Source organism: Poecilia latipinna, unplaced genomic scaffold (assembly GCF_001443285.1).
Source record: "Poecilia latipinna isolate Pla-1442-1.1 unplaced genomic scaffold, P_latipinna-1.0 Scaffold1421, whole genome shotgun sequence".
NCBI classification, from domain to species: Eukaryota; Metazoa; Chordata; class Actinopteri; order Cyprinodontiformes; family Poeciliidae; genus Poecilia; species Poecilia latipinna.
Genome location: NW_015114037.1, coordinates 49250 through 172763, shown reverse-complemented (window position 1 = coordinate 172763; position 123514 = coordinate 49250). Strand labels below are relative to the sequence as shown.

At 39.1% G+C, this 123514-nt stretch overlaps 8 protein-coding genes and 2 long non-coding RNA genes across 18 annotated transcripts in view; 4 read left to right on the top strand and 6 right to left on the bottom strand.

Annotated features, from left to right (window-relative positions):
• Nucleotides 1–6771: 6771 nt before the first annotated feature.
• Nucleotides 6772–30376, bottom strand: LOC106962500 (fibronectin type III domain-containing protein 4-like). The gene is made up of 7 exons (XM_015056959.1): nt 29690–30376; nt 17192–17307; nt 12430–12531; nt 9803–9905; nt 8635–8724; nt 8391–8557; nt 6772–7546 (listed from the first exon to the last, which is right to left on the bottom strand). The coding sequence occupies exons 1-7, from the start codon at nt 29769–29771 to the stop codon at nt 7505–7507; spliced, it is 702 nt and encodes a 233-aa protein (XP_014912445.1). The 5' UTR covers nt 29772–30376; the 3' UTR covers nt 6772–7504.
• On the top strand, nt 12493–13655 carry LOC106962503 (uncharacterized). Its single transcript, XR_001427984.1, has 2 exons — nt 12493–13379; nt 13460–13655. It is a non-coding gene; the product is annotated as an uncharacterized LOC106962503 (long non-coding RNA).
• A 13214-nt stretch (nt 30377–43590) lies between the features above and the next one.
• On the top strand, nt 43591–60705 carry LOC106962498 (poly(rC)-binding protein 3-like). Of its 8 annotated transcripts, none has more exons than XM_015056950.1 (13): nt 43676–43777; nt 52062–52209; nt 52304–52327; nt 52417–52449; nt 52537–52653; nt 53365–53496; nt 53733–53861; nt 55348–55491; nt 57457–57498; nt 58778–58856; nt 59360–59418; nt 60183–60352; nt 60443–60705. In XM_015056950.1, the coding sequence occupies exons 2-13, from the start codon at nt 52135–52137 to the stop codon at nt 60495–60497; spliced, it is 1059 nt and encodes a 352-aa protein (XP_014912436.1). In that variant the 5' UTR covers nt 43676–43777; nt 52062–52134; the 3' UTR covers nt 60498–60705. The 8 variants fall into 8 exon arrangements, with proteins under 8 accessions (XP_014912443.1, XP_014912436.1, XP_014912439.1 ...); XM_015056953.1 differs by having other exon boundaries at nt 43677–43777; nt 52059–52209; nt 58781–58856; nt 59363–59418; XM_015056951.1 differs by having other exon boundaries at nt 43677–43777; nt 52059–52209; nt 58781–58856.
• A 754-nt stretch (nt 60706–61459) lies between these two features.
• On the bottom strand, nt 61460–72327 carry LOC106962501 (uncharacterized). Its single transcript, XR_001427983.1, has 3 exons — nt 72314–72327; nt 69898–69906; nt 61460–63220 (listed from the first exon to the last, which is right to left on the bottom strand). It is a non-coding gene; the product is annotated as an uncharacterized LOC106962501 (long non-coding RNA).
• Nucleotides 69274–72303, top strand: LOC106962499 (leucine-rich repeat-containing protein 3-like). The gene is made up of 2 exons (XM_015056958.1): nt 69274–69472; nt 71275–72303. The coding sequence occupies exon 2, from the start codon at nt 71457–71459 to the stop codon at nt 72243–72245; it is 789 nt and encodes a 262-aa protein (XP_014912444.1). The 5' UTR covers nt 69274–69472; nt 71275–71456; the 3' UTR covers nt 72246–72303.
• A 7751-nt stretch (nt 72328–80078) lies between the features above and the next one.
• On the bottom strand, nt 80079–93088 carry atp7b (ATPase copper transporting beta). Its single transcript, XM_015056948.1, has 20 exons — nt 92839–93088; nt 87913–88678; nt 86584–86796; nt 86187–86512; nt 86027–86100; nt 85411–85594; nt 85070–85303; nt 84661–84752; nt 84456–84583; nt 84231–84385; nt 84005–84139; nt 83731–83925; nt 83140–83322; nt 82878–83058; nt 81585–81725; nt 81374–81516; nt 81073–81276; nt 80881–80998; nt 80698–80800; nt 80079–80442 (listed from the first exon to the last, which is right to left on the bottom strand). Exons 1-20 carry the CDS (start codon nt 92992–92994, stop codon nt 80226–80228), a joined length of 3948 nt encoding a protein of 1315 aa, XP_014912434.1. The 5' UTR covers nt 92995–93088; the 3' UTR covers nt 80079–80225.
• A 755-nt stretch (nt 93089–93843) lies between these two features.
• eed (embryonic ectoderm development) lies at nt 93844–98937 on the bottom strand. The gene is made up of 12 exons (XM_015056966.1): nt 98763–98937; nt 97813–97965; nt 97636–97728; nt 96828–96893; nt 96497–96622; nt 96315–96396; nt 95730–95821; nt 94911–95044; nt 94725–94830; nt 94484–94642; nt 94311–94384; nt 93844–94185 (listed from the first exon to the last, which is right to left on the bottom strand). The coding sequence occupies exons 1-12, from the start codon at nt 98880–98882 to the stop codon at nt 94059–94061; spliced, it is 1332 nt and encodes a 443-aa protein (XP_014912452.1). The 5' UTR covers nt 98883–98937; the 3' UTR covers nt 93844–94058.
• Nucleotides 98938–99466: 529 nt separating this feature from the next.
• pwp2h (PWP2 small subunit processome component) lies at nt 99467–106971 on the bottom strand. Its single transcript, XM_015056964.1, has 20 exons — nt 106807–106971; nt 106379–106491; nt 105819–105913; nt 104922–105021; nt 104694–104837; nt 104477–104612; nt 104166–104401; nt 103590–103733; nt 103443–103513; nt 103231–103367; nt 102992–103140; nt 102762–102909; nt 102531–102681; nt 101440–101620; nt 101202–101349; nt 101016–101124; nt 100164–100448; nt 99937–100087; nt 99780–99854; nt 99467–99701 (listed from the first exon to the last, which is right to left on the bottom strand). Exons 1-20 carry the CDS (start codon nt 106822–106824, stop codon nt 99548–99550), a joined length of 2745 nt encoding a protein of 914 aa, XP_014912450.1. The 5' UTR covers nt 106825–106971; the 3' UTR covers nt 99467–99547.
• Nucleotides 106972–107314: 343 nt separating this feature from the next.
• On the bottom strand, nt 107315–111217 carry pjvk (pejvakin). Its single transcript, XM_015056965.1, has 6 exons — nt 110789–111217; nt 109616–109811; nt 109182–109323; nt 108971–109088; nt 108299–108442; nt 107315–108223 (listed from the first exon to the last, which is right to left on the bottom strand). Exons 1-6 carry the CDS (start codon nt 110997–110999, stop codon nt 107922–107924), a joined length of 1113 nt encoding a protein of 370 aa, XP_014912451.1. The 5' UTR covers nt 111000–111217; the 3' UTR covers nt 107315–107921.
• A 2693-nt stretch (nt 111218–113910) lies between these two features.
• The window catches only part of LOC106962504 (collagen alpha-2(V) chain-like), a 23371-nt gene continuing 13767 nt past the window's right edge, over nt 113911–123514 (top strand). Inside the window, exons 1-3 of one of the 2 annotated variants that reach the window (XM_015056960.1) lie at nt 113911–114234; nt 121973–122182; nt 122931–123149. In XM_015056960.1, coding sequence (XP_014912446.1) covers nt 114141–114234; nt 121973–122182; nt 122931–123149 — 523 coding nt within the window. In that variant the 5' untranslated portion in view covers nt 113911–114140. The remainder of the gene's footprint in view (nt 114235–121972; nt 122183–122930; nt 123150–123514) is intronic. The other variant, XM_015056961.1, reaches the window with a different exon arrangement.

The window sequence follows — 123514 nt, the reverse complement described above, 5'->3', positions numbered from 1 at the left end:
AATGTGTGTCATCTTAGAATAAACCTTGTACTGAATCCATTTGTGGAGTTTGTCACACTGCAGCTAGTTATAAATAAACATCCACTAATCATGGGCAGGAATGTCAGTTAGCCTTTGTTTTTAATGATACGTCCAACAGATAAAAATTGTAAAACGTATAGAGAAAAAATATATATGAGTAGACTTCAAGAAAACGATATATGTTCAGTCAGATTTGTGTTCTAAGGCGAGAGGAATTAGGAATTTTAGCCATAAAAACATCTAAAATCAATTTCATGTTGAGGTTAGACCCTACAGAGGCTCATCAGTATTTTATATGTTCTTTAAATGTATTATCTTATTCTTAAGGTCTTATTGTTCCGACACTAAAACAGCTTTAAGTACATTTTTAATGTGTGCAGTATCTTCATTTATACAAAAATGATACAGTTCTTCGGCTTGACTTGTTTTCAGATGAACGAAGTTGTTGCAGACATTAAAATGAGCAGTTTGTAGTATTCAGCGATTATTTTACATGCAGAGACATTTGCTTCATATCTAAAGTTTTGCACTCTTTCAGGAGCTTATTTCTGATTGGTCAGTAGAGATTTGAGTCATGACTCGTGACCAATGAGTGATTAATTTGGCTTTTCAAATCGATAAGAAACATAATCAACTCTATTGAGCCCCGTCATTTGCATCTCAAAAGGACCAAAATGTGTCCCGTGTTGATTTAATACAGACTTGATCTTTCAACTTTAAAAAAATCTGAGACGATTAGACGCAAATATGTACAACCACAAGTATTTGGCTGAAATGCAAATGCTGAAATGAAATAAACAAAAATACCTTTCAACGAGCCTCTGCTGTTATTCTGGATCAGATATTTGAGCAAAAAAAAAAAAAAAAAAAAAACACTCCCTAAAGCATGATGCTGCCATCAGTGTGGGAATTATGTTTTATTGTATAAATGACATCTTTAGACAAATATTGCTTAGTAATAATCATCACATTCAGCCACATCAGAAGCACAATGCACCTTTTTTTAAAGGTTCCTCAAGCACTCTTGCTGCCCTAATTTTATTTTCATTTTGTTTTCAGGTGATCACACTGTCTACAAGCTGTAGTCACTGATGTTTACAAGCTTTCAGCTTTTTGATTTGATCTTTTTTTTTTTTAACTGATTATTCTTTTATTCACTACGCTTGTTTGCAGTTCACCTACGGAGGTTTTATTAAGGTATATAAATAAAATATACTTGGTGAAAGTTGTTTCTTAAAGCGAACAATTATTCTTAACATTCGAAATTCTGTGCTACTCTATGGGGTATCAAAGGTGTCGAGATTTAATAAAGTAAAACAGTAAGTGCTTAAAGAAAATACAGAATTTATGAAATTAGTATTTGAAGAAGGGTTAAAGTTCTGTTAAATTATTTAATTTCATTTTTTAAAAATAATAATACTGTTAGTCCCACCCACAAGTGTAATTTCAAAATGTGTTGCAGCACCTCATTTGGAAATGTTATTAATTTATTAAGGAATTTTATTGTTTATTTTTTAAGTAAATGATTTGTAACAACTGTTTATGAATTGACCAAGTAATGTTTAATTATTTATATTTTTAGCGAATTGTGGCATGTTTGGACCTCCATACAAACATCTAAAAATTATAGAATAAACGTGAAGTTTTACTTTATTTTATTTTTTCCATTTTCTTTTCATGCTTCTGTTGGAGAACATTATTTCTACATGCTGGCTGATGCTCTTCAACGTTTTTCAGGTGTAAATGTTTTATGCTGTGATGAATGTATGCCATGTGCCTTCACTATGATTTTATTGTCTCTCAAAGCGCACAAAGTCTATAAATTGTTTGTATTTAAACATTTGTTACATAAATGACATTTATAAAACGTATTGTACTTTGAATTTTCTGTCTCTGATATTTTACCTGCTAATTTTAAGGATATTTTAAGAATTAAAAGGATAATTTTAAAAAGCGTCTCAATTCAAGAATAAAAAAAGTCTTTTATATGTGGAAATAACATAAAATTGCACACATAGGAGTTCATTTTATATCTTCAACACCTTAGAAAACCATGATCCAATAATACCTAATTGAGAAAATTCAATTAAAGATGAGGGTGTTTTTTTTTTTTTTGCTTTAAATTTGCACTTAACTTTATAAATCACGCAATATGTATTCATTTATGTCATCATGGGACATTTTTGCAACAAGTCGGAACATTTTGGTGATAAATATTTTCCACTGCAGATCAAATCCTTTTGACTTTTTAACCACATTTTTAAGTTTTGTCATACGGTTTTTTTATGGAAATTGATTTAAAGTCTTTGTACAAACCTCATTGTGAGTGATAAACGAAGACATTATGCAGAACAAATATTAGTAACCAATGTGTGTTCGGTCAAACTTATAACATAAAAAAAATATATGTAAAAATGCTCTGAAGGCACTTCTTTTTGAAAAAGGGGATCTGGTTTCTATCCACTAAAACAGCGAGGTGAAATAGGTGAAACATAAATAAAACACCTGCCTTAACGGCGTCCGGCTCCTGGTGGTGCTTCGTACCGTTTTTGTGAACATCGGTGAAGGCTGGTGTCATGATATCGACAAAAAGGAATCAGCCTGAGAAGGAAAAAAAACAGATACTGGATAACAACACTTGTTTTAAATGATTTAAAATTTAACTCCAAAGGTAAACATTGCAAAAAAATAATAATTTGAAGTGGACACTACTGTCATTTCATTGACTATTCAATCAATTGACAGCACTAGTTTAAATATAGTATCAGAAAAAGTCTTTAGCATCAGCAATAAATCCCAATCTTTGGTTATTTTATTAGCTCAATATGGCGTCAAGTTGCACCAAGTCAAAACATCTTTTTCTAGACCCGGTCCTCACAGGCAGAGAAGCACACTCACACATTAACCTTCGTTTCATTGGCTGGCTGAAAAACATCCTTTTCTCCAGGAAAAGGTCACACTGAGGTTTGAGTGACAGCTTTACGTCCACTGCTCGTGCTACAATCTGCGGTGGAGACGTCTTCCTGGGAAAAGGCTGGGAGCGCCGGGAAGCAATTAGCGAGCATGAATAACGGGGCAAATCTGCCTGCCATACAACCGCTAACGTGCCTCGGTTTCCCCTGGAGGATTCCCCTCATGGCTATAGCGGGGCTTCTGCTAGCTCACGAATAAAACAATGCAGGGAGGAGGGGAGGCCGGAAAGATTGTTCACTCATATCTTCTTTAGTATGGAAGGAATTCCAGATGCTAATTGTCATCCATTATTTTGTTGGGAAAATATCATGAATGCGCAATCCACAGAGCGAAGGCATGGTGGTGGCAGCATTATGAGGAGGGAATGCATGACATGGTTTTAAAAAATGTTATTTTTTTTAGCAAATAAAAATAATATTTTTTTAGTTAGATAATTTCTCATGCCAGTTGGTTACACTCGATTTTAATTGAGTATCGGAGTAACCCTGGCTAAATGGGGGGGGGGAAATGGTACATTTTCATGCTTAAAGCTATAAGGGAAGTATTTTCTGCTTGCCGTTTTTTCAGTGTTCAGTTTAATCTCACGACTTTTTCAAACCAATGTTTCTCCAAGGACCACGAACTCGAGAGCCTTTCTGTAATAAGAAAGGCAGAAGTGGGAGTTAATAACCATTCTGATGGTTTTCACAAACAAGTTGTCCGTAAATAATGCCAGGCTTTAATTAGAAGTGTGAATACAAGTGCCGAGACCAGACAGACAGACAGACAGACAGATAGGAAGCTCTCCATCCTTCAGCCAATAATTATGGTAAATAAGATGATAATTAACTGACAGCTCTTATCGACCTCGTTACCAAGCAAAGAAGCGTTCAAATATTGATCTGAGAGCAGACCGGTCTCGCGGGTTTTCTCAGTGTTAGTTTCTTGTTCGCCTGATTAAACGTCACTAAATCGGATTGTATTTGAAGTCTTTAAGAATTTGACAGTCACACAGCAGTGTTATTGTCAAAGGTATTTTCTTGGACTAAAACTGAAAAGAAATTTCAGTTCTCTAGGTGGGAATAATGGTTCAGCCCTTTCCGGACCACTCTGGAACCTCGTCGCGGTGGAACAAAATGGCATTCTGCCAGGTGTCCTGACATTTACCTGGGTCATTCATGGCCTTTGTGCCCGTCAGCGGCCACACAGGAAGCTCTTTTAGGTGGAGTTCTGTGGACACCTGTCAATCAACCTCGGAGCGCAACACTCATACTCGAAGAAAAAAAAAGGTGCAGGGGGCGGACAAGGATTATTTATTTAAAAAAAAAAAAAAAGAACCCACCAAATTATTTTTAATTTTCGTTTATCTGAGAAACACGGATAGTGGAGATAGCGACTCCACCATCTGGTTTATCATTCCGCAAAATGTCGCTGGTTTGGCAAGACGTGATACAGAATACGCAGGAAAAATATGTCCGTCTTTGGAAAGTTTAGGTTGATTTAGCCAGAAAAAAGCAGCATATCATAACCAATATACGGCAGGTATATTTTTGGTGCACAAAAGTATTATGACACTACATAATACGTATTATGAAAATTTTACCTTTTTGAGCTTTACATCAATGTTATGTTATTTACTCATCAAAAGCATACCTGGAGTGTTGTCTGGATTCTTTCGTGCATTTTTGAGAAATCCTTTATCACCCGTGGCAACCATTCAGCACTACATGACACCTCCGGGAACTTAGCGCCATCTTGAGACAGCAATTAGCAAACATCTGGTGGAGCTTCCGTCGTCATTTCAGTGCAACGCTCGTAAAAAGTTGTCACAGGATTAAAAGAGGAGCCATGTTGTGATGACTTCCTGAAGGCGGAGTTTCAGAAAGAGCAGGAGTTTCTTATAGAGACAGAGACCCAATTTCAAGACGTCGAATTATAAAGTCAAATTTCTTTAAAGTCATATTTGACAACTGAATGTAAGTTACTTGATTGTGTTATAAAATAATAAAACACATAATACCACCCCTTTAAAGAAATTGATTTTCAAAGCTCTCTGTCCATTTCCGGATATTTAAAGGATGCTTAAAAGTTTTGAGGTCCAAAAATACTGGTGGGTCAATAATTTAAGAGGGCTTCCTTGAAGGTTTAGGGTTTATAGGTTGACTTTGTAAGGAATATGTTGAATTTTACAAAGCTATATTTGCTGACAAATACCAATATACCTAAAATTTTCAGAACATTTGCATGTCGTGGATGTTGGGGTGAGTTGAAAATTAAATTATTTGGGCACCAAAATGGAGAACAGAGAGTGTAACATTATAGGAAAAGTACGGAGGGGTCTGTGTCGTGGTTTGAGGTGTACTCTGCTGCAGCAGCCTGGATCCTGAAATGTAACAACCTAAAACACACCGTAAGTCCACCAAGGTTTGGTGAAAAAAATGGAGAACTTCCTGTAGTCCTGGGACTACAGGAAGCAGCTATTAGACGGTAGGGTGTCCTAACTTCCCGTGATAAACGAGTTCTTAATCAAGAGTAGAATATTTAATAAGCTATCCTAATTGTTTCCTGACTACAAATCAAATTCCAAATTTTAAGACTTTGTAGGAACCAGAATGGTGTGAATTATGGTGCCTGGAACACAGAACCAGTAAAGTCGGAGCTTAATGACGACTTTAAATGTCAACGTGAAGGGTTCTGCAACAGACAGCAGATTAAAACCTCATTAACTCCCAGCCAATCCTCAGTACCTGCAAGAAGAAGCACTCAGACGACAGAAGAGGATTTATCCTCGGTCAAAAGCACTTCCCTTCTTCTTTTTCTTTGTATTTTCTACCAGAACTTGTCCTTAAACCACCTCTGAGCCCAGAGCAGGCCGTGATATTTCCCTCTGATCTTTACCTCACACCTCGCAGAGGATTCCACCACTCCTCCATCTTTTGTTTGGCAGCAAAAAAAATAAAAAATTCCCTCAGAAGGTCGGGGAGCGCTCCAGGTGAAGCTTCTTCCTGTGCACTCTGACCTCTACGATGCAAACAGGGTGAATGGTGACATTTCCTCGCATTTCAATGAACCACAAATAATCCCACAGCTCATCTTCGCTTCAGGACACCCGCAGCGCTTTACCTGAAAGGTGTAAATGTTTTATACTTTTAGCTTATAATGATACAAAATCACAATAATCCAGAATTAGACAAAAAATCGTGATGTTTTTAAAGCTTTCCCCACAGATTCAGTCCAAAAAACATGGTGTAGAACGAACCCGGTATTTGGGGCTCAGTCGCCCTCTGCTGGCTAAGCGCAACACCGACAGTTTTTTTTTTTTATCTGATTTTTCAGTGAATTTACGCGACAACGTATATAAAAAGCAATTTCCACCAAAAGAATTCTGCAATTTTCTATAAAACAAACAAACAAACAAACAAAAAAAAAAACAAGAACATTTCTGGGCTTGAAAAGTCAAACATTTGCTAGAAAAAAAATTTCAGAAAATTTGAGATAAGTCTTAGAACATTTCTAGAAAAAGAAACCGTTGAGTTTCAAAAGTCAAAAAATTTAAACTTTTGAAACTGAAATATCTGAATTTTTTCTAGAAAGTTTCTGAGATTATTCTTAAAATTTCAGCGTTTTTGGTGGAAATTTACTCCTTTCTTCCCACCTTTAGTAACTAATATGTAATTGTAAATTCATAAACAGAATGAGTGGAAAAAGCCATTCATATACAAGTATTTTTTATGCTATAAAGTCATCTTAAAAAATCTGGATCTTGCATGTTCTGTATATCTATTTCACCCAAAGTGATATATTTCAATTGTTTATTTTTGGTCATTTTAACGGTTCTGGCTTACAGCACATGAAATTCAACATGTACTAATTCAGTTTGTTCGTCTTATAGAATAAATCCCGGTACAATTTGGATCTCAAAAAGAGTGATTTGTAATTTTACCTCGTAAAAATGCTACATAGTTAGTATCTATGGTCTCATATGTAGACTTTGTACAGTGAAACTAGACGCTTTTAGTCAAATAAACGCAGAAAAACTCAAGTGGGAAAGAAAAGTTACCTAATGCAAAAAAATCTGAACTTAGTTTAATGATCAATTCCTGAAATATTTACAGTGTAAATTCACCACCACCACTGCAAAGATTACACTTAAAGTTAATCACAGACACCTTTTTTGACGTCTGTACATATTTAAACCATGATGAAAGCTGAATGTTTAATCACTGATGATGAAACAAGAACTCAGTTGATCCATAAAGATTGTCCTTGTTTTAACTGACAAAGCGACGGCAGCACCAGTCCTGGTGAACTGGAGGAATCTGAGGCGGACGAGCTGGAAAACATTCACACTGCTCTCTGACGCCACAGGGAAGAAAGAGTCACAACAATCTGCCACCAGAGGGCAGCACCGGCCCGCTCTCTAACCCGCTCAGTGTTTTACAACGGTTTGGAGCAGCAGGTTCCAGAAATCCCTCACAGCGGCTGCGTTGATCCGACTGAGGCTCCTCCTGAGAAGAAAAGTCTCCCGACATCAGACTCTGATGATGCTGATGGAAGACGAGGCTCGATGCAGCTGAAAAAAAACACAACAAAAAAAACATGACAAGACGATAAACACAAAAAATATGCTGCCAAGCAACAAATTATAGACTGGAGACACACACCACCAGCTGGCTGCTTTGCTTTTTTCAGATGTCTGAACCACCTTAACTCAAGTCAAGATGGCGATGTTTTGTTTTGATATAGCAACCTTGTGAAAGTTATCCACTTTATTATTCCTTTGCAATAAAATAATAGCATAAATCTTCATTTAGCCTGTCACGATAATACATCGGACGATAAATTGTCTTAGAAGTTATAGTGATAAATGATAATATTGCTGTTTTGAGACCATTTTCAAGTCAAATAATGGTAAAATATTGCAAGAACACATTCTCAAAGATCAATAAACTTTAAATTCTAACAAACACTTAACACTGCAACTGGAGGAGATTTTAAATATCCAAAAATAAATAAACAAAACAACAAATAAAATTAATGATGAAGTCTCTAAGCAAAGCTGCTCTAGATGAGACCAAAGCACCAAACTGAAAACTTTCTTTATTAAAGTTTTGGAAGAAAGAAAGACACATGAAAAAAAAAACATGCTAATGGAAATGATCAAACTTGTTTTAATTTACGTGATTTATTGCGACAGGCTTCAAATGCTTAAAATACATCTAATGAGTGAGCAGGTTTTAGCAGATTGTTTCAAATGCATAAAAGTTCAAACTGGTCTTTTTTCATTAACTCTGACATGTCCAGTACGGGGAGCTGCAGTTTAGATAAGAGTTAAGATGTGGAACCCGAGTTTCCTCTGGGATCTCTGCTGTAAAAAAATAAAAACCCAGAAGAAGAGTGAGTGCACAGCGCCTCACCCTGCTGCTGCGGACGGCTCCATTGTGGTAGATGGGCGAGCTTCCTGCCGAGGCGTTGTAGTAGGAGGAGCTGGCCTGCACCAGCGGCCTCTTGGCCTTCTCCTTGGTGCTATTGGAGTCGTTGTCCTTGATGATGTCGTACTGCCGGCAGAAGAGGGCGATGACGGCTGGAAGAGAGTGCAGGTTAAAACGGGCGGAGGATGCGCGCTGACCCGAAGGTCGAGAGAGATCCCTGCAGACTCACCGGCCCACAGCAGCAGCACGGTGGTGATGATGAGCAGCTCTCCGGTCTGCAGGTGAGGGGTCATCCCCAGACCCTCCATGGCTGGTTCGTCTGTGGAGACGGGGAGTCACACTTCACACACTGGAGATGACTGTCCCAACAGAACATCGTTCCCGACTGCCAGGTTTGTGGATGAGCCATAACTCTCCAACTTTACAGAAGCAAAACTGAAGTTTTTATATTTGGACTCAAAGAGGAATGATCTACAGTCAGTTATTACAGCTGGAAACTGGAGATCAGGCCCAAAATCTGGATGTAGTTTTAGACCTGAACCTTCAGAGCCACATAGAGACAGTCACAAAATCAGCCTTCTATCACCTAACCAACATTTCCAGGATTAAACGACTAATGTCGAAGATCTACAGCAGGGCCGTCGAACTCATTTTCATTTTGGGTCAAATCAAAAATCTGAACATTCTTAAAGGACACAATGTATTGATAAAACCCATTAAACTGTTAAAATATCAATAAATAGCTGTTGGTTTCAGCGTTCAGTAGGCGTTTCTTAGAATTAAATAATATTTTATTCGAACATTTTTTCACAATGATCAATCCATCCAGGATTTTGTGATTGTTTTTGTGTTTTGTTTTGGGGTTTTTTGCAATCAAAATCACACTTTTTGTGGTACTTTAGAAATATTTGTAAGGATTTTTTTTTTTACGATATTTGCACTAACATAGGATGTTAAATGTGACTTTTTATTAATTGATGTATTGGTCACAGACTACAACTTGACATCAAGTGAGGTGGAGGCAGCAGTCAGACCCAATATTTTTGGCCAGTTTTGAGAAAAATTTGCAGTAAAATTTTTTGTGAATTTTGCAGATTCATTGAAAAACCGACAAACTTACTGATGTAATTTGGAGTCTGGAGCTACAGCAGGCCAGATTTGGCCCCTGGGCCTCGAGTTTGACTCATCATCTACAGAAACTCATCCATGTTTTTATCTTTAGTAGCATTGATCCTAAAAAGTCTTTGATTAGTAGTAGCTAAAACATTGATCAGCATGTTTGATTGATTTGTTGATGGCAGCATGTGACAAAATGTAATGTTTACTGTTTGTTGCATAACTGATCACTTGAACTGCCCTGCTAATGAGATGAGATACACAAAATAAACTGGACTTACGGTGGTCCAGGACTCCGGCTGGATAGTGGTCGGTTCTCTCCAGGGTCCTGAAGTGGACGGCCCGGCTGGGTTGGCTGTCTCCATGCAGGCCGACGGACTGCACCTAGGCGGGGTCGGAGAAGGGACAACCTTTCAGCAGACAGACAGCCAAACAGGACCAGAGGTGAGCGTTATGCAAGAAGCTGGCTCAGGAGGGGCTTTGGTTGTGATCCAGGACCTCCAATTGCTGGAGGGCGTAGACATGAAGTCAGAGGAAGAGGGAGAGTGCATTGTTGGAGCTAGACTTTACTTTGGGCCAAATAATCCATTAAAGGGGCAGTATTATGTTTCCAGCTGCACAGTGCCAATTTGTAGCACAATCTTGTTACCTTCAGTTGTTAGAAAAATGCTGTATATATCAAATATTATTGTAAAGAAATTTGACTTTGTAATTTAATGTCTTGAATTTGGGCCTCTGTCTCTTTAAGTCATGACTGCTTTTGAAACTCAGGAAGTCATCACAACATGGATCCTCTATGAAACCAACGTTTCACTGGGAAGTAGCTTGTATAATGAGCGCAGTTCTACCAGGCATTTGCTAATTACTGCTGGCTAGTCTGAAGGAGGAGAGAGGGAAGAAGTGGAGCCTTAGAAACTGCATCTCTGAGGGAGGAGCTTCATCTGAGGGAGGCGGAGCTAAGTCCACCCAGATGTTTTGAACAGCTGAATGTTTTCCATGGAAGATTCAAGGATTTCTCAAACATGCATAAAAGAATCAAGGAATCTGACATACCTGCTACAGGTGTGTAATTGATTAGATAAACATGGATTCTACATAATACTGCCAAAAGACGTTTGAGGGTACTTTTGTCATTTCCCAAAACTTTCAGAGGAGTTTTAGGCAGAAATGATTCATTCAGGCACAGAACTTCACACTTAAGAGTCCTCCTACATGCTTCAACGGAGGCATTTTAGGAAAATGCTCATTGGACTGAACCCAAACCTTCCTGCTCCCTCGTCCGATTCCCTTAGGAATTTCACCTTTCTTAACCCTCCAGACGTGTCGAGGTGTCTGCTCTGTGACCCCCCGCAGCACATCTACCTGCTGACAGCATTCAACCTGCTGCTGAAGGTCAGCCCGAGTCACTGCGCCGATCTGCTAAAAACCAGCAATGATGGAGCCGTGATGGAAACGCTCCGAGCTCGAGTTAAACTTTCAGCTCTAAAAACTAATGAAGAGTCGCTACAGACAGTTAATTCAACAATCCCTGTTAATTAGAGTCAGTTAGGAAAATGAAAAGCACTTCATCAGCTAATAAAGACTCATATTCATGGTTTTTAAAGCGTGCTCTTATTAAGATGTTCTGCAGTGAAAACTCCTCAGAGATAATCGTTTCAAGCATTTAGCTTAAAAATGCTTGAAACAAGCTTCTGTTTTCCATCATCATTTAAACGACGGAATACAGCGACTTTAATAAAAAGCATAAAAAGTTGATCGAATACTGAAGAACCTATCACAGCACATAAATCTTGTTTTGGAGGTTGATGGACATTTTTCATATTTGTAATTCAGTCTAATCTGCTCTTAATAGATAGAAATGTGCTTAACCCCTTCCCACATTATTAGCCTTGAAAGAAGTAATTGTTTTGCAGTTCACAATTAATTTAAAATCTTCCAGTTGGATCCAAACATGGTAGAGGCATGCGAAACTCAAGTCGAAGAGTTTTAAGCAAGTCATTTGACCGCAGCATGTAATTTTATATCAATAGTAAAAATATTTGTTTTCTGGAATTCGTGACACATTCCAGTTTTACAGAACAACATGAAGAAGTAAAATCAGTTCTAAAGTTACAAAAACCCTTAATTTAAGATAAAAGAAATGTGATTTATTTCAACATATTAAAAAAAATTATATCCATGGTAACCAGCTGCAATTTATACAACTGTATTGAAATGCGCCATCTGAGCCGATGATTTGGTGCTTGGATACACTGAGGTTATATAACAAGAGGATATTGTTCAGTTTCAACAATATCCTCTCACTCAAAAGTGACTCTCACTATTAAATGACCTTTGGACCTCCATGATTGAATTTGCAAAAACTTAATGGTTGCCATGGGAGATGAAATGATTTGCCAAACATGCATGAAAGAATCAAAGCAACCCTCCAGGTTTGTTTTTGATGAGGGAATAACTAAACATGATTTAAAGCTCCAAAAAGTATATTTTACATAATTCCTCCCCTTTAAATGGTAAATATACATGTATGGATTTGAAATAAAAGCCATGGCGACATATTCAGCGATGAAAATGGAAGCCTTGTGAAGGCATATATTCAAAAAAATCCGCTCATTGGTTTCAGCACACAGTCCACAATTTCTAAAATATATCATGCCGCAAACAGGCCGACATTTCCCAGCAGAAGAGAAGGACAAACCACTCCAAATTGCACATCCTATTCAGGCTGTGATGGTTGCTGAGAGACCAAAAGTAGGTCTGACTCTTTCAGCTTTACTCAGGCTGAAAACGACGTAGTGTTTGAGAGAGCAACACAGATTCAAACAGTGACAGTGGATTTAAATTCAAATCGCTTTTCATTGCTCACATCAGAACAATTCTACTTCTTTAGCCATAAGAGTCGGGATACCTGGACGCTGTAGTGTGTGTCTTCGTCCAGGTCCCAGAGGACACACCAGCGGCTGGACGTGTTCACCTCTCGGATGGAGCGCTGCATCAGGCCATCCTGCCTCTGCAGATAAAAAAAAAAAAACAAAAAGACACAACAAAAACTTACTGTAGTGTTACTTCACCTTCTAACATCTAACAGTCCTGTCGTTCATGATGCTCAGGGTCTCTAACGAGGCGTGGACAGCTCTGCTAACTCTCAGGAAGACAATTTCCTTACCTTTTTTGATTGATTGAGGCATGAAGTTGGCAGTGTTACTCTTTGCCAGTGGTTCAGATGCAGTTCCGTTATGTATTGATACAAAATACAAACTGTTTGGAGTTGAAAACTACGATTATAGGGAACAGATTACAAGAAAGTCTGGCTGTTTAGAAGGAAAAACTGAAGAAACGAGGCAAATGAAACCTATTTCCAGCTCACAAAGCGAGAAGCGGAAGTGTTTGCTCATCAGAGATTTAACCCGACTGCTAGGTAAGCACACCGCTGAACTTCATAAACTCCTTCCTTTCCTCTGGATTAAAGGTTTCTTAATATCAGGCCAGCAGAAAGTTCAGCCTCCTGTATAATAAATGTGTCTGCAGAGAACTAAAAGCTGAGGGAAAGTCAATAAATAAAACGGCTGACGGCGAGCTCAGGGCTCTCCAGAAGTCTGAATCAGGCCGTCCCCTGCTCCTCTGGCAGCGTTGGAGGCGACACATCAGCGAAGGAGGTTTTTATCATCTCCAAGATGAGACACTTCGTGACTTAAAAAGGTTCGCTAATCAGCGATTCTCCAACAGCGGCCGACTCTGGAAACGGAAAAGAATGACTTTTGAAAAGAACTGCAGCGAATCTAATCCCCAAAGTGCAGAGAGCCCATAACAGGCTGGATTTCAGGAAGATATGGGAATATGGTAGGACAGAATGCAGAGGTGAGTCTCCATAAATTAGGATGTTATAAACAAGTTCTGGAGTTTTCAGTCAGCTCACATAGCAAAATCTCATAATTCAGCTTCTCAGACAGTAACTGCATAAAAGCAGATCATAAAGAAGACTCCTGATTGACTCCAAAAGATCACTACTGACGAAGCTGTATTAATGGAAAGTTTAGTGGAAGGATGAACTACTGAGAGAATTCTAGAGTTTGGGGTGATTCACATAAATACGCTGTAGCTTGAGTTGGTTTATTCAAGCTGCCTAAGGTCTAGCGTGACGTTGTCATGGTCAATACAACAATAGCGACTCAGTTATCTACTCAAAATGACAGGAAATAAGATTGGGCTTTCAAACCACAGAACACAAACAGGACCGGCTTCTGTGCAAAATATGACTGTAGCTTCATGGTCCATAAAATGTAATTCACATAAACCGCTCTGACATATACTGGTCAAAAAAATAAAGGGAACATTTCACTTTAATTGTGTGTGTGGCTCCAAATCCAGGCCTCCATTGGTTAATACATTTGATTTCCATTGATGATTTTTGTGTGATTTTGTTGTCAGCACATTCAACTTTGTACAGAACAAAGTATTCAATGAGAATATTTCATTCATTCAGATCTAGGATGTGTTATTTGAGTGTTCCCTTTATTTTTTTGAGCAGTGTATTTTGAGACTTGTGTTGGTTTAGTCCACTCTGGACTAGCCACTAAGCTAGCCTCAGGGAGGACCGAAGTAAGAGGTTGTCACTGGGCAGAGATGAATCCTAAGCTCTGCTGATCCTAACCAAAGCTTAGGGATAAACAATTTCAATGTTTTATTGTGTATTTCACAAAGTTTTTTTTGCATTGATGATGCTTAAAACTGTCCCAGACAGAACAAGCCTTAGAGCATGCTGCAGCTGAAGCTAGCACCAATTCAGACTGTTCAAACTTCGTTCTAATGACTGGCTAAATCACTGACAGTCCAGTAACATGAGCTTGTCTGCCTTATGGGCTTTTTAGTTCCCTTTCTTCACAGTAGGCTTTATAAAATAGTCCTAAAAATGGGCTAAAATGTCCCTTTTTGTGACAAAGCTAAAAGTTAACTAAGCTAACTAAGCTAATACTTCAGCACAGATTTTTCTTGCTTGTGTAGTCTACCATATTGGATCTCTGGCGCTCAAATAATATTGTTATTAACAACGCGATACTTCAAAACAGCAAAACTAGCTGAGTGTCCATTTGAGCCGCCATCTTAGTTTTCAAAATTATTACGCTGCCCACCGCAGTGATGCATCAATAGACTAAGAATCAATCTGTCCAAAAGGTTCATGAATTTGAATTCAGCAAATTAATAAAACATTACTTTCTCAAAAAAAAAAAAAAATCTGTCTTTGTATTGTGAGCTGGTTACTTAGAGACAAGCCAAATTCATTTTTATTAGTTCACAACTAATTTAGCCTAATTTCCAAAACTCTTTAATGCAAACCTTGTTCTTTAAGCAAACATATTCATGCTGGACTCTCACATTACATATGGCCACCTTTCTAAAATAATAGCCCAAAAAATAAGTAAATAAGTAAAAATCACCATATTTTAGGTAAATTAAAAAAAAAGCCTTAGGCCACTACTTTAGGAAGGATATATCAGTTTATGGGTTATTTAATAACCAGATCGTAACAGACTTAATTATTTTGTTATTATTTTTCAAGGTGGTGGCCCAACTTTGTAACTTATCTAAGTTATTAATTTAGGTCTTAAGAAATGAATTAGTTATTTATAGCTAAACCAGGTCTATTATTGCACAAAATTGCAGCGATTTATTCAGAAAGGAGCCCACTCAAAACATTGAGTACTTATTTGTGAAAAATCTAGTCAATGATATTTGGATTAATCTGTACAAAAACAAAATAAAAAAATCTGAAATCTGATGTCATTTGTTTCAAAAAATATAGTCAAGAAAAATCCACATCAAACACTCGATGTCCCACTAATGCTGTGTCCCTAAGGAGCTTTTAGCTTTTGAAGCTTTCAGGAAATGCTTTAACAAGACCTCCATCCTCTGAATACGGCAACCTCCCACCTGCGGCTGATAACTCATCTACCGGAGCCAAAGTGGTAAAAAATAAACCTAAAGCAGACTTATTTATAGTGCGACTGGTAGAGAAGAAGTTGGATGTTCAGTAAATCTGAAGCTTGGCTGAGTCTTTACAATCCTGCAGGCCTGGCTCATTTGACTAGTGTCAGCCTTTTGACGGCTCGCTGGATGTCAAAACGAGATTCGCTGGCGAGTCTCGGAAACGCACTTATGAAACTGGGTTACTTCCTGTCGGAGCGCGGGGCTGTGTGAACCTTGGCAGCCGGGGCGCCGTGGGATTTCCAGCTGCTTCAGATGAGCGAAGCAGCAACTGTTCGCCAGAGATTGTTCCCTCATCCCGCTTCTCCTTCACAGGCAGCGGAGAGGGAAGTAATCTCATGAAGAAGCAGCTAATTAAACCGGGAAACAAATAATTTTTAAAGGGATGGTTTGTTGTTTTTTTCTTCTTTTTTTTTACAGAATAACGAGTGGTTGATGATTGACATTTTTATATAACTGCAGCGTTGCTCCTTTGTGGAGCCCCCTCCTGATCCTGATGACTAATGGCAGAAGAAAAGAGCTGCTGCATCTACCTGCTCCCATCGCCCTCCTCCATTAATATTTGAGTAAGGCTTTTACATAACAGCCTTCTGAGGTTTACATCCTCGTTTAGTGTTTTCTTCCAAACACCATCTGGAAGCTTAAAAACAGAAGAACAAGAAGAAGAACAAGAAGAAGAAAAAAATAATCAACAAGAAGACCTGGCACCGCAGCCGCCGTAGATGTTCCTCCTGTAAGGACGAGTCAGAGCCAAAATCATTAGCGCTAATGGAGACGGCTCGAATTCAGAAGTCAGCTAATGTTCGATTCCCCGTTTGCCAAAAGACCGTAGGTGGTGGAAAGAAGAAGAAAAAAACTGACAAAAATGAGCCGAGCTGAGTTAGCGGGAGAGGCGAGACCACGAGAAAGGGGTGATGTAACAGAAGAATTGATCTGCAGAAAAACTGCACTGCAGCTCGATTCATTTAGACTAATTACAGCTCTGATTGACTGGAGAGAGCAGCAATATGAAACACACTGGAGGGTGAAACACAGCCAACCTGCGTTAAAGCACAGTAGAGGTCCCGTGGTGATGTGGGCCTGCTTTGCTATCTCCAGTTTCCAGTGGAAAAAAATGTTTTAAAATGCAACAGGTAGGATTGTGTTTAATAACTCATCCAAAGTTATTAAAGTGGGATAAAGTTTACAAGTCTGCTTTAAAAAGATTGTTTAAAGAGTATTAAAAGTTGAACTTTTTCTCAGATTTTTTTGGTGCAAATAATTTGTTTTTTTAACCCCTATCTACAGTTACATTTAAGTTTTTCTCCATAACTGGATGCTTGTGCAGGTTTTAATCAAGAAATTTGTATTTTATTATTTCTTACAGTAAGCAGCGTGGCTCCACAGCCAGCACTGACTTCAATAAACCTTTAGACGATTTAAATGTTTATGGGCGAAGCCCCTCAAAGTGTTTCTGAGCAGATTGCTGGTTGCCTGCAGGGCTAATAAAATGACGCAGCGTTTTAAAGGTCCTGCAGACAAAGTGGAGAATTATCCGCCCGTCATGGGACAGAGGCGACCACAAAGAAATCTATAATTCATTTATGGAGAGGCTGCGTTATGGCGCCCCCCTCCCCCCAGTGTGGCAGGACTCCAGGTTTTCTCGTCATGCGAAGTGAACGGATGAGGAGACAGACGGCCGAACGTACCTGCTGAGAGATGGAGTAGCCGATGACCGTGTCACCCTGAGGGATGTTCCAGGTCACCATGGCTGAGTGCGCCCTCAGCTGGGTCACCGAGACGTTCACAGGTGCCGCTGGCACAGCTGTGGACACACACACAGACACACACACGAGCTGTCAGGACGACAAGGAACAGGGACGCCGAGGCAACTTTTTATTGATGGGATTCATTGATGGAACACTCATGGTAAAAAGTCCTAAAGATGATAGATGAGGCAAAAGATTGGCTTTCAAAAGCAAGCAACAATTAAAAAAAAGCACTGAGAAAGACAAAAGCAAAAGTCAAAATGAATCAGTTATTATTTAAGCATGATTATTGATCTAGACTATTTTCAAACCAATGATATGCCTTACTTTATTTTCTAAGCAACAGTTACCCCTTAATTAAAGTGTACAGTTTGCATTTAAATGACTTCAAAAGTGTTGTGAAACAATGTTTGTCTCATGTAACTAAAATAATTGATAATTTAGTTTAACAAATTGAAGCCCCACTTGATTTTCAGGAATCATTAGCTAAACATTTAGTCTCTGTTAGGTACTCTTCTGAAAATGCAGTGATTTTCTCATGCTAACTTATGAAGTAGTGAATTCAAGTTCTTCCACATATTCCACATATGTCTGAACACCAGGTATTTCATAAATACACCAGAATGAGCACTAATAATAAGTATGATAATTCATTAACACACAAGTTTAACCTTAAAAGGTCAAAATATTAAGCCAATAAACTCTGAAGCTAAACTAGCAAAAATGTAACTAGCCAAAACGGGTAATGAATTTTTAGCAAAATACTCAAATCAACTAACAGAAGAAAGGGGAATAATGAAGAATAACTTGGATAAATAACAGTAAAACATTAGAAAATAATAATAAGGCCATATCACAATTCAGCATTGATATGTATGCGATGATAGCAAAGCTATCAAGGAATCAGCATTGCAAAATGGGAGGGGTGTATGCTAAGCTAAAGGCTAAAAGGATGGGAAAGTCAGAGACAGGAAAAAAAAAAATCCAAAAGGACAGAAGACGACACAAAGATTGTTTTGTACTTTTGGAAAATCATCTGTCCAAAGACAGAAAAGAAATAAAAATAAAAGCAAATACAAAACAGGGTGAAGCTATGAAAGAGCTTCCTCCCCATGTTGCCTAAGAGCACGGCCATGAATAAAGAATGAAAACATGCACTCCAACTGCAACTGCTTCTAAAAATCCTTAACGCTGAAATATCTGCAAAGTAACGACACAAATCATGATCTCAGTTCCTATGGCTGATTCCATATTTTCTGAAAACCCTCAATTATTTGACGCACCAACCACTTTGTTGCCAATTTCCAAACTCAGACCCGTCTTTGACCAATTTCTGCCAATTCAGTTTTTCTTAAGCGCTGTATTGTATGAAAACATTAAAACCATATCAAAAGAATATTATCTTTTATTAATTATTTATATAAAGAGCAGAGGCAACATCACACCTGATGAAGGACAAAAGTCACTGTAAAACTGTTTTTGCAAAAATGTTTTTTTTCTACTTTAAAAGAAGGAAATGATAATGGAATTGACATCTGTGACTGTATTTAGGATCTTAACGTACAAATTAGCGCAGTTAGCACAGCAGCTGTAACATCACTTAGTTTTTATTACGGGTCAATAATTACTGAATTGACATCTTTGACTGTTTTTAGCATATTCAGTTACAAATTAGCACAGTTAGCATATCTGTTATAACATCTCATCACAAGACCAGTATTTACTTATTGACAATAAGTATTGAATTGATGTCTTTGATTATTTAGCATCCTAAATCACAAATTAGCACAGTTAGCATAGCAACTACAACATCTTATTTAGTTTTTACTATGGGTCAATAATTATTGAATTGACATTTGTATTTGGCTTCTTAAGTTACAAATTGACACAGTTAGCATAGGAATCAGTGATAACAGCAGTCTTATTCATCTTCTTGAGAGAGGAGATCCTTAGTTTTACTTTCGGATTTCCAGATGTTGCCAATTCCTACCTAAGCACGCTCTAAAACAGAAGTTTAAACCCAGTTAAGCCTTACTGTTATCAGCCTGTGCTGTGTTCTTTTAGCACAATGGTGCAAAGAGAAATAAAATTTAAAAACAGAGCATTATAAATCATTCAGATGATTTCTCCCCATCAGTGCACCCAACACATAAAACGTAACATTTAAGGCGAGATCCGACAGGAACAGAAAACACAAAAAATGAAAGCAAATACAAAAACAAAGGTGGACACAGGAGGAAAGCCTGCCGTTATGACAGGAAGGGCTGACTCTTCTTCAGTGACCTTCTTACTGCTATAAAAACTCATCACAGCATCAATCACTCGGTTTTTACAGAGGGTCAATACATATCGATTGGTCCAGTTTATCCACTTCAGTGTCTTTTTCAGAGAGCGACGGGAACAGAATTGCATATTTTTCATCGGCTTCTCCAGCTGCAGAAGGCAATTAGTGAGTGCCTGATAGAAGTGTGTGTCCCTGTAATGTTTGTGTGTGAAGCAGAAGAAAGAGGCAGTCAAAGGGTCTGCGCTGCAGCCAATTAGGGCATCAACAGCAAAAAAACCCAATTAGTCAGGAAATTTGCATTGAGGTTAATTAGTGGAGAATGCTGCTCTTGGATTTTCTTTCCATCCATTTACCTCAAAATTCATTCAATAATTCATCTGTTTATCCATCCATCACCTAGGGTTCTATGAAATTCCATTTTATTATATTTTTCCCCAAAATTCCAGTTTTCGTTTTTCTGAATTCCATTTTAACTATATTTATTAACCCAAAACGGTAAGTAATTGTGGTGTGAATAAAAAAAAGAAAATCAATAGATAACTGGTCCACATTTCCTGTTATCACAAATGAAACATAGTGCTGTGGTTCAACGGATCATTGGTTTTACTAAAATGTTAGAAGAAAATTTCTCTTTTTAAAATGATTGAGTTAAACACCAAATGCTTATCACATGAAAAACAAAAAATTCAATTCCACGATTCTGTTTTACACATTGTGACATTCATAAGACCCATTTCCTTCCTCAGTCCTTTTACATGACCATCCAGTATGCCCAAATAGGATCATTACGGCTAAGTGCTTAAGGAAATGGAATGGTCGCCCCTTATTGCATCAGAATTATGTGGGTTTTTTTTTTTTTGCTCCGAGAACAGATGAGTATGACTCATGTCCAGCCTGGCTAAGACACAAGTTCCACCACCCACACAAACTCACCAAATAGTCACACAGATCAGTTCAAGCTAATTCCAAAGCTCCAAAACCCAACATGTCAGGCTAAGATCTCTGCCATCCTCTGCTCTCTACATAAACCAGCTCCAGATTCATTAAAATAAAAGTTCAGCAGAAGTAAGCCCTAACCTCCGGGGGCGTCTAGTTCCTTCAGATACTCCCAGAGCGCCGGCTGGCGGCTGACAGGAAAGGATTACCAAGTTCTCACGACCCGGATGTGCAGGTTGACTGAACGAAAGCGGGCCAGGAAGAAAGAAGAAAGCGGGCGGCCATTTTGAGGCCAACATTCTATTTTTCTGATATAGTGGAGGTAGAAATTGTGACATTTTCTCACTGTAAGACAATGCCTCTCTGGCTTATCATCTGGAGGATGAAACTTAACATCTTAGCAGCTTTCTTGTTGAGCCTATCTGTAAATGTTTTGGAGCTGGGAGTGATTACATAACGCGTCGATGCAAAGACGTCAGATGGGAACAAGTGGTGATGCAAAAGGAGGCAAACGCACTTGCTGCGTCTACTGAAGGTTTTTTTTAATTGCACTCAAAAAATGAACCTTTGCTTAATTATTAATGAAGCAAACTTCAAAGCTGATTTATATTTACGACAAAAAGATGTGGCGAGCTGGAAACTTCTTCCTTCACAATCTGTTCTTCAAATTTCTCTGATCTTATACAAAAAATCCCACTTTTTTTTCTTTTTGTTAGCTTCAGAGCATGTTGTAGCCTTATCTCCTCATCACAAACACACCTGGAGTGTAGCTTTGATTCTTTCAGTCATGTTTGAGAAATCCTGTAGTCTCCTGTGGCAACCGTTAAAGTATGTAAAAACGCCTTGGCTCCTTCAGACTAGCTGGAAGCAATTAGCAAACACCATTTGGAGCTGCACATTATAGGAGCTACTTTTCAGTGCAACGTAAGAAGCCATGTTGTGATGACTTCCTGAAGGTGGCGTTTCAGGAAGAGCTGGAGTTTTTTTAAAGCGACAGAGACCCAATTTCGAGGCATTAAATTAGGAGTTATATTTGATATCTAGTCATATTTCTGTAGGAATCTGAACCAGAAGGTAGGATTTTGACCACATAGAAACTCCCAAACTGTTCCAAGTTTTTGTGTGTTTCTCACTCTGCCCACCATCGACCCTAGTAGAGGTCTCTGTTGTCATGTTAGCATGATTTAGCGTGGAGCACTTAAAAGCAGCAGATGACTAAACGTGTCCTTTAAAAGAAAATTAAAAATGGTTATAAATATGTAATTCAGACTAACAGAACAGAGAAGGACACACAGGAACAGAGTGTGCTCTGACGGCCATCTGAGCTGCTAGAAATCATCCCTCACATTCCTCTCCCTTTTTCTTTTCCCCACCAAGGTCCATTTGTCTGTCATCGCACTTTGCTCATCAAAACCAAAAAAGATTGAAAATCACCACCTCATCTACTGTGAATAATAGCTTTCTTTCCCTTTTTTCTGCCCTTCATTTGTTTCCCTTCCCATCATCTTCCGTCCACTTCCCTTTGTTCTCCATCTGTTTTTTCCTCCGTCTTACTGACTCCGTCTCAGCCTCTTCTCTCCTCGTGTGTGTCTGTATGTGTGTAATGTAATTGCAGAAGCCGATTCGGCGCTGCCAGATGAAAGGCGGTGGGCTGCAGCAACCGTAGCGTAGCGAGACTTCAGGGGGATCTCGTCTGTCGTTGGCAGGGAGCATGAAATGCGGCTCTGAGCGTGTAGGAGGAATGCCTTCTCGTCGCGCCTCTTTGCATTATGTGTACACATGTTTGTTTTTGTCAATCTCCGCATGTCCTCCATTTTCCTACAGAAATCTCCCCCTGGAGATGTAAAAATGTTAATGACACAAAGCCACTGTCGAAAGGCAGAGGCAGTCCTCTTTTGACCTTCATTTGTTTTCAGCTTGTACCAGTTTGGAGAAATTCCAGTACATGATGAGTTCAGCTGAAAGTTGCTTGGAGCAGGAGGAATTCAAAACTCCATTAAATCAACTCTGCTGCTCTGCGAATGCTATGCTTGGAGGCTCTAATTGGAAGGTGTTGATGTGCAATTCACAGCATCTTGTCCTTAGGATCTCAACACAGCAGTAATGGTGTGTAAACACCATGCTAATGCTAGCAGCCCATTCAGGATGTCTGACTTGCCGACTATAAGAGTTTTTTTTACGTGACAAGTGCCGAGCTCTTGCTCTACTCAGGATGGAAAAGACGGGAATTTGAAAAATAAGATGACGCCCTGTCCCATTGTCTTAGAGTCATCATCCATCCATTTATGCATCTGTCGAAACTATTGATCCATCTGCCCATCTGAACTTTAATTTAATTTATTAATGAACTATAATAGATTCATTTTTTAAAATGATCTGAAAGGGCAGAAAATATGGAGGACCAAAATAGAAAGAATTAAGTGATTTATTAAACAAGTTAGTAGTATGTATTTTCCAGGCACATAATATAATTTTATAGCACAATCAAGTAATTGCTGCCTTATAAAAATGCTACATATATATCAAATATGACTTAAAAGACATTTGACTTTGCAATTTAGTGCTTTAAAATTGGGCCAATATCTCTTTAAGAAGCTCCTGCTCTTTCTAAAACTCTGCCTAGAGGAAGTCATTTCAACATGGCTCCTCTATTAACCCCATAGCAACATTTTTGCCAGCGTTGCACTAAGAAGTAGCTCCTATAATGAGCACAGCAGATGCGCAGTACAATCAGGTGATTGCTAATTGCTGCTGGCTAGTCTGAAGGAGCTGAGTGGAGGAGTCACAGGGGAAGAGCTGATCTGTGAGGTGGAAGCTTAGAAACTGCAGCTCCAAGGAGGAGCTTCGACCTTGAAGGCGGAGCTAAGTCCTACCGGGCGTTTTGCACAGCTGAATGGTTGCCATGGGAGATTAAGTTTTTTCAAACATGCATGACAGAATCAAAGCAATACTGAGGGAATAACATTATAACATGATGTAAAGCTAAAAAAAGTAAATATTACATAATACTTCCCCTTTAAATTTACCAAAAAAAGTTGTATTGACATGGAAATCAAACTTATAAACCAAACTTATAATAGCAGATGCAGATGATGCACATGATAATGTGTATTTTATTATGTTATGGTTTCTGTTCATTCCATTTCAGACAAATTGTTCAAGTTTGTGCTTACTGTATGTTTTTGTATAACACTGTTCCTTTAAAGTTATATGGTGCCACAAATAAATAAATAAATAAATAAATATATAAAATAAAATAAACAAGCCTGGTGGTGTTCCAAGAGACAAGTCCTTTTGCACTCTCAATATAAAGGACAACCAAAAACATTGCATAGGTGTGTGTGTGTGTGTGTGTGTGTGTGTGTGTGTGTGTGTGTTTTTAATAGTTGGATGGGCTTTAAATTATGTTTGTCAGATCTGGCAACCCTGCCAATTGGCGCCATGTTGTTTGTTACCTGCGAGAGCGAGGCGCATGCCGGATAGAGGGCGAGATACGGGAATATGAAACCAGCGTTCTGTAAAACTTCACACAGGTCAGCTGTACATCTTACCCACAAGCCCTACTCTTTAGCGTCTGTGTTTCCAAGCGAAACCCAGCTTGAGATTTTCTGCTGCCCTCAACAACACTAAGGTGTTTAAACCCAAAATAAGCCTGGTGACAGCGGATGTTTACCTCTCCTCCCAGCGTAGAGTAATCTGTGATGTACAAGTGGAGTCGGACGGTGGACTGTAGATCAGGCTGATGTAACAGTTAGCTAATAAACTTGGACAGCTTAATCTGGATAATGGCTTCCCACCACTTTCTGAAAATGGATGGATGTCTGCGCACATGTTGGAGTCTGAGTGTCCATGCTGTACACCGTCCTGACAAACTATGAATACTGATGAAACACGCTGATCCTGAGTGGATCATGAAAACATTCCAGCTCTCACAAGACACAAACTCCGTCCAAGTGTCTGCCGTCTGTTGAGTCAGTACTTTTTCAGTGACCGTCTGATGATCCCTTTTTTCTCTCGATGTTGTTAATTTCTGTAAATTTTGCATTTTATTAGTTTGTTTTAGCACATGTATCTTTTTATTGCCATTTTATTTTTAAGTTTGTCTTTTTGTGGCAATTTGGTATCGTCTGGTGGTAATTTTGCTTTAACATTTGGTTCCTCATTGTTCTGTTAGTTTTCACATTTGCCTCTTGCAATTGTTTTGCTTTCAAACCTCCATATTGGGGTCGTTTTCACATTTGTATTTTTTGCTCAATTGGCTTTCAAATGTGCCATTTGATGCAGATATATGCCTCTTAGTGGACTTTGTTCACCTAGAGTTGCTTTTTGTATTGCTACCACCTTCAGCTGCATTTCCATTACAAATGACGCAAAACTTTATTAAGAATTAAAATCATATGTGAATAAGTTTGTTCACATGAGAAGTCATTAAAAAAATATGCTGCGCCATCATCCTCTGACTACTTCCTGTTGTCGTCTTCTTCGTGGTTCAACAACTGGCAACGTGTCAGGTTGTTAAAAAAAGGGTTTCCGTTAAAATTTTGCAAAATAAACCAATTTTGATACGTCCCACAAAAAAAGCATCTCATTCCAGCACCAAAACATATCAAAAAATGTTTGTTTTTGTTTTTTTCCCCGAAATTTCCATGTTTCCATTAAGCGTTATGTGATCAATGGAAATTATTTGGTGCTTCTTTATTGCTTTTTCATTCATATTTTTTGTGCTCAATCAATGGCACATTTTCTACTGGATCATTTGTATTTTCTTCGTTATTTTGAAGCCTCCTTCCTCCCTCACATGCAGAACAAATTATGCACGTCAACTAAAATTTGCACTCATTTTATGCTTAATGGGCTTCTTCAGCACGTAACATTAACTCTGAAAATGCATTACTTTAAACGGAAATGAGCTGCAAAATCAACTTGACCTTGCAGTCAGGTGCACGTCCTAGAAGAGGCGAAGCAGTGATGCTGGCACAATTAACAAAAACACACAGGAGGAAAGGAGGATGCTCCAGCTTCTGGGTGTTACAGAGGAATAAAGATGGCGACAGCAACAGTGTGCAGAAGAGAGATTCAGAGCTCCACAGTGAGACAGAGAAACAAAAACCCTCTTCACCCTGCTGCGCATCAATACAACCCTCCTGCTTCCACAGCCGGTGCACATTTCTGATGTCTTCCCTTCTCCTTCCTAATGACATCTGCACAACAGCTTTCTCCTCATTTTAAGATTCTTGTGTGGCCTAGAAAACAGACTATCCAGATTTTTATAAATCCAGATATGTGTAATTGAACCACAACTATAAGGTAATACCTGGGAGTTTATTTAAATATTGGTGTTTTAGTTTACTGGTAACAGTTTGCTGAGTTTTTAGAATTCTGATTGTGACTTTTTTTTTCTTTTCCTCCAGAAGGCCACAGCCTGCGGGGTCGCTCCAAGCCCTTCCACAGCTTTAAATACACGCTTTTCATATTTCTAAAAAAAAACAACTCAATTCAGCTGTGTGCCGCTGCGTTCCAGCAGATGTTTGGGATTTATCGAACAGGGAAATAACACAGGTGGAAGAACACTTTTTTCTCTCTCTCTTTCCATTTGCACCAAAAGTGGTGGCGGGATGATAAGCCGCAGCAAGGTCGAGGCCTTTATCACGGCCCACGTGTGGGGAAAATGAAAAGCGCACTTTACTGCACAAATCGACGTGAAGTCTCATGAGCGTGATTGGCTTCGTCTTGTTCTGCCAAGACGAAGAGCGCTGATTTGGCATCGTCGTCCTAAAGTCTGATTAACAATGACCAACAAGCAGGAAGCCGGCCGCAGGTGATTAAAGCACACTACTGCTGCAGCTCATTAATCAGGGAAGAGGCCAGTCTGGACCACCTGATGGGCTGTTTGCTGTGGCCTTCACACTTTTCCCCAGATCACTTTGTCTGGTTGAAATATAAGGTGCAAACAGAAACTCCACTTGCATTAAAGCTGCAGGATGTGGCTTTTATAAAGAAAAAGATTATATCAAAGACTCCTGTTGTAAATGGTTTATGAATACATCCATCTTTAAAAAAAAATTGAATCCATTATTTTTAATTGAATTCTGCTGGTTTTCTCCTACGGTTGTATTCTTGAACCAGAATACTTAAAATGATCATGACTTCCTTTTTCTTCCTCCTAATCAGGTTTTTCTCGATTTCAAGACTAGAAAACAGAAAATAAAAAAATAAAGAAAAACTTACGCAACACACCGCCTAAGAAGATATTCAATTCTGAAAACATCACAACTACAAGTGAAGATATGAAAATGACCCAAAATTATGATACATTTGGATCATAAAGTTGCGACTGAAAGAAACTGATCACTTTTCTTTTGCACTCACATTTTCCTCAAGGGAAAGTCATTTTGAAGTCATATTTTCCTCATTTTGCATATATACAGTTGCCTCCTGGTTGAGGTTTTGAATTCACATTTGACTTCTAGTGGTCATTTTGTGCTTAGAGGCAAATGTGAACATCTAGGAAGCAGCAATCTGATCGTCAGTGATTTACATTTCTTTCCTTTAGTGTGTGGACTTTGAAAAAAAAAAAAAAAAAAAACCTGGTTGAAAAATGTGTTTGTTAAAGTCTAAGAATATTTATTAACATTGGCACTTTTATTAATCCACCGAGGTGTTTTGTAAAACGTGTGACTAAAATAATAAAATCCTGGGTTTGGGTTAAGAAAAACAATATTTCGTACAAAAAACGAATAAAAATCCGGCCGACGGACTTGCTCCTCACAACCTAATAAATTCAGTCAAAACAGAAGAGAGACCATTCATCCGTGTGGCTCCGTGGTTTGTGCTTTGTGTTGGCTGAGGGTGGGTTGCTGCAGTAGGGGAGAGCTGTTGCCTTGTGGGGGTTGGATTGGTTGTTAAAATCTGCATGTAGGTGGCAAGTGTCGGAATGAAATGCTTGCTAGCGCCAGATGGATGCAGGTTCCCCCGGCGGAGTGTTAATAACTGCACCTGTAAGTGCTTCTGATTTCATTACACACAAGGGTGTCGACTGTTTAAGTCTAGTTAAAGTCTTATATTAAAGTTCATTGCAGAACGTTGATGTTTGGAAAGATCTATGAGAGGAAAGTTTAGCGAGGAGAGCAGATAAAAGTTTGCTTTTGTTCATTTTATGTCTTTAATACCAGTTTCTAACCCTTTGCCAAGTTTATGAAACGCCATTAAGTGAACAGAAGTTCTGTTCTGTAAAATTTCGATGCGGTCGTGACCAGCAGTTTCTGGACTTCTTCTGGTTTGTGATCTTTTTGATTTTAGAATTAATGTTTAGGAAATGTAAAGTTTAGTATTTCATGTAACTAAAAACAAGAAGACAGTAAAGAGAAGTTTTCATTACACCCCAAGAATCAGAAGTGAAGGTGAGGAAACTTTGCTACTTGGCACCAAGAGTCGACAAGTGTGTCTGGTTAATATCCAGAGGAAAACGACAAGTCATCCAATACGGCACGGATCTGCTCTGATTGCTCCGTTAGCGGTAAGGAGTCGCTGAGTCAAAATAAATTATTTGAGCATGTATTGTTATTATGCTTTAATGTCTGAAATATTCCTGTTTTCTCTGTTGATATCAGCGCTGTGCTCTCTTCCTTTTTATTACAGCGGCTATGACAAGCTAAAGGACCGGTCCCACACAAAAGGACAAGTACAAAACTTCACAGCATCAGAACTTCTGGTCCTGCTTATGAAGTCCAGTTTGTCACAGCATGTGCAGTCATGCCACATGAACAAGTGTCACACTCACTCACAAATATCAGTGACTCAGTAGCGCCACTAATTTGAATTTAAAGCTGCACATAAAAGTGAACAGATAGAACATAAAAACATAAATATTGGATAGACGTTTCAGTGGTTGTCTTTTGATGCTTTGTGTGTTAAATTTTCATACATTTTCAGCCATAAAACAAAATATGAAATACTGTACATGCCAATTTGTGACCTTAAAAGTCTGTAACTATCTTTGCACATTTAATGTTGCTTGTCAAGATGTTTGGGGTAAGAAAATAAAAGCTTACATGTGTCAATTTCTGCTCTGTTAAACTGAATAATATTTTCAACAACTACCAGAGCCTCAGCATTATTTTATTTTTTAGCCATTTCAATCTTGTAGGACTGTGGAAGTGCTGAGTTCTGTTTTATTTAACATTGGTAGTACTGAAAGCAAGATCGAGCTATGAGAATAACTTTATGTAGTTCAGTAAAAAACTTTTAAACGCACTCGGTACAATTTGCCATAACATGTAACGCTGTCAATGTCACACAAAGGAAATGTAGCATTTACATGTGCACAAAGTATGCACATCAAATGTAGATGTGCAAATGTACATGTATGCATTTCTCCATCTTAACAAAAAGAAGAAAAAAAATTAGAATTATGTTAAAAACCACTTTTGTACTTCAGCACATGTAATTACTACCGATGTGACCATATTTACAATCACACAATGTTAATAAACAGAACTTGCTTAAATATGAAGTTGCAATTTAACTGGTATTATAATCTTGTTTTTCTTAGTCTTATTGAAATTTTCAGCAAAACGTACTTTAAAAAAATACATATCAAATTGAAATGATGTCAATATTATGTGTGCAACATCATTAGGTACCATAGATCAAAGTGAAGCTTTTATGTGAACTATTTAGTCACTTGGATGGTCTGTTTTGCTTTCATTTAATATGGATCTTAGCAACCAAGATCAGACCAACAGAACAGAGCACCAGGTTCATTGTGATGATGGAAAAGAAAAACTACAGAGAGAACAATGTGGGTTAAGAATCACAGCCATAAATCACATTATGTTTTCCTAATATTGTAAAACCCTACTGTGAGCTGAGAGGAAACTTTTTCTATCACACGTTTCCCACTTCCACTTAACTTTCCATTAATATATCTTGACTTACATCATTTTGCTAAGATGATAGCTATAATCTTCTAAAATTATTTAATTTTTTCTTTGCTTTAGCGATAATGGTATCGATGAAAACAAACACTTGAAACGTATGAGTTTAACATTTTGAATTAAATTAGTAAAAGAAATTAACTTTATGATATTCTGACTGAGCCTTTTTGTCGGTTAAAACAACAAATTCAACTGAATTAGGAATTAAAACCAGCTGCTACAGCGCGAACTATATTTGGAACAATGCATGATTCACAATTTTACGAAGACGAACTGACTTACTTCCACCGACCATCGCCGGTGTTCGCCAGCAGGCCAGCAGCAGCAGCAGCAGCCCGGGGTCCAGGTGATGAGACGCGGCCATCCCTGCTGCCTCCGCTCCGCCGCCTCCCTTTTGACTTCTGGCTCTGTTTCACTGGAGCTCTCCCCGCGGGGTCACCGCTGTGTCCACAACACCTTTCATCTCTTTAAAAACGCAGCCGCCTCAACGCTTTCACTCCCAACTAACACAAAGTAGGTCAGTAGGTATGTAGCACCAGCGGCGCCGTTCAGTGAATATCAGTCGGGGCGACACACGCTCGCGCCACCCCGGGGGAAGCAAACAGGTAGTCCCGCTCACCTCCGCTACGTCTGTGTCCACCGGGGATAAAAATGCGCCTTTTCGCCGCTTCAGGTCAAGCTCACCGCTCGGGGAGCGAAGAAACGTCGGCTTTCGCTGAGAGAAATTACAGCAAATTGAGGCTGGGCTGTCTGTATCTACAGTGGGGATCCCTGAAGAGGAGAAAATGTCTGCAGGAGCTCTATTAACTCCTCCATTCAGCCTAAAAAAAAAAAAAAGAAGCACACAGCAGGTCTGCACTGAAATCCTGTCACCAAACACAGCATGGAGGATGAAGAGGATGAGGAGGAGCGAGAAAGAGGATGGACCAGTCGGTGTCACCTCCAGCCCCCCCACCCTCTCAAACAGCCAACTGTTGATTATATAATCAGGTGAATATGAAGATGCATTCAAACCTTTAGCAGGTCTGATGGCTTCTTCAGTATTTCTGAACATCGATGATTTATGATTCCATGGAACGTGACATCTTTTAGAAGGTGGGATGTAGAAGACGCTTACATAATTCAGATCAAAAAGTAAAAAATAAAATAAGAAACAAACTCATTTCACTATGCATTTATCCAGAGTGTTGTATTCAAGCAGTCCAACAGAAAGTTGATTGGTAGGAAAATCTGGCAGGAGAGCAGACAGGCATAACATGATGTAAACATACATAACACTGCCTATTTAATTTAATTTAATCTGATGAAATTTATCAACAAACAATCTTTGTTATGTTAATGATAAACATTTTTTTTACAATTAAGAAAAAAGTCAAAGGTTCCCTATGTCAAGATGTGATAATCTGTTTTTCACCAAAATGATGTCCTCTCCATGTGGCTGCCACAGAGCAATCCAATCAGTGGCCTCACAACAACCCCGCAGGGCTTCTTCAGCTTTCTCACAGGTTCTCTCTGAACAGGATGTTTATACATCAAGCACAGAAAAATCACCAGATATTTCCACAGATGCATTGAGGTGTCATGCCTGTAGCTTAGCAACAACTGAGCTGATGACATCACTTGCATTGTCAGCAACAGCTGAGAGTGGAACGTAAGCAGCTGCCGAAATAACACAGCCAAACTTTATTCAGAAACTTACTGCTGAGAGTTTACTGCATTCCCTCGGTCTTGCTGTCGAGGCTTGAAGTTTGTCCAACTTGTTAGCTAATGATCTCACATTGTCCGTTGTGATCGATGGAAGAGATGGTTTGAAGTTCCTCCTTTCTTCCTGCTCTGTATCCATCATGTCGCCTTTTCAACTCCTCTGGCATTTGGAGCTTCAGCAGTGGTATTGTTTCAGCTTTTGCAGTGTTCATCACATGTCGTAAACCATTTTGTTGCTATGGTTATGCATAACAAATTTTAATGACAAAGTTTTAAAAAGAAAAAAACATCAAACCAGCTGCACAGCATTCAAAACTAGAAGGAACGTTTCCCCAAAACAGCTACAAAAAAAAGCTGGAAGATTTTTTTGGCCAGAAACAAAGGAATGAAAGTTTCACAAAAGAAACAAATCTGAATGAAAGTAGAGCTGCCTCCCTCCATGAGCGGTGCAATTCTAGACAATGTTATTGATATTAAGTTACATTCTGATCTGGCAGCTGTGTAGCTGTGAAAAAGCGATCATCTTGACCTTGACTTTTATAATCTACTTTGAAAAGAAAGACATCCCCTGCTCCCTCCCGCAAAGCCCTTAACACCATATTACATGGCATTTATCCAACATTTTTGTTTGGTGTCAAAGTAGAACACATGTTTCATAAGCTCCTCTCTCTGGTTGAGGCGTTTGATTTCTTCTGATCTTTTTTCTTAAGCACTAGACATGGGAGACTAACATGACACCTTGAATCAAGATTGAAGAAGAGCGCGGAACTGAAACAGTGTACAATAGATCTTTCAGAACGGAAAGATGTAAAAGATACCGCAAGATTGGTAAGAATTAAGATCTATATTGCCATTGGTACACTGAGAACAGCTATTAGTTTAAATTTAATTTGTTTCTAAATGGTAACATTGATTAAAAACTCATGACAGAACTAAACTGTCATAAACAAGATGCTTTGTTTTCCCCAACACCTCCCCCCCGCCCCCAACAACTAAACATTGCATCAGCAAATAAATGTGCCTCATTATCGAGATATTGGGAACTAAACCATTACTTCTGTAAAACACGTTTTGGTGTGCGGAGGCCTTTAGCATTAAACCGTAACCTCAGCAACACATGGCTCATCTCTTGTGATGAGCGAACTTAACAGTTTCCCCCGGCAAGAAGCGCCTCAATCTCAACACAATGAAGTCACAGAACAAAAATATCTAAAGATGAGGTTTGTTACGATTCCTGCAAGAGTTAACTACATGAGTTAATAAAGTAATATGAGAAAAAGGGCTTGTTTATTTCAAGATAACTTTATATTGATCAGAAATGTCTTAATCTACCTAAAATGTAGGCTGCCTTTTGCTGTTGAGGGATGTTTCTAAGCAAAGTTGATTAATTCAAATAGTTGAATCTGAGGCTTTGCATTGCTACCATCAGCATATTAAAATGGATTTTTTTGTTACTATTAATAATGACCTCAAAAACGAATCATGTTTCTTTGTTTTTTTTTATTTTCATTTTTCACAAACTCTGCAGAGAATCTACTTGGGAGGATTCTTGAATTAAAATACATTTTCATACGAAAAGGTTTTCGTGTGAGGAAAATCTGTCGAGTCCCACGTCACACAGAGGTAATGTTTTATTTTTGTTAAACAGATGCTGGCTGGGATGTGCTCAGACATCTGCTCGCGGCGCCTCCCTGTGGCGGCTCCTCTCAGGGAAGATGAAAGCAGAGCAGATGAAGAACGTCATGCTGGAGGGTTTAAAACGGCCCATCTGCTCTGGGTGCGTCGCGAGAGCCTCAAACGCTGCGTTGTCATCTTGAAAAAGCCAAAACTGTTGAAACTGTTTTTGATTTAGAGAAGGACTTTTCTGATCTACAGAAAGATGGAAAACCCTTCAACTCTGGAAGTTTTCCAGATGCTTCCTAATGGGCAAGTGCGAAAAATCAGAAAGGGACGATAGATGGACAAAGACGAATGAATAAATACATGGATGGATGTTACCTTCATTTATATAAAACAAATACAGCAAAACTCCCTTATTACATTTATTTCCATAGCTAAACCTTAAAAGGGAAGTATTGTTTTCCAGCCATATAGTGTCATTATACAGCACAATCAAGTAACTATGTTACCTACAATTGTTACAAAAATGCTGCACATCAAATATGAATTAAAAAGAAGCTTCGCATCATAATTTACCATCTTAAAATTGGGCTTCTGTCTCTTTACGAACTCCGCCTTCAGGAAGTCATCACATCACTCCTCTACTTACACTTCAACAAAGTTTTTACCAGCATTTCACTGAGACGAAGCTCATATGAGCTTAGCAGTACGATCAGGTGTTTACTAATCGCTGCTGGCTAGTCTGGAGGAGCTGAGTGATTATCTGTCACACAAAAAGAAGACGTTCTGTGCACCACCAATCCGCAACCAGAAACCTGCAAAACAGCTGAAACACTGAGCTCTTCTAAATCAAGACCTAAAACACACCTGCTTAGAGTTGCCTTTTATTAGTAGGAAATGAAACCATAGCAATGTTTCCATTGACCATGCAATTGCCCAAGTTGTAATTCTGAAAATAAATTTGCTTATTGGAAACGTACCAATCCTGAAAAAACTTCAGCTTTTTGTAAAAGGTTCTGCTCCAGGATGAGGCGTTTTATTTATGTATTTTTTTGGCCATATCGAAATTTGTATATTTTGAAAAGCTGCAATAAAAACACATTTCACATCACACGAGTCGCGTGATCAACAACCAGATTTTACTACTGGCGGAACAACAAAGAGGATGACAGGAAGTAGTTGAAGGATAGCGGCATAGCATGTTTATTAACGACTTATCGCATGAACAAACTTATTCACGTGTGATTTTAATTGCGCTTCTTATTTAATGGAAACACCGCAATTGCAAAATTGTCTTTTCAAAGTTATGAACACATTTTTAATGGAAACACAACTGCTGGTCACCATGTTTGATGTGCATTTGCTTGATAATTTTCATAATGACGTTTGACAAAATGTAATGTTTATTGCCGTTTCATAATCGACGACTATATAATATTATGATGTAAAGCACTTTGAACTACCCTTGTCGATGAATTAGAAACGTAGACATGTTCCCCAAATCTTAAGAGGTTCTGGCAAATAAAAACTTTTACCTCATTTTCTGCTTCAGGCTGAGTGAAAGGATTCCCTTCAGCTACCTGCAATATTTATTTAAAACAGATTCTTCTTCTAATCATAACAAACTGAGCCACTGCTACATTCCAGTGAAGTCCAAAATGAAATCCTAAATACTAAACACTTTATGCTGCTTTATGTAACTGGTTGGTATTTTTTTAAACAGATTTCCAGGTTGAATCACTTGGATTTTTCATGGTGTGCTTTGACCAGCAGGGGGAGCCAGCAGACCAGAGAAGAAGGTGAGTCAACCAGGCATTTCCAGCAGAGAAGGCCCTGAAAAGTGAAGCTGAAGTTCCTTATAAACCAGAACAGAACCTGGCCGTGTTTAGTTCTCACTAAATCCCATCGTAACCCACAGAGAACTGAAGTATCCTCTGAGAAACATGATTATTCATTTTTTTATCAAAAACTCAAATGTAGTTCACGTTTCAAAGCTGTCAGACACAAACAGTGTGGTATTATCATAGTGTCTGAAATGCACCCCCAAAACTACGATTATTCAACAAACTTCATTTTCCCTGTAGCGTTGTCATGGAAATTAAGCACGACCTGCAGGGTTCTGAGTCTTCATAGCTCCCTTCAATGAGATGCATATGCAAATTTTTGCTCATAAAAACTCAACATAAATATAAAAACACTTCCCTTCTGGGGGTTGACAATTTATTTTCCATGTTTTAATACAAAAAATAAAAAATAAAAAAAATACAAAAAAAAACAACCCATCTCCCAACTTCTTTTGTCTGAATCAGGTCGCTTCCAAATTCACGATGGACCACGTGGATATCTACTTAAGGGCAAACTCGATTTTTGTTGTTTTTTTTTTAATCCTAATTTGCTTTTATTTTACTCTCTGCTAATGATGGGAGCCAGCCATGCGTGGAGTAAAGTGGGCAGCTCTGCATATGGCACCGCAGCCACGAGGAACGTCAATCTGAGTGACGCGCCCCACGTCCATCCTGCAGGACTCACCCGTCCAAGAAGCGGCAGCAGATGCAAAAGTCTCTAAAAATACTGTCGGAGTCAGACTCTGCTAGGTGGAAAAACAACAGATGCCATCTTATTATTATTTTTACTCATTATAATCAGAGACTCCTGCTGCGCTTGTAGAGGATTTTGTTTGAGTTATACGAGGTCACTGTATTGTGATTTGCCTCAATACCTATTTCTGTTTTGATGCTGATGTCCTGTGTCACTCTAAAATGTTTCTTAGCTACTCATCAATGATCTAAGTGTAAGATGACGAGTCGTAGTTTCACTCTAGACCAGATTGTGCAACATTAGGTGCAGTAAATATTTTTTGTTCCTTTAGCATTCTCAAATTTATTCGCATTACAACTACAAGCTTTAAATTTACTAAAACAAAGTACCTCTTCATGTATTCTCCAGGAAGTGAGCTTGTTTTCTGCTCACTTCCTGGTTTAATCCTCCTCTACTATCAAGAATTTCAACAAATTTTCCACTTCTAAATTTTTCAAAAGCCCGACATCGACCTTTTCTCTACATTTATTATCGACTGTGCCATGTAGTTCAGAAAAAATTAAAATATATCTGCATTTCTATTATAGATGTGCGCAAAACTTTGTCAATATTCTGCTGATGTAGAAAAATTTTTTTTCGCAAGTGCAGTGTTTCAATTAAACACAATTAAAACCATTTTTGAGTATGTTTGTTCATGTCACAATTGAGTACATTTTCAAAATGTTAAATTGCACAATTATATGGTTAATGAAAATACAGCTTATGATTCAAACTCATCAGTTTGATAGAAAATTTATTTAAATGCCTTTCTTTGCAATTTCAAAATTGTATGTGAGGAATCTGGGTTGAATTGCTCCAAGATAAATAGGTTATTTATCCACAAAGTGTCAGCTATGAAACATAAAAGAAGTTAAACTATTTGAACGCTTTCTGTCAGTACCTCCAAAACTGAAATAATAGGAAAGATAATATAATCTGGTTCTAGTTGTGGTGCGGCAGATCCGCTCCAAACACACCTGAAGCGTTTGTCAAAAGTTCCCATCTGACCAAAGCACATAATCCAGTAGAGTTTAGTAATCTCTGTATGTTTACTTTGTCATGGTCTTACAAAAAATAAAAAAGATTTCTGGCATGCCTCCCAAACAACTTGAAGTAAATAACATCCGGTTGTTAGAAAAAGAAAAAAACCCCAAAAAAACAATGTCATTTGGGATCTTTGTGGACCCAAATTTCAGTTTTAAACCAAGTTCAAGAGTTAAATCATGGATTTCCCTTTATCAGTAGGTTCCACCCAATTTGACTGAAATCCTCAAATCATGCTTTGTACTTGTGAGCATCATTAGACACCTGTGTTCTATTTATGGCCCATGTGGGGGGTATTCCCTTTCACCTTCCTTTGACATAAACATAAAACAAGCATGCAGACACTCACACACATGCAAACACTGACACTTGGAGTATATTGAGGGCATCAAGGCTTCGTTTTCACCAACACCCAGGGGAACTTGTGTCCTTTGTCAAAGCAACTGGTTTTGTCATACTGGCAGCTTCAGCTAGGAGGCAGCCAGAGCAGCTTCAGTGGATCAGTGGCGGTGTTTAGATAGAGGAAAATACAAAAGAACTCGACGTGGATGTGAACATTTAGCCCTGTAATATCTCTCAGCAGTTTCAACAGATACACCTTCAGTTTGGATGATGCCAAATGAAGATAGGGAGCAGCACTTATGGTGTCTAGTTGGTGGGAAATTTCTCCCTGCAGGATTTGCAGCAGAAAATTTCGTTCACGTTGGGATGGATGTCCTTGATGGGCAAACAGACGTTTAGACATGTTGCTTGTTATGGTTTACATACGGAAATTTTGTGTATACACACAACGCTGGAAGGCAAAGAGAGAGTTCTTTTAGTGCATTAACGTAGTAGAATGATTCAGTTAAAATGAAACCTGGAGATGTAGGTGTCATTATTTTACTGTAGTGACCCACAGAAAAGGAAAATAATGCAGAAAAAAAAAAGAACGGCTCAAAACCACTCAGATTCTCTCTACATCGGCCGCGTTGCACACAGAACCATTGGCATCGCAACTGACTCAACAGTTTCACTAACATATAGGGACTCAACACCAAAAAACACAAAAATGTTCAATTACAGTATTGTGTTTTCAGGCTTGATGTTTATTTTGTTATTGTGTGAGTTGCCTCACACCAACCTGTAGATATGCTGCGAATTTCGCAGCATATCTACAGGTTTAGATTGCCAAAGTCAAACTAGCATAGCTGGCCTGCTTCTCTCTCCCTCGCTATTTTTTTAAATAAAACCTTTTTCTGACCTTGTTATCTAGTTGTCACGGTGTTGACATTTAGTAGCAAAGCACTGTGTCCCTTTCTCTTTTATATATCATGAAAACATTTAAGTTTTAGCACAATATGTTGACAATGTAGGAGCTAAAACCAATGGTAGTCATCGAAGGCTAGCAGGGATCTTGCGCACATGATGTAATGCTGCAACACAAGAATCAGAGGGATTATAGGTAACACCATCTATCTACTTTCATACATCCAGGTTACGGTAAATAGCCTTTAGCTACTTAGCATTTTATCTAGGGCTATATCCCACAAACTGGACAATTAAATCTTTACAAGGGAACCTGGTTTTGAAACAACCCAAGCAATCTCGGCCCTATTAGAATGTTTGTGTGCTCCATTGAAAAGTTCAGTCTGTGCCAGAAAACCCACCAAATTAAGATGTATTAATTCTACCAATTCTTGAAAAATTTGTTAGAATGTATTAAAGAACATCATGATAAATTAAAACTTTTGAACACAGTTTTGGGAGTTGTCACTCAATTCTCAAAAGTACAAAATTAAAAGAATCTGCATGCCCATGATGAGTGGACGGACTATTTTGAATACTATTATTTGTAGTTATTCTAAATGGAACATAAGATATTTCTCAATATTTAAGACTCATAAACCACTTTGTGGATTTATTTATTAATTAATGGATTTAATGTCTACAAGATGAAATTACAGCCTTCTGATGTTTCATAAATTCACTTTGTTGAAGTCGACTAAAGTCCTCAAGCTTCATCTTGTGTGTTTGGGGCCCTCTAACTTTGCTGGCATCAAAAAATGTCCCGAGGATCAGTGTTGTTCCTCCAAATCTGCATGTGTGTATGTGTGTGTGTGTGTGTGTGTGTCTCATCTCAAAGCCTCTGGGATGGTCAGGTCCAATTCTTATCACTGCTGTCGTTGAACAGGCTAAGAAAATGGTTCACTCCTCCTCTGGAATCCTCTTTTAACCGTTAAACCACTCATCCATAACCCTCATTCACTCATAAATTCAATCAATTAATATCCATAGTCATTCCCCTGCAATGTAAATCGACAATCCAGATGTGTATTTTAGGACAGTCTTCCCTGCAGTTACCATGCCCATTGTTGTTCAGCAGACGGTTCATCATCTTCATCTGATTTCACAGTTGTATGTGCCCCACATCTTAACATGTCACGTTTCATCGGACGGTCCAGGCTCTAAATCTTTTGTGCGATTGTGTTGATGAGATGCGGTGATTAAAATAGACTCCCGTCACACAGTATTTGTTGGGACTCAATACGAGTGTTCTTCCCTGCATCACCAGGAGGTAATCCTTCGTTAGAGGAATTCAGAAAGTCGCAGCCATTGTTGATGTCTTTTTAGGGGAAGCTACACTCTATAATAAATAAATATGATCTTATTAAAGCAGAACAAGATGAGACAAGGGAATGTAGGTCAGATTTATCAGTTCAAGAGAAGATTCTTTTCAATCAGCCCTCAGGAAATGATTTGTAACAAACACTGATGACAGTACGAAACAGCAGGTCGGCTGTGTCGAGTTAACTCATCCGGATTTAGCTTCTACTTTCTGACGACTTTCATTCAATTCTTAACACGCTGCTGTCGAATTTAAAGTTTCTCTCCTTTGAGAAACCCCAATGAACTTCTTTATAGTGTAGTGGTTACACTATTTTTAAAATGATTACCTGTCACCCACAAGACAGTGGGAGAGAGTGAAGGGTTATGTGTCAGACAAGGTGGCAAGTGACTTTGGAGCACCGCAAGGGACTGTATTCTCACCACTTATTTTCACTACCTTGACCCTAGGATGAGGTGGTTTTTTTGGGGTGGAACTGGTTTATTTCATAAAACTGCAATGGAAACACTTTTTTCACATCACACGAATCACTTGATCAACAACCAGAAGTTGATGTTGGTGTATTTGCTGCTGTAGGTCGTTTGAGCACCAGACAGAGGGCACCACTTAAGGATCATTCTTCTTTTTGTGGCAGTTGGTAAGCAACGTTTTGATATGTGTTGCTGCCATCTATTGGAATGGAGTGTGGCTCTGGATAGATATGTTCTCTACATTAATTTTGTCTTCACAGGTTGGGATCTACTGTCAACTCAAACTGTCTTATTTCAAGTGTTTGGTAAAATTACCATCTCTTCTCACTGTGCAATAAGTTGTCCTTGCAGTAAAAGTAGTAAAACTTTTAATAGATAAACCGTGTTCTTTATTGCATGTTTTACTTTTGTATCCAAACAAAGGACAGAGTTTGAATCCAGAGGAGCCAGCCATGGTTTTTTAGCTCCTCGCCCACTCGAAGCCTATTCATCATTGGTTTTTGCCAGGAGGCACCATGTTCCCATTACTGGCTGCATTGATCACATAAGCAGAGCGACTGAGGCGATATTTTCCATTAGGGATATGGAGTTGCTTTGTATAGAGCAGTTTTTAAGAGTTATGGGCATAGGCTTTTAGTGCATGCAACAAGAACACTTATCAGAGGTTTTATTGTTCCCAAAACACAAAAGTGCCCTGGTTAGAGCTTGAAGCAATAAACTCCTAACATTAAGTGCAGCTGGTTTGATATTGGAGGAAAGAAAAGGGTTGTTTTCAGAGGAAACTTGAGATTTTACATGGTCTGGAAAATGTAACTTCACGTTTTATTATTATTTTACTCTTTTCCATTTTCACCAAATAATTTAAACTCTTTCCTGTTGTTTTCTTATTTCATTTGGCCTGAAAATTTGGAAAGAGCCAGTTCAACCCTTTCACCCAAAATTACAGATATTATTTGCAGTCACTTATTAGACCACTGTCAGCGTTTTAGAATTTTGAATGCATCTGCTGAACCTGAATACAGCGATGATATTAAATAATGTTCTACTCTGGAGTGAATGGTTGCTGTTGACAAAAACAATAAAATTGCGTTGCGGTGCACCTCAGGGCGCTATTCTCAGACCCTTTGAAATTTCATTCTGGTTAACTGATACTTTTAAAATCACAATATGTACCTTGCTTTCTTTTGTAATGTCTTATTTTTTACCCCATGAATACTCTGTTATGCTATACAGGAAAAGAAACAAGGAGCCCTTGTTGGACTTCTCGCAAATAATTATTATATGAGGTCATTCATTTCTAATAACCATCAGAAATTCCTGCAGTATTTAAATGTGATGCCTTTGATCAGCTAATATTTGAAGATTCTTTATATATTAATTTACAGCTAAAAATGTGTCACTTTTTTTTTTAGATATTCGATTTTAATAATGAAAGCACGTTTTCTTTCCAGTCTCTTCTCCATAATGATGTCACTCTGTCTTTAATGTTTTTCGATTGATGTGAAGTATAATTAGTAAAAAAAGAGCTGCGGGCGAAAAAAATGTGAATAATCACTACGCAATTTTAGCTGCAAAGCTGATGGAAAGGCAACATGTTGAAGATAAGTGTTAAATCTCTGACATTTTCTCTATCTGCTGAATGCAATGGCAGGCGGCATCAGCAAGGGGAAGTTTAACGTGTAATAAAGTTCAGTGAACCAAAGGAAACTGAAAAAGCAGCAACAAAGAAAGGAGAAAGAAGAATGGAAATGTGCGTTTCCCTTTCTGAATCTGTGAATATATTTTGTAAGATATACAGAAAAAATAGATGGAAAAACACAGCTAAACAGAGTTACATTAGGTTGTTTTATTTTTTGACAGACTGTTTTCATTGCCCTCTAAGAGTCAATGACTGCATGTGGTTTTTCACTGATGGAAATCTAACATTGATTACAGGCTGTGGTAGTATTAGCGTAAATCCAATATGACCTGTTAGTCTCCCATCTTACATCACACTCTGTTGAACAAATGCCCGTTGCTACATTTTATTTACTTTCCATTCGACTCATTTGTTTTCTACTATCCAGTTTTGGAATTTAAAGGCAGGAGTGAGTTAAATCTAAAAAAGTATTTTGATTTCGTTTTTTGTGTGTTCTTTCCATTTAACATTTTATTAAAGAGTAAAGTTGTACATATTTTCTACCCTTTTAGACTCAAATGAGTGCAAACCACCACCTTCCAACTCTACCAGAATCGCCTGTAAGGGGGCTACTTTAATTAAACTCTACCTTTTTTGAGCCAACTCAACAATCAGAAATTGACCATGTCTCCTTCATGCCCTTCTGCTTTCATTAGGAGCGTGGTACCCTGATAGGAAATGTGTGTAAAATGTCGGGAGGTAGCAACACAGAAGGGGTGGGGGCTTGTCCGGGACCAGCCTGGGTTCATCACCTTGCTGGAGGCCACACATGGATGGAAGAAGTAAGTCAACTCAGAGTGACAGAAACTACAGAGACTCCCCGGGGACTCATTAGCTGTCACCTTTCTCCTCGAGTCCCTGAGTGTCCTGATCAGAATTTCCTGTTCGCATTAGCTTGTGGACACTTTGAACATTGAACTGGAGATACAGTTGATTAATTGGACCAAAAAACACAGAGATCATTAAGGACAACTCATCAAACCTAGTGTCATGCAGCTAGCCCTGCTACTACAAATTTGAAATAGCAAAACTGCTGGCATTAGGAACATAGAAAACAAAACATATTTTCAGTCAAGCAAAACATTTCGTTTGCTTAACTATACTTCACACCTACTAGCCAAATTATTAGCTTGCCTCACGCTAATTAGAAAAAAGTCTGGTCTCATTTTAGTCTGAAATAAGAAAAACCCTATAACAAAACTTAAGACTTATTTTTAGTTCAAGTTCTGTAAATCTGGAGCTTCAAAATCTCAACTTTTAGTTTTGTTGGTTTGTCATGAAATGGTTGTAAAATCCAACAAAATGTCTTAAAAATCTTTTATGTTTTCTAGTAAGGCATGCAAAAATCTAAGACCTAAAATGATCCAAAACGCACCAGCAAGTCCAACTCCAAATGGCCGAAGAAAAACAAAATAAAGACTTTAGAGTGAGTCAGGTGGTCCAGGGGTCTTCTGAAACAAACAACTGCATATTGTATGTCAAAGAACTGTGGAGAGCGAGCATAAAGATTAAAGGAAGTTATTAGAAGCATTTCTTGTTTCCACTCTGCCCAGTTTTCAAGAAGTTTTAATGTAGCAGCTTTTGTCTGGTGTGGCGAGCCACTCACTCTTTCTTTGCCTCTTTTGACTCAATGTGGAACACATTTAATGCTCTATTTGTATTCTCTCCCATGGGCCATTTTACAGTCGGGTGGATAGGTAAAGACATGATTACTATTCAGTGTTATATAGGTGCGCCAATTAAAAGCAGATACAGTCCTGAGCATCTGCGCTGAATGCAAACAATCAACAGCGAGGTTGTTCTCTATTGTCTGCATTGTCCCTAATCCAGACATCCTAACCCTTCCTACCGCTTTTCTGTTGCTGCCGTCCAACCCTAATGATGGCAGATTAAGCTCTGCACAACTGTCCATCTGACATGAGGGCTGGATTTGTGCTGGATTGGAAAAAAAAAATCTGGACGGGTGGCCTCCAAAGCTCTGTAATTCTGGACATACACGCTCTCAGAGGGAAGCAGATTAAAAAGCAGGAGATGGGAGTGAGCGCGCAGGTTTTAAGGCGCTCGTTTGCGCCAGAAAGTTGTGGTCGGGGCTTCTCTGATCTGGTTTTCTTTTTGTGTGTGTGTGTGTTGCTTGTCATTACCAATAACAAGGACGATGGCTTTCTGGATTCCAAATGCCCCTGGAGGCTAAAGTTCTGATTCAGACTGCCCCATCATCCCCAGACGTGCCCCTGTAATGCCCGTGTGCCTCATTGGGCATGTCCCCCTTTTCCTTTTTTTTTTTTTTTTTGATGCATCCGAGGGAAAATTAAAGGGTGAGGGGCGGTGGGTATAGAGGGCAGTGGGTGATAGTCACCCAAACTACCCCTCTCTCGACATGCAGCCTGTTTGCAAAACGGTCTCTGGAAACAGTCGCAGCACGAACCTCGCTCGACGAGTATGCAAGTCGGTTTCGTCATATAAATTCGAGAAGCGTCACGTGTCGATTGGGTCGCTCACGTGACCCCCCCGGCTGGACGGGCCAATAGGGTGGCAGGGTTTTTTCCGATCAAAGGAAGAGAGAGGTGCGCGGGGGTGGCGGGGGGTGGAGAAATCATCTTCCCTTTGCGATTTTTAATCCTTCAGCGGCGATAGTGGTTGTCAGCTACTGTATCCTGCACCGCAAAAAGGTAAACTCTTTTTCTGCTCCTGATTATGGCCTCTTTTTTGTTGTTGTTTTAGAACAACGCTTTAGTTGGAAAGCTAACATTTAAATGCAATACTTGTTAAAAGTTTTTAGAAAGAAATGTTTTAAGTTCTTGCTTGGGTTGACGGAGTTGCGCAGGCTTTGAACTCTGGAAAACTTGAATTTCTAGATTCTTGGTGAGGATGTGGGGAAGCCATCAATAATTAATTGACTTACTAACTTACCCACTGACTTCTTTTTTGAACCCAATCATTTTAAATGCTTTCATTGGCAAACTCCAACATGATGAATTCGTACTGGGTGGGAATCTTTTTTCGTTTTCCCTAAAGAACGCCATGGTTTGCAGTCAATCGATTTTGCTTTCAGGCATCTGGCAGTTGTCATTGTTTAACTGATTGTCTTTTGCTTCAAGCACGAGCGATTTCATTGTTTTGGCAATTAGCTGCATTAGATGTAGAAAGGATTCGCTGACACACAATGGATGAGGTCGTTATTCAGATTACCTCCATGCGGACGCTAGTGCCATGGTTCGCCTTATTGTTGGGTAGTCATACGAAAAGATAAATGTTGTGCGTCATTTTGTTGAAATCTGCCCTGATTTGTTCGGACTAAGCGCTCAGATATAATGTCTGCGAAGCGACAAAGCTAAAATGTGAAAAAGAAAGGGAAGCAGGAAAAGGAAATGGGGACATTCTTGTCTCGTTCCGCATCAGCGCTCGGGGGAAGCTTGGCGTATGGAAACCATGACTTTGTGACAACCAGTGATCTCACATTACAAACTGTGGCAAATCTAAAATGGCCGACTTGGTGCTGCTCTTCGGGGCGCAACATGGTGTGCCTCCGTTCCGACGGCTTTTCCTCTGCACGCTAGAAGCGCGTGAGCTAAAGCTGGAACCTCTCTGTGGTCGGGAGTCGTGTTGGTTGTTGGGTGCGTCCTCCAGTTTGAGGTAGTTGGAGCTTTGATTGTGATTTAGGTTGAGATGTCAGGATGCTGGTCTGCTGATGCGGACTGACAGCTCTTGAGAGGACTGTCATAGCGGCGCATAGGAAGGCCGACTGGGTGGACGCCCCCTGTCTCCGACCCCCCCTCTGCGCCACATAAAACAAAAGCCAGACGAGATGAGAGCTGCTCATATACCAGGAAACCAAAGACGAACTCAGCTCCTCATATCTACTTGATCAGTTCCCTTCTCTGACAGCAGAGTAATTATTTGACCCCTTCCTGCTCCAAACTTTGAACTCTGAGAGCCTTTTCTCACATCTCCCGCCCCAAAGTGAGACTCTCCTGTGATACAGAGCATATGGCTCAAAGAGGTCACCCTCTGCGGTCCCCCTCTGTTGCCCTACATTCTCGCTAATTTCCCTTTTGTTCACCCCTAATTGGAGCACAAACACGTTCCAGAATCGGTTAAATAATGATGGACACAGACATCTAACTTTGCTTGTGTTAAATCTGCTACCATTTCAAGCATTTCTTTCAGAGAAATAAAGTAGGGATGCACCGATCCACTTTTTCTCACTTACAATATCATCCAGATATCTGAGGTTTAGTGCCAAACGATACCGATCCGATACAGAAAATCAGAGATGAATTGACTTACAATGTGTATTTTTAAAACGTATAAATACATACACTGAATAACAAATGCACCTGATAACTCCTTACCAGTACGGCATATTTTGATACACCAATAGATTCACAAGATAAAAACATGTAAAGACAATTTTAATTTGTTCAGTTAGTGCGATTAGCAGTATAACATAAAATGTAAAATAATTGATAAAGAAAGTGAAAATTGATAAAAACAATAGGTTGACTGTCTTGGTCAAAACTGAAACAAATCTTTCAAATGGTTCAGAAAGTGAAACTAGCAATTCTAAGTAATGTAAAACCAATAATAAGGCACGACTTCGTTCAAAGCAGAAATCATACAATTAGAATGAATAGATCTACACTTATGGATCAGACGTATTGTCACCGATACCCGATTTAGAATTTCGGGAATACCTTGAATATTGGGACCAATACCCATATTAATATCAGATCAGTGCGCCTCCAGAAAACTATGCAACCTTGTCGCTCACATTTGATTGAAAGGCAAAATCCAACAAAAATGATGCCTTCCACCTCCAATAGGCACATTTTTAAGGTACGAAAACCTGAAAACTTGAGATTTCAGGATTTAACTTGCCTCAATAATGAAAACGTCTTAAGGCTGTTGTTTCGGATTGACAAAACTTTTATTTTGCTCAGGACAAACAGATGCTAGAGGCTCTGACCTGGTTTGAACAATTTTATCGATGTTCCTTACTAGATTTTACATCTGTTTCTCTCCCAGCCTTATTAACTCACCTCAGTATCTGAATTTACCAGACGATAGTTTGATATTTTCTCCAAATTGAATGAACAGATGTGCAGTAACCAACAAAATTTTTAATTCGCTTTTATTTCATTGTATATACAGAAACAGAACACCAAGACTGACTTTACATGGAAAAACAGCATCTCCTGAATGCATTAATTTACATTTTAAACAGTAAGAGGTATTCCTGTCACATTAAATAATAAATCAATTAATCGCATGAAAAATTAAAAGACAGTCAATTTTCATTGGCTGGATTTATTGTTTTTCTAATTTTTGTCTCTTTTTACCAAAAACTGATTCATAAAAGTCTTCAGTCTGGTGCTTTGGTCTCAACTATCCCTTTTTTTCTTTTTTTTTTAAAAGAAGATAATTTTGTTGACAGAGACTTCATAATTAATTTTATTTGTCGTTTCTGTTGTTTTCTTTCTTTATTTTGGATATTTCAAATGTCTTCCAGTTCATTAGATTCAAAGTTCAAAGTTCATTAGAATTTAAATCCTTGAGATCCTTGAGAATGTGTTCTTGAATTAATACTATTATATCACTTGAAAATGGTCTCAAAACAACAATATTATCGTTTATCGCAATAAGTTCTGGGACAGGCCTAATACTTAAGTGATAATATCTTTGATTTGCATAAAGAGTCTAGAATCCGAGTTCCGTATGAAATCAAGATCTTAAACACGTTGTGATTACATTTGAATGAAAAAGCGGCTTGGAACACATGAGCCACTTTTGCTATTCATACACTTTCTAGACTCTTCTTTAAAAGTTCAACGTAAAGTTTCTCATCCATTTGAGATCCACAAACATCCTCCTTCCTTGTTCTCGCCACCATTTGCAGCAACTTTCCATCGTTCACACACTGACGGTTCTGCATACAGTGAGCAACTCCACTCAGTTGGCAGCAACTAAAGAGGAAAGAGGTCAAGGGATGGCAGAGTTTAGTGATTCGGGCTCTTCAATAGCGACGCTCGAGTCTTTTCTGCGGCCGAGGCGGAGGAGGACGGAGGAGGAGGGAGCCATTTTGTGCGCCGTGATGCCCAGCCGAGCGTAAAGCGTGATTAATTCAATAGCCGCCATCGAGGAGGAGGAGGAGGCTAGCAGCGCTGCAGCGCTGAGCATGACCCACTTTCCCTGTCAGATGTCAGAAAAAATTCCCCGCCACGGCCCTGTCTGCGTTTTCGCTTTAAACGACTTCCCAGCGAAGTTTCATGATTTTTTTGTTGCTTTTTTTCCCCCCTCCATGCATTATAAAAAAAAAAAGAAGAAAAAAAAAAAGGTAAAATGCTGCAAGGAATTTTGGCGCCGGTGATTCACAGGCCCTTGACCTCATTCTTTTAGGATGCATGAGCAGAATGAAACTACTGAAATGCAGCTCCTACCATCTTTGAGGCCTGACAGACTCTTTTTCTTCTTTTAGTTACCTAGATTAACAGCTGAGTTTGAGTCTTAATTGGAGAGTTTTTAATTTTTTCATTTTCCTCCATCAGGGTTTTAGAAATACATTTCCACCTTTAAGCACCATCTTGCCTCCAAGATGAAACCATTGATTTAATCCCAGCATAAATCTGTGTTTTTCTTTTTTTTATTTTTTTATTCCTCCCTCTATTCCTCCCGCCTGCCCCTGGAGAGGACCTGCACCGCTGGCTTGGGTTTTAAACCCGGATTAAGGCTTTTTACGTAATCTGGTCTCCTCTGGGAGATTGGGAGGGGACAGCTGGCGGCCGAATCCCTGCCACTCATCTCCCGAACCTCTAAAACCGGCATCCGGCGGCGCAGATTGAGATACATTTACAGTCAGTAGAGTGCTATAAAAAATAAATAAATAAATAAAAAAAACTATATATATTTATTGTTTTTCATTTCAATACATGTCAGGGATTACAGGGAATCTATAAGCACTGTGTGTTATGGAGGAATCTGAACTGATGCTGATGAGATCATATTAAGCTAATATAAAACCCAAAATCAGAGGCTCGTTTGGATCTGTCGATGTTTAGCATCTGAAATATTTTCACTTCACGTTGTTGACGCCAAGAAGATACAAGCATGTATGAAAAACTAATTTTACCGTGATGTATACATTAAACTTTGTCTACAATGAATCTAAAACAAATTCTGTTCCTTCTTTCATTTATCGGAAAATAGATTTTTCTTTTTCTTTCTGTTACATATGTTTGAAAATGCTATGACGTCCGTCTGTTTGTTTATGAATTTCAGTTGCATCTTTTTGTTTTTCAAACATTTTCTATTTGTGTGCAAGTGGTGGTGCTTATACATTTCTATAATCAACACATATTTCTATGTCTATTAACTGAATTATAAAGGATGGCTTAGTTAAATCCAAACAAACTGGATGAAAAATAAAAGATGGAGACATTTATTTATATTCAAAAGACATCTAGTGATGTGAAAATAGTCATTTTCTTTATAATCAAAATGATGTCCATAAAGTCTAATTGAGGTTTAAAATAAATATGTTTTTTTTTTTTTTTTACAATCCCTAAATGTGGTTGAAAAGACGACCGATGAAGAAATCTTGTGATAGTGGCCCGAAAAGTAAAAGGTGAAACACTATTTTTCCATTGTAGAAAAGAAATCTATAGGAAAATGTGTCGCTGATGACATAAAGTGAATGAAAGATAAAACGTGAAAATATGTGTTAGACTCATTAAGTTCATCTGTAGGTGTGTATCGACATAAATAGTGTTGACATTTCAAGGCAGAAAAAAATGTACATGATGACCTCTAGTGATATATAAATGTCAATAAATACACACATAGATGTCCAAAGTGTGTATTTATGGCTGATAAATATGTCAGACTTTTAGATGACTGATGTCTAAAAGTCACAGAAAAGAACAAGGTAAAGCAATATTTCTATAGTTCAGAATAAACGTCTTTATAAAAACAAGTAAAGCCTTAATTTAGCCGAAACATAAAAACCAATGAAGAAAAGGTGTCTACTTGTATGTATACAGTATTTCAAAAGGGAAAAGATATCTGTCGCATGGTGGAGAAAAATAAACACAGTGTGTCTGAAAAGAAAGACGGAAAGACATTTTTTATGACGTAGAAAAGAAAAGATAAGTAACTGGTACAAAAATATACAATAAGAAAATACATCTATTTAAGTTCATCCCAAAATGGAGATGGAAGGAACAGAGTGAAAACACTTTCAATTTTCAAAGGAGAAAAGGTGTCTAGTCTATAAAGAAATATGTAACAATGGTCAAAAGGTACAGAGAGCAATGAATGCCAAATTAAAATAAACAACTTGTAAAATAATGATTTAAACAAGTCATACATTTTTTAAATAAGTTTGGGGGCGATGATGACAGGAGTTTGTCCTGTAATTGGCATCCTTTAGCCTGGAGGAAGCTGTCACACACTTCAGACAGCATCAACATTAGCCCCGCCCGCTAGCTAACACAGTTAGCGCATGTTAGAGATATTTCAAACCAATCTAGAGAATCTAGAGGCTGGAGTTGCTCACCCAGATTTTGTGGTAAATAAAACACAACAATTTAATTATGTTATCAAAGCTATTCCTGCACTTTCCAGGGAAGATACTAATAGGAAACTTGGAAGACTTTCCATTTGAAGCAGCCAATCAGGCGTCAAGATCTCTATAGAAGCTACCCTAATCCCACCCACTGAGTTTAATGGGCGAATTTGACAGTTTAAATTAATTAATGATGTGCTTCAGCACAGGAGCACACAGTCATTTATTCAAATCATGAAATGATTATATCTAGTTTTTAAAATAAAAGCAATATGTTTGATTGCAGCACATATGTATAATTCCATATTTAATAAATTATTTCTGTAATTTATGACAAGTAAAACAATTAATTACAGATTTAAATAATTATTTCACAAGTTATTTATTTGTTGGACTTTGGCACTCTTCACTCTCCATAGAAACGTGCAGAACTTTCAAAGATAGGAAATAAACATAGAAGTAATAAAAGTTTCTCATTAATCAAAAATATCTAAAATAAGTTCCTCTTACAGATTACAACTTTCTAAAAAAAAAAAAAAGAGGCATAGCGAGGCTCGCTCTATACTCTCCGATTTTTCTGGATGACACTGAAATTACGAATTCGTCCTGCTGTGTCTGAATGATAAAAATGGAAATATCTTTTATGTGTGTTTTTTTTATCAACTTCTGGCTTCACATGTTGCCATGTAAGAGTTCTTAGCCACACATAGGAGAGAAATGGATTTATTTCAGTTTCCACATGGCGACAGAGCCTGGGATTGACAGCGACTTTGTCTGTTCCGTCAAGGTCAGCCACTGCAGGAGCTTTTCCGCTCGCTCTGAAACCAAGGATCTAATAAAGCAGCAGATGGAAAATTTGTGTTTTAACACAAATCATCCCACAAATCATAATTTTATCCATTTTTTGTTTGTTTAGTAAAACAACAAACAAAAACACTTCTGGATTGAAGCTTTCGGCTTACTCGTGACTCTCTCTCCTAGTGTTTGGCAGAATGTCATCCTGATTAAAAAACAAAAGTCGAGCCGCGCTTTCAGTCCACGCTGCGATGTTTGGGAATTCTGTCAGAGAATCTGGCTGCAGATTAAAAACCCCGCAGCAGACCTCATGCGTACATTCACATCCATCCTTTTTAGAGTCAGGTTGTGGGCTGAGGCGCCCTCTAGTGTTTCCTCTGATAACTGCGAATCCTAAAGTCTGAGTCATAACATCAGATGTCAGGCAGAATTAGAGATAATCCAGATTTGATTAAAAAAAAAAAAGATTTTCATTCTTACACTATATTGTTTTTGATATATTGTTTGTTATCATGTTGAATAAGTCTTATAACAAACAACAGCACACATTCCTTTGCAAAGCTTTAGAAATCCATCATCCACAAACATAGAAAACATAGGATTGTATTCTACCAAAATAACTCTAATCGCACATTGGTAACACATCCAGGAGATCACAAAAGAACTCATAATATCTATAGCCGTGCAGGCCTCACTGCCTTAGCTGAGATCGATGTTGACCTAATTGATGCAACCACATCTGCTGTCCAGAGGAAAAATCCTCAACCAGAATATCTGGTCATCAGTTCAAGAGCTTAAGCTCGAGCGCCGGGACAGGGAGCCATCCTACACTGGCCAGTCCACCTTCAAATAGCTCAAAAAACTAAAAAGTTTTGGAGTGGCCCAGGCGAATTCTGGATTTAAATCCGATTGAGATGGTTTTCAGGATGCTGAAAACCGGACCAGGTCAGATCAAAATTATAGCCTTGGGCAACACTACTAACCCAGCAGATTGAGCAGTCAGAGGTCTGGACCTCTCGCAGTCTAGGCATCATGTTCAGTAAGAGTGCGGCAGATGTCACAGTCAGACAGCGGGTAAATTGATGGGGGAGTCCTGTCAGACCAGCAGTTCCTGAAGTCACTGGAAGCCCCTCTTAGGAGTGTGACATGGTTAAATTGGTAGCAGTTTAAAATGATGGACTCGGATCCCTAATTAGAGTTAATTATTTGGTTTGGATCGGGCTCGAACACAATGTCAGTGGGCTCAGGTCATGTTGGATATTTTAGGTCTACAGTGACGTAAAAGATTTACAAGTGCAAACACTTGATGGCAGTTTGCGCCATCAAGAACGGTACAACCAGTTATTGGGTTTAGGGGACAACTACTCTGCCGCAATGGGTTGGTTTGAATAGCTTCTTTTCCCTAAAAAGGGAGATCATCATTTGAAAGCTGCTTTCTGTATTTACCTTTGTCTGCTATTATTTGAGAAATCTATTCTGGTGCTCCTGGTAGTCCAAAGAAAAGCTCCCTAGTTGGTACAAATTTTTATTCCAATGTTTGGCAAAATGACACAGTCTTCAACCACTTTAAATCTGTTTTCTTTTTTGTCGCCCAGCAGCTGACCGGTCAGCCGACTCCACCACCTCCTCTCTCACGAGACCATACCCCTTCCTTTCACTTCCAACCCCGACATGGAGCCCATCAAGGTTCAGTCAGAAGGTGGCCTAAACGTGACCCTCACCATCAGGCTGCTGATGCATGGAAAGGTACGAACAGCCATTTCTGCAAATCCTCTGGCTTTGAGATTAATCTTTAGCAGCAAGTTGAGATTGAACCTGCTTTGTCCTTCTTCTCCTGCAGGAGGTGGGAAGCATCATAGGAAAGGTATTTATCACAAGCACAACAACTAGAGCTTTCCAAGTGGGATGTTGTCTCACTGCAAACATCTAACTGCTGTTTAATCTGCTTCTCAGAAAGGAGAGACTGTGAAGAAAATGCGCGAAGACGTAAGACCTTTTCTCATCAAGTCCATCGGTCTATTGGTATATTTTTAAGACGCCACTGCACATTTTCAGCTTTCCTTTTTTGTTCAGAGTGGCGCCCGCATCAACATCTCAGAAGGGAACTGTCCAGAGCGGATAGTGACCATCACCGGGCCGACAGACGCCATTTTCAAGGCATTCGCCATGATTGCCTACAAGTTTGAGGAGGTAAAGCTTTCAGTTGGATTCGCAATTAGATCCATAATGGACGTAATTACTGACCAGCGATCAGTATACACAAAGTCTGATTTGCAATAGGATGCACAGATTATGCTTTATGTTACTGTAAATATGTATGTAAAGCTATCAAAAAACAAAAGCTCCATCTTTTTCTGAGCGCCTCTGCTGGCTCATTGCCACCCAGAATACAAAGCAGGCTCGGTTGTCTTATGTAGGACAGAAATGTGCTGATCTCACCTTGCAGCACCCTCTGAAAGTGGGCCAGTACCGTGTTTTCATTTGGCTGTTCAATCGCCGTCCAAGACCGTTTACGCTGCAGATGGACCAACCTGCCAACAGATCGCTTAATCTTTGCAGGAAATAGTTTCTGCAGAAAAAGACAAACAAGAGAAGATTTCTGAATTGAACTGAAACTGTTGCTTTGAACCAGTTAATTAGTCAGATTTGGGAGGCAGTAGATCAGGTAATTACATCATTTGGGAATATTCAAGCCAGGAAGTTAAAACTTGGGCATATGCTGGTCTTCCAAATGGGCACCAGCTGCGTTTCCATTAACTACATGAATGCACAATCAAATATACCTTTGATTTCGATTTGTAAAAGTTGCAAAAATTTAAAGTTTATGCCTTATATTGCCAAATATGTGAAAAAAAGAACAACTTTTTAATAAAACATGGCGTGTCCTCGCTTCCCGTCCAGGACATAATCAACTCCATGAGTAACAGTCCGGCCACCAGTAAGCCTCCAGTAACCCTGAGGCTCGTCGTTCCTGCCAGCCAGTGTGGCTCCCTGATCGGCAAAGGCGGTTCCAAAATCAAAGAAATGAGAGAGGCAAGCAGAACTTTTGTTACCTACATCATCTCCATATGCAATAATGAAAAAATTTCCATACATGTTCTCCAAATCCAGGATTAATGGATATCAAATAATTCCCTTTTAACCTCTTCCCTCTGCATAATCCCAAAAGCGTGATCATGAAACCTCTTCTGCCACAACTCTCTTACTGTGAATATATTTGAAGACGACTGAAAGGTCACGTTCTGGTTTTATGTTTGCTCCCGCACCAGTCGACGGGAGCTCAGGTCCAGGTGGCAGGCGACATGCTGCCCAACTCCACAGAGAGAGCGGTGACCATCTCCGGGGCGCCTGAAGCCATCATCCAGTGTGTCAAACAGATATGTGTGGTGATGCTGGAGGTACAGTGGGGAAGGGGAAGGGAGGGACACACACTTAAAGTCTTCACTCACAAAACCTAACATGGAGGAAAGCACGACATTGGCTTTTCGGCTAGAAATCTGTAGCATCAAAAAGTTCAACGTCTGTAGAACTTCCTACTGACCAATGAGAGTGGGCAGAGCAAATAGGGATGAAGGCTGTTCTCCTCCAGACTGCTAATGAAATGTTACTGTAACATTTCTACATATAAAATAAATTAGTTTCTATATCTAAAATAAATGAGTGCATTAAAATAAATCTCTGCATTTCTAAAAGAGATGCATCGATCCAACTTTTTTCACTTTTGATACCGATATCGATATCTGAGGCCGATACTGATCAGATACAGACAGTGCTGACTTAAAATATTTATTTTTTAAACACAGACATAAATGCACAGAATTCATTTGATAACTCTGCACCAGTACAGCACACTTAAATACACCAATATTTCCACAAGCTTGGTCAAATATGTAAAAACAACTTTAATTTGTTCAGTCACAATAACCAATGTCAAATAAATAATACAGAAACTGACAACAATAATTTAACTACCTTGTCCAGCATGTAAAGAGCAAACAACCTTCTTCCAAATGGTTCATAAAAAGAGATTAGGTCTTCTAAATATATCTTAAAATCAATAATAAAGCATGACGTTGCTCAGAGCACAAAGCGTTCTTAGAATTAGACTGAATAGATCTGCCCTTACAAATTGGGCAAGTTGTCACTGGCCTGGAATTTTTTTCAAAATCAGAACCAATACAGATATTGATATCGGATCAATGCATCTCTAATGTCTCTTTTTGGTCAACTCAGATTACTGGTGTAGACTGCATTCAAAATGTTGATATTCTTATATCATTTAGCAACTTTTAGGACAGACATAGCAACTTTCTCAGGTGATGGATTTGACGAGCGAGCACCTTTGTATTTTTCCTCCTCCTCAGTATGCATTTAGGCACTCTGTATCAAAACAGAACAATCTACCCAGTCCTATTTATTCTTCACCACTGTTCTCACATGTCAGAGTTCTATGTCGGATCTTCTTCTTGCACCATTAATTTTAACTATCTGCACAGCCAGTTCTCCATTGGGCCTTCATGATGGCACCAGCCATGGATGCTAGGACTTTTGTGACATGATTGTAAGTCTCCAGAATACGGACCGAGAAATATATTTAAAGTGCAAGTATGTTGAGTCGTCATTATCCAGTTGAAAGTGGTTTTTCCAGGTAAATCCAGGTCTAGTTGTGCACTCAACCACAGTTTGGACATTTTATGTCAGCATGAACACACAGTGAAGAGCACTTTCGTGTGTCACAGGTTGTCTTCCCCCAACGGCACCGTCCCCTTCTGGTCTCACTTTATGCAACTTCTGTCTCTCTTCTCTTCTGCTCTAACACTTTCTCCACATCTCCCCCCTTCCTACCTCCCGTCCCCCCACTCTCTCCTCCTTTGCTCTCGTCAGTCCCCACCGAAAGGTGCCACCATCCCCTACCGCCCAAAGCCTGCCTCCACCCCTGTCATTTTTTCAGGTGGCCAGGTAAGAGCAGACCCACTGGGGGCGTCCACAGCCAACCTCAGCCTCTTACTGCAGCACCAGCCACTGCCTGTTAGTGTCGCACCAGGTTTTACTCACTCTTCCTCCAGACCCTCACTCCCCCGTTTCCCTGACCCCCCCTGGCCCTCGACTAGCATGAAACCACCACCGCTGTTTACTGTCACCCACCAGCCTGAGCCGCTTGAATCAGAACTGAGATAAATATTACCAGAAAATGATTATGCTTCTTATTTCCTTCAGACTAAAAAGAAAATCTCAAACCAATGGTTTCAGATTGGGTTTGGTTAGTGGGGATGATTATTGGATTTATGAAACAAATTTTTTGCAACCGTTTTCAGGATTTCCCTCAGAGAACTTGCCAGACCCAATGGTAGGGATGCTACCAGTTGCCCCACTGTGCTTTTGTACTAATAAATGTTAAGATTTGACAAGAAATTTTGAAAATAAAGCATCAACAGAAAAGAAAACACAACACTAGACTAGTAGAATGAGTTGCATGTCATAACAAACTTTACTGCTAAACAGGGTGTGATCAGGACAGGATCTTCAATGATTTTCAAAAGATCAGGTATTTTTGGGTTGTGTCTGCTCTTGCAGTGTATAGATAGGGCAAAATACTCTAAACTCTGGTGGCTAATCATTAATAACGTGATGATAAAATATGTATTTGTATGTTATTTGTGTCACCATGTTTTTTACGCAATCGTACGGTAGATATGTCACTGAGCATTCAGATTCTCAACGCATTTGCACCAAAAAAACTGTGCATCCTGCCGTTTATGGTTTAGAACGAGTCATTCATATACATCTTATTATTGGTATTAGCAGCTTGCCATAAGGCTTTGATATTTGACTTGTATGTTAATGCAATATTCTCCAAATCGAGCCTCTTCTGTGAGAACTCCGCACTGTACTCGGCAATTAGTACCGAGTACAGTGTGTCAACTATAAACCTAGCTGGAGTATGTAAAAAAAAATTAAATAACTAAGCAAATAATACTTAGCCTGGAGGTGGGGCAAGTAGAGCCTGGAGACCCGCTCCACTGGGGGAGCACTGCATTTTTCATATTTATTTCTGCACTAGATCACAAAGCAAATAAATACATGAAAAAAAGTTAAATAAAAATCATCTTTGAATCTGATTAGGAACAATAGAGACAAGTCAAACTGCACAGTTTGACTTAAAACTGTATTCAATTTAATACCCGACTGAATGTAAGTTTCAGTAACCCTGACTTAGAGTTTCCAATGTTAATCATGTGAATAACCATTAAAAGAAAAGCCAAGCAGTTATTACAGAGTCGATGTTTGTAACTTTCATTTTCTCAACTCTGATTTGATTCCCTAAAAAATAAAGAAATCACTTCTTGGAGAGAGAAGTTTACTTTCACAAGCCACATTCTTGGCTACCTGCCTTCTCTTTTGCTTCAAATCTCATGAGGCTTGGCCTGAAGGGAAACTTTGATAATTTACCAGTGGTTATGCAAATGTTAAGTAATCAGTAGCAAAATCAAAAGGAGTCCTTATTAGAAAGTGTCAGATCTCAGTCAAGAAATCACGTAAATAAGCCTATGACATAAATCATAAATTTTTAGGTCAAGATTGAACCTTTTTTCCTCTAAAATCAGTTTTCCTGTATGTGCGGTTGAGGCCTTTTCCTTTTAAAATCTAATTTAGCTCACTTCTGACCTCTGCGGCCTTAAAAGCGCAACACAACCAGTGAACCAATCACCCCGCTCCTGTCAGGGTTCCTTCTCTGGTTTTCTCCACACTCTCCCAGTCACCACCCTGCTGTCCGAGTCGTTCCTTATTGATTTGAGTTCAACTGGATCTGACTGATGAATAGAAGCAGGACTGATTTGAGTCTAGAGTGCATGACTTTACGTCATACGGCTACAAATATAAATCAATTTCAGCTTTTCGGTTTGTTTGTACTCTTTGCATTTCGATGTGGTTTTTGTGTCTGGTCAGTCAAAGTAACGTGATAACGGCCGGCTCCTTTCTTCGTGTTCACAGGCTTACACCATTCAAGGACAGTACGCCATCCCTCATCCAGATGTGAGTGCTAACCCCACGAGGCAGTCAACGCTGCACTCTCCATCAATCTTTCTATCCACCCTATTAATATTAATTAATAATATTAATATTTTTCTTATGGATGTGCATTTCCTCTCTACTGGCTTTATAGCTCCTTGGCTACCTGCCTTCTCTTTTGCTTCAAATCTCATGAGGCTTGGCCTGAAGGGAAACTTTGATAATTTACCAGTGGTTATGCGAACGTTAAGTAATCAGTAGCAAAATCAAACGTGGTCTTTATTAGAAATACATCTATTTCTGTTTATTTAGAAGTAAAATGAAGACACTTCTATCAAGGATTATACGAAAAAAACAACATGGAACTAAACAATAATAAGTTTCACTTTGGAATACCTATAGAATAAGTATTCCAAAGTGAAACTAAATATAGTCACAACTCTCACCGTATGAATTTGTTCAAAGAGCTATTGTATTTTGTTTTTTCAATAAATTTTGGACTTTTCAAATTTGAAAAATTCAAAATTTCTTTTTAAATACAACTTTTCTAAGATTTATTACAATTTGTTTTTGTTTTTTGGTAGAAATTTATTCCTTTCTACATCCATCTACAATGGCCCTAATACACCGTTGTTTTATCCACACTTCCATTGACCTCATTTTCCATAAAATCTGTATTTTGGTGTCTTGAATACATTGGAGTTGAGAAACATTGCTGTAACCATCTCCTTACACTGCAACAATGGGCTTACACAAAGAGCAGAGAAACACTACACTTTGCCTAAAGTCAGTCTTGCACAGGATGTATACACACATCCTGTGCATACACATTATGTATATGATTTTATCTCCCTTTGTTTCAGTTACTGAAATTTTGATTCAGCACCCTTCCCTTATCAAGGAGGCTATGCATCACACCAGCAGCTAAAAGGAAAATGTTTCCAAATTGTAAACAAAGAAGAAAAGCTTTAAAAAGAATACATTGCTAGGAATACAACAGAGCTCTTGCCACAGCTTCTAGAGAAAACAACTAAATGTCCTACCAACTCACACAACCAAGGATACTCCAATCAGGCCAAGTCCAATGCTCCTTCTCTCCAATTTGTTTTGCTCTCCGTCTCTTTTGGTTTTTGTTCTTCGCCTCTTTATTTCTCCTCAGCTCCTTTCTTTTCTTTTGTGCCATTTCCAGCAGACCTCTGTATAACTCTCTATGTCTGTCTGTGTGTGTGTGTTTGTGTGCGAGCCGGAGTGGGTTTTTAATGATGACCTCATAGCTCTGCTGTCCTCCTCCTCCCCCCCTCAGCAGTTGAGCAAGCTCCACCAGTTGGCTATGCAGCAAACCCCCTTTACCCCCCTCGGACAGACCACCCCTGCCTTCCCCGGTACGTACCCACCTCTACACAATGACCCTCTTTACCGAAGATCCTTCTCTCGTTTTTACCTGTAGAGAAAAACACTTTCTCTTCCTCCTTTATTTTCTCTCTCACTCTCTCTCTCTTCTTTGGCTGGATCTGTCCTCTCTCTTTATTCTTCATTCTTGTTCTTCTTGTCGTTTTTTTCCTACTGGTCTTTGTGGTGCACTGCAATTGACATGGCCTGCTGGTGGTCTGCTCTTGTTGATGTTGAGGTTTCTTTCGATGTCTGGTTTTCCCTTAGTAATTCTTTTGGAATAATACAAACTAATATAGATTTTTGTTTTGAGTTAACTGTACTCAAGGTCCTCAGGCAATGACGTATGTGGGCTTTGCTTAGGCCTGAGCCACGCTTGTGTGATTCAGTTACTGCTAGAAGTCTGTAAAGAGAGTTCACGACTTGTTCCCTCAACATGCCAAACTGTTTTGTCCTTTTGCTTTCCCCCTTTTCTTTGTCTGCTTCCTGTGTTCAGCAGCAGGTCTGGATGCCAGTAACCAGGCCAGTACTCATGAACTCACCATTCCCAATGATGTGAGTATAGATTTATGATAATGTGCACGTCAATAGCTGTGTTTCCATTGACCATAAAATTGTGCAAATTGGAGTTATGGAAATAAATTCACTTAGAGGAAACACGCCAGAAGACTCGTTTTCCAATAAATCATTTTCACAGTGGAATGAAGTGGTTTTCTAGCCATATTGAAATTGATGTATTTTGCAAAACTGCAATAGAGACAAATTTTCACATCATGCCGGTTTGCATTCAGCAGCAGTGCCATAAACTGTAGACACTAGTCTCCTTGATCAATGCACAGCTATCTCCACCAGAATTTGTCATTTTAAACCGGTGAATCCATAGCTCTTCTGTAAAATCGGCCACTACAATTTCCCTAGAACGGCAATAGTAATAGTCTCTTCTGATGGCAGAGGATGAGCACTGGTGCAGTGGCTGAGACATGATATAACTCATATTTACGCCAATGGCCGTCATAAGTTTTCATGACTTATGTCAACAAGATCATTCATATGTGATTTTAAACTCAATTGTGAAATTGTGTGTTTTTTGTTGTTGTTTTTTGTCGTCATCTGGGAGTTTTAAAACAGGGGTGTCCAAAGTGTGGCCCAGGGACCTTGAGCACTTTCATACTGAAAATTTTGTCCGAATGACAAAATGTTTGGACACTCTTGTTTTAAAAGAGAGTATTGTTACAGAAGCCAATTCTTGTACTCATGTAGAAAGTGTTAGGACTTTCAAAGCTCTAGCCATCCTAATTCCTGCCCCATTTTCTTCCCAGCTAATAGGCTGCATAATCGGACGCCAGGGAACCAAAATCAACGAGATCCGTCAGATGTCTGGGGCGCAGATCAAAATTGCTAATGCCATGGAAGGGTCATCGGAGCGCCAGATCACCATCACAGGGACCCCTGCCAACATCAGCCTGGCTCAGTATCTCATTAATGCAAGGTCCGAGAGCTCAGTATTAAAAGTTTCTACTATTTTTGAGCAAAGGGTGAAAAAAAAAAAAAAAAAATCTAACTTGCAATCAACCTGTAGGTTCAGAGACGTGGCTGCCATGTGGAACGACCCATCATCCATGACCACATCCTGAGATCCCTGACTGGCTCCTCCGTTTGGCCCTTTCCAATGACCGACTACCGCAGACAACCCTGATGAAGCCCCTCGGACTCTGGCTCTGGCTCTCCGAAATCCCTGACCGCCTCACTGCTCTGGTTTACCCTAGATCAGAGAGGTTTTGGTGGCCGCTTATATTTCAGAAAGCCAAATTAAATCAAAGATTAAAAAAAAAAAAAAAAAAAGACATACAAAAAACTGTTGATTAGTTTTTTTTTAGAGAACTGTTAAAGCATGTTGAATGTTTATTAGGAGAACAATCTGTGTTCATTTTTCTTGGTTTTCTTTTCGTCTATTGCTTTTCTAAATATCTTTCATTGCTGCGTCATAGAACAACATTTAAAAAGTATTAGCAAACGACTGAAGATTTCTGTAGAACGTAGGTATCTGTATATTACTAAACAGCTGCTCAGTGATGCTATCGGCAGAGTGTGTGGTGGGATGTAGCCAAATGACTCGAGCTTAATTACATAGTTTCAAAAGTAAAAAAAAAATAAAAAATTTGGACTGTTCCTTGTCAAATCTCTGCCCAAGACTCTTTGCAGCATCACATGACCCTTTGAAGCCAATGGCATCACTCCTCCAGCCTCCCTTCTCATGTTAATTTCCTCTATTTACAATATTGATTATACTGCATGTGTTCAGTGTTGTGTTGTTGCGTATTTGAGTAGAAAAAAAACAAAAAACAAACCTGCTCCGTGTTTGTGCTTCATGTAATGTTGTTGTCATATCTTTGTGACCCCGTTTCTTTTCCATAAACTTTTGCAGCATTTTCGACCGTTCACGTCCAGTCCTACTCCCCGCCCAGACAGAACAACTTTCCAACATCGCCTCCTCTGAAAACCGATTAATCGTAGTTATATACTGTAGATGCATGGATGAGAATTAGTGAAAATCAGTGACTTAAAACACTGACGGGAAAATTTTTATGATTGTTTACTACCTTATGTTTTCTTTTGTACAAGGACTATTGTGACTTGTCACATAAGTCGACTACGCGGCGCTCATGCAATAGACTACTCAACACTTTACTCTGGACTGCCTCTGGTGTGGGAGGATTAGTTGGACTTCAAAGTCAGGTGCTGTCCAAACGTTTAGGGTTTTTCGGCCAACTTTGAAGAGGCTTAAATGTTTGGACACATGGTACTTTTGGGGCCAAGGAATGTTCAGGGGTTCATTTGGGGGGAACCCACAGGGCCTGGGCGGACGTGACCACTCAGTCTCTTTTTCACGATTGTTCATCTTGTCATGTTTTGTCATCGTCACGCAGTTGATTTGACGCTTTAGTTTTGAATGTCTTTTCATTGTCACAACCACGTCGGCAACTTAATTGTTTTTGTAAAGGACAAGTTGGATGACAATTTCTGCTTTGCTGGTTTTTCATTAAGCCAAGATGTATTTATCTATAGTGTTGTGATGCACATATATTTTTTTTGTTCGCTAAGTTAAGTTTGTTTTTGCTGTATTGTACCTAATATGAGAAGGAGGTGTGGGTGATATTTGGTCAACTTAAGTAATTCAACTATCCTTTGAATATGATAATAGTTCAGGATGCTCTACAGATGCTAAACAACTTGGGTGATCTCCTTTTAGGGCTTCTGTGCTAAGCTCAGTTCAGCATTGAACAATTCTTGAATGTTGTTGTTGAAGCACATCAACTCTAACACAAACGCTTTGCATTTGCAGTAGATTTATTCCTACACACACCAATATCGTTTTATTTCTAGTGGTAAATTTATTACAAAAATAAAAATCTGACCCTTTGGGAACACTGTTACTGCTACATCAGTCACTGCTAGCTCTCAGCTAAATTGGTATTACACCGGAAATAGAAAATGGCTATCAAATGTATTAATCTACATCTAATTATTTTTAGGCTAACTAATGTTAGGCTACCCAACACCAAGTCTGAAAGCCAGAAACTGTAATTTAATGTTTTATAAGCTATTGAATTTCTGTGATCACTTTTTATTTTAAACTAGTCAAGCATCACACTGAATATGAATCATTTCCTTTAATATGAATGGTTGTTAGGGATAGTGGGAGTGGAATAAATCCATCATAAGAAATTTTTGAATTTTCATAAGTTGTTACAGTTTTGCGAATATTTTTAACTAATTAAACAGCATATTAAAAGTCATCACCATTCTTAAACAACATTAGTGCTTATTGGCTACCATAGAAATTAAAATTAGCTTTAGCTCCAAGTTTGTTGCACTTTTATTTAGAAAAATTTTAAATTAAAATCCATTAAAAGTTCTGATAGTTACATTTTGTGAATTATATGAACAAAATTAATATTAATAACTTTCCAAAATAACATCAACGCTTGCTAGAAAAATGTCTCTGTTGGCTGGCTAGTTTAAACTGGCTGTGACTAAGCTAAAGCCAGGAAAGTCCAAATTCTAAAACTTGTAACTTGTAAAATTTGTTTTAAAAGTTTTCTTCTACCATCATATAATAATAATAATCAGCATTAATGTTTCTAAAGCAATTTCACTCCTTGAAAAATTTTCCTCTGATGGCCAGCTAGCAGAATAGTTAGCACTGGCATTGTTATTATGTTTCTTGATTAAAACCCAGAAAGGTCTACATTTAAACCTAAGTTTGGATTTTTGTCTTTTACAAGTTTAATATTCTAGTGAATACTACAGCATCAGATCAAATACTGACAAATTTTGAAAGTATTTTGACAGCAATCTGTTAGCTGCCTTACTTGTCATCATTGGTAGTAGTTATGCCAAGTTGCCAGAGAACTAAAAGTAATGTCCAGCTCGAAACATTATTTTCCAAACTCACTTTTCCTCTCAATCTTCAGTGCTTTGATAACAAAATGTGACTATGTACATGGACCAAATACTGTTTAAATCTACTAAAAGATACACAGTCAATGATTATTCTGCAATAACTCTTTATTTTTTTAATGTTTAATCAAGTAGTCGTGGTAGTCTTGAATGGATTTGTGTTTCTTTTCATTTTTCTTGTAATTTCTTGTATTTAAGTGGGAATGTTTGTCTAATCTTTTAAAAAAAAGAAATTATGTTTTTAGGACAGTTTGCTAATACCAGACAGGGATTTCTTTTTGCGTTACACGTAAACAGAGAATACCCTGGAGGCTGATGTGGCTTTTTTTTTTTACAACGGTTTTTAGTGCATGTGTACGATTGAAATGTTCGCTTTAACAATCAGTACTGATTAGCTGTTTCTATCACAGCTGAGTGTGCATTAAACAAATGGTTTTGTTGTATATTTTGAAACTGATTGCAAAGCATAGCTATTAAGTTGTAAGGCTAAGTCACGGCAGTGCGAGTTCAATAACATCAGTATTCATGTGTTACTCAGTGTTTGAAAATTGTATTTACATTTGTGTATATGCCACAACTTTGAAACAAACTGCAACTAATGCAATAATAATGTGCAATGTGCAATTATTTAATCGGTTATTTCTTTATTTGCTTGGTAGATACAGAAGAGCTGTGTAGCCTGTTGAAAATGCTTTTATTTTATCAACATTTAGAGTGGAAGTAACGGCTGGAAAAAAAAAAGATTCATCAGATTTTTTTGTTAGTTTTGTTCATGTGTATTGCAGTTTGGGGGGGAAGAAGGTTGGGTGATGGAACTTTGTAACTATTTTCAATTGATTTATTTGCCATGTGCAGATCTATATTAGTTGTGAGTAATTGCATAGCTTTTAATTTAAAAGTGTTGGTAAGAATAAAAATCAAATAAAGTTTAAATTTTTTCCTTCTGAGATTTGTTTTTCTCTGGGGGCGACAGGGGTTCACTGTAAATACTAATTAAGCTAACAGCAAGGTAATAAGCTAAAATCTTACTACAAATTTTTGTATCTCAACAAGTAAAAATTCATCACAAAAATATTTATGCTAATGGCACATACAACAATAACAACTGAGTTGTTATTGCTTATTTGAATCAACTTGAACTTGAATTAAACATAATTTGGCCTCAAGGGAGAAGAATCTCACCTGTAGTCGGATTATTATTATATTATTATAACCCTAATCATTTTCTCTTTATGTCTTCACTAAAAAAGGGCAACAATATGCAAAGAATACCGACCTTACCCGGTACAGAATAATCCAGTTGATTTTTTTATTTATTTTTTTTTTTATTTAAATGAGTTGCAAAAAGTCCTTTCTGCGTTTTGGTCCCTTAATGATTTTGCCCACACATTCTCCCCGGAGAAAAAGACAAAAGGAGCGTTTTCTTTGTTAAACATTCGGGTCAGAGGTTTGGGAATTTAACCTGCCAGTGCACAGGTAGTGATGTGTCGCAAATTGAGGCCAATGTTTCTCATTTTCCCTGCAAACTGATGTCAAGAGGGGAGCAAACGGTGTGAAGGAGACTGAAAACGCTGCGGGAGAGGAGAGGGGGAAAGCAATCTGGCACACTCAAGGAAAGTTTCTGGAGAGAAGAAAATGTTCATCAAAATGGCTCATACTGAGCAAACAGTAAGGCTTTGTTGAGGAGAAGGAGCATCAACTAAAGCTAAAGTAAAAATAATGGAAAAAACTACACAGAAATTACATTTATCTCACAAATAAATGAATTGTAGCTGAGGTTTATTGTGCAAACCCAGCAACTGAAAATACAGAATACTTTTATGGAAAAAACACAAAAATACTCAGACGATTTTATGTACAAGCCCAAACAAGTCAAACATTTAGAAAAAAAAAGCATAAGGAAATAAAACCCTTTCCAAGTGAACTGAAGGCACATTTTTCTCGTCAAGACACAGAAAGGGTTTTTTGTTCAGTGAAAACAAAATGACGGTTTAATCAGAATGACAAGTGGTGTGGGGGCTGTGTAGCAGAAAATAGTCATAAATGATGACGCGCACATGTACATTGAAGTACATTGCCTTTTACTCTGTCTTTTTGTATTTTAAACCAACATACAACCACAGGTATAAAGCACATTTAAGTGAAAATAAAAGCAGTTATCTGGTAAATGCAGGAGATAATGGTGCAACTATGTCGTCTCCTTTTGGCAGAAATGTCAAGAACCTCAATTCACAAAGTAAACATTCATTATTTTAACTCAGCTCAGATAGGCGTCTCCTTACTAACCGATTCTCAACAACACTAGTATGAATCACCTGTTTCTTCCAGCCATCCAAAGGCAAACGCTTTGCTACATTTGCCTTGAAAGTTGGCCTGGTGTTGGCTCTGAGTAGGAGTTGGAGCAGCTCCACGCTTTCACTCATCAGTGCCAGAAGCTACTTAGTGACAACCTTCTTCGTCAGGCAGAGGACTGATGTCAAAGCAATAAAGAAAGCAAAGCTCTAAAAGTTGTTTTGAAGATTTTAAAGTAAACAGAGCGAGAAATTTACTGTTTCATAAAAGCACTGGCAGTCCTTGAACTTTGGAACATTTAGTATTAATGTTTATTACGCAGAGGATTCCCAGTAATCACGCAAACAGGGACCACTCTAAAAACTGTACATTAATATGCAATAATACCCACAGTGGAAACAGCCTTAGCACTACTGCAGAATGTATGCAGGTATTCCAGCTTCCTAAGCTGCGTTGTCTTTGAAATATTTTAAATGTGCTCTAAAAAGAAAATGTAAATATGCAAATTTCCTTCTAATAATTTGGAGTTACATCCCAAAGACAAATCTGAATCGATGAGTCTGGAAACGGGCGAGGGTCCACCGTATCGTGATATTTTGTGGTAGTATTGTGATAACGATAAAAGTGATAAGAGCTACTTCTATTTTAGGCAACCGCATGGCTGATACAGCAATCATTGCCCCACAAACACAAATAATACTCTTAGAAAAAAAACAAAAACATTTGCAATATCATTCTTTAGGACAGCAAATGACACTTAAAGAAGTGTGATTTGTGTCACTAAAGTGCTCACAGTAACTGCATTTAATATTTTTAAATGAATTGATATGACCTTTATTGAGCAAACAGTTGAGGAAAAAGGGGCAAAAATAACAATCCTGACAATATGGAGAGTTTTAGGGGTTTTAAACATCATTAATTGGAGTTTATCCTATCAACAACAAATCAATGTCTTATCATAAGAAACTCATCACAATAAATGATCAACGATACAATACCTGCCCACCCTTTAGATCCATTCAGTTCAATTTATTTATATAGCATCGATCCACAACACACGTTCCTCCTTGTTTGCAGACAAACATCCCCACAGCATAACGCTGCCACCACCATTTTTTAACCATAGGGATGGCATCTTTTCTTAAAATCCCTAATAAGAGTTGTTTTTATATCGGATAAAAAGCTGCATGTCTCACCCTTCTGTAGAGAGCACCACCCGCTACGTTTCCATTCTCTTCAAACATCCCCGCAGCATCATTCTGCCGCCACCACTTTTCGCTATGAGGTTGATCCCTCTGTTTTTTGTTTTAGGTGTTTTGCTTATACACACACACATATTTAAAACAAAAACTTTTAATTTTAGTCTCATATGACTACATATCAAGCCGTGCTACTTTCCTGAGCGGTGCCATGCATCTATGTAATTGCCAAATACATTCATGCTTTGACAGAAGCTGCTTCTTCTACTAATAACTTCTGGTGGGCTGTAGGCTGGCTTAGCATAATGTTGCCCCCTACTGACCTTGGTTTTTTTTTTTTTTACATCAATAAGTAATGCACCTTATTTAAATAGATGTTCATCTCAGATATGGTTTTTGATTAAATATTTTTTCCAGATGTTGGCTAAATAATTTCAAAATCGTATATCTTGTTTTAAAGAGTCGACTGTTTTTGGTCTTGTTTAGAGTATTGATGTCACAGCCTTACATTTTCGCTGAGTAGTACTTTTTATTTCCAGGTATATTACTGGCTGTCATCGTTTGGTCTAAAAATTCCTATGTTTTTCATAGGACACAATAGCAAAACTTGTATTGAAAAAATTCAATGGTTGCAAATTCTACTTTAACGTGCCGTATATCCAGTGGCTTCTTCAGTCACCAAGTCCTTTTGGATGTTGGGGGAGGGTAAGGGATCACAATGATGAAACGTTTGGCGTCCTCCCTCTCGGGCCAAAGCAGAGTGAGCAAAAAACCCAATGTCAGTCGAGCTCTGCAGCAGCCGTGCTTTAATAGACCCCTAAAGAGGTCAACATTCGTTGGAGGGGAGCTGCTTTCACAAAGTGACTGCAGAAAGTCAATAGAGAGGGTAGAACGAAGACAGCCTCTTTGTCCAGGGGAAATAATGCGATCTGCCATGATTCATTGCTCATACCGCAAACACATTTCATACATTACCTAGTATTACAGAGATTACTCTGCTGAAAAACACTGGACTGGACTGGCTCAGCTCCAAATTCTTGTGATCCGGCGGGGTGGCGGCATATGAATTTATCTGAGATGAGCTGCTGGAAGTTAGCCAGGAGTCTGACAGGAGGAGTTAAACTGATCAATGATCAAACCAGGGCAACCAGTGGCAAGAAGAAACAGCTGGTGTCCAGCCACTGGAACGCCAACAATGTCTTTCAGAAAACTGACAAGGCTTAATCATGCTAATGCTTCGAGAAGCGCTGCCTGCTTTTAATATGCAGGTATGCCTTCGAAGGCGTTTGGTAGAGCAGTATTCATAAACATTGACGGCTGTAATCAAAGTTTGTGAAGAGTGAGAGGAAGAACAATCAGTCATAGACAGAAGCATGAGAACAGGACAGCTATAGATTTATTCTAACGGGGTGTGTACGGAAAGCCGCTTCGCTCCGGGGCGCGTTCTGTCCAATCTCACAAAGTACTTATTGTTCTGTTGTTTTTGCACTTCGTAATCTGTCAGCATGCATGAGATAAACCTACAAACGGAAAGAAAGGTTGCATTGAATCAAAAGTGCAAGCGCAGCAAAACAGGCAGAGAAGCTCCAGGATAAAGGTTTAGGTGTCTTTCAGCAGATCGAGCAGGCGCTGACTTTGAGTCCGATAGCGTAGCTGAAAAGACATGACATATTTTCAAGTCTGTCGATCCCTTCTTTCTTTATAAATTCTGAAGTTGTAATTTAGATAAATTAGCGGGTAAATTCATTGAGGATACGATAAGACTTTCACATACTGGCTAATAGACTAGGTTAGTTATCTCTGTAGTTATCCCACTTGAGGAAAAACTGATCACTTTTCCTGACTTTCTTTTTAATATAAGAATAATAGTTTCTTGAATGATCTGTGGATCTTCAAACACTTTAAAATTCATCCTCTCTACACATATTTTCACACAGTTTGGAGCTTCAAACTGTTTTTGACTGTTTTTTAATAAATCACACATATTGTTTGTGAGCTATTACGCATAGTAATTTTCTTCTTTAGTGCATCTCTGATGCAAAGTTTAATGACAATAAAGATAATCTGAATCTGAGATTTTCAAAGTTGAGTCAAGCATGATTGAAAGCGCTAAGCCCCTCCCCCTGGCTCTGATTGGTTGTTTTTGGTCAGGAGCAGAGCATTTCTTCGGACAGCAATAGCAGCTCAGGTACGCAGAGGAGATCGATCTATTCACAGATTATCTGTCTCATATCATACTGTCAAGACATGGTAGTTTAAATATGTGTAAAAAATGTAATTATGAAAGTTTGATACCGCAGCATAAATGTCCATCCTGATATGAAGATGCTGTCAGAAACGTTTTCCTGCCAAAGTCAAGAGCCTCACAGCTGCAGGGTTTCAACCTGCAGGAAGCCAGAGTTGAGACCCATCTGCGCGCCAACACACACACCCATCTGCCTCCCGCACACCTACACACACACACACACACACGCTTCTATTATGTGCCCACCCAGAGACGCACCGCTGCTGCAAAGCTGCTGCCCGACAGGAGGTCAAACAGCTGGATGCTGCCTCCCGGAGAGGCTGCAGCTCCTGAGGAGGACAGCGACCGGCGCCAAGCCCAGAGAGGAGGCTGACCGTCCGCTGGGGAACGCACGCCGATCCGGAGCTGCCAGGTAGGCTGATTTATATTAGTCTTTTTAATGTTCTTTAACAGCATTTTTTTTTTGTTTTACAATGGTGTCCTTATTTAAAAACTAATTTTACTCTGAAACAAATAATCATGTTCATATTTTTACTACAAAAGTAAAGACCAAGCTTTTTTTTATTCTGAAAAGGTAAAATTTTATTTAAAAAAAAGCCTTTTTGTGTTGCTTCATTTTTCAACTTTTGCCCATAAAAACACATTTTACTAAATTATCTCTGATGCATTTAGAAGCGGTTTGCAAAAATACCCACATCCTTTCAAGTATTTTTCTTTTATTCAACTCTCCATGAATGTTTATGGTTGTTGTCGAGCTGACTGCTCTTGACTTTTGTAGCCTTTATTCATTTTATTTTACAGTGTCAAAAGTCATTCTATCATCATCATTCTATCAACTCTTACCAGCTTACTTGTCTCTGCTGAAGAAAAGCATCTCCAGGTTAAGATGCTGCCACAAGCATGTTTGACTGTGATGATGATGTCTCCACAGTGACCAGAGCACCTTCCCCCACATTATCTCATAAATCTGTTTACTAGTTAGAGTACTTTAGTAACAGTTAGTTGCACTTGATTTTATTCATGGGTATCAGAGTAAATGTGCCAAATAAAAAAAAAACATTCCAGGCTTAAAATTTTTATTTGTGGAAAAAAAGTTAAAATATGTAGAATTTTCTTTCTACTTCAGTATTAAGGGGGAAGTATTATGCATTTTCCAGCCACATAACTCCACATATATCAAATATGACTTAAAATAAATTTGGCTTTGTAATTTAACATCTTGAAATTGGGGCTCTGTCTCTTTAAGAAACTCCTGCTCTTTCTGAAACTCCGCCTTAAGGAAGTCATCACAACATGGGTCCCTTATAAACTGTTTAACGTTTTACCAGCATTTCACTGAGACGTAGCTCATGTAATAAACTCAACAGCTGTGCGGTTTCACCAGGTGTTTGCTAATTGCTGCTGGCTAGTCTGAAGGATCTGAGTAGTTGAGTTGTGAGGGAAAGGTGCTCTGTAGTGTGGAAACTTCGTCCTTGAAGCTGGAGCTAGGTCCATCCTAGTGTTTTGTACAGCTGAACGGTTGCCACGGGAGATTAAAGGATTTCTCAAACATGCATGGACGAATCAAGGCAACACTCTTTAAAATGTCTCTGTATTCTCAGTGGCCAGCAGGGGGCATAAAATTTAACATAAAAGGTACAGAAAATCTGTTCAAAGAGCAATACAGAGATATTTTCACCCTCTCCACTGTCTATTGCTGCCCTGGGCAATCACCATATAAATCATTCTGCAAACAGCAACTGGCTGAAGGGATGTGAATACTTTTGTAAAGCCCTTGGTGTTTTGCCTGGTTATCAGTCGTTTACCTCATTTATATTCTTGTCATTTTCACCGTGAAATCATTTCGCTTGACATCCATCATCTCCGTCAGATCTGTTCTCCACACTCGCAAATGAGGCGCGTGCCTTGTAGTGATTTTATTCGCTCCCTGACCTTCGTTGGTCGCAAACGTCCCGGTTAATCTCACAGATTACCCACAGCTTTGTACTCCAACACAAATCACTGTTTTTAAAGTTCATCAGCTGCATATTGATGAGCCCATGCCTTATTTAATCGGATGTAATTTCCAAAGAGCATGGTATTATTATGATAATACTGAACTTTACTGGCCTCTCCCACCCATTGGAGAAAGACAATATGGTGAGAATTTTTTTGCTCAACATGGAAAATGAATTACAAATTCATTGTCACCCTTTGCGTCTCTTTCATTTTCAGGTTTCTTCTGGTTGGTGGAGACCAACCCTGAAGTCACAACCATGGCTCAACCTGTCAAAGCGATTCCCACTCTCTTCCCAGGGGCAATCGTTGCTCCTTTATTTCTCATTTAGAGAGTATGCAAAGAAGGAATGTCCAGGTGAATCTTAAAAGGACTCTTTGGATCTTTGACTCTACAGCTCATGGGGGTTTCTCAAAGGCGCAGAAGCTCCATACAACATCCTTCCCAAGGTTCTTATTTCTTTGCAGGAACTTTGCTGTTACTTTGTTTTGTTGCAGCGAAGGGTTGCCCAAAGATCTGCCACTGCTCAGACAGAAGTGGCATGGTGGTACAGTGCACCTCGCGCAATCTGGAGAACATCCCGGCCAACCTGCCAAGGGACACCGTTGTTCTCTTGCTGTCGTCAAACCGGATCAGGCACATCCCGAAGGAGGCCTTCGCAGACCTGCAGCGCCTCAGGGAGCTGGATTTATCACACAACTTGCTCGAAAGTGTGGACGACGACTCCTTCCTGGGAGTTTTGGACAGCCTGCGGACCTTGGATCTTTCCAATAACCAGCTCAGCGGCCTCCCAAGGGGAACCTTCGCCAAGTTGCACGCCCGGATCCGCCTCTCCAACAACCCCTGGCACTGCGAGTGCTCCCTCCAGGAGGTTTTGAGGGAACTGAGGCTGGATCCGGAGACGGTCAATGAGGTCAGCTGCCACACATCTGTCCAGGAGGAGTATGTGGGACAGCCCATGATCCAGGTCTTGGACTCGGGCATCAACTTTTGCAATTTCCACCACAAAACAACGGATGTGGCTATGTTCGTAGCAATGTTCTGCTGGTTCTTCATGGTAACGGCTTACATTGTGTATTATATCAAACACAACCAGGAGGATGCCAGGAGGCACATGGAGTACCTAAAGTCCTTGCCCAGTACGTCCCATATAAGCAAGGACTACGACACAGCCAGCAGTGTGTTTTAGAGTCGGAATAAATCATAGGGAGCGCACATAAAAATGCATTTCTGTCGAGTTATGTATTTGGGATGCACCAATCTGCTACACTAATACCTTCAGAAGGTTGGTCAAATATGTAAAAACAAAACAACTTTACTTTGTTCTGTGAGTGCAATTAGCAGTAAACAGCCAAAGTAAAATAAATAATGAAGTCTGAAGTCGCACAAAGACAAGAATTAGACCGAGTAGATCTGCCTTTATTGATCGGGTACATTGTCTCCGATACCCAAACTAGAATTTCTTTTCATATCAGAACCAATACAAATATTAGTTTGGGATCGGTGCATCTCTATTATGTACAGGGCTGTGAAAATGCAGATTTTTACCTTTTTTGCTTATTTGTTGCACATTTCAAATTTGAATATTAGAAAGACAATATAAATAAAAACAAAAAGGAGTGTTCATAAAGTAGGCTAAAATCCACAAAAAGCAACAAAGGACACCAAGATAGAGAAATATGAGAACAAATTAGAAACAAAGTTATTCACATCCATCAGCCTAGAAAGGGTCAGTAAGCCATTTCTGAGTGTCCAGTGAGCTGTAGTGAAAGTTATTATCCACAAGTTCTCCAATGTGGCTGGATTAAAAGACAAATGGGTCGAAATAGTTGCCAACAAAAGGTAGCAAAAACATATTTGATGTAGAGTGTAGTTGGTTATTTAACAAAGGATTTAGTTGGTTTGGAGAGCTTTTTTTATTATTAAATGAAGACATGATTTCAAAACAGTTTTTTGTAGCTGCTCAGGTGTCATTGATATTAAAATATCTTATAGAAGAAAACTGGAAATAATGAAGACGTAACAGTTATCATCCTGAACTTTAAATACAAATGGGGGGAAGAGGGAAATACAGAATTAGCCGTTTGCCAAACCAGGGAATGAACTCACTGTATTCTGTCTTCATCCACAGATAAATATTGGCAGTATATTAAGTATAAGAGTTTGTAAGCTGAATGACATGTCAATTGAAGTTGAAGTTACATGTTACAGTAGAATGCCTAATGTTTCGCGTTAGACGGGAGAAATTTTAGTCACTTTTGGAAATAAAAAAAGATAAAATACTCTAAGACTTGGTTATTGTTTCTTTGGTAGAAGAGAATCTGATTCACGAGGTGAAATATGTGGTCTTTTACTATTTCACACAGGGTCAAAATTATGAATAAATTGTACAAATATGTCCATGTACCTCCCATTAATATTTGTTCCTCCCGTTAATATCTGATATTAATGGGAGGTACATGGACATATGCCTTTTGAGCCCATCAACAAACTTTACAAATAATTCTGACTAGATATTTACACTCAATCTTCTTTATAGAGTTGACATAATAGTTGGGTTCCATGCAAATACCTTGCTTGACAATAAGTTGTCTCTCCACCATTTGTACACTGAGCAGAACATACACAAGGTTGACTGACAGTGCTAAGACCCTCCCGCTGGCTCTGATTGGTTGATTTTGGTCGGGAGCAGTGGTAATAGTACTGGAAGGAGGTGAAGGAGATCAGCCTTTTCACAGATTATCTGCCTCATATTACACTGTGACAGTTTTCAGAAATGTAAAAAAAAAAAAAAACTTTTTTTTTTTACAGAATTTCAACCAGGTGAAGCTAAAACTACTTGAGAATTTCTAGGTAGAACATATTTAAAGAAGAGGGTGTTTTTTATCTTACAAAATGGCTCAATTACTGCTCTGAGTGTATTATTTATGCAGGAAATTTACTTTTTGCAGTCTGTACGCCAGTTTACAATTAATAGGTTACTAAATTTGTTTACTACAATAAATGATTCACCATGATTCATCGGATTAATCGTTTCAACCTCGATTTCAAATGAATGAGACAAATTCAGAAAGAATCTCACACAGCACAAATCAGTCAGACCTGCACACTGTTATCAAAATATTTGCATAAAAAAAGGTCTTCTACGATAAAATAAAGAAGCATTTTTGTGGCTTCTCTTCTAATAGGTGGCAAAGTGAGTAACAGGTCAGAAGCGTGTCGAGCCCACCACAGTAATATATTCAGCTGCATTTGTTAAGAGAATGTAGGGCGAGACCTTATTCGCCATAAAGCCGACACGGAGCCCGGTGGAGCCGTAAAGTCGCAAATGCAGGAGTTGATACTTTGTATCAGCTCCTGCGGTGAGATCTGGATGGAGGAAGGCAGATCTGTTTCAGGGGTAGGGTGATTTTACAGCAACAAAAACCCTGAACGGGTTAGCATAGGAGCATGTGTTGCAATCTAATTAGCAAGGGCTCTTTGACAAACTGGGACAGCAAATGTGTGTGTTGCGTATGTCAAGGAATACATTTCTCCAAGCGCTTTCAAAGGTGACAAACTTTTTCCTTATTAATAAACTCAAAAGGACTCAAAAGGAATGCTCTGATGAGGCAAACCAGTTATGGGTGATTAAATAATTCAACGAGTTGGCACAAATTGAACAGGCCGGGAGGTGTTTGCACCACAAATGCAGTGGTAAAGTTACCAGTCAGTTGTCATGGAGACCAACTATTTACAGTCCATCTTCTGCTAAACTACAGTCGGACCAAGTGAATATCCAAACAGAACCATTCTATTCAAGTGTCTAATGGTTTTTGTTGATTAATCAGTTTAGAAAAGGAAATCGGAATTTGAAATGGTGGTTTTTATAAATGTTTGCAAAATTGTCAATGTTGGCCCTAATGTCAGTAAAACACAATTTCCCATATGCGGCGTTTCTGTTTAATGAGAAACGCAATTAAAATCAAAGTGCAATTTTGCAAAATAAACCAATTGCAACACGGCCAAAAAACCATCTCATCCTAGCACCAAAACTTTTAATCAAATACAAGAGTTCCATTAAGTGAAGTGATTTTCAAAATGTCAAATTGCGTAAACACATGGTCAAAGAAACTGTAGCTACTGTTACCAGGATGTGAGCTTGTGATCATGTTACTTTAGAATAATTAAGCCGTTTTCAGAATAAATCACACTCAGGGGTCTTCTTATCTCAAGATAGTAAAATAAGTATATATTCTAAAAAAAACAAGATATTTTTATTTCCACGTAATGAAATCAAGAAACTGTTACAAGGACAAATTCAGAATGCAATATTATCTTGATATAGAAATGTAATGAAACTCATCAAACTCTAAATAATTTTTTGCCTCCAGATGATGCAATTAAGAAATCAGAAAAGTCCAAGTTACAAATATTCTAAATTTTTATTCAATGAATGCTTCATAGCTTTACATTTTTGCCTTCTATCTTGATCCTTATCTGCAGCCACACCAGATTCTTCCAGATATTTATTCCTTCAGATTTCATTGGGCCAGATATGGAAGCCATACGTCTTCAGTAGTACAGATGTGGATGAATATTAGTATCTGTCCCACAGTCTTAAAATAGCTCTCTTCCACCAACAGTGTAAGTCCATAAATCTAATGAGTCATTGAGAAGGGCATTACAAGGATGGTAGACTTAGTATCTCATGACAGTATCCATTTATACAATTCTTTAATTACATGATTTATCCATTTATGCCACCTCACTGGTCGCCTGAACATTATATATGCCTGCCAGAGGCTCACATGTTGTATAATATCAATACATTTCTGACCTAGTGGTTTCTAGAGTAAACCTTGAGCTGTCCCACGACAATAATTAAAGCCTGCATTACTTAAAAGTCCTGAAGGCTGCAGTCGACATCATAATCAAGTGAATAATTGGCCGTGAAAGCGGAGCTGCTCGTCATTAGTTTTCACTGCAACATGCTTCGCAATGTTAAAATGGTCGACTTGTAATTGAAACTAAATGTTGGAAGCTACTGAGATAATAACAGTTATTCTTTTTACTTCAAGAACCACCTCTCTACGGTTCGGCCGCCCTGTCACTGATACTCCACCTAAAATTTTATTCAACAGTCGTTCCGATACAGACATTAATATCGGATCGGTGCATCTCCAGTTCACAATACTCTAACAACCAGCTAGTAAAATTGTAGTTTTACTAGCTATACTTATTAATGTAAAGGAAGAGTTTAACTATATCCAAACGCCAAGAAAAGCTGCTTTGTCTGGTGTAATAATATGAACCACAACATTTTTCTATTTAGCCGATGTGCTTTATACACATTCAGCCAAGCAAAAGCAGTATTTCTTTACTCTGTCTCTCGGCCGTTTGCAGAATGTTCACAGAATACCTAAAGCTCCTTCAGTCGCCCTTTGTCTCCATGTGCGTACAGTGACCTTCGGCTAAATAGGAAATGCCAGGTGATGGAGGTTTATGCTTCGTAGTTTCAGTTTCTCTCGTCATCATCTTCAAGGTGAATCTATCTAGGAAGAGCTCATGGCAGAACTCTTCACTGAAACCAGGCTGGAATCAAGTGTTGTAGTTGTATTTAACTACAACGTAGTTACATAAAAAAAACTAACTACATTGTAACGCATGCAGTCAGTGAACCCCTCTACAGAGTTAAGGTACAATGAGAACTCTGTAGCGATACATTTTTGTCAACCAAGACTATTTTGTCTAATTACAATATAGTGGTGTATGATCATAAGCACCTGTCACGTTTCTCTTAAAACTGACTTTAATTTATTTATTATAAAGCAATGTCATGTTCCTAATGCTGAATTCAACACTGAACATCTGCCTGGCTGACACAAATTGCTGCTCTGACACGGCAGAACACCCACCAAGGTTACCAGAGAAGAAGCCCAAGTTTATTTAAATCATCTAGCTTTTGCAATTTACCCACAGTAGAGTCAAATCTCACCTTTAGAGGTCACATCGGAGGCATGGAGCTGTCTTTTTATGGATCACTGTTCCAAGGATGAGACATCTGCAGCAAAATGTTTATACAGAGATTTCCTTCAACTCCAACCTCTATTTTTGCAACGTGCTCGCCCACTTTAGATAGTGACCTATTATTATTATTAAAATCATGTGATTATTTTAGTCTTATGCGGAGTCAAGGACGTCACCGGTATAGCGCTTAAATGTCTTTAATGTTGAATATAACACTAACATATTCAGGGTGCAGAACAGTGTGTTGTCAGCTCTAAAATCTCTCAAGTGTGTACGTCACTTCCCGGTTCTACTCAGACGTAACCCTACACATAAAATAGTTCCATTACGTTACAATTATAATCATACATGTTAAGCCTACAGTGATGCACGCACTGTTCTGCAAAGTGTTGAAATTTAGTGTATTTTTTCTAAAATATTTCCAATTCAATGAAGGCAAGAGTTGCTTCACAATGCAGATGTATTTCAACATGAACAATATTCTTCACCACACATCCTTTTCAACAATATCAGAAGATATAGTTTATGTTCAAATGAGCTTTCAGATATGAACATGAAATTAGAGTAAATATTAAAATATTAAATATCAAATTAAAATAAAATAAAATAAAAAGTATTGAACTTATAACACTATCATCCGTTTCCTCTGCAGGGAAACAGTCACTTATGGGTTCTGGTTACGAGGCCCATTAGAGTGCTATGGCCTTGGATTTGACAGTTCATTTTCAATGAGCTGAATCATCTAGCATCTCACGACACTTTTCATTAAAAGCAGTTCTATACCATGCTCTCGATTATATTAATCCTAATAATATTGACTCAATAAATAATCTTACCTGTCCACTCTGGAGACGTAGCTTTCCTCTGACTAGAAGAGAGTCTAGGGCAGGGGTGGGCAATCCTGGTCCTCGAGGGCTGATGTCCTGCAACTCTTGGATGTCTCCCTGGTCCAACACACTTGAATCCAACAGCTGAATCACCTCCTAAGTGCAGTCAAGTTCTCCAGAGTCCTGCTAACGACCTCATTATTTGCCTCAGGTGTGTTGAAGAAGAGACGCATCTAAAAGTTGCAGGAGACCAGCCCTCGAGGCCTGGAGTTCCCCATGACGCTAGGGGCAAAGCGTCATAAAAATATTTCAGTTTATTTTAATCAAATAAAATGATTAAAATAAAACATTATTTTATATGCCACACAATTCATTGACTTGACTGAACAGTTGTTTGACTTACCCGTTTCGTCGTCCTCATTCGACGTTAGTAATGGCGAGTTCTTTTTTGTGAAAAAAGTTGCCAGCTCTATGTTGCTCTAGTATGGCCATGAAATTCATGTTTATGTCACTAATGAGAGGAGACCGATACGACTCGGGTCTACTGCCTGCCGCTCGAAGAAAATTATGACTCCAGCAGTCTGGGCTCTCTCCTACGGAGCCCTCTAGGGGACATGGGGAGAAAATGTTCTTTTGCGTTACCTCGCAATATGCTTACTGCAGTATTTGCTGGTCTATTTTGTATGCAGTCACAATAAAGTCAATTTTAAATTTCGAATGTATACACATTTAAAGAGTCTCAGTGAAAACGTGTTTATTATTAACTCTTTGGTGCAAAAAAAAAACAAAAAACTGAAAATTAATTTATTCACTACATGTTTATGTCTGTTTGTGTAAGGTTCAGATGGAACTGCACATAAAAACAGGCACTTTAAATTTTAAAAATAATCAGATTGAATTGGATATGTTTGAATTGGGTATATCTGTAAAGATATATGTTTTTTGTATAGCTAATTTTTGGAGATTTGGCCTTCTTTGCAGACAAACCTGAAATTGTGTAGAGATAATTTTACCAACTTGGAGCAGCTCAGGGCCATGTGTTTGGCCCTTACCAGTTCTTTTTGAGCTACTGTAAATAAAAATCTAAATTTAGTTTGTCAGCCTTTCGATAATCATACAATCCAAATAAAACTTTTAAAAAAGGCTTTTTTCACCGTGTTGTATTCAACTCATGTCTTCATATCTTTGTCATCCACCCATCTATGAAAGCCTGATACAGAAGGACTTATATGTCTGAGTAGCAATACAGTGTCCATGGAATAAGGTTTGACAGCGACATTCTTTATGTGCAAGTGTAAAGAATAAACCAAATAAGTGTAAAAAAAAGAAAAGAAAAAAAGTGAGACTTTTGGGTGCTTTCATTCACTAACTGTATATTTTATAATTCTATCATACATTTTTGAAAACAGATTTCTCCATAGTTCAGGGCCATCGACTGGATAAAACTAGAAAACAACTTTGATTAGTCACAAATTTGTCTCCTAAGGACATGAAATTCTACAAAAAATTTGACTCCATTTTTTATGTAACAATTTTGAGATATGTTAACACAATTGTTTATTAACCAACAAAAGGCGTGAAATAGAAGATCTAATTGGATTAATATGAAGCATTTTTCCAGAGTCTAAACTTCTGCTGAGCTAATCATTGCTCAGTGGGCTTGCCATACCATGTGTAATCAGGAACATTATTAATGACTGTGCTTGAAGTGTTCTTCTGCTCGTCCTGCTAATACATGTCAAGCTGCTGTGAAAAAATAAGCCCATTATGAGGTCCGAGTACAAGACAAGAGTCATATTAATAAGCCTGCAGTCTACTCACAGTGAATAAGCTCATTCTTCTAGGATAACTATAGAATCCACGAGCCAGACATTTTGATTAATGCACTCCTTTAATTATTCCTGGCAGATCTTTAAATAAAAGTGGGAGGGGAAAACATTCCTTGGCATTCTCCACTGCTCTTCTTCTCCTTCACTTGTCTAAAAGGCCAAAACAAACATTAAAAGGATGTTTCTGTGAAGGCTAACCCATGGTGCTTTATTTGTACAAAATCAGATAAAGAAATTTGTTTTTCCCCTTTTAAAACTCGTTAGGTTGTGGTTTTTAAAAAAATTCGTATTCACATTAGTGTTATTTATATGTTCAATCACATGGCTGCTATCTGCTAAAAATAATCCAAGAAAAACCACTTTGAATAAAATTTAATCGTAATTGAGTTTACGAGCATGAAAAAAGTAAATACATAAATACAGTCAAATATAAAAACAAAGTACATTGGTATACTTGTAAACATAAGAACTAAGAACTTATTTCCCTTATTTATTTATAATTTTTTAAATGGTAGAATTATCTGCCGTCCGGTAGCTCTGACGCTCCTGGGCAGCGTTACTGGACGGTCTCTGGCCCTTCTGTGCTCGAGAAGTGTTGGAGAGCGCCGGGCTGCGGCGCTGCCCGTCTAGCCCCAGATGTGTGCTGATCTGAGATGATTGAAGGCTGCCCATATGGCCTCTGGCACGGGACTCGTACAGCTCAAATGATGTCTTTCTATACCTGCAAAAATACTGGCTGTTACTGCACAACATACTGAAAAGAAAACATTATTTTTTTTAAATGACAGTAAACAAAATGATACACAAAGCAGTGCATCATCTTTGATTTGAAGGAAAATAACGTAGATTTCAAAATGTTTTGCGAATCTGCCATTTCAGCCTTCTTTTCTCTGATTCCGCTAAATTTTCTAGATTATAATTTTGCAAGGTAGCAAAATTAGGACAAAAACTATAAAAACAAGTAGTTATGACTCACGTCCTCAGGAGCAGAGAGGACAGAACCACTGACAGAGAAGAGGCGGCCATGGCAGCTGATCCCATCCAAGGCTGCAGGACAAGGCCAACGGGCATAAACACACCTAAACACACACCGTCGGATAAGTTCGCTGCACTTCCACTTAATCCAGAACATGAATTCTGACACAGTTTCAGCCCTCACCTGCGGCCACCGGAATCCCTAGCAGGTTGTAGATCAGAGCGAAAACAAAGTTAATCCTGATCCTGCGCACCGTCTTCTTGGAGAGCTCGATGCTGGCCACCACGTCCAGCAGGTCGTTCTGCATGGTGGACAAACCCTCAGGTTGAGACCCCTCCAATCCACCAATGTGAATCCACACCGCCGGCCACCCACCCTGATCAGGACGATGTCGGCCGCTTCGATGGCTACGTCCGTGCCGGTGCCGATGGCGATGCCGACGTCAGCGCAGGCCAAGGCGGGCGAGTCGTTGACGCCGTCCCCCACCATGGCCACTCGACGCCCTCGGCCCTGCAACTCCTGAACTTTGGCCACCTTATGCGATGGCAGCACCTCTGCAAACACTTTCCTGATCCCCACCTGCAGTCACGTGTAAAACCAAAAACTAAACTGTAATCAAAAACACAATCCTGGTACACACTTTAGTTGTCTGCTGGTGTCTGTATGAGAGTTTCACCTGTGCTGCTATGGCTTTGGCCGTTCGCCTGTTATCGCCGGTTATCATGGCCACCTCGATGCCCATGCTGCTCAGGGTGTGCACCGCTAATGCTGACTCCGCTTTCACGCTATCTGCGATGGCCAACATGGCACACAGAACGCCTGCGGAAAGCACAGACAAAGTCAGTGTGGTGAAAAGACGTGGTGAAGCTTGTTAGTCCGTACCTCACCATCTATCGCCACCAATATGGTGGTCTGTCCTTTGGTTTCGTGGCTCGACATGGCGGCATCAACATCTGCTTTGATGTGGTGGCCGTTTCTCCTCATCCATTCTCTGTTTCCGATCAGGACAGTGTACGATGCCTCCTCAGCTAGGAACACACGGAAGGAAATGTGTTTGCATATTTTAAAAACAAAATGAAGGTCATATGAAGATATTCAGATGTGTACTGATGATACACCAAGGTGGAAAGACAACAGTAGGGACCTAAGAGAAGAAAGTTTCGCTGTTTATGAATTTGGGAAGGGTAATAAGGCCAATTTGAAGTCCACCATTCTACACGCAGAAGGATTATTCACGAGATAAAAATTTAAAAAAATGTCAGAGTTGTACCGAAGTTTATATAGGAAGCTAAAGTTCATAATTAAAATTATCAAGCTGGGTATCCGTGCCCAGCGGATGCCCAGCTTGATAATTTATGTCTGGATTTACCTCGTCTGGCTTCTTCTGGTGCAGAATTATGATGCATTAATGACATAAAAAGTCGGATGAAATGTGACATGACCATTCAAACTTCGCTTTGAAAACAAGTGGCACAGATCACATTTTTGGGGGCGAGGGTAAAAAAGATCGGAATTTGACCCTCAAGACTGGAATGAAAAAGTTGGACATGGGTCACATATGAAAAAACAGCAAATTTGGGTCACCTTCTCCTTGATAATTAATTGACAATTAATCGTAAGTCCATAATGTAAGAGCATCTACAACAACCCTTCATATATATATATATATATATATATATATATATATATATATATATATATATATAGAGAGAGAGAGAGAGAGAGAGAGAGAGAGAGAGAGAGACAGAGAGAGAGAGAGAGAGAGAGAGAGAGAGAGAGATTTTTTTTATATATTGGTTCTGCTCTGTCCTCTGTACTGCTATGTAAATGTAAATAGCCCTTTCCTTCAAGAAAAAAGGACATGGTATTTCAACACAGTCAATTAATTGGTTTAAACCTTTCCTTAACCTTCCTGATTACAACAGGTTTACGGTTTGGTACATCTTCTAACCTTTGAATGATGGGAAAACGAAAAATAGTTCAAATCTAATTTTAAGTTATTTTATAGAAGGTTCAAATTTTTTTACAATAATTGATTCAGTCTCTGTTTTTGTTTCTACAAGTGGCCGGTATGGAACTAACTAAAAAGTTTTAGTTTGACTTAAAGGATAAGTGGAAATATTTCTCAAAAATTAGGTGGAACTGAACCTAATTTGTGCTTCAGAGTGAGGTGGATTGACCTGTTGGGGTGGGCTCTTCGGCAGACAAAAGCCTGGTTTCATCTGTGGTTACTCCCGGAAGGAAAAAAGCCTCGTCGCTCCGCTGCAGCAGATGTTCCACGTTGGACACTCGGCAGCTGATCCCGCAGCCGGGAACCGCTTGGAAGTCCTGGCAGTATCCCAGAGCGTCCGAGCCCAGCTCCTGTTGAATGCACACATGTTTTATTTGGACGCAGAGCAACTCAGGCTGTCAGGTGGTGCACATGTGCAAAAAAAATCTTACATCTTTGCAGTATTTAGCAACTGCCGTGCCCAGCGGATGCTCACTGCTGACCTCTGCGGTGCCAACCAGCGCCAGGATCTTTCTCAGGGGCATGCGGGCCATTTCCCACAACACCAGCACGCGAGTCACCTTTGGCACGCCATTTGTTATCGTGCCAGTCTTATCAAACATCACTACATCGATCTGTAGTCAATCAGGGAGGAGAAAACTTAAGGACACTATACTTTTTAAGCAGAAAAAAATATTTAAAATGTAGACAAAAAACTTGTTCCTGAAATGAAACATAAATGAAGCAGTGTTGATGAGATTGGGGGGGAAACGGTAGTTTTATTTGTGAAGATCTGTGTGAGAAATGATCTAGTGATAAAGAAGTTAACTAATGTAATTGAGAGACTAAGGAACACAGAATAATAATAAAAACCAGAATCAGTAAATCAAAACCCCTAACAACCCAAAACAATCCAGATCCTGACAAAATCAATACAACACCATGCATAAATCATTGCTTTGATACCACCTGCTGCAGATTTTTCAAACTTTTGTTGTCCTTAAAATCCTTTCACCACAGATGTCCGTGTGTTAGTTCTTTACCTTGTGCGCCATCTCCAGTGGCTCCCCTCCTTTGATGAGGATTCCGTTTTGAGCCCCGACTCCTGTTCCCACCATTACAGCTGTCGGGGTTGCCAACCCCAGAGAGCAGGGACAGGCGATGGACAAAACCGTGATGGACGCCTGGAAGGCGAAGCGGATGATGACTTCCGCTTTGGAGATGTTCTGGTTGTAGCCCTGCACGGAGGTCGAAAGTTAGAGATTTGTGGAATCTGCTTGTGTATTGGCAAGTGAAACTATACAAAATCCCACAAACCGGAAAATGCTCCTTCACTATGTCAAAGTTGACAAATCCTACAGAAATCCAAGCCACCAGCGTCAGCATGGATGCGAAAATAATGAAGGGCACAAAGTAGCCGCTGATTTTGTCCGCAAACTGTTGAATCGGGGCCTGCACAAAAAAACAATTGACAACACCCACAAAAAGCAGCAATTGCATGAAAAGCTTTTGTCAAAAGGTAAACTCAAATGTACCGTGATACCTTTGATGTTTGTGCCTCTTCGACGAGTTTAACTATCTGAGACAGAGTGGTTTCAGCACCGACATGCGTGGCTTCCACCAGGAGAGCACCGTGAGCGTTAATGGAGCCTGCAATCACCAAGCTGCCCACCTTCTTGCTGACGGGCATCGGCTCACCTGGTAAAGAGGAAACGATGATGTGTTGCTGAAACAGCAACACCTGCACACACAACTGTTCTCCATGTACCTGTAATTAAGGACTCGTCCGCCATAGAACTCCCCTCAATCACTTTTCCATCAATGGGAAACTTTCCTCCAGGGAAGACTTTGATGATGTCGCCCCGCTGGACCAGCTCCACCTCTACCTGCTCCTCGCTGCAAGGCACAAATGCGTCATTGCAGGTTATGCAGCTGGGTTATTGCTGTGCAGAGTTTCATATCGAGGACTTTACCTGACAACACAGCGATCGGGTCCTAACGTGACCACTGTGGCGTCGGTGGCTTGGAGTGACATTAATTTGGCCAAAGCTTCTGAGGTTTTGCTCTGAAAACGTAGAATGGACATCTGCTCAATGAGGAAGACATTTGACTTCATTGTTAAACTAAATTAAAGCATATAAATTGATTTGACTCATTGGGGACAAATTCACATTTGTTTTCTGAAACAAATGTGATGACTCTTATAAAGAAAAACCAGCCAGAAAAGACAATCACATTAGTAATTACATTCATACATAGTTTGAGTAGAAAGAGGGGAAAAAAAAACAGTACAGTAGGGAAAATGCTCAGAATGTTTTTTAGCATCTTAAGCTCATAACATAACAGTGATAGCAAAACCCAAAATATATTTTTATCTTTAACCTTTGCAATGTGCTCCAGCCATCGTCCGAGAGCGATAAACACAAAGAGCATGGGCGGAGTGTCGAAAAAGGTGACGGGACTCTGGGCGGCTTGCTCTGCTATGGCCACGACGAGGACCACACAGGAGTAGATGTAGGCGATGGAGGTGGCCAACACGATCAGCACGTCCATGTTGGCCGTGCGGTGTTTTAGTGAGCGATATGCCTGGACGTAGAAGTATCGTCCTCCGAAAATCTGAGCAGAGAAACCCCAGAACCTCATAGCAGATTGAAACATACATATTTACATATTCTCTAAATATGTAAAGCGAAATCTTAAATCCGGATCTGTTTTCCTTGTACCTGCACAGGTGTACAAAGCAGGAAAAAGGCCAGATTGAGGAGGGAAAGACCCGGCAGCACATTCAGTTCCTCAGGCATGGAGCCTCCGTGCTGTTTGTGTTGGATGTCCATTATCATCATGTAGATCATGAGGCCCATGACTGGCAGGCCGAAGACCAGGCTGAACAGGAAGGAGTTCTTCCATCTAGGGAAAAACAGTAGAGAAATATAAAACCACTTTATAATGCATATTTCAGGCTTTTGATGTAAAAATGTACATTTTCAGTGAATGAAGGGTGTCAGAGAATTGGATTAAAACATTCCTACAAGGCCTAAACCAGGGATGAATGGCTGAACTTTCAATATAAAACTCACAGGTACTTTAAAAAAAGAAGAATTTTGAATTAAATGTCAGGTACAACATTTAATTTCCCTCTGGGATCAATAACATATTTATTAAAGTGAATTGAAATAGGGCTCTCACTCTTTAGTATGACATTTTATCATAAATTCTGGTTCTGAATAAACTATCTTGAGATTCAAGTTGAGATTCAAGAAATCTCAAGATAATTTTCAAAATAATTATCCATTTGAACGATCAATTTTTTTTCAATAAGGTTTTAGTCAGAATACTCACTGTCGGATTTCCTCAGAGTGGTCGAGGTTGCTTTTGAACCCAGCTTTCTCCAGACTGGCCTCAAATCCAAGGCTCTGTGATTCCAAACAAGAAGTTCCAGTCAAGATATTACATTTCAAATCAATCAAAAACACAAAACAAGACCTTAGATTATGAACACCTGAATTATCCTGACAATATCACGAGCTCCGAGGATCTCTGGGTCAAACTTGATGTGAGCTTTTTGGGTGGCCAGTGCCACTGAGGCTGAGTGGATGCCTTTGGTTGTGATGAGTTTGGACTCAATTTTGTGCACGCATGACGCGCACGTCATTCCCGTTATCTGCAGATCCAGCTTCCCGTGTGCCGCTGCGTTGTCTTCTAACAGCTTAGCACCAAAGCCTAAATCCTCTATGAGCTGAGTCACTCCGGATGGATCGATGAGATTTGGATCGTACTTCACCTCCGCCTTTCCGGCCATCAGAGACACCAGGATTGCAACGATTCCTGCAACAAAAAGTTAAGTCTATCACTAATGATAGAAACGCCGTTTTAGAAGCAGGATTGCTCCAACTTACCCTTGTGTTTGAGGATGTGCTTCTCAATGTTGGCCACGCAGGAGGCGCAGGTCATTCCTGTCACAGTTATGAAGCATTTCTCTGCTTTCATTTCAGGGGAGCTGATGTGGGGCCTCGAAGGGGTTACCTGACATTCAGCACCGTTGCTCATTCCCAACCTGCTGATTGAGCTCAGGTTTGCAAGGTCTTGTTTTTCCTGTGTCTGAAGAGGCTCTTCAAGAAAAAGGAAGTAATTTCAAACCAGCTATACCTTTACTGAGTAATACCTGAAAAATTTAACTGGAAAATTCAACCCTGACAGCAAAAAATAGTAAAAAAACAAAAAATAAACACTACTCATAATTTGTGCATAACATGAACAAATTATGAGACTTCCTAATTGAATAGTAGGGATTGAACTATCAGAGTGTTGTCAAGCCTAAAGAAATTCAAGAATTTTATAGTATTTTTGCAAGTATTCAGGCCTGGCAAAATGCTGAGTCGGACAGTTAATTCTGGAAGGTGACACTTTTTTATTTAGATGTTGCATTTATTAAACTGTTCACCCTGCAAACCTAATACTTTGAAGATTATATCAGATTCTTGGCAGGTTTTGTATCAAACATGGGCAGAGATTACGCTTGAAGAAATTATTTTGGTGACAGCATTTAAAAGACAATCTGTAACAAGTAGATTCAATCACCATCACTTGCTCTGAACAAAGAATGCTTGAGGTTATAAACCAAATTCAATCTGTTTTCCATTTACCAAGTTGAAGGTTGTCTGATTACAAATAAGAACGAATTTTATGAACATACCGACTAAGCAAATCATAACATGAAGCAGATGACACCAAATCAGAAGGTGGTTAATGACACATTCAGGTTGTTTTACTCCAAATTATATACTTCAGTTGACTGGCAAATATCATCCCTACAATGTTGCTATCAAATCTAAATTGAAAGAAGACCCCAGTGTTTTGGTTTTTTCTTTTTACTGATATTTTTAAATTTACCAAACACAGCCCAGACCAAACTGGAGGACATCACAGAAATAGAAAACAAATATCACACACAATCATCATAAAGAGATGATCATGATGAGGGATCCCTCTTCCTCAAATCTTCCTCCTCATTAGGTATGATCCCTTTCTGTCCCCTCAAAATCTGGAGTTCATCCCTAACACCATTAGGTTAGAATCTGTTGTTCCTCAGGATAATTGATAATTGTTTGGAAAGGCATTTCTACTGAAACAGAACCAACAAAACATCCCTCAAAAGCTCAACCATCAGACCTGCGAACTTATATTGTGGTGGTGAAATTCTGTCAGTGAAAGGTAACATGTCTTACCTTCAAGTGAAGCATCAAAGCCCATTTCCTCTATAGCTGCCCTAACTTTCTCTGGATCAGTCAGACTGGGGTCCCAGTGTATTGTTCCCTTCCCTTCCTTTAACGACAGCATTATGGACTTCACTCCGATCATCTGACAGATCCTCCCCTCTATGGACTGCACACATGATCTGCAGGTCATCCCACCAATCCATACAGTTACAGTCTGAATAGGTGCATTGATTAAGTCATTCTGCCAATAGCTTAGATCTCCATCGGATGAATCCTCAGGTAACAAAGCAGCATCAAATCCCATATCTTCGATTTTATCTCTTAGTTCTTGCTGTGTAACAAGGACAGGCTGATAGACGATTAGGGCTGTTCTATCCTGAAGAGAGACCTGGATGTGTGAGACCCCTGGTAGCCCTCCAAACTGTCCCTCGATGGCATGGACGCAGGACTGGCATCGCATCCCACCCACTTTAATTCGTATGGCTGCTTCGACTCTACATCCCAGGGTCTGCAGTTGCCGTGCGATCTCTTTGGTTGTGGTGATGGAGGTATTGTAGTCCACCTGGAGTAGACTATCTGATACAGACCAGATGATGGCAAAGACTCCGTTAAGACGGTCCAGAGTGGTTTCCACAGCTTGCTGTTCAGAGACGAGTCCCAGAAGTTTGAAACTGATTCTGGAGATCGGTTTGGCCGACAGGTCGAGTTCACTCTGGCTTCCGTACTCGTAAGCCAAGTTGTCAAAGGCCGTTGGGTCGACGTCAGGGCCATTCCTCTGAAAGGGTGAGACCAAATGCATTAATCCTCACTTATTTATCACTAAACATTTGACACAAGTAGTAGCAAGAAAAAAAAAAGGAAACTCAAGATAATCTTTGAATCAAACGTGTAAAATGCAGACACATGTTCATGGCTGTTTTAGGCTCCCAGTGTTTCTGAGATTTCACAGCTCTATGGGTACAATAAGAACAAAAAGGCAAGAAACTAGACTTAAAGTTTTTTGTTTTTTTTACTTCTTGCTCAATCTCCAGAATGTAGCGCAGCTGTCTGGGTTTACTTTTGTTTCCTGAATCCTTTAACAACAGCACGTTGTAACTGTGGCCGTCATTGAAATGTCTGCTTCCCAGGCTCTCACATCAACCTCTTTTCAGCCACTCAAAAGGGACCCTTGTAGGTTTGCATATAAATTAGCAACAAAATGCAGAGTTAGCCATCTTGCACAATATGGAACTGGAAAGAATGGCAATACTAATTTCTTTCAAAATAAAAATTTGAAAATTCTGGTGTGCACTTGTAATTTAGAGATCTTTATGCTGTAACCAGATGGTTCCTCTGTTTCCACAGAGCATTTTATATTTCTATTTTGAAGTACAATGTGGGCCTGAAGTGTAAAAATCAAATCAGGTCCAGAACATATCTTTATTATACAGCTATCAGCACAATTGGAAGTTCTCATCTCCAGCCCAGCAGAGCAGGTTTGGGGGAGGGGTGAGATAATAACCTTGTGAGCAGCACGTTTCATAAGCCTGATGGTGTGACTCCGCTTAAAGTCAACCCTTATTAAGAGCTCCTGGATCACCACTGGTCAAAGGTTTTTAGTGTATACCACGTCATTTTATTAAACACAATGCAAAATCTGAACAAGATTTTCACAGCAATTGTTTAAAGTATAGAGCCAAGTCCATGCTGATTATAACTCAGATATATCCTCATGGTTGAATACGGATAAAATAATCATGCAATCCAGTCAACACCAATTTACTGACAACTACAGTTCAATAAATAAAAACTCAGCTAAAAACATGGCATAAACTGCTTTTAAGTCGAAGCAATCATCCAAAGCGACAATAAATTCCCTTTTGGGACATAGAGGCAGACAAATGAATTTATAGCCTTTACTCTAGGAAAACGCCACCAAGCTTATGGCACCGCTGCATGGCTGCACAAACATAATATTGATCATGTTGTGTGCAGCACAATCAGTTAAGGCAGAGAAACTGAACTAGTGATTTAAAGCCGTGCTTCCCAACCACTTTTACTTTACGTTTGTCATCTAAAGCACTTTGAATCAACAAGCATATGAGTCTTTCCAAATTTGCTTAAAGATAGAGTCATGTTTTTATTCATGTAGGTTTTAATATGTGAGCTTGTAATGGCAGCCTTAAATTAAAAACAAAACAAAACTGATTTGTCAAATCCTCTAAATAAAATTCACATTCAGTCAGGCACACTAACAAACCTACACTACAGTATAATTGAAATCTAATTTAATACTGTAATTAATAGCACATTTGCAATCTTTATAATTGATTTTTGTCACAGTTTCCGACATGAACCAAAACAAATTTTTTTGGATCGTCTTTCTTTCTTTACATCAACACAGTGAGCTGATCAAAAATATTTATTATACTTAGTGAGATGCCAACTCCATTGAATTACCATGAAGAGTTTGGTGCAGGCTGTCCAAAATCAGCAAAATTCCTAAATAATATGCAAAAAAAATAGCTCACAATCTGAATGAATTTTACCACATAGGTAGCAATTTAGGAACTTAATAATACATGTATTACATCATTTATGCAAATCTGATACAAAGCTTTACCTTTATATTTATTATTCTCTGTGAAGAAAGAGAAAAAAAGAGAAATACTACATGGATGGGAACCAATTATGTGATTCAGTAAACATGAAATAAAGCAAACAATGCTGTGTTTGCTGTTCAAAGTACAACAATAAATTACAACAGAGGAGACAAATGATCTGAGAACCTTTTATATTTCTAAAGGCGCCACAGAAGTCAGTGTAAACATCTCTAATGCACTACAAACCTAATTGTAGTTTTATGTTTATTTTTAAAGTATTTGAGTGACAGGAGAAACCAGTGAAGAGTAATGCAGGGAGGCAAGCGTATGTACTGAGGACGATCTGAGAACCAGAAGAACAAATCAGAGGAAACTAGAGACAGCTGGAAGAGAGAGCAGACAGAAGGGAATAAAAGGATGAAAACAGCTGCACAGACAAGCAGGTTGGCAAGTGTAAAAGTGAGAGAAGACTAATGGAGGATCACTAGACTACTTAAGGAGAAAAACCTGACAGAAGGGAACAGTCGTCTAATAGAAAACAATAAGTACACAAATGAAAATAAAGAGGACAGAAATGTCTGCAAAACTTTGCCAATATTCCACGAATGTCAAAAAACGCAAATTCGCCATCATCCTTCTACTACTTACTGTTGTCTACTTTGTCTTTTCTGCCAGTAGTAAAATGTTTCGGTCACAGTTTTGCCAAATTCCAATATGCATAATTGGAACGATGGTGGAATAAACTAAGATGGCAACATCTAAGGTGCAAAAAGAAAGGAGCCATCTGAACACAAACACCTGAGGATCATGACAAGATTTTGGCAAGACAATGAAATGGTTTTTATACCATAAAGTCTCTGCTGGTGCTGGACGACCGAATCGAAATTTAAATTTAAGCACCATGAAAATGTTTGAGCTACATCTGCCAGACGTGACAGTGTGTCACGCAGGACATTTTTTTAAAACATGTGACCTAACATTTGCGTATTGTATTGTACTTTAAACATGGTAGGCAGGAATGCTTTGCATACAATAAATTAGAGCTGCTACTATAGTATATATAGTAGTAGTAGTATATATATATATATAGTATACTGTACAGCATCTGAAGGGAACAGTGATAAATGCCTGGCAAGTATTGATAATCTGTTTGTTTAGTTTTAAAGAACAATGTGATTTTTTCACAACCCCAGATGTGAAAGTCTTGTTTAGATAAATTATATTTTTCATGAATAATAACTTAAGAAAGAAGATAAGCTTCAACTGGAATGATTTTTGTTTCCTGTATTTAAGTTTGCGCCTTTGACCTTTATGTTTTCCTAGAAGTGACCAGGTCAGATTCCAAAGAGAAGTTGTACGGGAAAAGGTGTGACCTTATTTTGTTTGTGTGTTTTACTCTCTAGTTAGAACTATTAAACTTTTGTGGATTTAGGTTACGTCGTGTGATGTCCTAGTGACCCATTGGACCCAACAGATAAGGTCTGTTAGCAGTGGTTGAATGTTTGAGTGTAGTCCAGCAGAGAAAGTGTGCCGGATCTGTAGCCAAGAGGCTGTTGAACTGAAATCTTTCTCTGTTGTCACATATGGGATTTTACTGTGGACAGGACTCAAAGCATTGTGTGCGACAGAATTTCCAAACAGTGATTTGTTATCACAGAGAATGTACTCTAGCAATCAAAAGTTTGGACAAACGTTCTCATCCAACTCAATAGGACGTTGCATTCACACTTTTGACTAGTAACTGGCCAGAGATCATACAGTATGCTTTGGCCAGATAAGGGCAACTATTTGAACACCAGAACAAAGGCCAAATCCAGCATTTTTAGAAAAAGAAAGAACCTCATGCCGAATGTAAAGAGGTAGAAGTTTCATGGTTTGCTGCAGCAGGTCCTCTCTAGGTCACCATCAAAGGTAGAATCAACCAAGGACCAAGGATTCACTGAGAATAAAGAAATAGGAAGTCCTGGGCCTAGTCAAAGACTAAGTTGTTACATAGGGTGACTTGAAACCGGTTCTACATGCAAGAAACTCCTCAAACAGAGATAGCTACAAGAAACGAATCAATTAAGTTATTTCAAACAGGGTAAAACAAGCTATTAGGGTGTAGTAGGGTGTCATGTTCTTGTTGAAATCCATTATTTATGGCGTAATACGAGGTACATGTTGGTGCTTATCTGTAATTAAACCACTTTCCCAGAGATAAATACACCAACTTCTGTCTGTTTAGAAATAAAACAAACGAATAGTAGTTTTATTAGACTACCACGAGTTAAAACTAACGAAGAAAACTTTATATCTAAACTCCTCCAACAGTTCTCCCAGAGTAATTAGTGCAAATGTTCCTCAGGCCTACCTTCAGTTCCGCCGCACACAGCGTCGGGTCGCAGGTAGAGCCACAGGTGCACACCGGCTTACAGCCACATTCAACCATACAAATTTGCTCCCCGGAATCGCGGGCTGCCCCGGACTCGAAGCCGGACTCCTTTTTCGACCCCTTAGGCGAAAACATGTCGGAGCTGGGCTAAGCTGGTGTTCGGCTAATCCTCTCCAGAGAAAGTAAAAAGGGCAAAAGTCCAGAGAGAGGGGGAACGGAGGTACGAGGCGAGGAGCACGCGCCTTTTTACGTAATTTTTCTCATAATATTCTGCGCAGTTGTTTATTCATTAACTAGTAGAAGCAGCCAAATAGAACCAAACAAAGCGTCATTTCTGTACATTAGCATGCGTTTCCACAGATTAGAAAAGTAAAAACAATTAAAATAACCGATTAAGGCTGCATGATTTTTAAAAATGTGTAATATTCCAAATAAAGGAAAGATAAAAGTTGGTTGAGTGTGGTCAACCGGATACTCGTTAGATAACAAACTTCACAAACTCAAACCACCATAGAGGATGACTGGAGAAAAATATAAATGAAACTTCCTGAAAACTTTAAATATATTCAAGGTTATGAAAAAAAAAAAAAAAAAAAAAAAAAAAAACCTCAAAGACGAAGTAAATTACATCCAATTTTACCTTACTCTCTATATTAATGAAAAAACAAATTCTAATTATTTTTACAAAGTAAACCATTTGAACATTTTGTGAACCTTTGTGTTGGCATTTCTTTTAATATTCTAAACTTAACAAATCGTCCACCTCCCCCACCCCCAAAAAAACTGCCACTTCAGATATTTAAAAACATTTTACTGACTGAAGTCAAGTGAGATTTCAAAGACAAAACATTTAAAAACAAAAATAAAAAGAAAATACTTTTTGTTTGAAGAGAACCAGCGTTAAATCACATTAAAATAGATACATGAGAGGACAGAGACACTGCTTTAGTGAGCTTATGTGGAATAGTCGGTGCAGATCCTCCTGAAACGCTGGTGTTTTTATTTCACTAAAAGAGGACGCAAACAATGACATAAAGGCACACTAAGGACATTAAATTAACTTTTTTCTTTTAATTGTATAAGCCCAAATCTTGACTGATTAAAATAAAACATCCTGTTGGGGAATGAATGTTTTTTGTTCTTTTTTTGCAGTGTTTCTGTGAAACATCAGATGGGTTTTTGTGTGTTGCCTTGACGGCTCAGCGCTGACGGTCCCAGCGCCAGATGGAGGCGTCGTCGCACACGGCGATCAGGATGCTGCTGTCGCGGCTGAAACTGGTTTGCCGGATAGCCGAGGTGCATTTGGGAAGCGTCAGTGTGGTGCACCTGAAGTGGAAACGAGGCCAATCAACTTTCCCTTAAAAACTCCATAAAAATCCTCTGATTTATACCAATTACTAGAGTTTAGAACGTAACTGGGTATCAATCAGAATTCAAATTCTCTGACTTACTTTGCTTTGTGTGGATCTTCCACTTCTAGGTCCCAAACGTAAAGTTTTCCCACCTGGTTTCCCAAAGCAAGCATCTGGAAATCACAGTCACAACAGCCATCATTACTTTTCTTCACCATCAGCCTCAAACTCTGCTAAACATGACAAGGTAACTTAAGAATAAGGGTTGAGACCTTCTGCCAAAAGTCCATAGAGAAGCGCATGTACCAAATGTCACACTGGCTGTAATCGAAACGTCCCAGAATTGTGACGTTGGATTCGTTTGGCTTGATGTGGTCGATGTCGTCCTCCATCTTTCCCGGCTTCCAACACACAATGGCGTTTTCACAGGACTGCAGAGAAGAAAATATTCTCAGTCACCTATGGCGTTAAATAAAACCAAAATCTTTATATTCTGAATAAAACTTATCCTGCCTTAGAGAGAATCAAATCTCCAAGCCACCTCACACAGTCCACATAGTTTCTGTGGATGTCTCGTGTTGAAAAGTCTGGAAAATGAATTTTCTGTGATACAAAAGGCCTGAAGAGAAGATCTGTGTCAACAAATCTCACATATTTATTAACATTTTGAAACGATAACTGATCAAGCTGACGCTTTACCGGTTCGTCTTTGTGGGGTTGTACTCATACGAGCCGCGGATGGCTTTTTGCATCCGCTCTGAGTTGATTCTCCAGAGTTTCAGTGAGTGGTCCATCCCACATGACATGATCTTTTCACCCAGGAGGTCAAAATCCTACCAGAGGACACAGATTCATTTGAATTATTGAGTGAATGATGGCATTTGTAACGATAGCTTACAAATGCTACATTCATTTGTGAGCAAGCTTACATAAAATATACTAATTTTATATTTGATAAAATTAGCATGTTAGATAAACATAGCTAAGAAGCTAATGTTGGCATACAAGCTAATAACAGCTCAAAAGATAATGCTTGCAACAACGATGTTAGCTACTGTTGACTAGCATCCGAAATGTAGCAAAGTAGATTTGGTATTTATGGAAATCGTGTCGGTGTTAGCTAATATTAGCACTTATGCTAATGCACGTTGCTTTAAAGTGTTGAACCTGGCTACCATTTCATCCTTCTTCATGTGCATCTCCAAAAAATTTGAATCTCATGAAAAAGTTTAGTATTTTTGCTATTCAGATTTTATAAATATACATTTTAAACAGAAATGTCAGGTTTCTTCTTAAAATATGTGGTCATTTCTATGCGCTGAATAGCTGGTTGGGGCCTTAACCTTAACATGTGTTTGAGTTAATAAGCTCATATGTTGCGACATTATGAGCTTTCAATATTTACCTCTTCTACAATATTAGAATTTTATGGTAATAATAATTGTAGCTCTTCATCATACGATATACGCATTGTTTTAGTTATATCAATAACCTTCTAATCATTGCAGCTTTACTTACAGCACTCAGGACTTCGTCTCGGTGGCCTTCCACGCCTCCAAATATGGCAACTAATGTGTCCGTCTGTATGTTCCACAGACGCAGGGCGTGATCTACAGAAAGAGAAGACGTTATCCATCTACTTAAAAAGGTGCAAAATACTTTTTACTTTTTTTTCAATTTCTACATAGATCAGAGCAATAGTCATGATAGGTAGTTTCCTAAAAATGGGGAAGCAAGTATGTGAAACACGAAGCTTCACTTCATAACCACAAAATGCTCCAAAACACCATCATGGTCACGATTAATGAAGAGCCACTGTGTAGGAGCATACTGCTTCCATTTTATACTTTAAAACTAAACCACGATGATTAAAAATTAAACTTTACTGCTGTTTGTATGAATTACTGTCGGCTCAGCTGCTTTATGAGATTTATAGAAGTGCCTGAGAGTCACATGCTTATAAAAACTCAACTATCCCTCAGTGTAAATCTGCAAATGTCATTTATTAAATGCTATCAAAGAACATATGAATGTTTCTGACTCATCTGGGTCGTTTTATGGAAGTTTATGGAGGCAAGCCAGAGCTCAAATAATTTAGCTTACCTTTACTGACAGACAGGAGGAGATTTGGATCTCTTGGATGAAACTTGAGCTCGTTGATGGCGTTCCCATGACCTACATAATGCTGGATATGGACAAAAACGTGACAGAGTTCACCTCAACGTGATAAAGCTTCACCCTTCATCAATGTCAGTAGGATTACAGAACGTAGAAAAAGACTGTACCTTGATGCACTGCATCGTTATGTGGTTGATTACCCGGATGATGCCGCGAGACCCAGCCACGGCCAGCAGGGGGTGACTCGTGTTTGTGTCGTAGGTCCAGGCGCACGTGTAGAAGTTTTCGTCTGCCTTTTTTTTTTTTTTTTTTGTCAAGGGAAAGCAAAGACATTTCTACCTGCTCTGTTCAGCTCTCCAGCATGTGATCAGGGCTGATTAAATTGTTTTTGGGGCACCAATAAGCAGAAGAGGTGCTGAGGTTGCCAAAGGTTTACAACCAAAGTTCTGTCCACAATGAACAAATGTTTAAGTCAGTATTCATTGGTCTGAAGGATACGTCTGCATCAACATAGGACTGCAGAAGTCTGATCTCCCCCTGAGAGTGACATTCATACAGAGTGACCTGGTGGAGGAAATGACAGAAATAGTTCAAATAGGAGCAAAGAAGCAAAGGTAAATCTTAGGTTTTGTCATAAAAGAATGTGATTAAAGATTGAACAGAGACATTTAGCTCATTTTTTAAAAGCACACATACGGATGTTCAATAGGAATTTATGAATATTTCTGGAAAAATCCAACTCCAAGGACAGGAGAATCAGTGGAAGGACATTTGGATGGATGCATACATATGTGGAGTGATGGATGGCTTCACAGATACAGTTGAAAACAGATATTTACATATAGTGGAAGACATGTTTTGATTACTTTGTAACAATCATGGCTACAAAGTAACACCATTCACATTACAACCATCTGTCCTATTAGTTCCCGCTTTTCCTTTTGATCCATAAAGACAGATTAAGGCAATATTATGACTGTATTCAGAATATATGTTTGTCATTTATCACAAACATCATTCTTTTATTCAATTTAAAGCTTCACACATCACATCCTAATCATTTCTGCCCGTTTTACATGTGTTGTCCACTTGGTGTCGCAGTAGAGCAACTGGATTTAAAGCTTCAGTGCATCATGAAGCTTCATCTCACCGTCTCTAGGATGAACGGATGAATTAATGATGATTGAATGATGGATGGAAGCACGGCTGGATGATAGAAATGTGATCAGAGGATGGATGATGATGTAACATTCCCACAACAAAACAGAGAAAAGTGGTTTGTTTTCCTTGCTAAGTGAAGACGTACCCTGTTACTGCCAACTGTGGCGAACACCAGAGGGTCTCCCTCCTTACTGTGCCAGTTAAACTGGACTCCAAACAGCGGCTGGCCGTGGTCCTCCTGAGGGAAAAAGCAAACAGACCCACGTGACGCCCCGTTCAATGCAAACTACCAACAAGCTTAAGATGTGGTGGAGCTTCTCACCCGCAGGCTGTTGACGCATTTGAAAGAATATCTACACTTCTTGGACTTCCACTTGCCCTTCCCCCAGCTCTTCCTGCCCGGAGCGTTGGCTGTGTTAGTGGGAGTGTCTGGACGCTCCGCGTTGGTTCCGCTTTCAACGCTGACCGCGTCGTCCTGGGAAAAAAATAAAATAAAATGACAATATATGTTCAATTTGTATGCTTCTCCAGATCCATGTTATCAAATTTCTTAGTTGTTTCCTTTTTTATACTCTATTAAATACATAAATTTATCATGAATGTGTGGTAGATATGGTAGATACTTCTATTCCAGTCATATTTATTTACATAAAATCTGGGAAAGAAACAGGAGGAACAGATAGAAGGAAACAGGAATAAGATGGGGAGATGGAAGGATTGGAAAAATGAAATTAAAGAGATGGAGAGGGTAGCTGTAAGAGGGATGAAACAGAGGGAAGGAAAAGAAATCAAAGGATGGAAGTAATTAAGGAAGGATAAAAGGGAGCAAACAGAAAAAAGAGAAGGAAAAAATACCACAAAACAGAAGAAATACACACCAAAGCATCACTGAGAAGACTTGTAAATGCAGCAACTTGAAGAGCAAATTACTCCATCATGACTGAGTCTGGCAGCATGCAGAAAGAAGCAACTACATTCTAGAAATTCATGTTTTTTTCCCTACGCATTCAGTCCTTGTAAACACTAAAATCAAACCCCATACTGTTACCGACTGTGTGGGAAACCTATTAATGTTCTAACAAAGCTAACTCTCCATGTCCATCTGCCTGTGTTGTGGAAAACATGACCAGTTCAGCTGCAGGTAGACAAAGATGCTCCAAGCTAACATCTTTAGCTTTCCGGTTGCCTGTTAGCACGGAGCTAACCCGCCAAAACCAGCCTTTATAACTGAGTACATTCATATACGCGAACATATATGGTTTAAGCGCTTACGTTCTCGTCTCCTGACATGTCAGGATTACTGTTCTCATCACTGCTCAGTTTCTGTTTTTTCGCCGGCATTTCTTTTCCCGCTTGAGATGGGGATTCAGTCATGCTCTTGTTTTCTCTCATTACAGATACACGCTTGTTCTTCTTCGTCTCTTACCGCTTTAGTAAACGGCTGGCGGCGGCAGTGCCACCAGCCGGTAAGGAGTGGGAAATACTAATCCGTGGTTTGCTTAATTTTTCACCTACTCGTATATTTTTTAAGAAGTTAAAAAATAGTCAGTTTGGAGTCTGTTGTATACGACGGAGTATTAAGGCCACACTAAGTAAAAAACAATATATAATAGGAGACACACAACCTGGGCAATTTGGAGAGGCCAATTAACCTGACAGTCATGTTTTTGGACTGTGGGAGGAAACTGAACCAGAGTACCCAGAGAAATCCCATCATGCACAGGGAGAACATGCAAACTCCATGCAGAAAGACCAGGGCTGGGAATTGAACCCAGAACCTTCTTGCTGCAAGGCAACAGCTCTACCAACTGCACCACTGTGCAGCCCTTGTTGCTTTATTCCCGTAATTTTATTATTTTTATTTTCTTAGCTTGGCAATAATTCTCCTTCAGAGTAGTAAATACATTTTGTGAATAAATATCAGGACTTGAGTTAAAAAAAAATCCAACTGGATAAAAAAGATCAAAAGCCACAGAGACAATCAGACAATTTATTTTATTTTATCATTATTTTTTTTTTATAGAAAAATCATCTTTTACCATGAAATGTCAATATTACTACAGCATCATGTCTGACTCCTCTAAAGAAGCCTCGCTCATCTCCTCAGACGTCTCTTCATCAGGCTCCTCTTCCTCCTTCATAGGCCTCTTTAAGCCCTTCTGCTTTGAGAGCGCCACAGCGTAGCGGATGTTGAACATGTTGAAGTCACACCTGTGAGCAGAAAATACATCAAACAATTTGATTTGGTCTCAGTAGGAACGGAAACACAAGAAAAACCCTGAGACTTACAGCTTGGACAGACTGTCAAAGTGTCTCTGGATGCTCTTTTGCAGCGACTGCAGTGTTGGGAGAATGGATGCAGACCTGGAAACCGTTGAAATCCCAGCATTATCACCGATGGAAAGTGTGAGAATGAGTGGACTGAGTCAGGGAATCAGTTTGTTACCTGTTCTTAAGTTTCTGGCCGTGCAGCATGAGCAGGTTCTGGGCCCAGGTCATGTAGAACTGCAGGTGGCTCGACTTCTCCAAGCAGGAAGCCACAAAGCCCAGCAGCTTCTCCACGTAAACGTCGGGTAGAGAGCCACACACCACCGGGACTGAAACACAAACGCACAATCCAGTTCCAAAACATCTCCAGCCTGCGAACCCGACAAACATCAGCTTCAAACCTACTCTGCTCGTGCGGCACCGCCTCCAGCACTTCCTGCTTGAGTGCGTTTTCGTTGAGCCTAAATGCCAAGACGATGGCCGACACCCAGTCCTGGAGTCGGACCTGCTTGCGAATGCTGGCCGGTGTCACGTCCAGGTCAAGGTCGTACGGGTCGAAGACCAGGGATCCGTCCAGGGAGTAGACCAGGAGGCCCTCGGTGGTGGTGGCCGCCCAGCTGCGCCCAGTTGGCGAAAACCGCAGAGAGCTGACTCGAATCTCCGGCTTGAAGTGACGGGAACTCATGTCGCCTTTCAGAGAACGCAAAATTCATCCACTCATTCAAAAGTTAGAATCAGGGTAAACAGAAAATGGGTAATTTAAAAACACATAGGTGTGACAAAATGAACTGATAAACCCTCATGTTGCAGCGGCAGAAATGTTTTCAGTCCTGACGTATAGGAGCAGGCAGTTTGTTCAAAAACTCAGGTTTTCAGGAAATTTGTCAAAAAAAAAAAAAACTCATGTTTTCAAATAGTTTGTTTGAGAGCTCATGTTTTCAGGGAGTTTGTTCCAAACCTCAGATTTTCACAGAGTTTGATGCAGAATTCAGATTTTCAGGGAGGAAGTTGTTCAAAAACTCCTGTTTTCAGGAAATTTGTCAAAAAAAAAAAAAAAAAAACTCAGGTTTTCAAGTAGTTTGTTCCAGACCTCAGGTTTTCAGGGAATTTATCACAGAGCTCAGGTTTTCAGGGAGGGAGGATGGACGGATGTATGAAAAGCATAATGGTTGGAGAAGATTCATTTTCACTAGACAGTCTAGACAACATCTGGGTGTACAAATACAAAAATCCCAAATGTTTGGCCTGGACTAGTACCTCTCCTGACTCCAGGCAGGCTAATGTCGACTCCCTCTCCGTCTCCGGCCCCTTCGTCCACCAGAGCCAGGCTACCGAACTCCGTCATCTTCCGTCTGTCCAGGAACTCCTGGAGGTGAAGCGAACAGTCACCATCACGCATAAGGCCTCCACTTTGTGCAGCTGTGAATGAATGCTTTGTTTTACCTCCATGGCATCAAAGGACAGGTTGCAGGATATCTCAAACTTCTTCAAGAGCATCTGCTCCTTGATGTTGTAGATGCAGACAAACTTTGAGTGGCCTCCTGCCAGAATAGATTCCCCGTCGGCAGAGTAACACAGCGCCGTGAAAGACCTGAACCACAAGCAACCAGAGTAAAAATAAATAAAACCCAAATGAACCCAACGTAAACAGACATGCAGCTAGTTTTATGTTTTAACTCACTTTCCTTTGGCAGACTGCTTGGCTGTGATTTTATCCGTCTCCTTGCGGCCCGTCTCCAGATCGTGGCGCCCGGTTATGGATCCGGTCTGCGTGGCGGTTTGGGGGCTCCAGAAAGAGATTTCTCCATTCAGAGTGGCCACAGCCAATTCCTGACCGTCAGGGCGATACGTCACACACAGACCTGACGAGAAAAGGCCACAAAAACACAGTGAGGTTACATCACCGAAGGAAAATCAACAATTCACATCGGCATGTGGTTTAAGACGGAAACGTAAAAACAATTTAGAGGAAAAAAAAAACCTTCTGACTGCATCATTTTTACCCCTATTTATCTGGTTACAATCTGCTTTAGAATCCCCTGATCCTATTTTCCACTCATCACAGCCTGATTCCATCATTTTTTTCCCCTAAACTTTGGATGATCGCACAATTATTTAGCTTGAAAGTTGCATCTTTTTTCTTCAGCTATTCAGTTTTTGAATAGCTGAAGATTCCATCTAAAACTTATTCAAACGTTCTTGCCTCAAGATTTTCTTCTACACAAACATAAATTCTGTGTGTAATTTGACCAAATAAAATGATTCTTTTGGTTTCCTTAATGCTACATATTTCTACAATTTTTCCTAAACAGGAGGTGATTACATGATTTTCTTTTTCAAACTGCAAAAACATTTTCAAAACAGGATATTATATTTTTTAACTAAACAGACTTATTCCACAAATTCCTTGACACTGCGTGATTTTCTAATTTTTTGTCGATGTTCTGCAATTCCAAAACTTAACGTAAAAATGTGATCAATTATAAAATAAACCCCTTAAATCTGTTGGGAGTATTTCCATTATGTTTTCCATTTTTGTCTTCACAACTGAGGAATAACACATTTTGTCTTTAATGTGATATTCCGTAATTTTTCCCTCGGCATTTGGTAATTCTGTATATTTTATTTAAAAACTTCTACTTCCTACTTCTATAATAAGCTTATCATCATTCTATCATTCTTTTTTGTTTTTATTAATTAATCTCCAATAAGTTTTTTCGTTGTTTTCAATCTGGTGCCCTCCCCAGATTTCTCCATTTTCTGTGGACGTACCGTCTGATGTGAGGGGGAGCGTTTCTTTGACCTGCCAGCTGTCCAACATGTCCCACAGGCGGACGGTTCGGTCCCAGGAAGCGCTGGCCAGGATGGACTGAACAGGACTAAAACACAGGGAGCTAACTGGACCCTCATGTCCTCCGAGGACCTGGTCATCCAAAGACAGGGAATCTCACCTTCAACTAGTCTGGAAACACTACAAGTGAAGCTGCGCAGACGTGTCCCTACCTCCAGCAGTCTGCCCGTCTGCATGGACCAGAGAAAGATCTCGAAGGAATCCTGAGCTCCTGCGCTCACCAGCTCTCCGCTGACATCTACGGCCAGCGAGGAGAACTGCGCGGGCCGAGGAGACGTAAACGTCCTAAAGTTTCGGTACCTGTAAAACACAAAGCCCGCCTGTCCTCGAATCTTTTTCTCGTTTGCATTCCCAAAGCGGAGCCCTGGAGCGAGGAGCTCACCTGTGCAGGTCATATGCCCGGACGGTGCCGTCCAGAGAAGCGCTGACGATGACGAAGCCGCTGGAGGTGAAGGCGACGTTGGTGATGCTGCTGGTGTGCTCGGTGAAGGTGACGAAGCAGAGCCCACTGTTGGTGTTCCACACTTTAACCTGAAGAAGTAACCCATCAACGTGCAATTAGCAAATTTGACTGAGATTTTTGGTGCACAAATTTGCACTCTAGACTTCCTCTGGACTCACTTTCCCATCATCCCCTCCTGTCACGATGTACTGCCCATCTGGAGAGTAAGCCAGCGAGGCCATGTTGTTGAAGTGACCCTGCTGCTTGAAGACGTAGGACTCGCTCTGCCACTCCCACACCAGCAGTTGACCCATTCCTGAAACCATGGTTACGTTTTACACATTCGCAGCCATAAAAAACTACCTACATAAAGACAGGAAGTTTAACCTACGAGAACATCCAAAAGCAATCCAGTCTCCAGAACTGTTCACAGCCACTGAGGCGATTCTTTGGTCTGAAATGCTGCAAGAGGGACAGAAATCAGCAAGAAAGACTCAAAGTGTTTCCTATTAAGGCGCCGTATAACCATAGCAACCACCTTAGTGAGTGAATCAGGTTAAACTCCGGGAGTTCGTGCAGGTGAAATATCCCAGATGCAAACCCAGTCACCAGGATGTGAGAGGGTTTATGGTAGGCAGCGGCGGTCAGGTTGTTGAACTCTCCCTCCTTGTTGAAGAAGTGTCTGAAAATGCAAAAAGAAGTTTCCAGTTTCTGAAGAAAAAAATAAATGAGTTGAAAACATGTAACATCAGATCTATTAAGATATACCTTTTGTTTTAGTATACACGGTTCAGAGATGTAAAACGTAATGGTCGGGCTGAACCGATACACTTTTTTCACGTCCGATACCGATATGTGAGGTTTAGCATCGTCCGATACTGATCCGGTAGCATATATTATAACAGCAACAAAGCCTCTTTCAAAATATTTGGAAAGTGTAATTAGGAATTCTAAATATAATGTAACATAAATAATAAATTTTTTATTTTTTTTTATATTGGTATCGATACAGATATTAATATCGGATCGGTGCATCTCTACATTGTAATGCTGTAACATGGTCTGTCTTTAACAACAGAAACCAAATATCTATTTGACAGAAAACAGGACTTACTTGCTCCTGTGTTTGTATCGAACGTTTTTGACCTCCTTCTTGTCTTTTGGAGGTTCAGTTTTCCCCCGAATCACTTCCGCTTCCTCTCCCTCCACCCTCTCCTCGTCCTCTTCCTCCTCGTCCCCCTCTCGTCTCCAGGGCCCGGGTTTGCTGGAGCTCTTTTTCAGAACGAGGCCATCCAGCTTAGTGTCGCTCTTCCAGATGCACAACGCCCCATCCTGGCTCACCGTGTAAAGCTGAGCAAAACATAAATCACGGACGTGTTACTAGAAATGTGTGTTGGCAAACTTAAAGAAAGGAAGTAAACGTACATCCAAGCTGTCCTTTTCGAAAAAGCAGCCCACGATGATGTCCTTGTGTCCACCCAGGGAGTAGTAGATGAGGTTGGCCCAGCGCTCCGCTCCAAACACCCACGTGGACATGTCTTTGCTTCCCACCACGAAGCACCTGAAGGAAAACGTCCCGACCATTACTTCTGTTCACAAAGTTATGCACATCTTTCTCTCACTCCCAAACTCTCACACTCACTTGGAGTCGTCGGTCCAGTCGATGCACGTGGTTTCGTCATATGGGCCGTAGTAGCTCTTGTCTAAGACAAAGGCGTTAAACTCTCGCTGCTTCCCAGGGGCGTGGTACAGCAGTGCCACGTTCTCCTTTGTCACGACAAACTTCCTGAGAAACCAGAGCAGATTAACTCTCAAAATACTGCGAAGATTAACAAAGTGATTGTCTGATTAGATGTGAAAAGATCCTGACCTGCCATCGGGTGAGAAGCGGATGCTGCTGACAGGCTTGTGGAAGTGGAAGTGATGAAGGACAGCTCGTGTGATGAGACTGACCAGCAGTGCAGCACCATCTGTTTGACGTCAAACAAAAACTTACAGCAGATCTACAAAGTGAACCCATTGTTGCTAAAATGCAACATGTAGAGCCCATCTTTTTCCCCCCAACTTTTCAACTTTTAGATAAAAAGATGCAAAGGAGTTGAGGTTCCTAAAGGCTATAAAAGTAGAATGGGACGATCTTCTGTTTTAACATTAGCTAGCATGTTGTCAGCTAGCATAACTTCTCTCATCGCAGCGTGATGAGAGAAGTTATGCTACCAAATATTTTTGAATGAGACACATCCCAATGACCCAAAGTTCTTACATGTAGGTGATTAGATAAATGATGAGAAAAGATGCCCCAGAGAGATGGGGTGCTTGGTGAGCAAGGGCGCCAGAATACGGTTTAGCTAAAACTGTAAATTTTTTATTAAAAAAATTTAATTGATCGTTTAATAATAGTTTAATAATAACTACAAAATCATTAATTACGAATTCTTGCTTTCTTTCTGCTGATGACATCTGCAGTACAATAGGTGTTGATGCAGCGTGACTTCAACTGATAATCCCACTATAGATAGACTGGCTCAGGTCATCCAGAGCTATCTCTGTAGCTGGAGTACATTCTGACCACATTTTCTTACATTGCTACTTTTTGATTGTTTTTTTTTTCAATTGCAACTGAATACATATCACAAAGTGAAAACATTTAAAAATTACTTGTCATCAACTCAAAAACCAGGTATGTTTCCACTGGTTGCATCTGTTTGTTAAAAGTACTTTTGTTACTAAAACGATCAAACATATCGAGACAAACGAAAGCTTTTACCTTCATCGACCACTATGGCCAAACTGCCATCAGGAGACACACCCACACATGTTATATTTTTGGTTGTTGAAATCGGTAACGTCTCGGATGTATTACTGAAAAAAAAAACAAAAAAAACATACATATTAATATCAGACAGAAATATTAAAGAAAACACATCTAATGAATAGCATATATTGTCAAAATTGTGGGCTACTAATAATAATAGTTTCCTTAATAGTTTTAAAGCCAAAGTTCCAGTTTTCCCAATTCAAATGTCAAATTTTCAGTCAGTGCAGTAAAATTTTCAAGGAATACACAATATATCGGAACATCGGAACAGGCATCAGTCCGACAAGCAAAACAATGAATCAATATTTATTTCCATGCTGCTGCTGTGTGTGTTTTCACATCGATGCATTCCATTGTTTTTTACCCAGTATAAATATGAACGTTCACAATGGATGTTAAAACACACGGAAGTCAGATGTTAAATATGGAGACGACAAAATATGCCTACATATTGTATGAAATGTGGATTGTTGCACCCATCCCTGTTTGATTATTCCTCCAAGACTTACTTTTTCAGGTCGAAGACTGAGACTCTGTTTCCAACTGGACTGATCACAGCGTTTCCGTCTTTGGAGAAATTTAAATTCCCCTGACGATAGACTGCTCCAAGCAAGTTGGAAAACTACAGAGGAGATGTGAGAGGGCATGTGAGTGTGCAGAGACGAGCAGTCTCGTACAACTTCAGCAGAAAAAACATAACCTGTCAACGTATCTACATATAGTTTTTTCCCAAAACAAGACAGGCTATAGTTTGTTTTTATTTATAAAATTGATCAAACAATGTAAAAAAAAAATAATAATAATATTGTCTAACCAAGATACATTAAACGCACAGCTTTTGAACAAATAGTCTTAAATGTGACTTTTTTAACGCGGTTTTGTTGCCACGTTCCCAAAAGATCTAAAACTACGTCACAGACCAGCGCGACGTACTTACCCTGTAAGCGAACTTCATGTTGATGAATAATCCTCAGCTCTCATGCATTTATCTTCACTTAAATGTATTGTTCACCCCCTTTAGTTTTATTATTAAAATATCAAGACACATGCTTCTCCTTCCTCTACACGTGGGTCCTCTTTGTTGACACACGACACATCCGGTTTGGACGGAGTTAAAAATCCAACAGTGCCCTCCACTGGTGACAGAGAGGCACAGCAACAAATACACTAAAAATAAAATTACACATGGTTTTAATGTATTTTTATATTTTAAAAAATGTAAAAGCGGTGGCATGCTTTTGTATTCACATCCGTTTGCTCTGATACAGACTAAATAAGAGTAACCCCCTTCAGAAGTCAGCTGAATTGTCAAAACAGTCAACCAGTGTGTAATTTCATCTCAATACAAAAACAAATATTTAATGAAAGAGAATCATTAGAAATACAATGGCAGCCGCATTGGGGATGCTCTTCTTCAGGTGGGACAGTAAAGCTGGTCAGAGTTGATGGGAAGATTTTAGAAGCTGAAACCAAGGCAAACCTTTACCTTCCAACAGGACAAAAACCAAACATAGCAACAGGAAGCACAAGGCTCCCAACAAGCACCACAATGTGCTCTTTATAGCATCACAACAGATGAGTGTGTAAACTTCACAAATTCATAAAATTTACAGCAGCTAAACAGTGTTTTTGAAGAAGAAACAGATTTACACTTTGATATGGGTTATATCAGAAGCAATATCCAAACCTTAAATTTAAAGTATACTTGAGCATATCAGAGATTCATTGCAATTATTTCAAAAGGACATGCTTATGGAAATAAAGTTAAAGCTTGGTGACACAGAGAACAAAAACCTAAAATCAACGACACAGTTGGAACTGAACCCAACCAGTCTCTCATTGTTTCCTTGCTAGCCTTTACACCACACCTTGCTGAATATTTAATCTGATGGCAGCCACAATACACGGGCAGCACACGTGTGGAAATGGGATATTGCCAAAGATAAACTGAAAATGATAGATCAGCCAAGTCACAAAGGGATAGTTGGTTTCTTCTGAGGCAATGACAAGATGTGTCAAAGATGTTGGTCTCAGTTCAATAGTTTTTCCTTTTCACCTTAGGGTTTTGTGCCAAAGATCGAAACAGGGCACCACATGCAGTCGGACATACTTCTGGCCCCCAGTGGAGCATTCCAGACACCCGTAGACTGTTTCCCGCCGTTGACTTCCCATACCGCACAGTGCACAGGGTCCCTTTGGGATGTTGTGTTTCAAAAGATTGACCCGTGTGTGAGAGCTTTCCCTCAGGTAGGCCGTAGACACATCCGTCATGCTGGCAGCTTTCTCGTAGTAGTCAGTCACCATGTCATCCATGTAGGTGTCGGACTGGGTGAGCTCTTCAAATGTCCTGTCGTCTGAACAGGAGTTGGTAGTGAGAAAAAAATTGAAAGTGTTGCAAAAATTCATGTGGATAAAGCATGTAATCGTACCTGCTCGGAAGGGGTTTCCATAGATAATCCCAGACAGGAAGCGGCGTAGGCGTCCCATTGAAAAATGCCCAATGAAGCCGCCCAACTGCTCCCTGATTTGTTCCTTTTCAAAGCCTCCCTGAGACTCTGGAGCAACACAAATATCTGGAAAGGAAGGTGATAATAATTAGCTTTTTAATTTAACTGTCACTACAGTTTTCAAAACTTGCACTAATGTGAATCAGAAACAAACTCTCATTTCCGGATTGGAGTTAATTTACTACATACACAAACTGTTTCTTATGGATATCACACAATATTCAAGCTTGCGCATGAGCCGTATAAGGGTAGAATATTCAATTAAAATTGTCCCAATATGGAATTATCCAATAGGGTGGTGCCTCATCAAACACCAACAGATGTTGGTGTTTGATGAGGCACCACCCTATTGGATGGTGCCTCATGGTGCCAAATCTGCTGCATCAAACTCCTGTTTGATGCAACAGATTTGGTAACATCAGTGGATTTTATATGTGTTGTGCCACTTAACAGCCTTCAAAAGAATTTACAAAATTCTTATTCAAGCAGCTTTTACATATGCAGTAGCAAAATGGGCTAAATTTTAATGGTAAAGTTTACTGTGGTGAATTTTTTTTGATCCCAGAGGAGACATGACACAAGGTGTATTCCTACCAAGCCGACCGTCCAGACGGACGAACAGCTCACAGATACTGAAGGCGATGGTGGTGTGAGCCGGAATGACGATGGCTTTATCTCGACCTTTGGGGTTTCTGCCGTCGTCAATCTGAAACTGCAGAATTATAGAACACCGAGTTTTCTCTGCTTAAAAAAAAATATTGAAATATAGTGTTTAAATGAAATTTCATATATTAAAACTGATTACCCTCATGGTTGTCCCTCTCATGCCAGCGTGGACAGTTAGAGAGCACTGACGTGTTGTCCGGATGCTCTCTACGACCACACATAGGACAGTCCGTCCACTCTCCCTTGACTGACGAACCAGGCAGTGATCCAGGTCAACCTTCCTGGAAAGAAAGGAACACATGAGACCTATTTTTCTCTCAAGTATTCTGCTCCTAAATGTAACCCCTTTGTGAGAGCCAGTGTAAAATAGCATAATTAATTCATGTTTACAGGGAAACCCTCTTCTCAAATTCCAGTCACCAAAAGGAGGTACAAGGTCAGACATGAAGTTTCTATGAATATCAGGGAAAAGAATATCAAACCAAAATGTCATATTCAGAAAAGGAAATCTCTTTTAAACAGATAAAGAAGCAATGATAAAGAAAAAAGAGATTTTTTTCTTTTTAAAGGTACCTAGAGTTGAGTTCTCGGAGTAAAGTGGGGACCTCCAGCTCGTGTTTGGTCACGATGCCGAAAGAGGCTTTGACGGCCACCGAGTCTGACCCGCTGACATTGAACCCCACGTCGTTAATTATGTGGTTACCTAGGCGACCACTGAGAGCTACATCAGATTTGTCCTCGTAGTTTAAGAGCTGATAAGACGATACTCCTGAAAACAACACAAAACAACATACTGCAATTATATCAAATTGCAAATTTATAGTTATAGAGTTATGTCTAAACGATCTTGTGTATTAATGCAGACTGAATAAATAAAACCAACATATAAACCAAATTTGACAAATGTGGCTGTAGGCTTTCTCTCCATCCACATGGTCCCATTTTACAGCACAATCCCTAAGTTGCCTTCAGTTGTAAAAAAAAAATAAATCCTGTGCATATAAAATATGACTTAAAAGAAATTTGACTTTCATATTTAACTCCATGAAATTGGACCCTGTCTCTTTAAAAACTCTGACTCTTTCTCAAACTTCCCCTTCAGGCCTTATTAACCCTTTAATAATGTTTTTTTTAGCAGTATTGCTCTGAGTGACTCGTACAATGAGCTCAACAAATGCAAAGTTCCACCACAGTTGCTAATTGCTGCTGGCTAGTCTGAAGGAGCCAATCAGGCGTTTTGCACAGCTTGAATGGTTGCCATGGAAAATTAAAGGATTTCTCAGCATGAAATAATCAAGGCAACACTCCAGGTATGTTTTTGATGAGGGAATAACATTATAACATGACATAAAGCTCAAAATATAAAATTTTACACAATACTGCCCCTTTAAGGTCTCTTTGTTAAATGCACTCTAATGACTATTAAACTGGCCTTTAGGTCATCCTTTGCAGAAAAAAAGTTGTTTTTTTTCCTTCAATTTTCATTGAAAACATGCCTTTATTATGACAAGGTAACATATGTGTTCATATGTTTTAGAAATCACAATATAAAAGTTAAGTTGAAAGTCCCAATAAAGAGAAGGCACAAACTAATGTATATTTGGAAAATATTTACTTTAATAGTTTCAGGGTTGATTAAGATTAGATTTTTTTTTCTATCTTAAAGGAAATTTAAAACAGAAATTTGACCAATATTAATTATGTGTGTTTTAAACACGTGGCAACCCTTAAAATGGTGCACCTCACCTGCTGTGATCTCTTTTTCCCCAACAAGGATGTCTTTCAGTGAGAACGGTGTCGAGGCGTACTTGTTCTTCTTCCAGAAATACCTCTTCCTCTTCCTGGTGACCAGGCTGAGGGGCTGGTAGTGGTCGGCCTCGCTTAGGCTCGGAACGGGGATCAGTCTCCCTGTGTCCCCGACCTGCTTCACAAAGTTTTTAGTGGCCGCAGCAAACATTTTAGATATCCCAAAAGCATCCAGACACAAACAAAAATGATGGCACTGCTACGTCCTATCAGCTGGTCCACAACACTCTCTGACTACGGTGGCTAATCCGGGTGTGTTCTTTCAGACTCGTGAAATTATAATTAATGCATGTGATGTGTAAGATAATATGGGAGAAGGTACGTATTACCTTGATGGATCCCTGTTGCTCTGCAGTCACAGAAAACACATTAGTTTTATTTTATTTATATAAAAAAAATTTTAAGACAGGCTGCCATTAGGCATGATGTTTCTCTAGTAAGGGTTTAACAGAAAACAGCAGCAACTGTGACTCAAACTACAGACTTAGACACAAACACAACTTGAGTGTTCGAAATATTCTAGTGAAGGAATAAGCAGAAGGAATTACTAATAAACATAATCTGACTAAACTAAATAAGAGACAACATTTTGGAAGAAAGATTACATACAAGGAATGAAGGAGAATGAAGGGACACAATTGTATTTCCATACTTTACTTTCTTTTTCCACTCTTATCCAGACTAGAAAAACGCTTACATCAATTTCTTGCTTTTCCTCCATGCAAACTTTTCTTAAGATTCCTTAAAATCCAGTTTTTTTCTTTGTTCTGGGTAGTTGGCACAGTTGCTTAGCTGAAGTTCACCGTTTGAAACTCTCAGTTAGTGGGCAGTCTTTGCTTTTGAGGTTATGCTGCCATGTAGTCTCATGTCCAGAAATAACCCACTGTATGTTTAAAGTGTTCACGTTGTCCTACCACAGGAACTGAGGCCAGAAATGGCTTTTCAAGTATACAAAATGTTCTACTTTTGGTTAAAATACATCTTGCAAGTCATTAAAAAGTATATTTTAAGAAATAAAAGCATCTTACTATTTGAGCCATCACTGTCTATTGCTTTGCTGTGCTAAACTTAGCATAGGCTTGAAGAATTTGACAAATTTTGACTTCAGCAAATGGGAGATGACATACATCGATGATCGTAAGGTTATTGGATGAAGCTGTGAAATAGCTGGGATATCAGGGAGACGGGTTGTGTTGAGGTTTGCCCTCATGACCTCATATTTGAACCTTTCTATTCTGTGTTTAGTGCAGATCTAAACATCATGGATGTGCAAAAGGTTGAGCTTTTGTCTGAAGTTGTTTTCCGGTCCCTCAATGGCTCCCCTGTTTCAGTAATGAGAAATCAGCCTGTCTTCGGAGCACATGAAAGACTTCCTGTCTTGTTCTGTAAAGGAAACAAGCTACTTTTACCTCCACTGTTAAGACAAATGTTACACTTGAAGTAGTTTCCCCACTCTTTTGCAGCTCACAATCCCCCCAGAAAGAGTACAATATCGTTAGCCGAAGGAATCGTGATGTTGAAGTCTCCTGGGTTTGCTTCGTTTCTCTGGAACATCACTGACAGCCTGGTTGATGTACAGACTTGGCAGAGCTTTGACCTGGAAAACAGATCAGATGGACGCTGCAAACACACTGTAAACCACTCAAGATGGAGTGTACAGATGTAGGTCAGTAAGATGAATCCCTACAAGTTCATAATCACATTGCAACGGCAATGTCTACTATTTAGGCACCAAACACCAATCGGCAACTTTTGTATGGGGTCTAAAAAAGGAACCGGATGCCTTCTGTTTTATGGTTTCTATTAGAAGTTTCCATGGTAATAATAAACCTATCCCCTCTTTTGCAACTCATCAGAAAACCGTTCCTGAAAATAGTACTTGGTGTAAGTATGGGGTTTCTGCAGGTGTTCTAGACCAGTTTATCTAGGTACTACAGATATGAGTGGAAACCGGAAGGAAGGCAGAAACCAGAGTATCCAGAGGAACTGTGAGAGAACTCAAACTTGTCTGAATGCAGGTGTGATGACAAAAGATGACAGGGTATACCACACAGAAACAGAGTGGTGAGAAAGGCAGTGAAACTGGAGAACCCAGAGAGATTGTGGGCGTTACTCAGGTATTCTTGACGTGTTTTGAAACTGGAAAGAAGGAACTTATTAGCTTTGTCTTGGTTCTTTAAAACAAAAAGTGAAACTGGAAGGAAGGAACAAGGGGTAGGGTGGAACAAAATCGACAGAGAAGTCAAAAGTTACTCCAGAGAAGGAGAAAGACCAGAAGGAAATCAGGAAGTAATAACAGAAGGGCTTGTTGAAGAAAACCATAGGAATCCAGGAAGGTGTTCCCAATGTCTTTGAGGTCCAGTCTAAGTTATCATGACAATCGAAAGAGAGTAACCAGAAATACCTCGGACTGTCTTATGTACTCAAGCTGGGAGAACGATAAGGGTAAAACAGAATATCCCAAAAATCTGGTTTTTCCTAAGTTATTTCCCAAAGCAGAAACTAGAGTGCACACATAAAATGAGTTTATAACTTCTATAAAGGATAGCTAGCTGCAGACCAGCAGAAAATGGCATATATCGACTTTAATCACAGACCTACCTGATGTGATTGAACAGAACTGACACATTACTGAGCCCAGTTATCTGGTAATGTCCTTTAAATGTTTGTCTCTGTTTGAACCAGTGACACTGGAAGTAAGTAAAACCTACAGTCAAACAATGAAGCCAAAATAGCTGAAACACCTGCGAGCGTTTGGGTTCCGTTTTGGACATTTCTATTAGAATGATGTATTGCTACTTAAGGTGGCTTCTGCACATAAAAGCAGCAATATCCTTTAAAGGTCCTTGAATGCAGATTAGAGGTATTCTCTTTTCCAGAGGCACCCGTCGTCCCTCCTCCCCTCAATTAGAGCCGATTTCATGCAGCCTTTAATCAGTGCCACCTTTCATGCCATTCGCCAGAGCCTGAAGAGGAGGGTGGCCTTCGACTAAAAGTAGAAATGATGAGAAAGCAGACGAGTGGGAGGGTCGAAGGTTGAGAGAGAGTGGCAAGGAGGTCTGGGTGAGGAGAGGGGGGGCAAAGCAGGAACTTGTTGCAGTGAGCTGTAATCGCTCATCCAGGAGCCAGTTGTGCTCAGGGACATTTGGATTTCGGTTTTTTTTGTTTTGTTTTGTTTTTTCTTTCTTTCTTTCCAGCCTGGATGTTGTAGCTCGGGGCTGGGCTTCCCTGGACTTTCTGATCTGCTTTGCAGCAACTGTTTTTGAGGACGCTGCATGTCTGATATGCAGACATGGGCACCTCACTTTGCTCCAGGATTACCATATGCTTGGCCCTCACCTTAGCTCAGGTGATTGCTGTGGCCTGCCAAGAAGAAACAAAGACGGGTGAGTGACGGCTGCCTAAACCGCTGATATTTCAGGAATGGAAAATTTAACTTCTTTTGTTGGACTTTTGTTGTGTTATGAATATTTATATGTAAAAATGTCATGTTTATGTTCACTCAGATGTTTTTCTTTTCTACCCATGATTACTTTGTGGATATTTTGCGTAATTTGTTTTCAACAACATGAGCTTTTTTGTTGCTGAAAATTTATTATTTCTACTTCTTACGAAATGCAATTTAGTCTGAAATGGATTTATTCCTCCAGATAAGTTACCAACAGAGTGGCTTATTTTTAATTAAAAATGGGGATTTTTTTGACTTCATAGCACTGTTGAAAGCCTATTAATGATATTTGTTGTATCGTGGAAGAACACCTGTTCAAAGACGAAAGTGAATTTTTCTTATGATTTGACTCTGAAGTGATAAAAATGTTGTTTTTTGTTTTTTTTTATTTGAAAGTTACATAGTTGTTCAAACTTCATATAACTTTATATTTAACATACTTCACCCCAAATAATAAAAAAAAGCAGCAATTTCCCTCTTAATGCTCCAGCTAACTCTAAAGAGTGGAGCGGGGCTGGCCAGTCTATTTCAGTGCAGAGTCGAGGCTGGATGACAGGGTTGGAGAGGCCACAGTTATAATGATGTGGCTTCCAAGATGGGATGGACAAATGCAGGCCACTAATTTTGGTCAGACTCTTGGCCAGAGGCAGACGAGGACACACCCAATGTGAGAAGATGCTGGATATGAAATATGCTTCTCCTGCTTCCATCCAGCTTCACCTCCAATGAAGCGTTCATGCTGCGAGGGAAAAGTAAAAAAAAAAAAAAAACATTTCTGAGCATGTGCACCAGATGTTTTGTAGGTTAGAATCATGTGTGGTACTACTTAAGCTTTTAGTAGCATTTAATGTCACTGGACAAATACCATGAACATTTTTTTTTCAATATATATAAAATGACAGTTTTGTAAGCATTCACAGCTCTGGTATAAAAATGCAACTGACTTGGGTTGCATTTATAAGTAGGGTTTATACTTTTAACACTTTTCTCCCCAAGCTTTTTAGAAAAATGTTTCCTACTTCCGAACAAATATAGATTTAATAATTATTCAAATTATAAAATAGGTGCATTTTTCATGTTGGTTTTCAATTAAGGGCTCACCACATTCTTAGCTTTGCTTACATACGCAGCATAGAAGAAGCATGAAAAACACATTTAAATTTCACTAACTAATTTATATTAGCTCTTTCTGAAACTCAGCCTCCAGGAAGTCATGACAACATGGCTCCTCTATTAACCCTTTAGCAACATTTTTACCAGTGTTGCACTGAGACGTAGCTCCTATAATGAGCTCAGCAGTTTTACCAGGTGTTTGGTAGGGGTGGGGGGAGGGGGAGGGCCGCTCTGTGAGGCGGGAGCATAAGAACTGCAGCTCCCAGGAGGCGCTGCGTCTCAAAGGCAGCGCTAGCTCCACCCAAGAAATTAAAGAATTTCTTAAACAAGAATGAAATAATCAAGCAATACTCCAGGTATGTTTAGAAATGCTGTTTTGGTAACATTAGCATTAACTTTTTGGTGTCCATGTTATATTGTTAGAGTACAGCTGTAAACTAATATGATTCTTATATAACCTGACATTAAATGCTTAAAGAGGGTGTGATGGATTGGAGTTAGCAGAGGAAACTAATAGTGCTTCCTCTGCTTGAGTGCTTTGAGTTTAGGTTCGAGGCTAAGCTAGTTATAGAAAGGGTTACAAGTTCCTCTGTCAGTAACTCTTAAAAACATACTTAATAATATTTCATAAAAACATGATGAAGGTAAAAAAAAAACACACACCAAAAAACCCCGTCAATATCTTGTATACCAAATTAACTCCAGTAAATGCTTGTATAAATAATATAGGAGGCCACAAAAAAACTCCCCAACATTGTGCACACCATAGTACTGAAATTGCCCTTGTCAAAGTGTTCAACGACATCCATATGAATACAGACTATGGAAGACCCACAGTGCTGGTACCTTTGAACTCGTTTTTGCTCACTTTGCCACTGCAATGTAATGGTTTTGCTTGTTTGCTCTTTTATTTTCCTTCTAAACATCTAAAGCACTTTGAATTGCCCTGTTGCTAAAAATGCACCAAACAAATAAACTTTCTTGCCGTTCCTAAATTTCTTGCGCAATGTCAAAAAAGTTATCAAAATCTAGATTTTTTTTCATACTATATATATATATATATATATATATATATATATATATATATATATATATATATATATATATATATATATATATATATAAGTTTTGAAGGGATTTAAACATCAGGAAACAAAATAAATATGAAAGAAAATTTTAGTGTGAGGTCGGCAGGGATAGTTCGATAGTGTATGTGAGGATGATCTTTGAATTTATTAAATTAACATAAAACGTTGATAAGAGCGATGCTTTTGGAAAATATGTTTGCTAATTATCAGTACAGTGCTACCTACAGCAGTGTGTTTACATACTGCTTTATTCTGTAGCTTTGAGAAGAAACCATGTCAAAAATGTAGATACTTTCTCCATAAATGTTTACTCCATTATGGCAAAAAAAGGGAGTATCTTTGCCCACTAAGTTGCACTTGACTTGATTTAATCTTTAAATATCAAAGTATCTCTTTAAGTCCTTTGCATGGTGGTTTGATGTTTGTAACCAAAGTTTGAGCACAAGGGGCGGACAGTTGTACTGATGTGTAAAAAGACATATAAACTATGGATATAGTACAAGCTCATGCTCTAGCTGAAGCTATAATTATGTGGAAAGGAAAAGCGACTTACTAACATCGATGGAAAGTTTTTGAAATACAAAGGTTAAAAACCTGAAAAGCTACATAGCTGCTGCATAACTGTTATAAATATAATATCTCCTGCAAAAATACACTCTACATCAACCTGTGACGCTTTCCTTTGGTCTGAAGCAGGTTTCAAAGCAGGAGTTTCCTTCGGGTGTGGTATCTCATTGCTGTCCCAAATAAAGTCAAACCACAAGTTTTAACCCAAACCCAACATATAATACAGTCTCAGTGGTTTCCCCTGAAATAACTACAGCTGCTGAAAACCATCGTCTTTCTCGGGGAGAGGCCTCACCACATAATTAGTGCTTAGCGACGTCACAAAAATGAATGGATTTAAATGCACTCTTAAAGCCTACAGCATCAGCAGGTGGCGATCCTTTTTTTTACTTTTTTTTATGTCCAACATTCCTATGTGTAGTCTTTTTCTCCTCTTTTTCCTCGCTACACAAGCCAGGTGTTTGAGAAAGATATAAAAGAAAATACTAAAACATGAAGAGTTTTAACGTTTTCCACATCTAACCTAAATATTGTTCCAATTTTATGAAGTAAAGTACTGCAGTGGGCAGTGTGGGCTGCTTTTATTTTATTCTTTTTAATGCTGCTGTTTTTATGTTGTGTGCCAATAGGTAATTGGTGGTCAGCTATCCAGGAAAGAAAATAGTTTATGTGCACTTATAATAAAAAATGTTGAAATACACTCCAGATTTTTTACTTGGAAACAGAATCAGAGTTGCTGATTGTTTGTGGCCCCATTAAAGGAGCAGCGTTATGTATTTTCATTTGTCAGTCAAATCTCATCCTGACAAACAATGTCCTGCAAACTGTCCCTGGGTTAACCTTTAGCATACCATGCTAACAAAATATGATAAAACTGTATTTTTGACACGTGAGACGATTATAAATCACTCAGCTTATGTGAGTTGTGTTAGAATGAAGAGATTAAGACACATTTGGCTTAATAGAAATATAACTAATGATTATGCTAGCTGTTAGCATATGTTAGCTGTTAGCATGTGTTCCTGCTGTGACTGGCTGGAAGTGAGGACTCTAATGGTGAAATCCATGCTAATTACAAAGCATATATGTTTCATGTTAAATGTCGAACTTTGGCAGAGATCGCTTTTGAAGGGATAATTGCACATTAGCCTACAGACGATTTATAGACGACTTTACAGCCAAAAGCTGTTGACTGAACCACAGTCTAGTCAGGTTAGATTAAAGGCCTCTGCAGGTAAGCAGCGACTTGCCTCGAAATATGTCAAAATTACGACGTTTTAATTTGTGTTCTTCTCGCGTCTTCTTTTAAAAGTCTAGTAAGCAAGCTGTTTCAAAATGCGTACTGTGCTGCAGTCATATATACCCTTTAAACTTTTATTTTGGGATTCCTAGCAAAATCTAATCAGGAAAATGATTTGAAGATATCAATATGAAGACTAGTGGTAGGATCATGCTTGTCTTCTTCACCATCAGCTTCTTTAAAATGAAGGGTGGATAAAAAAAAATTGAGAAATGATCTAATAGTGGGAGAAGTTCTTCTACAAAGACTAAATACAATTGCCCGTCATGCTTTTAAAATTTAATTTGGTAAAACTTCTGTAAACCGTGCATCATCTTTCTCTCCATCTCACAATTATGCATTAGTTTGTTTTAATTTATCACATAAAAAACATTGATGTTTGTAGTTGTAATGTCACAAAATGTCAAACATTTCAAGGGGTAAAGGTATCTTTCATGAAACATGAAAATGTTATAGATTAATTTCTTTCAGATTTACCAATAAGGCAGTGAAACTGAAAAACAGTTTTTGGTTTAGGTCTTAAAAAATGAATTCAAGTGAATCTGCTATTGTTTATAAGTTATAATGTTAAAACTGGAAACCATGTATTGTTTTTATATTATCCTCATAATTTTAAGCATGTAACATGAATTATAGTTATATTTTTATATGCAGCTTGTTCCTGCAGTTGTTCCTAAAAGACGGTTGATGCAACCTACTGGGCAAATGGAAAAACTTCAGCCCCTTTTCTGCTTTCATTTCCAGGTTTGCTCAAAATATAAAGTCAAAACTATAAAAAAAAAGAAAAAAAGTTGTTACCTAAGTTTAATATATGTAATTGGTTGCTTGAATTCATTAAATTGAACAACCAGCTGGTTGTACTGTAAAGTTGATAGTTTCCAACGTGTCATCCTCATCATCATCATCACTGGATCAGACCTCCGCAGACTCAGAGGAACATGTTAACATGTCGGCTGCTGCTGTGCTTGACTCAGACGGCTGTAAGGAAAACGGAACAGTCTACTCCAACAATGAGATATGGAGGCCGGCGCTGTGTCGAATCTGTGTGTGCGACAGCGGCCTTGTAGTGTGTGAGGATGAGGTGTGTGAGGAGCTCAGAGACTGCCAGTCGGTGGTGTTTCCAAAAGGCGAGTGTTGCCCCCTGTGCTCCACCTCGCTACTGACACACACAGCAAACTCTGAAGCAGGTAAACTGACTCAACTCTGACCCTTCACTAATGGGACTCATCAGGCACATTCACGTCCCTTTCAGTTACCACCATGCATCATTATGAGGTCTTCCTGTCCAGTTTGGAGGTATAAATACAGCGAAAAATGTCATTAACTTTGTCCTGACCAAATTTGTTTATAACACTATATTCTAAATGAAATAAAAAAAATACAGTTAGGTTGTAAGAGTCAGTCAGAAAGCTCTGCGTTTTAATAATTATTTCATTGAGAAGCGATCATATTGTTAAAAAAGCGAACAATTCTAGCTTTTTGGCGTTAGTGTGTGGCTTTACCATTTATTTACAACATTCCATGTTCCACTATAAATTAATATTCTAATTCATAGTATAAACATAAAAAAAAATTGATTTTCTTTTAGGTGCAGTTGTTCTGAAAATGTTTTACAATTAATCTGCAGATTAAATATTTCATTAATAACCTAAGACTGATCTAATAACTGATACCAGTGAGATTTGTTGAGTTATGGGCATCATTTAAGTTGACTGATGCAGATAAATCCTCCAAATTTTTTACCAGAGTAGCTTAAAATCATCTTTATTAGTTGAAAAAGTGCTGATGACTTTGAATTATACATATTATGGTTTGAGAAGTGTCTAAAAATCTCCATCTTATGCATTCAATTAGGTTGAGTGCCAAAAAGGAAATGGGATTTCCCTTCAAGCAGAATTCAGCTTCATGTTGTTTCACGATATTTTAAATGTACACATAAAAAGATCCAACTATTGAATAATTAGCTTTGTGGCAAAAGATTAGGAATCAAACGTCTAAATTGTTACAAAAGTTGAAGAAGTCTTAGACAAAAATATGGAACTTCATATTCTCAAGGCATACCCAAAAATCCCTTCAATGATGCATTGTGTGCACTGAAAGGGCATCGTCTGCGGTACTCATCCGGTTGGTGTTTTCTCCCATGAAGAGACCTGCACAGAAAATGGCACCACCTACTACGACAATCAAATGTGGGCCCCAGAGCCGTGTCGAGTCTGTGTGTGCGACTCGGGAGTTGTGGTGTGTGAGGAATTGGTGTGTGAAGAGCTAAGGGACTGTGAGACAACCGAGGTCCCCGAGGGCGAGTGTTGCCCCGTGTGCTCAGCCAACAAACCAAACGCTCCTTTCTTGGACGATAAAACTGGTAATAAATATTATGAACTGATGTTTCAGTGATCTGATTAAAAGATTAATAATTACATCTATGTAGATAATGTGTCAAAATGGCTTTTTTTGTGCCAAAACAGGAGTGTTATCTTTCACATTTATTTCCTGGAAACCCCCCAAAATTGCATATAAAAGTTTTGTAAATTGTATCACTCAATTCAACACTGTCCTACAAAATCTTTGCTGATATTTTTTAGAATGTAACCTCTCACAGGGTTAACAAAGCAAGTTTTTACTTAGGATTGAACATATGCTTTAGTTTAACATACCTAAACTTTCACAGACTTTAGTAGTCACCTAAATCCAACATATTTTTTTTTTTTTTAACATAGCATGAAATTTTTGGTAGTCACCCAACATTTCTTTTTAGCTAGCATGAGATGGCTAAGTTATACATTTACCCAAAGTCTAATTTTTCTTGCTGACTTTTGTTTCCACAGACTGTTGAGTCTTTTAGTAGTTACCCAAATTTATGTTTTCCTTTTTAAGCTAGCATGAGATTTTTGGTAGTGACCCAAATTCAACTTTTTTTTTTAGCTAGCATGAAGTGGCTTTAAGCTAGCATGAGATGACTAAGTTATACATTTACCCAAAATTAGCTAATTTTTCTTGCTAACTTGAGTTTTGTTTTCCAGATAGTATCAGCTAGACAAATACATATATCTAAATATAAAAGATTTCTTTTTGTCACTTTGGTGAGCAAGCATAGTAAAGTAACACCTATGACTTTTTCTAAGTACTCATCGTAGGGCTATTGTTTTCCAGTTAATGTGAATTGCTTCAGCCAGTATTTTCCATAAACCTAACCAAAGATGTTTTCTAGGTAGCATAAACTACGTGTTTACATTTTTGTTGTTGTTTGTTTTTTAGCTAACCCTTATGTCGTCTGCCTAAAGTAAGCTGTTCCCTTGAACCTACAAATCATTTTGTCAATTAATCTGAGCTACATTTGTCTAAACATGAAAAATTTTTATGCTTTCCATTTTGTCCACTTATTGTTTTTTGTTTTCCATATATCATGAACTTTCCAAATCACACATTTTCCGAACTAGCTAACCCCACATTTGGTTTTCCAGGCAATGTGACCAGCCCAAACTGTATAGCCTTCAAAACCTAACCAAGAAACTGGGCTTCTCTTGAATCTGCAATACATGAAGCTGTTTTTTTTATCATCTCAGAACAGCTTTCCATACTGATGCCCGTTGCTGTTCTTCCTCACAAAGATTCCTGCTCGGTGGACGGCAAAACCTACGCCAACGATCAGATATGGAACCCTGAGCCCTGTCGGGTGTGTTTATGTGATAAAGGGACGGTGCTGTGTGAGGACGTGGTTTGTGAGGATATAGGGGATTGCCAGACCACAAAAACCCCAGAGGGCGAGTGCTGCCCTGTGTGCTCAGCTGCGAAACAGCAGCAGCCCCACGCAGAAACTGGTAAACTGCAAACGTGACCCGCAGCCTTGCTTCTGGTGGTTGACGTCGACTTCTGCAATGCAGTGTTTGTGTATTTCGCAGCTGGTGGTGCTTTTTGGTCTCTGTCTTGGCCTGAAGATCAACTCTTCAGGCGTCACCTTGTGCACACCACTGTGGACTGTTGTTTTCCAAATCTTTCTGCTGCGGTCTGAATTTCCCTCCGACAGTGCTTCTTTTCAGGTTGCAGACGGAATACATAAACTTTCAACGAGATAAGCTCACTTCGCAACATGTGTGTGTTGTAACAACCTCACAACAGATTGAGCAAGTGACTTACTTACCGAATAAGGTGTATTCCTCAGGGAAATTTTTGCCTCTCTGTTATATCATTCTGTACAACTTATGATTTTTTTTTTTTTTGCATTTGTGAGTCTTTAGCACAAATAGATTTTCAATAAAGCAGCAAAATACATATGGTTTTTCTGTGTTTATTTGTGGTTTTTTGGCAGCAAGCAATCTGAATTTGAAATTCAAACTCACTGCAGTCTTGCATTGGCTTAGTGGCTATTTTTGCAAACCATGTATTTGACGTAAGTGACATTTAAACTGGAAAATCAATCCAACTCAATAGCTGCCAAAATGTCAGAAAAAAAATCTGTTTGTGTTAGCATAAATTGTGTTTTCAAGTAGGTGGTACCAAGTGTAGCTACAACAATTAAATCAATAACCAATTTTTTTTATTTTTTTATTTTCATGTGTTTTAATGAAGACACCTGCACAGAAAATGGGAAGGTCTATGCCAATACAGACATGTGGAACCCGGAGCCATGCCGGCTGTGTGTGTGTGACATGGGAACCATAGTGTGTGAAGATGTGGTGTGTGAGAACCTCGGTGATTGCCAGAAAACAGTGATCCCCAGTGGTGAATGCTGTCCTGTGTGCCTAAGTGTGGCTTCAACATTTTCACCCAACACCGACCCAACAACAGGTAATTTGACAGAATTTGACCAAACACAAAAGTGATTGCACCAAGTAGACGGTTGCTTGAGAAGAGGATGGTGATCAATTGTGAATGATAATGCTCCAATCTAGATAATAGTTGTGACGTTGAAGACTATGTTGATTTTCTTAAAATTGCTGCTAAGATCTGTGGCACGGAGCTGGATGTGACTTTGGGTGACTGATGAAACATCAGTGCTCAGATCTTCCTAAAAAGGTTTCATGTACCGATAATTTGCAGTCAGTTTCAGAAAGTACAACTACGTAAGTTCAGGAAAAGAATACCCTGATTCTCAGACTGCTATCTACTAAGGAATCGACTGTGGATGACATTGTTAAATTTTGCAGTGACAA

Coding starts and splice junctions, on each gene's coding strand:
- pwp2h (XM_015056964.1), bottom strand. Junction 101,350..101,439: donor AAGCAGTCTGCCAAAGGAAA/GTGAGTTAAAAC, acceptor CTTGTGGTTCAG/GTCTTTCACGGCGCTGTGTT. Junction 99,702..99,779: donor TTTGACAGTCTGTCCAAGCT/GTAAGTCTCAGG, acceptor TTCTGCTCACAG/GTGTGACTTCAACATGTTCA.
- LOC106962498 (XM_015056950.1), top strand. CDS start 52,135: ATGGAGCCCATCAAGGTTCAGTCAGAAGGTGGCCTAAACGTGACCCTC. Junction 52,654..53,364: donor TTGCCTACAAGTTTGAGGAG/GTAAAGCTTTCA, acceptor CTTCCCGTCCAG/GACATAATCAACTCCATGAG. Junction 60,353..60,442: donor CAGTATCTCATTAATGCAAG/GTCCGAGAGCTC, acceptor ATCAACCTGTAG/GTTCAGAGACGTGGCTGCCA.
- atp7b (XM_015056948.1), bottom strand. CDS start 92,994: ATGTTTTCGCCTAAGGGGTCGAAAAAGGAGTCCGGCTTCGAGTCCGGG. Junction 84,386..84,455: donor GGACGAGTCCTTAATTACAG/GTACATGGAGAA, acceptor CCTCTTTACCAG/GTGAGCCGATGCCCGTCAGC. Junction 84,140..84,230: donor AAGAGGCACAAACATCAAAG/GTATCACGGTAC, acceptor TTTTTTGTGCAG/GCCCCGATTCAACAGTTTGC.
- LOC106962499 (XM_015056958.1), top strand. CDS start 71,457: ATGGGGGTTTCTCAAAGGCGCAGAAGCTCCATACAACATCCTTCCCAA.
- LOC106962500 (XM_015056959.1), bottom strand. CDS start 29,771: ATGGCCGCGTCTCATCACCTGGACCCCGGGCTGCTGCTGCTGCTGCTG. Junction 8,725..9,802: donor AGCCGGAGTCCTGGACCACC/GTAAGTCCAGTT, acceptor CCGTCTCCACAG/ACGAACCAGCCATGGAGGGT. Junction 8,558..8,634: donor CGTGCTGCTGCTGTGGGCCG/GTGAGTCTGCAG, acceptor ACTCTCTTCCAG/CCGTCATCGCCCTCTTCTGC.
- pjvk (XM_015056965.1), bottom strand. CDS start 110,999: ATGTTTGCTGCGGCCACTAAAAACTTTGTGAAGCAGGTCGGGGACACA. Junction 109,324..109,615: donor CTCCGAGAACTCAACTCTAG/GTACCTTTAAAA, acceptor CTTTCTTTCCAG/GAAGGTTGACCTGGATCACT. Junction 108,224..108,298: donor TGGAAACCCCTTCCGAGCAG/GTACGATTACAT, acceptor ACTCCTGTTCAG/ACGACAGGACATTTGAAGAG.
- eed (XM_015056966.1), bottom strand. CDS start 98,882: ATGAGAGAAAACAAGAGCATGACTGAATCCCCATCTCAAGCGGGAAAA. Junction 96,894..97,635: donor CCACAGTTGGCAGTAACAGG/GTACGTCTTCAC, acceptor TTCCTCCACCAG/GTCACTCTGTATGAATGTCA. Junction 95,822..96,314: donor CCTCCTGTCTGTCAGTAAAG/GTAAGCTAAATT, acceptor CTCTTTCTGTAG/ATCACGCCCTGCGTCTGTGG.